The sequence below is a fragment of the Pagrus major genome, chromosome 24 (genome assembly GCF_040436345.1).
Source record: "Pagrus major chromosome 24, Pma_NU_1.0".
NCBI classification, from domain to species: Eukaryota; Metazoa; Chordata; class Actinopteri; order Spariformes; family Sparidae; genus Pagrus; species Pagrus major.
In genome coordinates this window covers 5944476-6059545 of record NC_133238.1, presented here as the reverse complement: position 1 = coordinate 6059545, position 115070 = coordinate 5944476, and the positions used below count along the sequence as shown (strand labels likewise).

At 40.8% G+C, this 115070-nt stretch overlaps 3 protein-coding genes and 1 long non-coding RNA gene across 5 annotated transcripts; 2 read left to right on the top strand and 2 right to left on the bottom strand.

Annotated features, from left to right (window-relative positions):
- Positions 1-6759: 6759 nt before the first annotated feature.
- cd99 (CD99 molecule) lies at positions 6760-29267 on the top strand. 2 transcript variants are annotated; one of them, XM_073462454.1, is made up of 13 exons: positions 6760-6953; positions 11680-11712; positions 13593-13655; positions 14555-14593; positions 15007-15069; positions 15173-15205; positions 15736-15789; positions 15976-16071; positions 16943-16972; positions 18954-18974; positions 25514-25630; positions 25767-25820; positions 26633-29267. In XM_073462454.1, exons 1-13 carry the CDS (start codon positions 6893-6895, stop codon positions 26659-26661), a joined length of 693 nt encoding a protein of 230 aa, XP_073318555.1. In that variant the 5' UTR covers positions 6760-6892; the 3' UTR covers positions 26662-29267. The 2 variants fall into 2 exon arrangements, with proteins under 2 accessions (XP_073318555.1, XP_073318556.1); XM_073462455.1 differs by lacking the exons at positions 25514-25630; positions 25767-25820; positions 26633-29267 and adding an exon at positions 19416-20161 and having other exon boundaries at positions 6798-6953.
- Positions 29268-30613: 1346 nt separating this feature from the next.
- gyg2 (glycogenin 2) lies at positions 30614-45437 on the top strand. Its single transcript, XM_073462542.1, has 9 exons — positions 30614-30820; positions 32894-33032; positions 33142-33316; positions 36824-36986; positions 37996-38122; positions 39706-39889; positions 41509-41610; positions 43368-43490; positions 45286-45437. Exons 1-9 carry the CDS (start codon positions 30814-30816, stop codon positions 45406-45408), a joined length of 1143 nt encoding a protein of 380 aa, XP_073318643.1. The 5' UTR covers positions 30614-30813; the 3' UTR covers positions 45409-45437.
- An 11208-nt stretch (positions 45438-56645) lies between these two features.
- On the bottom strand, positions 56646-68798 carry mxra5a (matrix-remodelling associated 5a). Its single transcript, XM_073462739.1, has 8 exons — positions 68614-68798; positions 68283-68412; positions 66963-67353; positions 63550-66805; positions 62750-63273; positions 60446-61364; positions 60028-60354; positions 56646-58236 (listed from the first exon to the last, which is right to left on the bottom strand). Exons 1-8 carry the CDS (start codon positions 68796-68798, stop codon positions 56646-56648), a joined length of 7323 nt encoding a protein of 2440 aa, XP_073318840.1.
- A 10857-nt stretch (positions 68799-79655) lies between these two features.
- On the bottom strand, positions 79656-80450 carry LOC141020366 (uncharacterized). Its single transcript, XR_012180833.1, has 2 exons — positions 80351-80450; positions 79656-80096 (listed from the first exon to the last, which is right to left on the bottom strand). It is a non-coding gene; the product is annotated as an uncharacterized lncRNA (long non-coding RNA).
- Positions 80451-115070: the final 34620 nt, after the last annotated feature.

Here is a 115070-nt window from a genome sequence, read left to right as displayed (position 1 = left end):
ATTTTCACTTCTGATTAACTGATGCTTATTTACCTAACATATACTCACTGCCACACCTTCGGGTCTCCTCTGGCTCTGGAGCCTGGATCGTAGCTTCATGGTAAACTTTACGACAGATGCAGGTGTTTAAGTGACTAGAGCCTTTTATAACTTTCTGTATTAATGGCAGCTAATCACACATCAGTAATAATATGTTCATAAAACCAGCTTTTGCAAGTTTGTGGAAAATCCATCTGGCTGTTTTATATGTTTGTCCAGTGTAACAGTTATGTGTGATCTGTCATATTTGCTGCTCAGTGGATGAGAATGTTGTGGAAGGTATAAGTTATTGAAGATAAGTATACAATACTGAACATCCAGGCAGTGTTACACAGTACTGTAATACCAACCCCACAATAGTCAGACTTATTGTTGGCAATGTTACCTTTATGCAATGGATATGTTGAAACTTTACATTTCTTTTTGTTGCAGCTTTATGTTTGGGGGAATTTGCCCCCAGGTCTCGTTAAAAATATCCACTGGTGTCACACTAGTAAACGTAAATGCCGTCTTTGGCTCTGCCGCCTTCTTGTCTGTAACTCCACCACCGTCAGGAAGCTGAAGCGTGGTGAGTGTGAAGGGTCATTGGATGCATCTTTTGAATCGTAACAAATCAGCTGTATGTAAAAAGGGTTTCACAGCGATTGTTGAGGCAATTTCATGCCCTTTAAGGCAAACAGACAGGAAAAATTCAGACACATCGAAGTTTCTTACTAGTAAGATAAAAAATGTCTTTGACTATTGGCTGCACAACATTTTATGGCTGTGTTTGTAATTTTCCATTATCAGCAACAGATCCCTGTTTCCTCCGGCTTAGAGGTTACAACTCAACTCTTGAGTTTCACAACATCATGGAATGCATCATGTGTTGTAACTGAAGAAGGGAGTGGATCTTAGGCTGGGTGTTGACATTGTTTTGAAATATTTTTTTCTATTTCTCAAACAGGCTTTTTTGATATTTTTGGCTTCAGGAGACCTTGACATTTGGCAAAATGTTCATGAACATTCATCCTGGATAGCTTTAAGATTGGGTCAGGGCAGACTGTGTGATACCAGTTAGACTAAGATAAGTTAAAATCATTAGTTACTGTTGTTCTCACTGTTACAAAGTTCAGTTTAAGCTAATATATCAGTTTTTGTTTGTCTTTGATTTGAATCTGAATAATCCAGATGTTTTTAGTCACATTTTTTTGTACATAAAGTTTTACTTAATTCATTTTAGGAGAAATATGCAACTGTAACTGCAATCAAGTACACTATTAAGGTCATGAGGTGCACAATATAACAGTGTTTCTCCCCTTTCCCCCCTGAAGATATAATGTGGAACATTGTGCACTTACATTATCCTGAATGTTTCCAACAATGTTCAAACCAGAGAAATCCACAAATTGAACTCAAGGTAACGGTGTGCTTAGCTCTGACAGTGCTGTGGAGATATGTCTGGTTATGTGAGACTACTGTGCTATAACTACTGAGTGAGAGTCAAAGAGTGAGGAAGGATTTCAACCAATGAGACTAAACGTAACATGAATGAAACTTAAACATTACTTTGTGCCCGAGTCCCATCAGACAGATTTTCATCAGCAATGGTGGTCGTTTAATGGTGTGTTGACCACCAGCTGCCCTTCTGCGTTGAAGTGTCTTAAACAACCAAATGACTTAACTGTACACTAGCTGAAAGCTAGCAAGCAGCAGCACGCACCGAGGGTATGTGTGTGTGTGTTTGAATCCAGATCAACCACTCACATAACTCGTTTTTTCAATCCTAAAAGTCTGATGTGGCTCCGGGTGTTTATTCCTCCAGAGGGTCTGGCTCTGCACCCGACCCTCTCCTCCAGACCTGGCTGGCTCTGGCTCATTCAGTCTGGCATATTTTTATGATTCAACCTTATTTACATACAAGAACCCCTGACATATGACACGTTGTGTTCAATGTTGTTCCAACAGAACCCACTGATTGCCCCCCTGGAGGAGGTGAGTCCACACACCTCACCTCTGCTGGTCGTTCATTTACATTACGAAGTTTCAAACATGTTTCTGTTTCTGATCTGAAATGACGCTACTTCAGTTTTACTTTGACAGTATTGTCAACTCTTCCTATGTCTCAATGAATGCCATTTTCTTTAACTCTACCTCAGTGATCCTGAAAGATATGGACCGAAAGCTGAACAGAATCATTGAGATTCAAGAAAAGCTGCTGAAGGTGCTGGAGCAGCAGCGGCCTCGCACCTCATCTCGCTTTTGGCCAACGCGCTGAGTGTGGAGATACAGGAGGACATCTGTGAGTAGAAAATAATAATAATTTCCTGATTATAGCGGATCACTCCTTCATAGAAGCAGATTTCCTTTCATCCGTCCTCTCTGCTCACTTTTACTGTCTGAACCTTGCTTTTGTTTCAGACCTGCAGAGGACGAGTCAGATGATGACACCTTCCTGAATACGCCTGGACATCTTATTCCTTTTTTCCTGTTCAATAAACATTTATAAAACTTCAATTTATATACTCATCAGAAATCTATTATTTCTTTTATTCCTGTATTCTAATTACCAATGTAATTTAGATGCAGGAATTGCGATACATAAGGATGGCAGAGTGATGATGACTGGTGGGGGATACTCTGTTTGAAGATTCTTTATTACACTTCATAAATCAATAAAGCTGATCACAAACTGTAAACATTTGTGTACATTCATTTGCATTGAAATTAATAGTAAACCATATTATTTGGTTTAAAAAAAGTGGTTCCAAACTGAGGGAATGGGTCCCCCTGGTGGGGTGCAGAGTGATTACAGGAGGGGACACACTTGACTGAGTAGCAGTCCAATTGTTGGAGACTTGCTATTTTTCTTTGTTTTGGGCTGATTTTCCAAAATCCCTCTGGACTAATTGCAGGGGATGCAGATCACCTGTGTGCAGGGTGAGGAGACTGACTCCTGATTGAGGAGTTGAAGCAGCCTGGGGCGTTCCCCTCCCAGCCAGTCATGGTGTGATAACACCCTTTTTGTGAAAGGTTTAAAAGAGGTGGGGAATGACACCCAGGTGGCTCTCACCCTCATTCTGAATCTGTCCCTGACCCACTAAGAACCTCATTCCCCTTAGATTGTCAGCCAGAAACTCTGGTCTGTTTAGGCCCTATTGTGTTTTCTTGACTGCCCTACGGCATTCTAGTGAGGACACTGGGTTTATTCGGGAACCCCTTGAAACCCAAGCCCCTATACACCTTCAGTTTGACATTTCGTTTCCCTGAGGCTTGTAGGAGCACATTTGTTTGTTATACCTGGAAGAGGCATTTGTTTATTGTTTTATTGTCCAAGTAGTGGACATTGGGCTTTCCCCCTTAGATTTTCATGTTATTTGTTTGTATATTTATGTAGGTTGGGCTGGCCTGTAAGCATTTTACAACCATCAAAGAGACAAAAGTGGTGATGTGTGCAAAATTATCAACATTTAGGTTTGTGAATTTTATTCACAAAGCAAATTAACATGTAATGCACAGGGCTGACTAAGAAGAAAATCTGGTGATGCTCATCAAGCCAGCATGTCAAAAAATCCCAAATATGAAGAAATGTATTGTTTTTGCAAATTTTAGCTTAGCTTTAGCATTTTGTATTGGAACAACAGGAACTTACAGGAAAGGAGTGAAAAGAAACAGAGTTCATGTTTAATAATGTTATTTTAATAAAATGAGATATGGCTTCATAATGTAGTTTTCTGCCTTTACAAGTGACACAGAAGGAAACCCTGATAACAGTAACTATGGTTTCATTTCATTAAAGGCCTGAACATGTAACTTAATGATAAGACTTATTCTGGGTGATTGGACCTCCTCTCAGGTCTGTGTGGGTGGACTGTGTACAGACTGATACATTCCCTCTGACAGCCCTATCAGCTCTGTTGCACCTGCTAAGATGGAACAAACCGAGTCCGTCCCAACAGTATCGATATCTGCAAGGAGTCAAGTAAGTAGTGCCAGTAACTGGCACATGTCAAGTGCTCATGATGCTCAAGTTAAATAGATCAATAACTGATGCAGTAAATAAACTCATATGCCACTAAATGCATCAAAATGATATGAGAAGTAAATGTAGGCATTAATTAATTTATAAAATGTGACAAATCAATATTTAATTTTTAATTTGCCTCCTTATTTATTTACCTTTGTATTAATCCCCATATATATTTACTTTACCATTTAATTTTTCATTTTCATTTATTGATTTATCATTTTTTTGTTATTTATTTATGTATTTACCTCCGTATTTATTTTTGTATTTTTAAAAAAGGAATGAACTAATATATAAAATGATAAAACTAATGAAATAAGCAGGGGAATCAATATGGTAAATAAATACACAAGCAAATTAAAACAGAACTATAAATGTATTAATGCCTAAATGTATTTTTAGTATTTTTTTATGCACATTTAATGACACATTTATCTATTTCCTTTTTTTCCCTTTTGGCAGCTCCAGTCTTCATTAAGACCGCAAGCATGTTTAAAGTGTTCACTGTGACATGCTTGATCAATGGTGGTGAACTGTGGGATGTAGGCTCGTCATCAAGCTCTGCTGAAGCCTGACAACGACCCCTTCATCTGAATCAGGTGTGTCCGAGCAGAGACACACCTACAACACGCAGGACAGGGGCACAGGAAGAGAGTTAGAAATCCGGTGACCTCACATACATCAAAGTTTCACCCGACTTCAACATGAGCAGAGGTCAGATCAAGCTAAATAATTGGAAACACCTGTTGGGGGTGGACACCTTTTAAGTGTCCCAGTAAACCAGCATGCACATACAACAGGAACACAGATTAAATGCAGTGATGAAGTCGCAACTAAAAAAATAAGGAGAAGGACGGCACTCTCATTCGGCATTCTTCAGTGAGTACAGACCCTTTCCACACCAGACATTTGACTTGTCAAAGCATCAGAAGAAGCAAGGGTGTGATTACTAATGTTACCAAAGGCTCAAGTGTCCTAGTAGTTTGAGTTAAATACCACCACTGAACTTGGTGTACTCTGTCGAGATGGTCATCTAACGAGTTTCCCCCCCACATCCTCTCACTTTAAAACTCTCTCATAGAGCTTAAGTATGCAAGTCAAAAGATTAATCAGAATCACAGTCACGTCTGGTTCTTAACAGCTGACTGGAGGTGAACTTCTGTGTCATGCTGGTAAATGATAACTGCTGAACTGAGGAAAGTATTTCTACCAGTGTCCTTTTTGCTTTACTTCAGTATGTAGACAGATTCCCTCTTTTTTCACCTAAAAAGAATTAAATTCTTAAATTTACCAAAGCATGGAACTCCTTTACATCTCCATCTGATAATGTAGCATCTTGATCTGTTATGATTACACCCTTATGACTGTGCAGGACAGGGGAGCACATTGAGGACACCGGGTGGACTGATTGAGGCAGGGCGACACACAGGAACCTAGAAACAGTGTGAGGAAAACAAAGAATGTGAGGACGCAAAGCTGAGAGGGACCACTGCTTAGATTCACACTGTTTTTACAGAGAGAATTTTGGATGCCTCTTTTTATTGCTCCATAAATCAGGAAATACAATCAACAGCCATAAAAAGAAATAACAGTTTTCTCCACGTTTTTAGGAATACAATGTGGATAAAATACATCAGGCTGTGAATGATATATGAACAAACTGTAAAAACCTTCAGAAATAGATAGGAATAAAACTGGAAGGTGTGGTGTATGTAAGTGCTGCTGAAGTGGAGATATCTGCCTCAAAACTGCATTTAAAGATGTATTGTAAAATTCCAAACATCTTTAGATAGAAGATAGGGTGAAAATTAACTAATACATATCACCATGGAACTTCCCCATTGATTACTTACATCAGGTCAATTTTTGTGCATGTCCTAAACAGAAATCTGAACTGAAACAATCATACATGTGTGTTTTGGACAGTCACTTCCCACTAGTCTGGAAGAAGACATGTGATGGAAACAAAATAGCTCCAAATCAGCTATGAAAAGCAGTGATATGAGCCCATACTGAAAGCAATAATTCAGGATGAAAGCTTGACCCACATACACTAGGTGGCACACAAGTTTCAGGAAAGTCTTGGCTCATGCTGCCATGTGTTGCCTTTAAATCCAGCAGCTCCTCCTGTTGACTTTCACATGACAGTAGGTCCAGTCTGTAGGTTGAGGCTATGTTTTTTGTGATTTTTGGCCTAACATGTTGCTTAATGCATACAAGTGTTATTGGTCATGTTAATTCTCCCTACAGCAACTTTAAACTGTAGAAAGAAAGGTGAATGTATTAACCTTCAGCCAAACTCCATTCAAAACTAAGTCAACTTAAGGATTCCTTACCTCTCACCAAGGACCAGTGCTATTGTAGGCTATAAATTGTATATGTATGAGTTGAGAAAGACCTTGTGGTGAATTCGGCTACAACAAGTAGCACTTTATGGGAACAATATTGCAACTTTAGTATCATTCTGCTCATATAAACACATTAAAAAAAAACATGAGAATGGGACACAAAAGTACCTTTTTTAAATGCAGGTCAGACTTTTTCTTTCTTTCTTTTTTTTAAATAAAAAGTTGATGTATGTGTGCACGTGTGTGCTAGAAGAAATAATACAAACCAGGTTGGGCTGAACATTCTTCTCCAGGCCTGTACCGCCCCTCTGACAGGCTGCCACACCCAGTCTGTTGCTCATAGGCAAAGTTGACTCACAGTAAAGTGTAAGAGGACACCAGCTGGGGTTTGCTGTGCTGACTGCACCTCAGAGCTGTGCGGGACAGCTACACACACACACACGCACACACATAGTCAGCCAGTGGAGCAACTGCTTAAAACTCCACTCAACAAGTCACCATGAAGGTCTGTTTAAGGATCCTTTTATTTCTTTTTCTTCTCACTGGAACATTAACACAAGGTAAGCATCTTTCTATGTTGTGTAGTGATTACATTATGGTTATGGTATGTATTTACAAGGCCTGCCTTTTAAGGGGACGCAGGAAAGACTAATTTAAGGCTTGAAGTGTCAGCCAGAGCTGTTATCTAACCGAGGACATTTTGTTTCAGCCTGACAAAAGCTGCAAAGTTTCTCTCTACTTGCTGCAAATCAGTAGTTTTGAGGTCATTACCTCATCTGCCATCATGAGTTTGCCTCAGCTCTCTGTGGCTCTGTTCTTCACAGCCTGAGGACTGCATGAGAGGGCAGCAGCTGTAGGAAAGGAAAGGAAAGACGTGTTGGTTTAATGACATGTCTGTGACTGAAAAAGCCTTTTATTTGCTGCTCGAGTTAACACTGTGTTCAGCTGAATCCTAAACAGAGTTTACCTTACACATAGATGGACCCTGCCCAGAGGGCTCAGCCTCGACTCAGGGCTGCTGTAACAGAGAACAGATGCAGGCTGCGTGCTTCATTGTGTTGGGTGACTGGGGTCAGATAAGGTGAACAATCATTTCAGATTGTGCAGTTGTTCTTTTGGAAGTTCTTCAATACACAGCTCATGAGTCCATTTATTTTTAACATATTTAGTCCTACACTATCAGTAAGTTTGGCACTCAGCAGTGTTCACACCTCCTCCGAGGCCAAAGTCCTCTTTATTTCAATTAAGCCCAACCCACATATTAAATAACACATATTTAAATCTGCTCAATCCAGATTCTTGACTGGATCTGCATTAAATTGTTCTCACCTGTGGATACAAGCCATCTGATGTTTTTCATCAAGATCCATGCAGTAATCCTAGAGACGCCAAAGAATGAAACACTGATTGGTGAATGCAAGATCACAACATCCTGGACGGACTGATACTTGCTTGAAAATGATAAACCCAAAATAGTTTTCTGACTATCAACAAATGGAGCATGTGTGCTGGCAAATACTGTCCAAATGCTCCTGTGTTACTTTTCACCTGAGGCTTTTCATGGTTTGGACTCGGCCCATCAGTAAAGATGTGGAAAATGATTCTGTAGGAAGACAGTTGATTGTTGACTCTCAGTATTGACGGCCTGGGAATGAGACTCAACATGAGTTGTCTTTCTTCAGAATAAATCGCCACATCTTTTAAGGAAATCCTGTTGGTACAGGATACGATGATACAGACGATAGTGTATCTGATATGACCGTGTTGGTGCTGAAACATAATTAATTTAGCTCCAGGTGTGTCATTTCCACTTATGGAAAAGTTTAGAAGTCTGCTGGGGTTCGTATCCGGTTTTGAACATATTGTTGTACTCTTCACTTATTTGTTCGCTTACTGTCGAACTGTTAGCTCCTGCTTTTTTTTCAGTTTTCTGCTGCAGTTTGGTCGAGTTAAGGCAACAAAAACACTTTGTTAGGTTTACAAAAACAGATGGTTTGTGTTAAAATAAACCCTTTCACAACGTTAACCACATGTTAGAAAGGATGACTTCCATGTGCGTATTTTTCGTCTCAAAGCTGTGAAATTAGAAATACCTGATTGGTCAGTTGCAACGATGTTCCTGAAGCAACATTAATTACGATGTTCCAGGAACAACACCAAACTTGTCCACATCAGGTGTAGACAACAGTGTTCTTCCTATTTTCTGGCAAAAGCTTGAGGAAGGCCTTTTGTAAATTTACAAAGTCAGGCCCATAAGAACTGGTTTTCCCATTTTGCTGTAGAAGAGCTTGACTGATCTTAACCTCATCCAACATCTTTGAGATGAACTGGAACACACATTAGGCAAGGCAAGTTTATTTATACTGCACCTTTATGATAGAGTACACGCAGGTTATTCAAAGTGTTTACAGACAAAGTTTTAGTTTTAAAAATGGCTACAGTTGGGGCCAATCTTAGTTCCGAGGGTAACTGGTTACAGTGGTTGGCAACATAATGGCTACAAGCTGTATCACCATGATTGGTTTTTACACCAGCTGCTGCAGATCTGAGAGACCTGCCCTGCTTGTGCTCTATTAACATATCTACATTATATATGTTGGGCCCAGAACACTGAGGGACTTGTAGATTATAAGCAGGGCCTTGAAATTAATTTGGTGTTTAACCGGAAGCCAGTGAAAAGATCTGAGAACTGGAGAAATGTGTTTTCTCTGCTTGGTGTTCGTAATTAATCCAGCAGCAGCGTTTTGGATGGTCCACAACTATCTAATGGTCTCATTGGCGACGCCAGATAGAAATGCATTACTGTAGTCCAGTCTGCATGAGATGAATGCATGGATGATCTTTTGTAAATCATGCGTGGAGACTAAGATTCTCATTTTCGACATGCTTTTGAGATGGTAGAATGACATTAGGATGAAATATTCCGCTGTCCACATACATTTGGCCAAGTAGTGTAATTTAAAAAAAACAAGAGGAGATTTAAAGACTGAAACAGCAGCAAACAAAAAATGATAATAATATAATAATAAATAAAATATGTTTTATAATAATAATTTTTAAAAAGTCTAAAAATACAAATGCACAAACGGGTTTACATAAGACCATATACAACCAGCAAAGACTCAAAGAGAACTGAAAACTCATCATCAACTTGATTTTAAATAATTCATGCACAGAGAAATTCTATACTGTAGCATGTACATTCTTCATTGTACGCTCTGAACTACTTCCTGTAAAGGGGGATGAGGGCTGGTGGAGGAAACCACAGGCACGCAAATGAGAAGTAGATGGCACGCAGTCTGGTTAGTTGGACTGGTGGTTTGTAGCTTAGTCACAGCGGGTGGTGCTATTTTGCTGAGATTCAAAATCTTTAAGTTTGACCATATTCATAAATTGTCATTCTTAGTTTTTTAGTGAGATCTTTTTTGTCAGCATCTGGAACAGCTGGAACACAGTAAGAATGCTGACAACCACAAGAGAAAAGTATTTTTAGACCGAGGAACGGAAAAAAGGAAGTATAATATTAGATTAAAATGACATCACTTGGCCCAGACAGTCTATAGCCTGAAGATGAAACCTGAAGATTTAATCTTCTTTATCCAATAAACATTAATGCTGATCAAGTAAAACAACACATGTGGCTTACATGTTACAGCCACCAATAGATCTCTTTAACAGTTTCCCCGGGCTCAGTATGAAACACCAGCAGCTCCAGAGTATCTGAAACTTTCCGTGGAAGTTGCTCATAACTCTCTCCCTCATGTCCACATTGAAAATCGACAGAATTGTCAAAGAAGCACTTGTTAAATATCCAAAAACATTGTCTTGTCTTGCTTCAAACCTAGTTAACCTACAGTTGTATCTCTTTACCCGTTCTTGAAAGTATCAGAAAGTAAAATGAGAAAAAATCTATATGTACTCAGCAGACAGACACAGTGAGAGACTAGCTGGTGAATATAATGGAGCATTTAGCAGCTAAAGAGCCAGGTATTTCCCTTAAGAGTTTTTGGTGACCATAAACAGAGCTTAAAGTATGAGTTCATGCAAAAATACAAATTTGGTCATCGTCTCTTCCGTCCCATGCTGATGGAAAGTCGAGTCAAAACATTTCTGGAGCTTCACAGCAAAACAGTGTTGCAGCCTTCCCCTAAACAACTGAAGTAGCTGGGGACTTGTTTTAAAATGGAAAAACAACTACAAAACCACATCAAATGGCTCCACACAGCTCATCCAGCATAATCCAAGTCTCCAGAAGACCCCCAGATCCCAAATTGATTTGAAAAGATGTTATCCAGAAATGTTTTACGGACTATGAAACATCACCCGACTATCCGTTTTCCTTTTATGGGTTAAAAAAGTAACCTTTAAAAATGGTACTGTTATTTTGTAACTCCATGGTGTTGGGAAATACATTACTGAATTATTCTTGTGAAACTGTTTTCCTTAGACTATGATCAAAATCTATAATCATTGCATCCCTGGTACACAGCAGACAGACAGAGTTAGAGTCTAGCTGCTGAACAAGTGGACAATGTAGCAGCTAGAGTCAGGTATTTCCCTTTAGGGGATGGTGAAGACCAAAAAAAGAGCTAAAAGGCAAGTGAACATTTGGATAATATTCATTAGGTTGCCATAGCAACAACTCCAAATTCATGCTAACGTTACTCAGAGTATGTTGAATGGGTAAATAAGCACCATTTTGCTAACACCAGAAAAACTTTATGAGGTGATAATATGTCAATGTTGTGATCAACAGTTTTCACCATTTTCTGACATTTTAAAGACCAAACAACTGATCGATCAATGGAGAAATCAGCAGTTTAATTGACAGTGAAAGTTATGGTTAGTTGCAGCCCAAGAAGAAGCCTTTCTGCAGGCTGTATTTCACAATATCAGCCACTGTAACACTCCTCCTGGGCAGAGTGTTGGTGTGTTGGCACGTTCTTTTCTGTGGGGAAACGAGCCACTAGTTTCAGAGGTGACTCATGCCTCAGACCTGCTCGGTGTATCAGTCAGCACTGTCATAGCAGCCAGCAAATACTCTTTATGACTCCTCGTAACACCCAAACACTGAACACATGGGCTTCCTCTGTGGAGGAAAACACAGAATACTACTGTAGTGACTGGTGGCTGCAGAGTCACAGGTACTGAGCTGGAGCTGTTCAAAATGATCTATAGCTGGTTCAATGTAGAAAACAACAGATGTTTACTGTCATGTTGTCTCAGGTTAATCTGTTACAGCCAGTGTTGATTTGTAATGGTGTTCATTTTGTCTCCCTCATACAGATTTTGACCTGGGCGATGCTTTGGATGAGTTAGGTAAGTGACTGTCAGTTATGGAGCAGCATGATGATGATGAGTCCACGTATCTATTTATTTGTCATTATCCACTGTTGAGTGTCTGGAGTCAGGGTTGGATGATATGTTGAAAGTTTTCCTACTGGCCACCGTCAGCCCAACAACCAGCAACTGACAATGTATTTGTGCAGGTGTGTGTCCACCAAAGTTTGCTGGTTTAAGTCTAATATATAAACAAAATAAACTCACATAATGTCAAGAGAGGAGATCATATTGTACAGGATTTCTGCATTAAAATTGGGTACTTACAGAGAAATCCACAAGTTTACGCAAAGTAAGGGTGCGTTTCATTTTGTGAGAGTAGGAGGGAAGTTGGTGAATGAGACTAAGCTAACATGAATTAAACTTGAAAAGTTTACCTTGTCTGCAGACATTTGTGCCTGAGTCACATCAGACAGTATCAATAATGTTTATTCGTGTTACTTGTGCTAGTGTTTATTCGCCCCAAACAGCCAGATCACTTGACTGTACATTACCCGTAAACTAGAGAGCAACGGCATGCACGGAGGATGTGTTTGAATTCAGGAGAACCTCTGACTGAACTCAGCACTCAGCACAGACTCTGGTTCTCTCTCTTCTTTTTCCCCTCTCCTCTCTGTAACGTTACGTTCATGAAGTAAAGTACATTTTCCCTCCAGCTCCAGTCAGCAGTCAACATTAATGGTAATTTAATGTAATTCACCTTAAATCTGGTCTCGTTCACTGACTGCCCTATCCTGGAGGTAGCGACAAGCGACCAAAAGAAGCACACCATTAGCTTGATTTCTCTTGTTTGAACACTATTGGAAACATTTGGGATAATGTAAGTAAGTAACTCAATAAACTATACAACAAAGGTATAGGTGTTTTTAGAAATTTTAATCCAGAATTCTTACATAAACACTATTCAAAGTCGACAGAAACAAAATAAAACTCATCAAAACCATCCAGCTGTCCCAACATTCAGCAAATCTGGTTTGGTTAAAGTAAACCCTTTATCCACTGAGTTATATATGAAAATATTTTTGTAAAGAAGACCGGGTTGAGCGTGGGTACTGAGCCATTTAAAGGCTGGAGGAGGTGTTTTATTATTTAAATTTTCAGAGTAAAAGATTTTTGGCTGTACATGCTGTTTGTCCCCACCTCTCAGTCTAAACGAGTCTGTCTCTTGAACACCTGACTCACTTGTTCTGAGGCAGACCATTAAACAAGCCCAACCCTAAAGAGAATCCAGTCAGCATAAGCATCGCACTGTAAAGAAGTATTGGAACAAGCAGATACAAGGTATATGTGATAGAGCGATACATATCTTTGAAGCACCTGAAGGGGATGTGGAAATTCAGTCTTGACCTTGGAAACAGTCAATAAAAATCATCTAAATCCACTCACTAGCTTTGTTCCAGAGCTTTCATTCACATGTCACGGTCAGGGGTTGGGTTTTTTCTCAGATGGAGATATGTCCGTTGTATTTGGCCTAAGTCTGGACAGCCCGTTCTCACCCCCAATATGTCAGATACAGCAGTTTGGCTGGAGGCTCTGTGTGACGCTGTGGTTACCCCTGTAGCCTCATATCTGAAAGATCCACTCTAGTGCAGTAGTATGAAGAGTACAAATAGGGGGGTGGTCCAGGTGGTTTGGTGGGTCCTAACCATGACTTTCCCTCAGGAGTCTGGGGTTGGCATCCTGGGTGTGACCAAGTAACAACACTGATTTAGTTTTGTTACGTTTTGCTATGATTTGCTGAGAAAGAGGATTGTTTTTTTGGTCAAACTACTTCAGGTGAAATCTAAGATGACACTGATGCTGGATATAAATGTTTACTCGCTGTCAGATAGTAATTGTGCTTTGTCTTTGTTCCTCAGTCCCACCAACACCTGCAAAACCCAAAGATCCGCCGAAGGCCCCAGAGAAGCCTAAAACTGATGGTTTGTATCCTTTTACCTGTTACATAATAATATCTATTAATAAAAAGACAGGCTTTCTTGGAAGCATTTAATCCTGATTTTTATCAAAGTATACTTTCTGCAGTAACCTAAAAGAACGCTGTGGCCTTAACATATACAAGGATAAATGTTGAACCAACGCATCAGGCTGTAGTATCAAGGGTATAGTCATTTCACCAGTTTTCACCATTGGCTTGTTTCAAGGTTTCACATCTAAATATAACTTAGATTTAGTGTCTGCTGTCTATAACGTCCATGCAACACTGTATACCAACTTTATCAGTCATGCTGTTCACTGCATCAACCACAACAACACCACGACCCAGATGTTGTCATGCAGACAGGTGACAAAGCTTCCTGTGGTTGTCTGTCTTCTGTTACATGAACGCACACTCAGTCCAGAGAGTGTGTAGTTGATGTGGCCTGAAGAGAGCTCTCTTTCTGTTGAGGTGTTGCCAAATTCCCCTGCCTTTTCTGGAGATACTCAGGACTCCCTGACAATGAATCCTCGTGACCAGAGTATACACTGTTACTCCAAAATTTCCACATATACTTGAACCACACATAACACAGACAATCTCATGCAGCCATGCTGTACTTTGGCACAGTGCTGCGTTGAGCTAAATGCTAATGTCAGAATGCTTACACACTCAAGAATGAAAATATGGAGGACCATCAATGCCCAAATCAAAAATGAATAAAGGAACAGATAAATGACACTATACATATGAATTAGATTTTGGCATCATGCTAACATGCTGATGTAAACACATTTAATGCAATCCATGTTCACCATCTTATTCATCGAACATAAAGTAGAGCTGGGGCTGAAGGGAATGTCAGTACCACTTGGATAAAGTTTGTGTATGTGTCTCTTATAGGTGGCTTTGGACTGGACTTGGGGGATGCATTGGGCCCAGGTAAAGCTGTTCCAATGTCTCTCTGATATCAATATGATGTATGGTTCTACTTAATTATGGGTCTGAGCAGTGTGAAGTCTTAATTGCTGATGCTTTCATGTTTAAATGCTAGATTTGCAATTTATACATAAAAGTGCAAATATCATATATGCTTTCTATTTTAATTCACAATATCACACATGTAGCCATCAGCTGTATATTTAAGACCCTTTAACAGAATGTAGAATAACAACCGGAGACATTTTTTAACATGGAGCTGTAGTTAAATAGCTGATGATTCTGCCCGACAGTTAAATTTAGCTGACAAAATCCTTGCTCCATGCAAACATTGTCTGGTGCCGCACTCCATAATGTATCTGCTTTTTTTTGTGTTTACCTAAATATGAATGCTGACACTATCTCTGTACCCACAGATCCCACGCCCAAACCTGACAAGCCTACTGTAAAGCCTCCAAAGAGTAGAGATGGAGGAGGAGGTAAGTCAGCTCTTTTAATGTTTTTTTGATTTTCTCCATTTACATATGCAGAGCCAAGCCGACAATGAATATATCCCACTGATTTAACATATGTGTTTTCTAGGTGGCTTTGATTTGGAGGATGCGTTTGGCCCAGGTAAAACTGCTGGATAGTCTCTGACTGATGCTTTCATGTTTTTAATATTTAAAAGCTTGTTTACATTTACTTATTTTTTGCCTTTACCTCTCTAAATATATATTTTTGACAATTTTCACGCAAAACTATCTCCTAAAAGTGCTGTATAGACCGTTTCAGTTAAAGAGCTGTTGAAAAAGAATAAAGACTAATGACATTAAAACCCAGGTCAAGATAATAACATACAGTATTGATGGATTGATGCAGTCCTGAATTAAGATAAATGGTATAATTCCCATCACATCAGAGGTAAATGAGACTGACTATAGTATCCTATTATAAATAAAAGCCTAAATTTAGTCCAGTGTATTGTCGAACTGGCATCTCTGTCATGTTGATGTGGCCTGTCCAGCTTTTCTTTGAGTTCCTTATCACTTGAAAATGATCCATTTGGCTACGTGCAAAAACTCTCTGGTGCCACACACCATAATACAGCTGCTTCCTATATGTGTTTACCTGTTTATGAATGCTGACACTACCTGTACCCACAGATCCCGCAACCCCCAAACCTGACAAGCCTGCTGTGAAGCCTCCAATTAGTGGAGGTGAGTCTACAAATGTTTCTGATTGAATGTTTTAATTAATGAATGTATTCTAATAATAAGTATCGTGTGTGTCAACACCTGATATATCTCATTCCGCTGTGCGATAGAGCTCCATTGTTGTAGTTCATATGATTTATTGGTAATGTACCGTTTCTGAACTGTTGTTTTTGGTTGAATTTCTTTCAGGTGGCGGAAGTTTTGATGACTCAGACTTGTTTGATATTGGCGGTGGTGGTGAATACAAGCCTGATCCAGGCCGCCCAGGTGGGAACCCATCAGGAGGTAAGACATCAGTACCATCCAAAACATTTCTCCGTTTTGATTGGACTTCTTCTGCCACAGCTCTTTTTAACCTTGTTCTGCTTGTGGTGCCAGCTGCTCCAACACATTAGACTGTCGTCACACTGCAGGCTCTCACAGTTAAATATACACTGTTGATTTATTGGAGCGCCCCCACATCCCAAAATTACATCTCAGTGTGCTGTTGATGCTTTGCAGTCCAACACAGTTCACACTTGAGATGGAAGAGAATTTTGATTATATGGTGATGATTATATGATATAAGGTGTTCATGTTGAATACATACAGACAAGTTTAATGCTTGTGTTTACATTGGTGGCCATGGCTTTTCATAGAAAAAGGAGGCCTATTGTTCAGTTTTTCCACAATGTTGAAGATTTAAAGGCGTCTGTTTCTATTGTACATTCCAACCCAAAGACACTGCCTGTTATGGACGGTCCTTCTTTGTGTCCGTTGTTTAGTCAGAGCATGGAAGTAATTATTTGTTCTTCTACCAAAGAAAGAAAAAGGAATAAAAAACCCACAGGCCTTCCAGCGTAATTAAAGCCACATGGTTGCTTTTCAGATCTGATTCTGCATGATCGTATACATGAAGCTGCGACTCCAGGAACCTGTTATTAACTGCAGCTTACTGCACACACAGTCTCTGAGCTGGGATTTTATTTCTGGTGAATAAAACTTGTCGAAGAGGAAGCACAGTAACTGCATTCTGTTTAGAGAGCCAATGCAACAGTAATACCCAGAGTTTCACTAAAGCCCACCCTCAGGACTCTGCTGTAGGAAGCATTAATGGAAGTACAATAAAGTTTCTAACTTGACCATTCTCCTTTTTTTCTTTTTTTTGTAAATCCAGGTGGAGGTGACCCTGGCTACGATCCTAACGGTACGTTTTATTGTTTTATTTTTAATTCTACTGTGTCGGTGGTGGTGTTAGTTTTAGTTAATGGTCGAGGAGAGCCACCAAACAGTTGTATAATGTATTCTGTGACTAAAAACTTTGGTGATCCTCACTTTTTATTTAGTGACATCATCAAATCAGAATATTGATTTATCCAGTATTCTACCATCCTGACCTAATAACATTCCCCTCAACCTTAGATGCATAACATGGTAAACATCATGAGTATGTTAGCATTAGCATTCAGATCAAAACTAGAAAGCATCATGGACTCTGGGGATGAAGCGGTTACATGGCCAACGCCTTAAACCTCATGGCCCACAGGATGAGTCTATGAAAAACATGTCATTGTTAGGATATGTAGTATCTGGTGCTTTTGGAGCTTGACTCAAACCAGGGTCTAAAGGGCTGTTCACACTAAGAACGATCACTACTGATGAATGTTATCATTCCCTCAACAGTGGTGCTGAGCACTCGCTCCAGCTTTATCAGCAGTTTAGGAAAGTGGATATTGATGACATGCTGTACGTTGCACAGAGAAACAGAAACCAGGCAGAAACAGAACCTTCTTGGTGGAGTTACAAAAACAAAGACGGTTCTGTTTTATGCAATTTTTCAAAGATGAGAGGAGTCAAGATAATCCAACACTTGTTACAAGAGTTAAACAAATTTAATATTTTTTTAGGGCTGTTAATATAACACGTTCATTTTGTTTAATTTAAACAAAGAGAAAAACAACAACAACAAAAATAACATGCAGATTCATCTGGCTCTCTGACGCCCCTTGACCAGCAGCTTTGTAAACATGATGGAGGCGGATGACTAAACGCTGCTGAGCCATATATTTATATAGAAGGACTGATGAACTGCTGAGCAAATTCTCTGCGGGGGTACTTGCCCTTCGCCATAGCCTGATGTGCACCTCCCCAGATGCACACACGTCACAGTGGTGCAGACCTGTGCTCAGCGGCGGTACTAATAACTGGGATTGTGACCTGTAGTTTCCCCAATAAACACACTACACTCTTTGGCTGTTGCAGTCCCTCCTGACTGGATGGCTCTTCTTGGATTATACTCCTCCTCTGGAGCATCTCCTCGCTGCCAGAGAGTCTCCCTGCAGACACTCTGCCTGTCCGCTCTCTCCAGCCCAGATACACTGCTGTGAGCTGAAGGAGTCGGCGTGTTTAAAGGGGAAAGTACAGCTGGCAATCCGCTCACCACTGCCAGCAACGCTTGACAGCCCTAATTTTTTTATGAATCAACATCAATTAGTCAGTAACATCAGTCTATAACATCAGTATAGAGGACAGGAATTCCAAAAAAACCCCATCAGGTAAATTGTTGTTTCTATGTGTAGTTAACAGCTGAATATGTTATATAAGTACGTAATAAGTTTAAAAAATAACCAAAAGTACCTGATTAAGTTAAAAACCAATAATATAATCACTCCTGCAACATTATTTTGTAGAAAAATGTCCCCAAAATCAAGCTTAATAATAATAATAATAATAATAATAATAATAATAATAATAATAATAATGACCCTGTAAATTCAGATGGATTCTGATTGGCTGTCAGTGTTTCTATAATTCATCAAGTCGATCTGAAAGTGATCCCAAAGACATCGTTCACCACTGTCGTCGTTGGTATAGTTTTGGTGTTAACTTCGCCACCCACTGCAGTCAGAAGGGTTTTTGAAAAGGATCCATTTCTAGTCATTGTCGTAGTGTTTGTTTTCTTTGTGTGGAGCAGCCCTGGAAAGTCAGGATATCCAGATATATTTTAATCTGCCTCTTGTGAATCCTTCAACTTTATGGGAGTGCAATAGACAATAGCTGGAGTAACCCTTCAATCAAGTGTACGTGTAGGTCTCTTCAGATTTGACCATGGACGCACAGTTGAGTGCGTACTGTATAAATCTCATCCTGAACACTGGAGATTGATTTGTGTTCTGTGTTCCTGACAGGTGGAGCTGATCAGCCTCAAGGTAAATGCATTTCCAATCTTGGTGCACTTCCTGTCTTTGTGTCTTTGCTTTGTTAGTATCAGTGTGGGTCTCATTATGTCTTCCTGCACAACTCTAAATTCCTTGTTGCCACCTTCCTGTTTCCCATCTTAGAGGAAGTTGTGCTCACTACGTCAAACAGCTTTTTTTGTGTTTGGACATGCTGCCTTGGCATATTGGTTTGTCGTTATGTTTGTGGCTTTGAAAGCAGCTCATTACTTTGGTGTCATACTTTATTGATAGCATCTTGACAAAGGAATTGTCACTAAAACTTTGATCAGTTGCATTTAGTTTGAATTCATTAGACAAAATGTAGGATTGATTGACAGCTGGCTTCAGTTTCACACTGGTACATTCTTCATGTTGGTCCCACTGGTCTGGTTTATTTGGCTAAAACCCTGCTACGATTGTGTGTCGTTGCAGATCCAGACCTTCTGTGGGGCCAAATCCTGAAGATGCTAAATGCTAACATGCCAGAGGAATTCTATATGTGGATTTCCGACTTAAAGCAAATCATAGCACCTTTGTTAGAGAGGGTCTTGGATCTGCTGCATGCTATGCCATGAATCATCAGTCCATAAGCTCTGATCGCCTCTCAGGTCTGAGGTTGCACTCGTCTAGTGGTTTACAAATGTTTGGCTCAATGTCTGACTCAGTCTCCGAAAAAAATGTGGTGTTTGTAAAGTCAAGAATCAGAGAGGAGTCATGTTTGGATACATTTGGATACTTTTCTATTGTTTCTTGCAGTTTTTTAAAGTTGTATTGAGGGGTTGTTTGTTTTTTTTTGTTTTTTTGCAGTGCAGGTCTAAACTCTGTTAGTAACGTTCAGGATTCAGTTTGCTGGATGCACTTCCTGTGCCCTTTGACCTCTGACTTATGAGCACTCACAGCTGCAGTTTTATTGCCATTATAAAATGTTGGCAGTCAACGTTTCTGCAAACCAACGATACGTCCACTTTTGTACCTGTCATAAGCTACAAACCATATTCACATTACATGTTTCTGCCAAGCCAGTGACTGCAGTTCAGACTGCGTGCCAACATTTGCAAATGTGACACCGCTGGATATTTTTAAGGACACCTCAGGACATTTCCCATATGGGGTTAGGCTTAATAATTTACTCAATATGAGTAATTACAAGTTAAAGGAATAAAATCGATAAAAACAGGAAAAATCACAGAAAGAAAGAAAGAAAGAAAGAAACACAAATAAAGAGATAAATAAAAGAAAAAAATCAATAACGTACGATAAGAAAAAATCATCACATGAGAGGAATTAAAAACAGATAGATACAAATGATCTTTTCCTGACCCTAACCCTGAGTTGTTTTTAAGCCTCAACCTAACCAGACCATAACCACAGCATTGTCACAGCATAAAGTTAAAAATTGAACCTAAAGAAACTTAAAGTCGCAACATACAGAAATGTAAGGTTTCAACTAGTGCTGCACCATATTGGAAAAAATCTGACACAGGAAATCTTTTCTTTTTTACGTGATATATATATTGCAGTATGATAAGAAAAATAACTCCTTTGTTGCGCTCTTCGTGATGTCGATGATGAACCGATATATCTTGCATTCCTTGTTTCTACATATCTGTGGGTTGCAGAAACATACATTGCTAACATTTATTCTGGCAATTGGTTTGCTCTGCTTCAGTTGGAAAACCTATGAGATTGGTGTAAAATGTATTGAACCACCATTCTAAGACTGGTAATGCTTGTATCACTGAACCACCCAGACAGTTAAAACTAGCATCGGCTTTAACCGTTTGATTCCGGACTTACCAGACTTCTTAGGGTTGGGTGTGTACATACATTCCTTTTTATTTCACTCTCCACCAAGCTCTAATGCTCATAAAGTGCCATGAGTCATCATATTCTTTTACTTTACAGCATTAATATTGCAGTGGAGTGTGAACTCATGTTACCTTTCTTTTTAATGTGTGGAACAGACTGCACCACACACACATTTATTAGTGGATCGGGTACTTTTCTGCAAATAGAATGAATTTTGGTTCATGTTGGGTTTTTGGATGCGTGTACGTCATTGTTGTCCTGTTTTTCTATTTAGCACAAATGAAGCTCATATGACAGAAAATGAAGTGTGTGATCTGGTGACTAGAGCGCTCTGACTGAAGAGCTTCAGTAACCCTGCTTTTATTTAGCATGTGTTTGCATCTTTAGAAAGCAAAGTCATGGTTTGTGAGTGTTTCATGTTGTCAGCACTTCATGCCAGGGCACAGCTTGGTTTCTGCCTGTGGCCTCAGAGTCAGTTTAACACCTTGGATCCTCCACAGTCAGTAGCAGTCTGCACACATTCTTAACATACCGAACATTCACAGCACTGTGCTAAGAGATCCAACATGCAGGTAGACCTGTGGCCCGCAAAGATGATTTTCTCCACATTTAAGATGTGATCATTTGATCAGTTGATGGTTTTCCTTTTGGCACTTCTTAGTTTCTGAGTAGTTCTTTGTGCAGGATATTTATTTTTGTGGGTTCTTTGTAGTTAAATCTTTTCTGTCCTTCGAGTCTTTTTGGATTTTGTTACATTGCTGCATGATTACATTGTAAGAAGGTCATGAGATGTGTGATACATTCTGAATAAATGAAACCAGTGGAACAGTCAGCCTTCAGTTCATAATGTGATTGATATATGATCCATGCAAGGAGGATGGAGACCCAGCTGACCAAAGCATTATTATTAAGTATTATGGGAAACCGGCACAGGTCCCCAGACTGTCAGGGCTTCTGTGATTGATTGGATTAAATTTACACCCTGTCTTGTTTTAGTTTTAAAATCTTTGATATCAATATAATGCTCATATGGTGATTATTATCAACGCTTTGAATGTCGTTGAAGCATCTTAAGTCATAAATCACAGTCAAACTGAACACAGATCATAGTTATAGAATCAGTGTGTGTCACTCTTTCCACTTACAGCAGATAAACATTCATCAATCTGCTTAGAAATCCTAAAAAAAGACCTTAGTCCTGATAACTTCACCTGATAGTGATCATTTTCATCCACATCTGCAGTAATTCAGTTTAGTGTTGCTGGTTTCCATGGTTACAATGTCCACGCCTAGCTGACTTGCGTTCATGTGCTGTCAGAATTACCAGTAAAACAGATTGCTCAATGGGAAAATTCACATGAATGCCCTCTGAAATCAGAACAGCTGGGAAAGTCTGAGAACATTTTGGTACACGAGTTATAGAAAAATGACGGACGAATGTAAACATTGGGTTGATGGTAAGAAACTTTTACCAAACTCATGTATTATAGAGTCATTGTATCATTTCCTATGCTCATCCTCGTCACTCAAATATTGGAAACCGCTAAAAACATGTTGTCAAAACAGTTTTCCAACAGCGTAAAGATGTAAAACAACCTCTTTTTGGTGTCCATGTGGCTGTCGCATTTTACCATGACGCACACGAACACATCATAACTGTTGCATCATATCACCTGCAGCAACTGCAGTTCCAATACTCTTCACATGTTTATCCCAAATCCATATAAGGATGCATAAGAAGGATAATATCCATGAGTACAATATGTATCGTGTGTGTGTGTGTGTGTGTGTGTGTGTGTGTGTGTGTGTGTGTGTGTGTATATATAGCTATATGTATGTGTGTGTGTGTGTGTGTGTATATATAGCTATATGTATGTGTGTGTGTGTGTGTGTGTATATATAGCTATATGTATGTGTGTGTGTGTGTGTGTGTATATATATATATATATATATATATATATATATATATATATATATATATATATATATATATATATATATATATATATATATATATATATACTGTATGTGTAATAAACACAATAACATTATAAGAAGTACATATGATAAAATGGAAGAGAATATCCTGATATAGCATATAATCCAACAATATAAAAGCACAATAATAACAACAGTAGCAATAAATGACAGTATTGTTATTATGAATGTCAAATAAAATATCATAATGAATGTGTTACTTAATAACACGCAATAACACTTCAGTGATATTTATGGACCTTAAGGCTCTCCCTCCCCTGTAATAGTGTGACCACACAGCTGTATTCATGTTATGGGGCAATTAGTTCTCAAATAGAAATATCCTTTTTGCTAGTCTTAACTCCCTTTCCCTGGAAGTACTGTCCGACCAATAACAATCAGTCCCATCAGTAGTTATGAAACCTAGTCCAGCAATCAGGGCGACCCTTAGTAACGACCTAGCAACAGAGATGTTATCTAGTCCCTGCAGTCCCGTTGAGTCAGCCTTGAGCTGACGTAAATGCTCTCCAGAGGTCGTGGGATTTCCCAAACTGAGTAAATACCAAACATATAAACACAAAACTGCCTTGCAAGCTCAGTCTTGTTGTAACTAAGATACCTGCTGAAAAAACAAACATTTCCATGGACAGATTTAGCTAGAATTTGCTCACATGTTGTGTATTAGTGACATATGTAATGTCACAGAACAAAACCTGAAAATCTCTTCAGGTTGTGGAAACCACAGACCTTATAGCAGTTCAGGCATCTAACCAAAAACCCTTTCAAAAAACACATTGACTTTGCAAAAAGGAAATGTATTTCTGTGTTTAGTCTATAGAATTACTAATCTGCAGTGCAGGTGAAAGTTTTTGTTACAATGTGCAACATTAAGCCAAGTACTGGTCTAGAGTTATTGTTATCCACATAATATGATTCTTATAACCACAGGACAGTGGCACACTCCTTTATGCACTCATACATAGATACTACCTAAAAGAGAGTGAAAACAGCTGAGTGTTGAAAGGGTTAATATGCATGTGTGTGTGTGTGGCAAACTACAGGCAGGATAGGATTCAGCCCCTTGGGGTTAATGTGGCACTGAATGATGATTGAAAAAGAAGCAGCTCCTTCAGGTGTCCTGTTTGTGGGTGGGAACAGGCTGCGTCCACATGCTCAACATTTCCCAGCAGTAAGTCACGCTGTAGGCTGGTATCCTTCTTCACTTTTCTGCTTGTTTTCGTGCCCAGGCAACGCCCTATTTTAGTACAGGGCACCATCACAAGACACACCTCCCCCTCATGACTCACTGTGGTTTCAAAGTCAGGCCGGTTAGCTTATTATTCATGCAGCCTTGTGTCTGTTACAGTGGGATCCCTTTGTGTGTGTGCTGCCTCTGTGCCACACCCTGCCCCGGAGCTTGGGTGTGTTCGGTTTTCACCCTTAATCCTTTTTCTAGACCCTGTTCTGTCTTTTATTCACGTGTTTGTTTTACCACTGACATCCATTCTCCCTCATTTGACATCAACACTTAATGTATTATGTATGTTCTGTCTTTTACTTTACTACATCTGAACTGCAGCTTTCCCTGAGAGCGGAAACTTTGTGCAAATACTTTCTGTCATCAGAAGCTATTGACCGCCACCTTGTGGAAAACTGAGGTTATGGCAGCTCACAGTTTAGGAAACAAGGTGTTTATTTATGAAACTTTCAACTATTTATTGAAGAATTACACTAAAAATTGCCATTAAGTTCACTATTAAGAGAGAAAAAGTCTTTCCTAAAAGTGAGATAAAAGAAGAACTGATCACATGATTAATCACGTTTGCCAGGAAAGGAAGTCAAACCGACCCGACTTCTGCCACATTATTCTTTAAAATACTTTCTTACATTTTGCCTGAAAAATATTTTTTTTGTGTGACATGAACTGAACACAATATATTTACATGAGGAGGAATGAAATTATGGAAGAATTGTTGAAATGTAAAAACAAAAGGAAAAGCAAACTTCAGTATGGAGGATATTCAGCTGCTGGTAGAAGTAGAGACAACATGTTGTAAGGGACAATGAAGACGATTAATCAATCAGTTGTCAACTATTTTGATAACCGATTGATCAGTTTGAGTGATTTCTCAAAGGAAAAAAAACAATCCTCTGATTGTCTAGAACACAAACAGTACCACTGAAATGTCTGTCTTGAAGATAACACAGTATGTGTCTGCCTGTAGATGACAGGAATGAACACTAAGTCATAATAGCGGAGGGCTTACCGGGTTAATAAATCTGCAAAGATGAATCAATTAAATTAGTTGTCAACCTTTTCGATAGTTGATTAACTGGTTGGGTAAGTTTTAAGAAGAAAGAAAATGTAATTCTCTTTGGGTTGTGGACAAAACAAGACAATTGAGGACGTCAGCTTTGATTTTTTACTACATTTTCTTACATTTTATAAATCAAATAACTCAAAATTAATCGAGAAAATATTTGTTAGTTGCAGCCTTAGTTTGCTATGGTGATTGCAAACAAAACAATAGTACTGATGTAACATCCTATCATGTGTGTAGTTAAAAACTCAGTAGTTGTCTCAAACTACCTTAATACTACATTCAGAATTAGACACATTGCATCAGATAACAGTCTGATTAAAACAGGCCCAGAAGAGCCTGGTAGTTCTATTTGAACTGTAAACTGAGTTTATAAAAGCCCATTGTGCTGTAACAGTGTGTTCGGTCCTGTTTGTCCTACAGAAGCTGGATCAGGACAGATTGCAGGAATTGCCAGCGCCATAGGAGTGGCTCTGCTGGGAGCAGCGTCCAGTTACTTCGCTTATCAGAAGAAAAAGCTCTGCTTCAAGCTGCAGGGAGGTCAGTATGTTTTTCTGAATTTCACTATTTTATAGACAATATACCATTTATAGACAATAATAGAGCGACATATAAAATGAAGTGTAATGCTGTTATCACAGCAGGTGTTGTCACTGATGAAATGTTCTTTCTTTAGGCCAAGATCCAGAGATGGGTAAAAGAAATCATGGTAATCAGTCTGATCCTCAAGGTACGTTTCTTTGTTCATTCCAATGACTCACCCAAGTATATTTGGCGACCCATTTAAGCATTGTATACTTAGAACGTTGCCATACGCAATCGATCAACTAGTGTACAAGATGGTTGACAAATAAAAGTCAAGTAAGCAGTGTTAGGAAGGTTTTGCTCCACCATGAGCCTCCACAGCAGCTTCAGTGCTCCTAGTCAGAGATTCTAACACCATCGCTTCACATCTCCAATTGGTGTTGAGCATGTATTAACATCTCTTTATAAAGTGAATAATGCACAAATAATGGGCGCGACTTCCGCTGCGTCCTGTCACTTAACTGGAACAAAGCGACTGGCGCAGCATATCATTCGTTCCTGAACATCTAGGTCAGAGACTTCGTCTTCATATCGTGTGAATACTACTGTTATTATTGTCAGCTCACTTAGCTTCTTAACTTTGTAACCAGTCTCCTTGCTGTCAGATAAATGAAGGGCAGAGAAAAGTAGAATATTTTCCTTTAAAATGTATTGAAATAGAAGTATAAAGAATGGGATAGAAATACTTGAGTAAAGTACATGTACCTCACAATGTTTTTGTTCTTTTATGTTAAAAGTTTGCAGTCCTCAAAATCATCTTTGCATACCTCAGAGATTAGCTTCATCTTATCACTTCACTGTATCTATGAGGGGACATTCTTAAAGATACTCAAGAAAAGTAACCAAACCCAAATATGTGTGTAGCCTGACACCAAGTGGTCACCTGCAGGTAGTGACTGTTTACTTTAGTTACAGACTCTTCTGTAACTAACTTCTGTTCTGTGTTTCTAATTTCAGTGTTCAGCAACCTGCTCAGGACGTCCTAGACACCTTGTGCATCTTCGCACAAGACAAGTCAGTGACCTCCTCTACAAAACTCAACTGTGTTCAACTTTCAATCATATTGTTGCCTTTGCTCTGAAAAACGAGACTTTTTCCGGGTCTTTAAAGTTAATTGTGTTAATTTTTTCACTCAACAAACTCATATCCTCGTCAGTGGAGCTGCTTCGATTCCGTCAGTGAGGGTGGTTTTGCACAGAGCTTTGTGTTCGTGTGCTTTGTCTGTGTGTGACTACTGTACACATGAATACATTGTTATGTCTTCCTAACAACTAATTCTAACACTCTAGATACTGCAAATAAGTGTGTTTAGTTTAAGGTAGGTGCTACATGTGTTGGGTTTACTGCATCATACAAGCTGCAGCTGGCATCTAAGAAGGATCGAACAAAGCTTGGGTGTTTTCATCTAATCGGCTCAGAATGTATGTAGAGTATTTTCTTTTTTTTGCCTTAAATTTTAAAAAACGGAGAAAAAAAACCTGTGGTGTCATTCTTATCTGTCTCTGCGATATCTGCCTTTATCATTTTTTTGTGAACTAACCCTTTAATGCACACATCAGTCTGCCTAAAGCATGTACTGTAACTTCTCAAATAAAAGCAGGTATTCGAGTAAAGTCAGCACAATTAAAATAAAGGCTGGTCACTAATTAAGGTTGAACCATAGTGGTTATCATCATCATCACTCTGCTGCACTCAGTGTTTCTTTCATCCACTAGCCACTGCAGTGACTTCTATTTTGCTGTTTTTATTAACCATTGTTAATTAAAGGCACCCTGTGGAGTTTTCTTGTAAATAAACAATTAGTTTTATGAGTTTTTCTCATAAAGAAAATCAAACAAATGTGTTGACAGCTGTGGGTCGGTGGAATGGTATAAAACTCGTAAGACTGTGTGAGATACAACAGTCTAACAGTGACCTTTTCATGAAAACATGCCTCTGAAGACGTCACAGGGAACCTTTAAGCAACTGCTAAAGAAAGTCAAGACTTCCTGCTGATGTTTACAACTTAAAGCCTCACAGAAACAGGAGGGCTTTTGTCTTTTGGAATGCTTTAAATGTGAAATGTATGTCGCAGGAAGAGTTGACGGTACATGAACAGCAATTTACAGAAAAATGGAAGTAATTGGAAATAACTAGTGAGTAAAAGCTTTAATTTTACTAGAGAAGAGAAACTGAGAGCAGCAGAGCGGTGAGTCTGACATGACTCTGTTGTACCGACTCAATTACTGTTTTACAGTGGAGTGAATTTATCAAGAAAACCTGTTAACACAGGAAATGTTGAGTTGGCATAACAGAAAACAGCAACAACAGCAGATTAATTCTAAAATGGTCAAATATATAAATAAAAGAGGTGGGCTAAAGGTTATTTGAGAATTTGCAGCGATGCTTTTTTCAGCACAAATCAACGATGTTTCAAGTTGTATTGACATAATCATCATGTAACTGGATCTGAATCCAGCAGAAGGAGCTTTCTAATGTACCATGCTGATTGTGATGCGAGCACATGGAGGTAATGAAACACAAAGCAGAAACTTGCTACATGTATACATTTAGAAATTGTGCTTAGGATCTTCTGTATCACATATAAAATTGTATTATACAGTATACGTTAGCATCAGCTTTTTGTTTGTTGTCATATTGGAGATCGATCCTAAGTCTGTGCACTGCAGAATTCATCTTTGTCTGTTCAACGAGCCTTAAATCTTATTTTCTTAAAGCTGCTCAAATCAATGCACCAGATCTTATGAACCAGATGAGAAGAAAAGAAATACTGTAGTACTTGCAGTCACCAGGTGGACACAAACATGATTCCAACGGGCTGCTATTGTTGCTCTGCTGGATGTTTAAACAGGCAGCTGTTTGCTAACATGGCAGCTTTATAACATTAAATGTGTTTTCACACTGCCCCCTAGTGGTCAAACAGAAGTGAATGCAGCTTTAAAACAAGTGCAACATGAAACAGCCAGAGTTCTTGCACAAGTTGATTTTTGTTAGAAACGCGTTGACATATTTGCTCCACTCTGACATATTGTTTGGCTCGTTTTAAGAAAATAAGGTTTTCGGGAGTCAGACAGACAGAAATGACCTGGTGAGATGGGGGATTTTTTGTGTGATATTTGTATTTTATCAGCTTGATTACTTAGCTTCGATGCTCCTTTTTGCCTGCTGATGCACTTGTGCAATTATGATCAACAAGTTCTCTGCATTATGTTCTTCATGTTCCTCACACTCACCTGGATCATTTAAGTAACTTAGAGTATCAATGAGTATTAAATCAGAACTGTTGCACCAGGGGTTTCTGCTTGGAGAACTGTTGTTATTGCTGAAATATTCAAATGAGTTGCACCCTTGTGAGCTGTAAATACTTGAGTATAATGTGTATAGATGCCTGCTGACTGTTGCTTTAGGCTTGATGCTGCAGTGTGCTTTGAGCGCCGTGATCTCAATTTGAAGTGTATTTTTGTATTCAAACTCGTCTCAGTTTTACAAGCATAGACTATATCCAGGTATATTCCTTCTGATGGTTGGATCAATGTTACTTTGTGAGTGGAAGTGTGTGTACATGTTTTCAATAAAGTGGTGTTGTACAGTTGATCTGTGTTTGTCATTTTGTCATCACCTGCTTTATATTTACTCATTTCAGTTGAGCATGGAAGTTCATCCTCCACCTTGAGATCAGTGAGTATGATAAAATAATCTGAACTCAGGGTCCACTCACTCACTGTTTTAACACGTGGTTGTATAAAAATAGTTGATAGTTATATAAATGCTGATACCATATCCATTAGATTTGGATTTAATTACTTTTGAACAACTTTGGCAAACGTGAGGCATCCATATTTGTTACTTCTGTGTTATTAAAGCTGGAGTTGGTTAGACTGGACAAACCAGCAAGAGCAAGCAAAATTTTTAAAGTATCCAACCAAAAAAATCTGACCCCCTCCCTTCAATCCCTCCAAAGCCACTCCTCCAAAACCCGTGAATGCTCCCTGCCTGACCACACCGACACCAACTGCCCCGTAGCTCTCACTGGCCAGCTGGGAGATGTGTGTGTGAGAGGCTAGTTTGCTACGTTCAACAAGCTCTCTTTGCTTTTTTTCTAATAAATGCAAACAACAAATACAGTAAACAACTCCAAAAAGTCCAAAAAGGCTTTAATGGCATGATAGTAACCGCTCACTGCTGTGGGTGTGTGCTTTGTGCTACCGAGTTAGCTGCTGAACGACAGGCTCTGGAACTGTGTGCTTTGTGCTAATGGGTTAGCTGCTGAACGACAGGCTCTGGAACTGTGTGCTTTGTGCTAATGGGTTAGCTGCTGAACGACAGGCTCCGGGACTGTGTGCTTTGTGCTACTGGGTTAGCTGCTGAACAACAGATTCAGGGGCTGTGTGCTTTGTGTTAGCGGGTTGGCTACTGAACGACAGGCTCTGGGACTTTGTGCTTTGTGCTACTGGGTTAGTTATTAATTTATCAATCTGATTTTCAGTTCACATGTATTTTTATAATTATTATTTTGAGTGCACCATGTGGCACAGTCATGTTTCTACAGTTGCCCAGATCGTTTCCATGGTTGCAATCTGCAGCCATACCACATAATGCCATTCAATTCTGCACACTGGAACTTAAGTGTGTGACAAGAGTCTGCCCATTGACTGCAAATGAAAATCTGACACATTTACATCAAATTGATGTTGATTTGTGTGTGTGTGTCTCAAGATGACTGTCTGAGGGGGACACTGGAGTTTAAGAACACCTCTGTGGACCGATACACCAACATGTGGAAAGTGAAAGTTAAAACATTGCATCAGCAGATGGCAGCTTGTGAAGGTTGAGCCTGTTGCACAACACTTGGAAAAGCTCTCTTTCTACTAGTTGAATGACCAGTTGACCAAACAGAGGGGAATACACAGTGGGCAGCTCTTTACTCTGTGACTCTGCTCCAGTCATAAACAGAATGGGATATGACTTCATCGTGCGGCGTTGAGGAGTAATTCATCCCCTCAGTATTTAAGGTTCCAGTATCATCTGGTGGAAAGGTGCAATCTGTATGAGAGACCTGCATCAAAGTTCAGCAAACACCTGCTCTCCTTGTGGGATAAATAAAGTCCTGGATTTGTAGAAGACACCACACATCAACAATGTCAGGTAGGTGGCTTTATTTAATCTGTGTATAGAATTTAATTGTACTCCTCCATTGTTGAATTCTATTGAGGAATAAATGGCATTCCATTAGAAGTAAGCTTCATAAATAAAAGACTGGTGTCCCAGAATTACCCGCTGTTTCAGCCGTGAACCTTGGGAACAGAATAGTAATTCTCCCCGGTTGTTAAATTATACAGAACACACTGTAGTGACCCAGTTTTACTTGAAATGAGAAAAGACTCCTCTACACTCTGCTCAAACTGTGTGGCAATTGAAATGTAACACCACATGCAGCCCAGAGATGGCTGCAGACAAAAGGTTACATGCCTCTGCATGTGACTGCAGGCCAGGAAAATAAAACTCTGAAGCGCCTGTCACCACTACACACTTAATACTGCATGTAAAAGTGTTTTACCCTCACGGTGAAAGCATAATGGAAAGAAAAGAAGGCCATTAGTGGCCTTTTGTGTGAAAATGTTGTTATAGATAGAGTCTTGCAGTGGGAGTCATCTCTCACAGAACAAAATTGGTTAGTGTCCGTAGTTCCAGGCACTTTGGTTCATAATCAGACATGAAGGTTTGGACAAATGCCGGCCTTAAAGCTTCTTTCATTATTCAGAGTTTTCTTGTGGGATCAGGAGTAGAAATCAAATTCTGCTTCTGGCTTAAAAATGAAAAGAGGGAAAGATTCTCTGACTCTCTCCTGGAAGTTATAGCAACAACCAAATGAAACGCATGGTTATCTTCAGGAAAATTACAGATTTGATTGTTGGATTTGGGATAATGTTAGTACACAACTCTACAAAGGTCTAGTTGTTTTTAGACAGCTTGATGCAGAATCTTTACATATTATGTCTCTAAGTCAGATAAAAATCAACCCATTTAATTAGTGTCCGATTCTACCTGATTAACATGCAAACAATGTTGTTATGGTCACTGTGAAGCTCTGATGCATCAACCCAGTGGTCGCCAAACTGGGAGAGTGCGGAGAAAAATGAAAAAGATATGTAGTAAAATTCAAGTTAATTTATTTTTTTTCCCAGCAGGCAGTTTGACTCAGGTGTAAATGATAACTTTAATTATGCTCTAAAAGAAATGCTGGAATAGAGTCATCATTGATTTTATTGAAACATTGCTGTGAATACTTTTGAACTCATTTAAAGACACACCAACAAAACATAAAGGGGAAATTTAGGAATCACTGCAAAAAACATGTTTTCAGTGATCAGATCTAGAAATCTTGCCATTATTTAAAGGCATAACATGTAACAAAATATGTACAAAAACAACAAGAACTATGTATTTTGTTGTTTTGACCACATTAATTATCCCAAATGTTTCCAACAATGTTAGAAAACCAGAGACATCTGTCATTGTATTCAAGGTAACAGTGCTTTTCATTTGGCCTCCTGTTAATAGCATCATATTCCCTTTACCGCCTGTAGTTGCTATAACTTCTGGGAAAACCAATCCTTGAAGTCTTTGATGACAGTTTTTTGTCGTGGATGGTAAGTCACATGATGCATAATAAATATTACATTGTGAAAGAAGTGGCTGTAAAACAGCGATACATTTTTTGAGCGTCACAAGGCAACAAATTGACTTGTTTCACTGTCAGAATTTGGTCCATTTGTTCAAATAACCTTTTGAAACTTAGATGTTAAGAGATTTTCTACAAATATAATAAATAAACACTTCTAGAATAACTTACCGACCCTAGCTTTAAGCCCTGGACATGCCGGACACAACGTTTGAACATAGCTGTCAGCTCCCTGCATGCCCTCCAGCAAGCACCACACTACGATGCACTGATTCTTACATGATATATGAGGTGTTCTAAAGAAGCACATGATAAGTTTCCATCTGCACTCTCACCGTGTATTTGATCTGATGACCATGTGCTGACCTCATTCTAGGACTCTGTTACAACTGCTTCCTCCATGCACTATAATGTGAATTTAGTCCATTTGTCCATGTTGTAGTCCCTAAGAGAGGAACTACTCCATCCTGTCACAGCTGAGATAGATAATGATATGAAAGCTGATATCTGCCTAATGTCATCTGACCATTCTTTAGCTGGAGAGGCCTTCGTCACTCTGGTCACCTCGGACTCATACTGCATGGGGGCCGTAGTGGTGGCTAAAAGTCTGCGGCATCACGGGACGACTCGCAGTATTGTTGTCATGGTCACGCCAAACGTCTCAGAACAGAAAAGGTGGGTGATGGTTCTGGCTGTGCAGGACAACTGTGAGCTCCAAAGTTCAGCTGAAATGGATGAAGTGTTGGTGTGAGCCCCTAACTCTTCAAACTTTATATCTCATTAGGCTCTCCCTTGGCAATGTGTTTGACAAGGTCATCATGGTGGACATGATGGACAGCGAGGACCATCCCAACCTGTTCATGCTGGGACGTCCTGAACTCGGCATCACCTTCACCAAGATCCACTGCTGGACTCTGACCCAGTACAGCAAATGTGTCTTCCTGGATGCAGACACACTCGTGAGTCCACTGAGCGTACAGTAACATGTTGACTGCACTACATAGAATATCTGTGTGACTGTTTCAGATTGTTATGAAGTGCTGATCTTGGTGAAAATTAGTTAAGTCTATATTTGAAGTCAATTTTATTTATCTAGCACCAGATCATAACACTATGACACTGTTCACACAGAGCAGGTATAGACTGCACAAAAGCTGCCTTTTAACAAGCAGAATGGCCATGACTGGTTGGGTATATGTGCCTGCAGCTAATCTCCCATACTACTGGACCAATCATTAGTTTTGGGATATTCTTTTTAATTAACCCCCCCTGACAGATTAACCGACTGATAAGGGATGCTGCTGATCAATTACCTGGCTTGACACCCAAGCAGCAACCTCAGGGGCCTCAGGGATGGTGACGTCACCCCCTACGTTTCTAAACAGCCATTGTGAACCTCCATGTGGGTGGTACCGGCCATCTCTATCTTGGGAGTGCTTTTTCTCCATCTAACTACCAAAAATCTAAAAATGAGTTGGAGCATGGGTGGAGCTGTGTGTACCGTTGAGGGAAATTTGGATATTGCGTTTCAGGCGGGGCTCCGATCATTCCAATGAAAGCTGCATAGTAGCACGTGTAGCCAAAAAAACTTTGACTTCCTGGGTATAAAATTACCCGCATATTCCGCCGTGCACAGCCAGTAGAGCATGCACACCAGAGATTAAGTCCAAATTGAACTTTATCTTCCCAAAATTTATTTGACAAAATGGATCAAATGCAAATTAAATGAGTCATTTTGCGGGTTTGGTGGTTGTGATGCTGAAAAAAATGTATCCACCGTTTTACAGCCGCTTCTTTCACAATAGAAGCTGAAGGGAACAACTTTTTGAGCATCACGGTACGTTGTAGTGACACAATTTAGCCACGATGTAGAACTGGCTTCACAGCCTGGTGCTGTTCCTAGGGGCTTGCTCGTTACTGAAACACACCCACCTAGTATGATGCTATAAAGCTAGCTAAGGCTAAGTCAGTTCGCCGCATATGTTACTCACATGAGTAACATATGTGAGAAGATAAATAAAGTTTTCCTCATCCGTCATCCTCAGTGTGAGAGGGGGACAGAACTGTTTACAGCACAAAGTATTATAGTATCAGTATCACACAGTGGGAGAATAACAGTGTCTAAAAGGTTTCTAACAACTAAGAACAAACCAAGAGCCATAATAATACACATAAGCTGTTTACCCTGAAGAGACATTATTCCTCATTTATTCTTTTTATGATGTTTCACATATTTAAAACCAGAGCTTTGATCACTCTTCAAAGGAATTATTCCTAGAAACCAACACACGGAGCTCTGTCGAATAACATGATACTGCAGCAAGGCACAAACTGCACAGCTCATCCTGTTCACTCTGGACATCCCCACATCTATAGCTATCTGTAAACCAACATGCTGTTGGGCCATACGTCCATGCTCTGACCTGTTGGCCAATGTCTTAGCGTAGGTCAGTGAAGCCAGATCAATGCCCGCACAGGACATGTTTGGAGCATGATGTTATGTTCAGTTCTTTCTCTGTTTGGTCAGTGCAAACATGTTCTCATGTTAGCAGGAGCAGGCGTGTTTGAAAACTGAGCTCAGTAAACACAGATGAACATATAGTCTCAAGGTTATACCTGCACTGACGCACATACATCCACAGAGCTGATGGTGGCGAAGTTCACATCATGGACTATACGTTCTCTGTCCTACATCTACTCGTGCTCATGCCACATGGGGTTGTGCTTACCCTACATTCATGTATATATATGTATAATTTACTTACTTTTACTTTCGATGCTTAAGCACATTTATTGCCAGAAAATTACTTTTGATACTTGAAGTTTAGGACATAACGAGCACAGCCGCAGTCGCCTCGTTTGAGACGATCTCATCCACTGCGGCGCTGCTTGAAAAGCTTCGGGAAGTGTCTCTGCACCACATGACTGGAATTACAAAGGAGGAGTCTTTATCTTTTTTAAGTAAGAGAGATTGATGCTTGTGCCACAGCACCAGAAAGTGGGTCATTTCATTAAACACAGACAGAGGAAGTAGGGCCAGTTCATTACATATCTTAAAGAATTCTGTTTTGGAATAATTCACTTGGATCTCATGGAACTCTGCAATGATTTTATAACATTTGTCATTTTCTCTGAGGTATGGTAACTTTAAATAGTCTGAAATATTTTGATCAATAGTTGGAAAATCTAAATCATTCAAGCACTGAAACATTTCACAACATTCTGAGGGAAATTCAGATTTATGAGAGAGGCTATATGGGAAGCCGTTTGAGCATTTTTTACATATCCAGAATATCAGACACCAGTCTCCTCCACTAGTTTGGTCTCTGTCTGCACTAGTTGAACAAAAACTCTTTTTCAGGAACTAGTAGCACTTTTGTCCAACGTCCAACAGAAGCCTTGCTGGTGAAGCCCGATGCCACACGAGTAGCACCAAAGTCCCAACAGGTCAGCTTTTAGAAGACCCAAAATGTGGCTATTTGACGTCCTTGGAATGAGACTCAACAATCAACTGTTATTGTGGTGCATTTAGGAACAGCTGGGACAAATCCTACTGATTCTACCTTTAACTTTAATAGTCTTTGAATTATATTAATATGATGTGAGCTTCAGTCGGAGTATCCTTCAGGAGAATACTTTTTACTCTGATACTTTGAATACATTTCAGAGCCTGTACTTTTTGAGTTGTTTTTACACAAGTATCTGTACTTCTGCTTGAGTAAAGAAAGTATGTACTTTTGCCACCTCTGCTGGTTAACAAGTGAGGCTAAAAATGTTACACTAGGCGCAGAGATTTTATTACTTTACTAGTTAGTGACTAGTGGTGAGGCTAAGAATGTTTACCAGTTGAACTTGTACAGTAGTCACACTGGTAAAGCTTTTTTTTTTTTGAGCTGAATCCATGTTTGACAAATTAACGTGGCAGCAATTTTGCAGCGCACTACTTTAATAGTAAGACGTTCAGTGTAACTAGTTTGTGCCAGAGGGCCACGAGTGCAGAGTGCAGCAGGGACGTACGCTAACCCAAAGGTTAGCATTGCCCTGATTCCCTCAACATCAAGCCAGTGGAATATTTCTCTTAAAATGTTGATTATTGTAAATAACGTGCTTGATAACCTCCAGGTCTGATGTGAAGATATTGAAATCATCATATATTATCAATATGTTAATAATCTTTGGCATGTAGGTGCCATACCAGTCCTTCTGCTTGTGTGGCTAAAAGGTCAAATTCTGACTGTATGTTCCAGCACCAGTTCTCTAAACAGAGAAAGCCTTCATCTGGATAATCCTGCTACAATGTTGTATTTGGGTTTATTGTGTGAACTGACCCTTTAAAATAGTCAGCCAAGTCTGTCTCTTGGCAGTTGTAACCTTCATATGTGTGTTTCAGCCACACATATGCTCTCGCCCACACGCCCAGCGGCCCGGCGTTCACATTAACCTCTGATTGGCTTGTTTTCTCTCAGGTTCTGTGCAACGTGGACGAACTGTTCGAGAGAGAGGAGCTGTCAGCGGCTCCTGACCCCGGCTGGCCCGACTGCTTCAACTCTGGCGTGTTTGTCTTCAGACCTTCGCTCCACACCCACGCCAGCCTACTGGATCACGCCCGGCAGCACGGCAGCTTTGATGGTAATACGTGACTATGTCTGGCTTCAGAGCAGAGAACGCTGTGTGCTCTGAACGCTGACAACTCAACAGAATACATTCAGAGCCAATTAAAAGAAGAGGCCAAAGATGTGTTTGTTCATTGCTTATTACCTTGTCTGAAATGAAGTGCTCCATTGGTCAGCGCAGACATGTATGATGGTGATATTTAACACCTGAAATTATATCAATATTACTGAATAATTAATGTTTTTCAGTAGGCTGTTAAGAAATAAATTATGATATATCGCCCTCTCTTCACTATATCACGACTTTCTCTGCTCTGGTGCCCCACTTCATACAGCCGGTGCCCTTTATATTTTTTTGGCCCCTGCTCTTTAAACATCTTGAATCCGCCACTGGAGGGCTGATTGAGCCGCTGTGTTTTAATGGACAGAAACATCTGGAGTGGAAGTTTAATTGATGCATATTTCACATAGGAGCTGAATGAGAGGATGGCACAGAGGCTTAGCTTTATGCAAATTTATTCTATTATTTGAAATTGGCATTGACCTAAAAAATCCAGTATCCATCCTTCTCTTTAATATTAAAGGAACATTATGTAGAAATTTGAATTGTATTTGATTTGGCGCCCCCCACAGGTTCTGAGTGCAACACCCCTGTGGTCAATAAAAACAGTTTGTCAGATGTAATGTAGGCGCTAACTACAAACAAAACTCACGACATCATAACAATGTGATGTGTCTTCCTTAAAGGGACAGTTCATCCCAAAATTCAAAATACATATTTTTCCTCTTACCTGTGGTGTTATTTTTCCATCTAGACTGTTTTGGTGTGAGTGATACATAGCACTTCAGGTGAAGGAAAATATGTGTATTTGTAATTGAGGTGTACTTTGGTGTAATTCAAATATATCTCCTGATAGAATGATATATGATGGAACATATAGACAGCTCATTTAGGAATACAGTGGCAGTTACTTATAAATGTTTCAAAGGTTTATTCTCATATATTCTCTATTTGTTGCTGGCAGGAGGGGACCAGGGCCTGTTGAACAGCTTCTTCAGCAGCTGGCCGGTGGAAGACATCAGTAAACACCTGCCGTTTATCTACAACCTCAGTGGCAGCTCTGTCTACAGCTACCTCCCTGCTCTCCAACAGTGAGTGTGTCTGCAGTGCCCGGGGCAGCATCCCATTATACTCTCTACTGGGCTCACACACTTTTGTATTGATGGATTAGAGTTAACCACATTGTCAGGCTGACAGGCTCTCTATGGCATGATTAACGGTTGTTATTCTGTTCTCTTCATCAATAAATTAGGAGATAATTTTGGTTCATTAGAACTAAGGACTAACTTTCGTAGATTTGGCATCATTTCAGTCAGTAATAATAAAACTGAACTCACCAATTTTCACACATCTATGTCACATCTATATACTAGACACGCGAGATGCTATAGTGATAGATAGAATGTCATTTTAGCTGGACCACAACAAGTACATATTACAAGTATAGTACTTTGTGACATTTAAGCTTGAATATTCACTTTAGCTGCTAAGCTAAAAGTGTTAGCGTGCACCCTACTGAAGTGGGTGCGAGCGCTCGACTGTACATTGAGGGTGTAAATCAAATCAATTTCGATATCAGGACTATCTAGGACTTGGATTACACCCGATGAGCTATATGGAGCTATTTTATTTTATTTATTAATGGATGTTGAATTTGAATCTGTTTTAAAACAAGTCCCCAGCTGCTTCAGTTGTTTAGCAGAATGCTGCAACGCTGTTTGGCTGTAAAGCTCCAGAAATGTTTCGTCGACTACGAAACTTCACCTGACTTTCCATCAGCATGGAGGCGCACAATATCTCATGAGAATCTAAAGGACGACGCTCACATGACTTTGGTTCTGTGTGTACAGTCTGTCCATATTAGTGCAGCTGTACCACAGTCCTATTTTTACAAATGCAAATGTATTGGAGTTCCTCAGCCTCGGGGTCAGAGGCCCACACAGGATGTGTCTGATATACAAATTGAGTTGTAGGATGTTTCTACAGGTCTGTTCACACAGAATGCCAAGTGAAGTTTCAGTAGGTGATTATTCGCACCAGACAGCAAATCCTGCCTGCAGATGTTTGCTGTAGAGTGATTGTGTGGCAGCTCAGCCTCAGCTTGACCTCAGACATCACAGGGAACCTCCAGTTCAGCGTTTTTCCACCTTGATTTCTGTATATTTATGAAAAAGATTCATAAAGCCTCAGGATGGGCACTAATTTATCAGTCAAGCTTAAACATTTTTTAATTGTCTGGCATGACTTGGTCTTCACCTCGATTTATACTACCCAGAGTAAATTTGAGTTTACCAGCATCCACTTGCATCTATTTATTGACTATGCATGTAATCGTGCCGTGTCTAAAATTTACACACTTTAGGACTGATGCTCTTTGATTTATTTACTGGTCCCTTAGAATTAGCTTTTTATATCTGCAGAGAGAGCAGGTCCTCTTCCACGGAGTTCGCCATGTTTGTACAGTAGCCCAGAATGGACAAACACCCTTATAAAAATGCTTGGACATAAAAACAGGATTAGGGTCCTGTAAAATATGAATCTTGTCCTAAAACAGTGTGCATCATTCACCACACATTTCAGCTTTCAATCTTACCTTTGTTTGTACCATCTTCAACCAACTGATCTATGTTTTTCGATCTCAATTGATGCTGGAGGTGTTATTTTGTGTCTGCAGGTTTGGACACAGTGCAAAGATCGTCCACTTCACAGGAGCAGTGAAGCCCTGGAGCTCCGGCAAGGACAGAGGCCACTCACACTCTATGGGACGCTTTGTATCTCTGTGGTGGAAGGAATACCTTCACCGTGACCCGACATCATCAGGGAAACAGACCGGTGAAGTACTGGAGAAACTACAAGAGGTTCGAACATCTATGTGATGTGAAATATCTCCTCTCTCATTGGTTAGGGTTAGGGCTCATTTCCAACACTTTGCTCAGTTTGATTTATGATTTTACCGATATGTGTTTTGAGTATGAATTCGACAGGTGGCCAGTTCTTACATATTGCACCTTTAAATAATGACTTAAGTTAACTACACAAAAACAACGTAAATACACATAAGATCAGATCAGTGATGGAAAGGCATAGGTCTTATTCACATCACACAATCTGACTTGTTATAGTAGCAGAAGAACAGTGACTAATAACATTAATTCCATTCCCTGTAAGTCATGAAGGGTCCTGAAAAAGACTCACTTAAACAGAATATATGAGTCATGTTATTGTAGCTTGGTTTTTCCTACTGTAAAAGGTCAAAATATCTGCTGTGAAAAGGGTCTATGTGTCTTAAAGTTGCTCAGTTGTCATGGAGAAAGGTCGGTTGTCATCACGTGGTTGAAGTATGGAACTTGCTGTGCTCCAGACAACACAGGACTTAACATTTTTTCCAACCTGCTACTAGAAAAAGTACAATAAAACACCACTCAAAGTCAGAATTCCCACTTGTAAACTCAGGGCAGATCCGTCCACCTCGGCTTCCTGAGGGATTAGTTGTCTTATGTCGCACAACAATGGGAGCATACAAGTGAACATTTGTCGAAGAGACATCATTTTGTTACAACCAGACAAGTCTGGCATTGTGAACCTGGAACGCTTGGAGGTCTGAAGTTGGACATTTCAACTAGGAAAATTCCAACCTCTGTTTTTGACTGGAACACAGAAATAGCATCTCCTGGGAAGAGGTCAAAGATCATGGACCAGGAGTCAGTAAATAACAAGAGTAAGATCGAGGAGGATACCACCACCTGCTGTCAAGTGACTAATGTTCCATACTGAGGTAACTGTGATGACAACTGAACCATCTTCCAAACAGCTGAACAAATGAAGACTGTGGTACACAATTAAAAGCTGTAGACAGGATTCATTAATTATTTGAAACTTTGTCTCCACATGTGTGAAATTGTGTGTGGATGCGTACAACCCTCAGCTGACCTGCTGTGCTCTGACTAATATACTCCACGTTAAACCATAAATGAAACAGCATTAATGAAGTGGATGTGAACCAAATCTCCTCTATCCCTAAAGTTAGTACCCCATTAAATCATAATCTCAAGAACCTTTCTTTGCATACACTGTAGAGACATTAGAGAAATATGTGACCTGTAAAATAAAGTGTCATTTTCATGGTAATACACAGTTAAAATGTTTATAGGTAGTTGTTTGACTGATGAGCCCCATATAATGCTTCTGATTTTAAATGTGCTCTTCAGCAGTATCACTCAGTGTTGTTGTGCAGGAAGTCGACCATGTGCCACGTTGAGTGAATGCTCTGCAGATTTTCACTCCAAAGCACTCAAGCAGCACATTTCACTGATGACTTCCCCCTCTTTAGCTGAAGCTTTGTTAATCAGTCACATAAGCTGCTGCAGAATTTGGCTGGAACATAAACATGCAGACTGGCAGCCAAACGCGACACATGGCTGCCCAGCCTTGGTATTGGTTGTCGTCCCAACACTCAACATCCTCCCTTGTTTTGTAGGTCCAAGAAGCCAAGATGCCATTTAGAGAAACTCTGGACGGCTCCACTTCACTGCTCGCACATTTTTCACCCCGACCTAAGAGGCCTCAATCACCAAAGACGGTGAGATGAGGCACCAAAACATTGATCTGTTTACTGTTATCATAGCTGTTCTTTTGTGCTGCTGTCAAATACTGACGCTTTGGGATTCCAGGTTCGGTTGGCCGCCAACCAAAAGCGTCAGTATTTAATGAGTTGGGAATGAGACTCGAAAATCAACTATTTAATGTTTAAGTTGATTAAATAGTCAGTAGCTCTACAGTGAGAGTGTTAAGAATGTGTCAGCTAATGTTCAGTTCATTCTTGTGTCTTGCTGAAGAAGCTGGGTGCAAAAACACAAAATTCCTACGGGAACCTCCATCATCTCTGAGATGTTTATGAAACTCCTACTGTTTTTTGTATGTATGTACATAGTATGTTAAAAAAAAATGTAACTTTTAAGAGTTCAGACAGTCACTCTGAGCTGCAATAATACAGCTCTATTTATACATTTTTACATAATTCATAATACTCGCTAAACAGCTGGCAACCAACCTCCTAATTCATTTGTCACCATGTGTAATAGATTGCCTAAAACCTGGAAATAAGTTAGCATTTCTGCACTTCTGTTTCTCTTGTCTTGAATGGCTTTTTTGAACGGGTTTTTGGTTACCTGCCTGTCTCTGTTTAACTTAAGAGATTTACATGTTTTATTCTACAAAAATGTCATTAAATACCCAGGGTTTGAATTACGTGTCTTAAAAACGGCGGTTGCTAACAAGTGTCTAAGTGAGACTACAGAGGTTGTCGGGGACATTAAACGTCATCACAGCGAATGCGGAGACTCATTTACTCACTAGGCCCACTTTAACTACTCTAACTATGACTTTACAACTTACAGATTGATCAGTTGAAGTGTGTAAAGCAGTGATTCCCAAATTGTGGGCCGTGAAGGTACTGCAGGTGAGCTGTGAGAGGTAATTTACAAATAAACGTTTAGGGAACTATTTCATCTTCATCTCATGTGTGGATCAGAGTTGTGATTAAAATTTTGGGTGGGCCCCAGAAGATTTTCAGATTTCAGATAGGGCGGCGTCATTCTTAATTTTGGGAATGGCTGGTGTACAGCATCGTGTCTCTCACACGCAATAAGCGTTAGGGTTAGATCTGTGTTAGCGTAGCTTAGCACGAAGACTGGAAGCAGAGTAAAACGCTCAAAAGACAAAAAGGCCCTTACAAGAACTTCAAACAGAGTTCATTTATTTATTCAAGTATTTATGATTCTGATTTGAAGTCACACATGTTCTCTGAAGCCAAGTCAGTAGCCAGTTGAAATATTTGCTAATCAATCCATTAATTAGCTTAATGACTGACCTTATTAGCATAGCCTCTTGTGTTTATAATATATCACAGTGATTATTATGGTGGGTTATTAGGCAGCTCAAGTGCCTCTTGTTAGTTCCAGTAGATGAGAGTGTTAATTTATGAGTATTTCTGCTTGACTGCATTTGACTCCAGCAGAAAAAAGAACACAGGGACACAGAGCCTATTATCTGCCACAGGCCTCTGAGCTTCTCATTGCATTTCTGTCATTTGTTTAATTCATTTCAACTTGATGCATTGTGTTTATACAAGCTTGTAAGATTAGCCCGAACAGACACACGCCCTCCAGTATGACAACAGCCATGAACATACATCAACAGTGTTATCTAGCACTCAGCAGAGAGAATGGAGCAGAACCGAGTCTTATTTAAACCTCTGCTCCTGTGTGATTTGACTCCTTGTAGCGTACAGCCATTACTGTAGTGCATTCATGACTGACGTGACGATGGTGTGTGTAGTCTTCTAGTACAGATGACACATCACTGGAGAACGGGTCAGCAACATCTGAGGACAGACAGAAAGCGAAGATCCAGGAACCAGAGGAGCCGGAGGTCAATGATGGGACCTTGGACTCAAATCCTGTATGTAGACCTTCTATATCATTATGATTCCCATACTGATCCAATCTAATCCAACAGTGCATAGCAACATTGGTAAAGGCCAGTGGTGGAAGAAATATGGAGATCTATCTTTTACGTCAGTGTACAAGGAGGTGGAACGTTGAGGATGGGTTCAGTAGCCTCACAGCCTGAGGAGAGAAGCTGCTCTGTAGTCTGTTGGTACGGCAGCAGATACTTCTGTATCTTTTGCCAGACGGATGAGCAAAAAAAAAACAAATCAGTGAGAAGATTGGCTACTTGTATGTGGTTACTATTCATCATTCATCATCATTGGTGATGATGTGGTTACTATGGTTATTCTTAATGTTTCTCACCGGGTTGGATTCTGACTAAAAGCCTTTTCCCACCAGTGGGATGCGAAACTGCAAAAAAAATCTGCATGCGATTTATGAAATACACATCAGGATCAGATTTGGTCACTGACGCCTTGTGAATGAGCTCAGTAAGTTCCCCCTGGACCCAATCTTGCCAACAGCCCCATGACCAACATATAACGTAATCAAGTGAATAACAGCTACATTACCATTCTCATTGTATCCCAGCTGCTTGGCGACCTCAAGACATATATATGCCAAGTCCTTGACTTGGTTGTTGAGGTAGTGGTTGTGGTGTTTGTCATACAGTGTTGGATGTTGTGAGACCAAACCGATGAGATTTTCTCTCATTTTGACCTGGACATCAGCTGAATCAAAGGTTTTCATTGGTCAAACGTTTATTTCCGCAGCCAGATTGACATCCTGAGACAAGACATGGTGGGGCTCATTCCACTTTTGTCCACCGGGGACGCCAGAAGAGTATTCATTCTGCAAAATATCTCTGTTCAGAGTAATTAATTAACATCGAAGCAGCGTTTTAATGTCAAAGTGGAGCTAATGTTAACGACTTTATATGCTGGATACATTGGGCAGTTTAATCTAAACTCAGCAATGTATAGTTGATATGTTTTACGTACAGAATACTGAATAGTAACTGGTAACTAAAGCGGCCGAGAAACACATAACAGTGTTCTTACAGCATGAGGTGTGTTTTCAGGTGTGTGTCTCGCTGTATCTGCATGATTTTATTTTTATACACATAAACAGGCATCAGATGAGTTCCTCGACTGACAGCAGGGATGATGTGACTGTTCATGTTGACTCTTCTAAATGTGGCTCCTTCTCCACAGCTCTACTTTAGTTTGGTTTCAAAACCTCAGCGCCGGGCTGGGAGCATATTTGGGGATATGGAGGCGCATAAAAGACATTATCATACCAAGTTATATGTTTGCTTTTCCTCATGAGAAATGTGAATGTTTCAAAAAAATGACATTACTGTTGTGTTTAATGATACACCCCCTAATCCTGATTAAGTGTCAGTTATCCCCCCAAATCCATAACTGTCCTCCAGTCCCACTTTCCAATAGAGAACCATTTATAAAGGGTTTATACATTGATGCCTGCTTTATAATCAGTAATAAGCCATTAATAAAGTTATTTTTTTTACAACAATTGATCAGGTCTGTAGTTATAAATGAAGTCTTTCTTATTAACACCCCATTACTTATCTATGAAGCATTAGTTAATGATTTATTTGCATTAATAAAGCAAAGAAATAAAGAATAATGATAATCCACCGATTCTGAGATTTTAAGTGCTCGGCTGCACATTCTGAGAGCCTGAAACTACAACCTGAAGTTCAGCCTGAATACATTCTGATGTTACTTGTGATAAATTCCCTTTGAAGACTGATTTGTTATTCTCCCGCTTGATCATGGCAGAGGGCTGCAGACACGGCAGAGCGGCTGGAGCATCGCAGGCAGTGGGAGGCCGGGCAGGTTGACTACCTGGGCAGACATGCCTTCGAAAACATCCAGAAGATGCTGGACCGCTTCCTTGATTAAAAAAATCACACAGACACCTATAACCCAAACTGACCCGAGTCCTCTGGTTCATTTTCATTTGCTCCGAGGTCGAGTTCAGACTGAACTCAATGGTGATAGCCTGACTGTATATCTGGGCTGTGATGTCGGGATTTGACATGATGTGATGAGTTTCACAGGCAGATAAAAATACAGATTTTCCTACCACTAGACATCCCAGTGTGATGTCTACCACTTTGAGACTGACACCGACACAACCTGAAGCAGTTTTCACTGAGACTGAGAAAGATGTTATAACCACATACATTGTACACACTGATTCATGTCACTGTCAATAAACTCTATAAACCAATACTGAGCAGTACACCAAAATCATTGTAAGGTACCTGCTGAAAAAGTCTTGGTAGATGGCAGTAAAACTGTTTTTACAGAGCTGAGGTTTGCTTTTTGTCTGGTTGGAATGTCAATTGTGCATTTAAAGTTAACACACGGCCATTTTAAAGGATCAGGCTGGTTTTATTCTTAAATTTGGTCAACAAATGCCATGAAAAGACCCAAACCAATGATGTCTTTATCTGCCTCTCAACGAGCTTCTACTGGAGACACATTACTCAAACAGGAAATGATGCATCATTGGGGACTACTTTCAGCAGGGGATTAATCCATATTTGGTGCTCTAGTGAATATTTGGGGCAGCAGGATGGTGTATGTGGGATTGAGTTTAAATAAACTACAGTGTGTGTCCATGGTAATGAAGGAAGATGTCACTGCAAGAGGGTGGCTCATTGAGCCTTATTTTTAGTAGTTTTTGGACAACAGTGACGCTCTATGGCACAAAGAGATGAGATATATCAGGCTTTGGATACACATACAGTACAAGGATACATTCATTATTGGTTTGTCTAAGTGGTAACATTATAATAACCATCATTAATACATGACAAATTTATAGTAAATTAAATTCTAAGTGTTGGTGGGGGCAACGACACAGAGTCTTAACGACTCTGTAAGGACACTCCCACACAGAGTTTAAAAGCCTGCAACTCCACTCCAGTTAGTTAGAACTGAAGAAGCCTCTTGGATGAGAGGTGAAACGTCTTCAACAAACTGAAACAAGTCCAGTTGCCTACGATACAGCACTTAGAATGACCTGGATGACTGAGAACCTTCATCAACATGTTGGGTAAAATGTCCCTTAAAAAAAGCTTTATTTGAAAATATGCTAAACTCCCTACAACTAACTGAGAAACTCAAACAGCTGTCTCAGAAATATTGTCTCAACTCCACTTGGGACCAAGTGTTATTTTCCAACAAATCTTCAGGAACACTGATGATAAATGTATGATTCATAAAATAAAGTATTAACAAGTATCCTTTTTGATGTACTACTTTACAAAAGTCAAATAACTACTTGAGGTTAGTGACTCAACGTCTCTAAATTGTGAATGTTCCACTCATGCAAGCATGTGATATTCTTTATTTCTTTTTTAACAGTTGCACGCACACACAGACACACACACGCACACTCACAGACCTCTGCTGTTTTTTTCTGCTTGAGACTGTGCCTTAATTCTTCCACCAGGGGGCACTGTGCCTCTTCTATCAGAACTGCCTCCATCATGGCAGCAAATCAGAGGCACAGGAACACAGATTAATAGATGTCTGGCTGCAGTCAACAGTATGCTGTGTGATCCTTATCCACTGGGCACACGGTGCATGTAATTTTCATAGGTATTCCTCCCATAATGTTGTGACGTAGCGATGGAAGATAGTGTGCTGCATATAAAGCAAAAGGCGGGAGGTGAGCTGGGGCCAGGCTGTGCCTTCAGTGAAAAGGCCTGATGATGAGTGCTTTGAAAGGCGACCTGGCACGACGCTGCTCTCGGCTGAGCAGCTCCCGCTTGACTCTGATTCATCAAGATTAAAGTGTGAGCACAGATTGGGGATAAGTTGCTGGTTTCCCTTGACCGCCTCATTCATTAAACCCTGAAAAGGCAAAATGAATCAGAGATCAGTCCATGCAGACACTGACATCCTTGAGATGATGGTGTTAGAAACAGATTGACTATCAGCAGGAACACAGATATCTTTATTTGGGACTTTATTGTGTGCCGTAGACGCCCAAGAGGCGGTTTTATTCCTGCTAATAGGCAACAGCGGAGCTGACTTTCTAGCTCTCCTCTCAGGTTGTATAAATCTGTGAAATCAGTTTGTCTAATGATTATCTGGCAGACTGGAGTCTAATCCCGCCTTCGTGTTGTGTGTGATTTAGCATAAATATGACCTGTCAGCAGGGAGAAGTCGTTCAAGTCAGCCTCCTAGTGGTAATTACAAGTAGGGATTGACAAAGTGTGTCGACACACACTGCAAACACTGATATTAATAAAGCGATGTGGCAGTCTAGGATAATCAAAGGCAAAATTACAAGTTATACATTCACAATAATAGTATTTAAACCAGTTAGGAATGTTAAGTAATTCATTTATGGTTCAGCAAATAAAAATGGTCAACATGTCCGCGTGAGCCCCATAAAGTGGGCTACATGGCTTTAAAATGGACAGTAGGTCACACCATACACAGGGCAGATAATAGACCAGTTCAAAATTAATTGATGGCCATTTTTCTGTAATGTAAAGCTAATTTGTGTCTATATGTGCAACACGTTCTCACTCCTAACACGTCAAATACAGCAGCTTGGACAGTGGCCTTAAAGGTGCAATATGTCTATGTTCAGCTGTTTAGCTGCCAGTTCACAAGAAACGTTTCGAGTTCAGCATCCCCTTACTCGCCAAGTGCTGTCTCTAGCAGTGGAGGCGATGCAAATGTTAACTTTTGTTTTGCTTCTATTTCCAACACACCCTCAGGCCAGCACTTCTTCTTCATCCTCTTAAGTTGGACTGAGGGCAGACTGGACGATACAGTGACTCACTATCATCTCTTGAGGTACAAAGTGGTGTTATGAGACAGGATTAGTTAGCATGCTAACTTCAGTAGATATCTCTTCAACACAATACATAGACATCTTTGACAGGACACAAAACTATAATTTCTTCACATTCTGTTGATAATATTATTTTTGGATGTTTTAAACTAAAATTCTTACAGATAGCTCATTTAGTGTTGAGGCTGGCACATGCAAAATAATGACTATATGAATCCAGCAAGGATCCTGCTGGGTCTGGTGATGTCTGATCCAATACAACATGAATGTAGATTGTTCACTGGCTTTAGTGAAAGAGCTGCTCTGGAGGCACGGATAACCTTATTAGTTATAATTCTTTAGGAGATGCCAAACAATCACAGAAGAAAACAGCTGTGTCCAGGTAACCCAAGACTGATGGTGCATGAAAAAGCTACTGCAGTGTTTTCTTTTACGCCTCCATAAAGTAGCGGGACTGAGACACCCTGCAGTAGTTCCAAGACTCCTGGATCCTACATTTCCCATAATTTAACCAAACAACTTCTATCATCAGCTCTTCCTGCCTTGTAAACGCCCAGTTACTTCCCACATTACCAGTTTATAACGCAGAAATTCACAATCTACAAGTTGAAGCTGAGATAGCCCTGATGATCACTATGACATCTCCTCCACAGTAGACATTATACAAGTGTTTTCACAGGCTGAATAATAGTCCTCCTTTTGTGAAATATTAGTAGACTAGATAAAGATATAAGTTTGAGTAAACAAGACATATTTTAATGTCGAACCCATCTGCAATACTTTATTCTTGAATCTTCTCCCTTTGTCTCCTACATTGAGATTTCTAAATCATTGGCCCTACATGTGGGTGGGTTTGATTTTCATTCCCCTGCTCTCCGACCTCTTTTGCTCCTAAACATGTATGATATATGGTGCTAACAATTACCAAATGCTGAGGAGAAGCAAAGGAGGGCCTGATTATTTATTTGTACAATGAGTCACAAGCAAATGAAAATTATATCGTAAAGCCTGAGAAAAGCCTTCCAGATAAGTCTAATGGCTGACTTCCAACAGAACAGATGTTTGAATTCACTGTAGATGAATAACTGTTGACACAAGGACAGTTAAAAGCAGGTGTCTGGTTTATAAGCTTATAAAACTAAGACGTGAGATTAAGAGAGGCTTGTGGAACAGCAGAAGAAGGGAAGCTCGCTCACAGTGGCCATCAAGAAAAGCTAATTAGCCAGTATGCTACATTAACTGACCTTTAACATATTGAATGCTACGTTCATGTACATCTGAACAAGATTAATAGCAGTGCTATTGCATGCTAGCAGCTCCTAGAGGCTGTATTTAGTTGCACTGTAGCTAAATGTTAACGTCAGCATGCTAACATGCACATGATAACAATGTTAACATGTGGCTGTTTAGCAGATATAATGTGCACCATGTTCGCATCCTAGTTAAAGGTGCAATATGTAAGAATTGGCCACCTGTCAAATTCATCCTTAAAACAAACAGGGGGTAGCATATCATAAGAGTAACAGCTAACTGCTGCTAATGGTAGCTGCTGTTAGCTAGTTGGCTAAGTTAGCTGTGCAGCTGACAGTCCAGACTGGGAGCACAGGGACATGTTGGTTTTTCACACCACAAGCACCGCAACACAATAGACATCATAACATCAAAACTGTTATTTCTTCACATTCTGTTGATCCTTTTATTAAATTTTAATTGTTTTCAACTGAATTCCTACATTGTGCCCCTTTAAGCGTGTTACAGTAGCATGCAAACATTTGCGAATTAGCATTAAACACAAGGTACTGCTGAGGTTCATCAAAATGTCATTAGATATGCAGCCATGAACCAAAGTTTTGAACAAATTAAAATTTTGACCTGATGGCAGTTCATCCTCAGGGGAACATGAATGTCTGAACCCAATTTCATAATAATCCATCCAAATGTTGTTGAGATGTGTCACTAAAAACCAAAAATGTCAACCTCACGGAGGCACTAAGTGAAAGGTCAAAGTCAGACCCTGGAGAGCCAGGGTCCATCCTCTGGAGACCATGAATGTACGTACACAATGAACAATAGTTATTGAGATATTTCAGCGTGGAGCAAAGCTGTGATCATCCGTCAGTTAGACTGAAAATGTGATCCACAGGCCTAGAATGGTTATAAAAATGTTCAGTTATTTTGACCACCTCTTGTCAGCAAAAAAATACTTCCTATTTTCTGACAGACTCTGCTCATTGAAGTAGACAATTTTGGCCTCCAGAGCAACTCAAACGCAAAGAAGCATTAGAAGAAAACAACAATCTGCGGTGTGTTTGAATGGAATCTTCAAATATATAACTCACTGAGAGCTTTCAGCCCCTCTTACGTAACCAGCCCTGACACCACACTGACCCCACAAAAAATTTCACCATACTGACCCAGTCTATTTGTTTTGACAGTGTGGGACTGACACCCACATGTCCTTCCAAGAAATTCCACCTTTGTCTGGCACATAAACGCAAATCTCCAGGAGGATGACACTGAATGCCACACTTGGCCAAATAACCAGGAGCTACGAGTGCAGTTTGGTCTAGACCGGTGAAGCACCTGGGATCTATTTCCTCTGTCTCGCCCTTCACTTGTTTATTCTTTATTTTCAACAAAAGCATGCTCTTTTAGCGTGTTTAGATGAAGAAATAGTCTCGCTAATGTCCCCATCTGGAACTCCTCTGTGGCTTGATGAGTACACTGGCTCTCTGTGTGATGGAGTGCTTGTGATTGGGGAATGATGGTGGATGAGGCTATGTGTGAGAGTGAGATCAACGGAAAAAGGAAGGCGGGAATTTGTGTGTGTGCAGGTGTAGGTTACAGGTCTACGCCAGCTGATTGTGTTCAGATACACCCAACATGGACCAGACGGGAATGTGATAACTGTCAGAGACTCCTCCATATGTTTTTGGGTTTAAAAGCTTTGAACCGCTTCCTCTGCTCATCATGTGTGGTAGCTGTCGAATGATTCATACTCAAAGCCGTTTAGCTAATTTGATCAGCAGTTCAACTGGCGGCCTCAGATCCTAATGACCCACAATTTCTGCGATCAGGCTAATTGGGGATTGCAAGAATAATGACAGTCAGCTGTGGAGGGGACTCTGGTCTGTGCTCACTTCAATGCTCCTGATGGGGCGGAGCAGCTGGGTGGAGTTTGTCCTGTCAGTGGCAGGCTGCCGACTGAAACTGGGCTACAAACCAAACCAGATTCCCACAATTAGACAAGTAAGCACTCTGCAATTCAATGGACAGATGCATCTTCAGCATCATTTGAGGTCAATTTGCTACCTCTTTTCTTGCTGGGATACATTTTTCAGTGAGCAAAAGGAGGATTTCACAGTTGGTGTTTCTGCTACTGGGATCCAGAACATCAATTCTGTGTATCCTTTCTAACCCAGGCAGAATAAATTAAACAACATTCAGCAGCATATTGGCCCTACAGACACGCTCACATCTGCCCATGGATTTTGACACTGATTCCCAGAGTGGGAGATGATCCAAAGGTCCAAAGTTTACAGCACAGCAGCTGGAACCTGAGAGATTCATTGGGAAAGTCATGAATCTGGAATACTTTTGAAACAAAGTGGGTGAAATATAGTGACATTCAAGTAACAAACTCTGTGAGATTGGGATTCTGAGGCTCTAAGTGACGAGGAAAGGCTCTTATATATACATTTCTTGGTCACATATTGATTTACCTCTAAACAGAGGTTTTTCAAACTGAGGGTTGAGCACTCTCTGTAGTTTCAAAGTATTATTGTCCTTTTATCAGCTTTTCTTAACTAGCTAGCTAACACTACATTGTTTTTGCTGATTTGTGCATGATGTCATATGACTTCCAAAATTTACCTAAAGTCCAGCAGTGAAGTTTTTGCTCTTGGTACAGCTCCTCGAATATCAGAGCAGACTGGCAAGGTAGGAGCATGGGTTTGCTAATGTTAGCCTATAAAGCACCGCTAGTGTCCAGGTCATGAAGCAGTGATCTTTTTTATTTGATGACTTGATTGTGAAGTGAAGTTGTGAGCGAATCTTCATCAGATAAATCACCACAGCTGAAGATGGCATGTTGGAAATGTCCGGTCGCCATCAACGACTACTGATGATGAATGACGGTCTTCAAGAGTTGTCCCATTTCAACCATTAACTCTGTTCTGAGGGGCAAGAAGGCACTCGAATAAGAGGGATAGGGGTAAAATTGGAATCAGTTTTCAATCCTCGATGCTAGATAAATGTTATTTGATACTGCAGAAGTATATAGGTTTGATCCCCAGTCCTTGAAAGACAAGAAGGAGAATACTGTAGTCGGTCGAGAATGTTCCTTGGAAATCAGAAACTCTCACATGGTTGGTAGAATGTCAGTAGACTGAACTCTACCCAGTGTGGCTGATTTACTGAGCCACAAAATACCATCAATACCACAAAATTCGACTCACCTCTTTTCAATTTAGCAACTTATTTACTGAGACTGAAGATCATTTGATTTGTGAACGCAAGCGTTCATGAAGACAGCTAGGCAGCCATAAAGACACAACAAGCGATATTTCACACATGCACGCTCGCACTCAAATCTGAGGCTGATGGAAATGTTGTCAACATCACAGCTGCCACGGGAAAAAAAATAAAAGGGGTTCGCTCAGTGCTGCTTTCATTGCCAATCTCCACATCTACTCTGTGTTCTCCTGCACTGAAGAAAGAAACCAACGTCTTCTGATGGATAGTCCTTTCAACTTTTCCTCAAATTGAGTTTCTCTGCTACTCAGACATGAAGCGCCTTGATGTTCAGATGTATTGACTGTGGCGCTGTAGGACACAGATTCTCCACAGCCAGAACTCCCTTGTACCGTCTTTGATTCATCAATCAGCTACAGCGCCATGTAAAACTCTCCAGTCATTCATAGATCATAGTAGGTTCCCTCATTGAAGCTTCTTCATTTTGTTGCATCTGAGCTGAAGAGGATATTGATTAACACTAAACCCCTACAGGGGTGACTTCTTTTTCAGTTTCCTATGATGTCTATTTCCTTAATAGACTATCTGTAATCAGAGCACATGAGCACAGGAAAGTGACTGTGCATATGATCAGCATAAAAATCAATGTGGCATTACTTACTGCTGATGACTGTTTCTTTCAGTAAAAACAGCAAACAGGTGGGCACAAGATGTGAGCTGTTCCAAACTGCATTCAAGCCAGTTCTGGGTCACAAACAGACAGCTTTATAGCACAAACAGGTCATGACAAAGAGAAGGGCCATGAGCAATCTGGTTCAGCTGTCAGGCTTGTTTAGCTACAGAGAGGAAAAACATGCATCACTGCAGACTAATCAGTTGTCAGGGTGGAAAATGTTGATTTCATCTGCAAGAAGGAAGATGTTAGCTAGATGAGGCAGGTTTAACAAAGAGGGTCACAGACACTGGAATTTCTCAAAGTGTCACTCTTTCAGGCCGAATCTGCTGAACTAATTTGGGATTTCCTCATGGCTCCAGATGTTTCTTCTTTCTGGAAGACGAGACTGCGGCTGTATTCCCAAAGCGATGATTGCAAGTTTCTAGGTTTCATGAGTAATGGTGACCTACTTCCTTCGTCCAAAATGCTAAGTCGAGCATTTTTCTCAGATTTTTATCTATGCTCGGCTCTGAGGCCAGCTCAACAAAACCTACGTTCAAATTTGAATATTTTCATTATGAAGGTTGGAAAACACTTCTACTTCTGAGTTATAGTTAAAACATTAAATGGATGTCATTTATGGTGCAGTGGCAAACATTCTTGAGTCATCATTTCTCCATTCTTATGCTTTCCCTGCCTCAGCAATAAATAAAAGGTTTTGTTTTTGACTCCGAGCTTCTTAAAAACAGGTGAAAATCTTTTATTAAAATATGGGTAAATTCTTATGCATCACAGCTTGTCAAAGACAAATAATTTACAAATGAGGACATAGAACCTGCTGCATCAGCATTTTTCAGAAGCAGAGTCAAAGATGGCGCACACTGCAGTTATGGGATTATCTGACTCCAGTTATGGAAATACACACAAAATACTTCAGATGGGCTTTTATGAAAGGCACTGGAGTAAAAAATAAAATTGCCCCCGCCATAAAAAAAAAGATCTTAGCAACATTATACATATTTTCAGTCAATTCTGTAATTAAGTTAAATAATATTTTCCAGTTAGAGAATACTACGTTATGAAATTCTTTACAACTTGACATAATCTGTCATTGTCAGAAGCAACTCTACTTTAGCAAGTCATCAAAACAAAGCTTCACATACAGCTGAGGATGCTACAGAGAGTCTCTGCTCACTGCTCAAGACATGATCAGACAAATCACTTGTTTAAATGGGAAACACCTGGGGGCAGAGTGTGATGTAACTTTGTAGGCTGTTACTTAATAATCACTTGCTGTGTAGGAAAGGGAAATAGAATTGAGAACTCCGATTGTCAAATTTGCTTTACATAGATTGAATAGTTTATAAGATGTATAATGGTGTATTACCAAGCAGATTTTGCAGTTTTGCTTAATTTTTTTCCCTGAAGTCTTTGGTCCAATGTGTATCTTACAACATAGGCCAGGCCCATTTTTGCCTACACATATTTTTTAGCCATTTGTTGTGGTTTATAACTCTTCTAAATTTAATTTCTACACTGAAGTTGACATATTACAACTTGATGACTTGATTGAAAATCTATTTGTTTTACTTCTATTTTATATGGCCTACTGTTTTTCCCATAGAGTAACTGGTTGACAAGGCGTGGCCTATGTGACAAACTGCCATGATTCTTCAACACACTGCAAACAAATTTAGATGATGCACTGGTATATGAAGTTACTACAGGGGGTGGCCAAATTACTCTTTGATAATATTTGGAAAGTTTGTTTTTTTTCCAAAAATGTAAACCTGTCTGATCTAATCTAACATATTTTTTGCAAAGAAAAAATAACTTTTTAGTTTACACTGATTGATGACAATCTACCCATAATTCCTTGTGCAATCATGTGAACAAGCTTACCTGACCACATGATAAATCACTACGCAACACCTCTTCATAACGGCGAACCAGTCAGCTAGCTATGGCTTATTGAAACATATTGTCCAGTGATGTGTATCATTATCCCAAGTGTCCGCTGTATCTTATTAGCCACAATAGATTGTTTTGTTAGTTATCAAGCAAGAGACTCTGATGTACCCTCCAGCTCAGAAACCACTGGAGAAATTGCAGAAGGTGAGGCTAGGGGTAGCCATGCTACAGCTGCTGCCAACATGTTAATACGTGGCACTACAGGCCACCCTACACGTTATTCTAGGCCCACTTTAATAAGCAACAGATTATCATACAATATATGTAGTAGGGGGTCCCTGCCCCGTCTCTCTGCTGAGGGCTCCTTGGCCTGAAAAACATTAAACCCCTGACTTTGTGGTGATTATCTTATTAAACTGAAAAATTAAAGGCCTCTTCCTGCCTTGGTGAAGGTAAGTATACTTTCAATCAAAATCATCTTTGGCAATTTATGCCCTTTAGGTACATTTTATATAGTAACAGGAATTGACGAGCGAGATGGTTGCTATTTTTTATTCTAGTATGGTAGGACTGTAGAGACACATGTTTTTCACCCGTGCGGCCCACCTCCCTGAGTGATTTGAAATATATAGTTGAGAAATGTGCCCCTATACTTTATTTGAATTTCTCCTTTTGGCCTGCCTATAGCCAATCAGGTAACTCAACTATTCACCAGAGCCTTTCACTTGTGGAATGAGGGATCATTTTCAGACACCAATGTTAATTATTACTAGTAGTATATAAATGATATGGTAACGAGTGGCATGTAGTACTGCCCAAAGAGACAATAAAGGTCATTAGCCCAAAGACAAACTGTAAAATACAACAACTGAAAGGTGACCCAAAATAATAAGAACAAGTCAACAGCATAGGCAAACTGGGACATATGACTTTGTCAAGCCAATGCATTAATGTAGTCTGTTTTCCTGCATAATCAGTATTTCTTTGGCAAACATTGGTATTATGCTCAAAATTGGAAGCCCATTGATATTTCCCAGTGGTGTGGATTACACACAAAATTGTGAAAATTATAAACTGTGGTGCACAAAATACCGCAAAACTTGGCCTCTATACAGGAGACACTCAAAGCACCAATGCAAGTTTCAATCACGTCATTATTACATCATTGTGACAGCAGTTTTTACAACATTTTAATCATTAAAAACATTAGCTGTTTTTAACTAGGCAGTTGCTTGGGCATACAGTATGGAAATGGACCATGATGAACAGTGAAATTTTTCAGAACACATTGAGAAATGTAGCTTTAGAGTCTATGCCAATGGCATTTCTGGCTGTGCATCGGTAGACGCCAGTGTCTCTTTGTGTCGGGTTCTGGATGATGAGGGAACCTTGCGGATGGAGGTACTTGTTTCCAAAAAGGCGTGGCTGTGCACTGACGGCCAAGCGGGTTTTATCGGGGGTTTCCCATGCTACGTCTACCTTAGGGATGCCAGTTGCTACACAGTTCAACTGAACAGCAACTCCATGTTTAGCATAAGTCACAGAAGGCGGACCGTTTGTAATTCGAGGTGGGTACGCAATCACAATTACTGATACAGAAAGCAGAGAGCTGCCATACTCATTTGCAGTCCGGCAAACATAAGACCCCCGATCATAGACTGATACCTGTTGGATGGCAAGTGTCCCATTGGGCAGTACAGCATACCTTCCAGCTCTCTGTGGCCTGTTGAGGACAACTCCACTGGGTAGTGTCCATGTTAGTCTGAGGGGTTCGCCACTAGTTAGACAATGAAGCAAAAGTCTTTCCCCATTCATGATGTTGACAGGAGTGTTGTATCTGTTGATGATCTCTGGCTTTCTTCCTGGTGACAATGTGATTGTACGCTCCACAAGCCCTCGAACATTGCGTCCCAGACAGCGATACATACCAGTTTCCGCTACAGAGGGGTTGCTAATGATCAAGGAGCCATCTGGTCGGTGGAAAAACTTAGAGGATCGAGTACCACTCTGCAAAGGTGTACCGTTCGGTAAGATCCAAGTGACATGAGGAATAGATAATCCCTCAAAAGAGCAATTCAAAATCATGGCATTCCCCACAGTCAGTGACAGGCTCTCTGTTTTGTGACCTCTAATTTGTGGCCTCTCAACAACCTCCTTCACATCCAAATTAACCACCAGCCTGACCTCCCCTCCTTCATTACGGGCAATACAAACCAGCTGCCCCGAGTCTGTTCTTTTGGGTGACCGAATTTCCAATGTACCATTTAGGTGAACTGTCATTCGGTTGCTATAGTACGGTGCAGGAAGGATCACATTTCCTGGTAGAACCCACATGACGCGAGGGATGGGGGTTCCCTTTGCCACACAGTCCACAAACTTCCGTTGATCCGGAACTGCAGTCACCTTGATGTTGTTGGCAGTTCCACTTAAGCCGTTGATTACTGGAGTTGCCACCAGGACCTCCAGTCTGATGACTTTATGGTCTTGTCCAGCGTTGTTCCTGGCCATGCAGGTGTAGTTACCTCCATCAGAACGTTGGACCTTTTGAACCACCAATGTCCCATCATCCAGGATCTGGTATTTGTCTAAAGCAGGGTGGATCACTCTATTTGTAGGAGATATCCATGTGATTACGGGTATTGATTCCCCTTTGGCATTACATCTCAGTGTAACAGTCTCACCGTAAAAAACCCTGACAGTCTTTTGGTCTTTATCCTGGATTTGTGGGGGCGAAGTTGCAACTTTGACCTTAACTCTAACCTTCATCTCATCTTTGCCAAGTTGGTTCTCAGCATAGCAGGTGTAGTCGCCTTCTTCTGGCATTCCAACATCGTTTAAGTACAGCGTCCCATTGTCAAACACCACATACCTGTACACAGTTCAGAAAGAAAAGGAAGGAGAGGGAGACTGATTGTTACACTTTGATGACTGCAGCTATCAGTTAAGAGTTATGTGCATTAATGGAATTACATTTGCAGTATAATTATATGCAATTATGTAGTTGTTAAGATTTGGACATTGCACATTATGACTTATTTTGGTCACATGTAGCTTTTTTTTTACTGAAGGAGAGAACACTTGGCAAACAAATAAAATAATAAAAATACATAAAAATGCTCCCTTTATGTGATGTTCCTTTTTCAAGAACTGTATATGTACAAATGTAATGTACAAGCTGCTAGTGAAGATGAATACCAGAAATGTAAGTTCTGTATTTATCTTCAAGGCTATTTTGAGACAGATGACTACAAAGGTACTGCTGTTTGCTGCTCTGTGAGCCTTTTCTTCTGTGGTCAGGCAGCTATTATGTGTCAGAAAGAAACATGTATAGTCGAACAACCTTAACAGACTGACATGTAGTATTTACAGTGTGCTCTACATGTCATAGCAGGAAACAATAAATACAGCTGAAATACGAAGGAGTTTTTGTGTTGTAGCAGCAAATGCCAAAATTGGTTCTTGAAGTAATTTTCTGTGGAAGTGAGGAGTCATTAATCTTAGGGTGCTGAGCTGCCAGTGTAGCACAGTCAGAGAGTAGTTGCCGGTAAATGGACATTTAAAATGAATGTCTTAAATGTCTTAGTTTATTAAAAGCAGAATTATTGTTAAATAAGACAATGACAATGCTAAGGATTTGAGTTTTCTGGACCACCACTGGCTAATAGTGATGGATTGGTTTAAGAATTAATAATTCATTTGAATTATATATTTAAAACAAAAGGTCAAACTGGGGTTCCAACAAAATCTACACTGCAAGAACAGATATGTCAAAAAAACAAAAAACAACACACAAGGTGGTGTTGATAGCATTTTGACACATTTGACAATTTTAGCACACAATGTGTGATTAAAAAAGAATGCTTCTGGACAGACTGACACACTACATGTGTTAAGTCCTTGGGGGAGGACAGTTTGTGTTTATAAAAAAAATGCATATTTTTTAGAAAGCAGCACATAAAAAGCTCTAAAATGAATAAATGTAATTAATAAAATACATATATGAATCTGAATATATTTTTATTCAAAACTAAAGGCTGATTTTTTTTTCAGCCAATCATGTCATGCCACTTGTCTTTGAACTGCTGCAACCTTTCCTTTCACTCTTGCCTGACAAAAGAGGAATTAAGATGCTGTCGGTTGTGGAGCCTCCTGTAAGTTAAGTCTTTCATTTGCTGACCTTCACATGTATTAGCTTGCTAATATGTAATAAATAACCTTTAAATTATGTTAGGTTAAGTGGCTAGGCTTTGTAATGATTTTAACATGCTGTTGATTAGAGTTAGTGCAAACTTTGCTAAGGTTGGTGACCTCTGCATGCAGAGTAGCATTAAACTGGTCAGGCTGTGTTGACTTTTAAATGGGAAAATTTAAGTTTAAGGCAATTAGTGGCTCTGGCTAGGTTAGCTAACATTAGCTACGCATTTTCTTTTGCCAAAACAATGTTGTATGTATTAGTTACAATACAGAGTAGAGTAGATAGTCGCCATGATGTTAGCCATGCTAGCTAAGTTAGTCAATTGATGAACATATTAAAAACATTGTTAGGCTCAGGTAGTCATGTAGCTCAAAGAGAGTCAGACAAAGTGAATTTCCCTTTGTGATACAGGTCAATGGAAGTGAAAGTTGATTCTAAGAATCTCTTTTACTGAGCAGCTCATACCTGCGCCTGCGCCCCCCATTGACACTATCTCTTTGTTTGACTGGGTTGACCATAGTGCCATCCGGTAGTGCCCAGCTGATCTCTGGGTTAGGGAGACCAGAGGCCACACAGTCCACCTTCAGGTCTCCACCATAGACCACCTCCTGACTGGATTGCTGCTGCTTCTGCTTGATCTTGGCCGGCCTGGTTAGCACGTTGACCCGCAGCAGAACGTAGTCATCGCCCATCTTGTTACGTGCCACACACAGGTAGTCACCGCTGTCCTCATCAGTCACAGATTGAACGGTTATACTTCCATTGGTGAACACCTTGATCCTGGGGTCAAAACTGTAAAGGTAATAGAACTCTCATGTAGGCATTTATTTATATATGTAATAGAGAATGTAGAAAAATATTTATAAGCTTGTGCATTACTTACCTGTACTGAGCATCCACCAGTTTCTTAGAAGGTGTCCTCCAGATGATCCGGGGCTCTGGCTCTCCTCTTGCCACACAGTTGAGCAGCAGCCTCCCACCATAGATCACATCTGTTCTCTGAGGAGATGACGACGTGATTCTGGCCTTGGCAGAGGACGGATTCCTCCTTATACTCAAGATCACTGTTCTCCTGCTGGACGCCACCGTGTTACTGGCTGAGCACTCATATCTCCCAGCATTCCCCAGGCCTAATGTCCTTATGTAGAGGGTCCCGTTGGGAAAGACAATGAGGTTGTGTCCAGTAACAAACTGGGAAGCAGTGAGCTGTACACCATCAGGTGTGATCCAGTGGATGACAGGCTGAGGGGAACCTGTGGCACTGCAGTGGATGTAGGCAGTGCTGCCCTCTAGGAGGGTGGTGTTCTCATGTTGGGTCTGCTGAATCACAGGTGGCAATGCTGAGATGTAAAGCCGAACTGAGACTGTGTCTGCCCCGGCTGCACTGCTGCCAATGCACTTATAAATCCCTCTGTCTGTGTAAGAGGCCTGACTGATCCGGAGGGTTCCGTTACTCAACACAGTCACTCGTTGTTGAGGGGCGACACTAAGTGGTGCAGCAGCCATGTGGACATGGTTAGGGAGCACCCATGTGACTCGAGGCATAGGGTGCCCCTCCACTATACACCCCAAATCCACTTTGCCACCTACATGCACAGTTATGTCCCTATGCCGAGGGAGGAGGACCCGCGGGTGCTGAGACAGGACCACAAGGTTGATCACCATCTTGTCTGTGCCATACTGGTTTTGGACTGTGCACAGGTACTGGCCCCCATCCATGGGCTGAGTGTTCCTGATGAATAATGTACCATTTGGATGGACCTCAAACCTCTGGGCCCTGGTGTTCTGAGCAATACTCGCCCCTGCATGAATGGAAAAAGAGAGATTTTAAATATGACAGCTATTTCTTACACATAGTATACAATTTAAGGCGTAAGTAATATCTGACATTTTAAGGTGGGGTGAGCGATTCTGGAAAAAGATAGTCGGTTGTTGACTTTCAGTCCCAGGTCGTCAAATACCAACGCTTTGTGTTGATTGTTGTCGGTATTTAACAACTTGTGGATGGGACTCAGCAATCAACTGTCTCCAGAATCGTTCACCGCACTTTTAAGCATTGAATTTATAAAAGAAAATAAACAAGGGACTGTGGGTAAAATGAGTATTGTAGTATTGAGTTGGTGGGTAATGGGTGCACAAAAATACAAAAAAAAAAATGTATGGGTGCCATACCTAACAAAGCAAAGTGTACAATGTTCAAGGAGGATACTTAATTTTGACAGACAGGGAAGCTTTGATGCAAAGTCCTCATCCCAATTAATACACATAGGTTTAATTACTTTACATTACATATTTGTTTGTCATGGAGCACACCTTAACGCAGCCTTCAATAGTCAAATATTATTTATTCCAGACAGTGCCGATTTCCATTAAATGAGTGCATTGTCCTAAATATATCATGCTTGTATTTTTAACCATTTTTTCATGGAACAACATTCATATCAGACATATTGGATTCCTCAGGTGGTACAGTAAGGGACTGGGGTTGATGTGAATAGGTGGATGGTTGTTTTATCTATTTTGGTTTGCAGTATTAAAACAATATCATATCAACATTCTAGCTGGCAAAAGCTTTTAGCTTGATTGCTACCAAATATCACATATACAGTTTCGAAAAAATAACTCAGAAGCAAGTTATGAATTATATTTTTCATTTTCTGTACCAGACATGGTAAATCTAATTTAATATGACTGTATTCTTCACATTAATTGTAAAGATTTTGCATACATATTCTTACTTAGTATGGTAATAGGGTCCAAAATAACTACAGTATACCTTAAACTGTTGACAGTGTGATATACATTCTTGCATTAGGAGCCTGGCTTTCTCCAATTAATAATAGTAAGTAAACAACAAATAAAAAAATTGTTGTTGTTTCACATTTTATCTTTCTCAACCTTATTAATTTTGAAATGCCTGGTAGTGCAACAACCAGCTCTAAATGACTTAAAACCGTGAAACAAAAACATGCCCAGTGACTACAAGATCTCCTGAAACTGATGGGTAAACCCATCTTTGATCAAGCTTGGAAAACCAAGCTTAAAAAACTTACAGGAAAAAAAAATTATAGTCAAACTATTTGATTAATTCACATGTTTTTCTCTTTTCCATAGCGTTTGTTAAGAAGAAAGTAACAAGGCTGACCTGAAAATGAAAAGTAGAGTTATGAGGTTGAGTCATACATACCACTTGCAACTTTAGTCCATGACAGGAAGGGCATTGGCTCACCCTCAGCCTCACAGGGAAGCTGAGCATCTGTTTCAGCTTTCACAGTGAAAGTCTGGAAATTACTCTTAGTTATCCTTGGCTTCCCCCTTGGAACCGATCCTTGTCCAGGTAGCTGGTGCTTTCTGGACACATCCTGAGAGCTTGTTAGCAGTCCCTCTTTGAATGGATCAGTTTGGTTTGCAGCATTTGTTGGGGCAGGAGTGGCCATTTCCTTAATTGTCTGTCCACTGGTCAATTTTAGGGCTGGGGAAGTTGGATTTATACTAACAAATGGAGTCAGTTTGTGGTCAGCTTCTGTTACAAGATGGAAGTCTTTTGTTTTCTGGGGCTCTGATGTGGTGATGGGGTGGATATGTTGGCTTTGTCTGTGGTTGTCTGCAGTGTTGTGGCTCTTGGGAGCCTCCTGAGTGGTAGCCATCAGTGAAGGGTCCATTTTGGCTCCAGTGGGAGACATTTTAGGTAGTGTAACATATGGCACTACTCTGGATGGAATCACAGCATCAGGTGAAGTAACAAAGGGATTTGTTGTTACAATACTTGTAATAAGAGCATTAGCATTTATTCCTATATTTGCAGTTTCTTCAAGATGTGTATCTCCCTCTGATTCACTGCTTGGGGTTTTATTTTGACCAAAAGTATGATAAGATGTTTCAAGTAATGTAGGATCCGTTGTGGTGACCTGTTCTGTGTCCAAATCACCCTCAAAAAGCATGCTTGGTGTTGTAATTAAGCCTCTAGAAGTGTATGCAGAGGTTGACTTGATTTCAGGCTCAATTAAGGAAGCAGCTGAGGCGGATGGGGATGGCAGCAGAGAAAACTGCATGCCAGTCTCCTTGAAAAGCATATTTCCGTCATTTTCATGGGGTATGTATTGATGGCCTGATTGATTCCGCCCGACATCTGTTTGCACTTGCGTTACACTGTGAAAACCCCCCGAGGAATTGTTCGTGCGTGGCACAGGTCCAAGGTCTCCTGTAATGCTTACCCTTTGTGTCTCTTCTAAGGGTTTAACAGGTGGAAGGGGGCTGCCTGTAAACCTCTGCTGAGTGGTTGATGTGAACATTTCCAAATGTTCTGCAGGAGACACACTCTCTGAGATTCCCAAGGCTGTTGGAGAACTCATCTTTCCGTGACCCACTCCTGGAGAGGACGTTGGAAATGATGGTGCCACTGATGTGCTTTTGAACAGTGGTTTGGCCAGGGCTAGAATGCTGTCATTTGTTTCGGGGGGAGAAGCTGGTAGTGCAGAGGGTTCGATGGCTGCCTTGGCATCATGCCCTTGGTCTTTGCTTTCCTCATGACTCAGTCTGCCTGATGACGCTGCTTGGCTGCCCCTGAATGGAACAGTGGTATTGAAACTGGCTAATGTAGCATCTAATGGTTCTATTTTTAGCTGTGAGGAGGCAGTGGTCCTGACTGTTGCTAGGGGAGCATTTGTAGGTGTGGTGGCTATTAACTGGGTGGGTTTATTCAGCTTTTGTTTCCTTCTGTTTGGCCTTCTCCGACGACCCTCAGTCTTTCTCTTAGAGTTAGGTTGTCGTTGGCGTGATGATGATTGTCCTTCAGACCCCCTCCTTCTTGTAGTGGTGGGTACTTGTATAGTTGTTAGAGCTGCTGTTGTGAGCATTGCTTGAGACTGCAAATCATCAAGTGTTGTGTCCTTTGGCTGAGTATGCAACTCAAATCTTGTTGCAGTCTCATGAAGATATTTTCCATTTTGGTTGACTGAAGGGATAATTTGACTTCCACTCAAAGAGAGTTCTCGGTCATTATTGGAGCTGGCAACAACATTCGGCATATCCACATTCTCGCTCCTCTCTGATGCCTTGGACCACTGAGCTGTTTTGACTCTATCAACATCTGTATTTGTGCTAGGGTTCTCTTGTAGAGAAAATGTACTGCTGCTGCTTGCAATGTTTGTGTTCGCCAGCCAGAAAGTGACAGCGTGTAGGGGAACAGATGTGGTATGTGGGAGGAAAAACACACTGTTTGAAGTTGTGTGTATGTCTAAGTTCGTATCAGGGCTTGTGTGTTGTACATTGTATGTAGTCTGTGTTGTGTGTGGCTCTGCTGTAGAATGTATGTTATGTGCATGCTGACTGTTTGATGTCATATCCTGTGTATCATGTGTAGTATCGCTATTAGATGTCACATGTGTGTCTTGGCCTTGTGTACTGTGTTTATTAGTTGTGTGTAGTACTGGAATGTGTGGTGTTATGAAGTAATCCTTGCCCTCTTTTTCCTGCACAGTCACGCCATCAGATGATCCCTCAATAGTTTCTTGTGACTTTGTAGTCTGCTCTGTCAGTGTCATCTGTGTCGTATGCTGAACTGGGAGTGGTGTCACAGTATTCTGAGCATTTCTGTCCCTGATCTTAGCCAAAATATCAGCCCATTTCTCTGGGTCTATTTTAGTCTTTGACATATTAATCTTCCTCCTGCTGTCAACTATATTCTTCCTGTCTTCAACACGTGATCCTGTTGGTTTTCGAAGCACTGTCGGCCTCCGCCACACATTCCTTGATGGATGGACGCCCCTCCTTCCTGGGGCCACACCTCCTGGAACTCTCCTCCTCAAGGGATCCAAGCGGCTTAATGGAGGCTCCTTCTGAGTACCCTCATTGTCCCCCGATGCCTCCTCTGTATCCATTGTGGGGACTTTAATCTGAGTGTTCACCCCTGAGGCTGACTGAGGTCTTGCTGGGAATTTCCTCAAAGGCCTTATCAGCCCTTTGCGCCTGATGAGAATGATTTTTGTAGCCAGGGTATCCACACCATGTTGATTTATGGCAATGCATTTATAATGACCACTGTCCAATAACTGAGTCTGTGGGATATGTAGAGTGCCGTTGGAAAAGACAAAAGCTCTGGAGGAGTTGGCTTGGAAACTAACTATGTTGCTGCTTGGTAGAATCCAGTTAATTTCAGCATCGGGGGAACCAGATGCAACACAAGGCAGGGAAATGGGGTTCCCTACAAATCCTTCAATAGGTGTAATTGAGGCATCCTCTCCTTGGAGAGGGCTAGAGGATTCCTGTACTGTTAGATGGAATGGCAGGACAGCAAGATCTCCATGAACCTTGGCAATGCAGTAGTAAATTCCTGTATCTGTGTGGCTGACAGCTTTAATGACCAGCTGTCCTTCGCCCGACACAGACACCCTGTTGTCTGGACTGCTGTGTGCTGCCTCCATCTTGGAGCCGTCTGGCAGCATCCAGTGGATGACTGGTTGGTCAGAACTGTGCACGTTACAGTCCATTTGACTCGTGCTTCCCAGGATAGCACTCAACGCTTTGCGAGTTGCATTTGTTGACTTAATCATGACCCATGTCCTCCTCTGTCTCCGCACCAGCTCTGCTTCCACTGTCTCAGAGAAGTCTGTGCTCAGGATCAATTTTACCATCTTGGCTGATGATTGAAGTCGGTTCAGCTGAAGGCCCGCAGATGTCTGCATCAGCCATTCTGGCTGAGCCATGATATTAACTTTGACACCTGTGTAGTACAAAGCATCCTTCTCAGAGTCCTGTCTATACACATAGGTTGGATGAGGCTCTTTTCTGAGCATAACCCCCCTTTGTAAATGGGCAGGTACATTGCTGTAGTATGCGATAAGCCTCCACAGTCGCTCATACTTTTCTCTATCAACAGGGCATTCTATATCCACTGACAACGTTATGTTAGAGGCCAGCTGGAGATGGTTGACCTGCTCCCAGCTGATCTTGGTAACCTCTCTTGGCTCGTTAATGCTACACTCCAAATCCACCTCATTCCCATGTTCATCTGACAGGCCCAGAGAGATGTTTCCAAGTGCTTCACTGAAGTCCTCTGTGGTCATGACCTCACTTTCCATGTCATCAGGTGGGGAAGTCCTCTGAGGAGAGCTGATGACAGGGCCGCTGCAGACTAAGCTCTCCACTGCCTGGAGCTCTTTCCTCTGGAGGTGCCTGGGAGATGAGCACATAGGACACAGCTGGCCACTGGGAAGTGCCTTGTCCTTTTTACATTTCAAGACACCTAGAGAAAAACAAACAATGCTGTCAAATAAGATCTTGGAGCAGTCTTGAATTATCATCTGTGAATATTCCAACATATGAATCATTAGATTATCAGTATCACTAGTGTTTGAACGCAATAATAAAGAATAATCAAATAAATACATTTAAAGTCAAACCTGGTGAGGTTGTATTCCAGTCATGGAGCCACCTCATGTTGCAGTCGCAGGTCCATGGGTTTCCATGGAGGTACAGGTTCTCCAGTTGAGGCATGGTGGCCACCAGGTGGGAAGGCAGTGACATCAGCCCGTTGTCTGACAGGTAGAGATGCCTCAGGGTGGAGACATGGAAGTAGTCCATCAGAGTGAAGGTGGTGAAGGTGGCTGGGTGCAGCTGCTGAAGTCGGTTGCCTTCCAGCTGCAGCAGCCGCAGGGAGGTGAGGCCCTGAAAAGCATCTGGGTGGATGAACTCCAATCGGTTGTGGTCCAGGTGTAACCTGGCCAGGGCCCAGAGACCCTGAAGGGTGTGTCTGTTGATCTCAGTCAGCTTGTTATAGCTCATCTTCAGCATCTAAACCAATAAGCAACGAGGAGACATAATTAGTAATCATGACATTATAAACCTTTTTAACCCTGCCACGCCACCTTACAGATAAGATCCCAAGGATTCATATATTGGACACATCATGCTGAACAGGGGAGCCATCTTCAACAACACATTGAAAATATTTCTAGTTAATGTGATAATGCAGCAATATTTTACTCAATACAATACGATAGTGGCTGTGGCTCGGGATGTAGAGCTGCCATCAGTGTATGAGTTGGTGTGTGAATGGGTCAATGTGACAACTGTTGTTAAGTAGTTTGAGTGGTCAGTAGACTGGGAAAGTGCTATTGAAATGCAATTACCCTCCAATACAAGCTAAATATAGCAACAGTGAAAGTCAAAGGTGAAAAAAAGCCGGACATCATTTCTAAAATGGGTGTTGTACATGAGACATTTGTCATTTGTAGAGTTCAGTGGGTACTCCAGGTCCAGGGTTATTTATTAATTTTTTCTTGGTGAAGAATAAAAGTCAAACGTTATTGTAAAATGGTTGCCTAAGAGATAGGTAACGAAGAGATTAAATCAATTGGTTGCTGTTCCTGAACTATTTCAACATTTCAAATATATTCATGAGTGTGGTCTCCTCTGAAAAGGTAACATTTTGGAGGAGAAAATGTGTTAAACATGTTTCTTCATTTTGTTTGAAATGTTTTGTGTGACTGAATTTTTATTGTTGGGTGAACTGTTCCTTTAATTTTAGCTTTCTGTATTGTCTTTCTAAGGTTTTTCTAGTCGGACGTAAGGAGCACTTAGTAATGATACTAATCTGGAAAAAAGTTGACAGAATGTGCTCAACATATGGGAATAAGGCCTTTCAAAAGACGCACACAAACAAACTAATATAGATTTACCATTGGGGTTCAACATTTCTATGGTGTGTTCAGCTGGTGTACCTGTAGTGAGCTCAGGTCCCTGAACACTCCATCAGGCAGACTGTGGACATCGTTCCCATGGACCATCAGAAGCTCCAGCTTCCTCAGACCAGCCAGCGATTTGTCTGTGATCTTATTAATGCTATTGAACCTGAAACAACAGGAACAGAGTGGGCGGTATGAAAAACACTAAACCCAAATTAATGAGAAACAATACAAGAGCCTGGTTATTGACATGCCATAAAATTAAATCCTTCTTTAATCATGCATTAAGGGTGTAATCCAATCTCTCACAGTATAGCAAAATAACAGGCGTGCCAAGTCAGTGCTGAGGAATGCCAAAAGGACTGACCCCAGGTTCATGCGCTCCACGTGTTTGGACACAGCAGCTGGGATGGTGAGGAGGGAGCGGAAGGTGCAGTGGAGCTCAGTGGGCTGGGGGCAGGAGCAGGGCCGGGGACACGGGGCAGAGGAAACAGGGGGCAAGGTGATCATCAGCAGCAAAGTGTGGAGGAGACACACGGCGGCGGGGTCCATCTTCAGCGGGGGGGGTGGGGGGAGCAGTCACAGCAGCAACTACAATATCATCATCATCATTATCATTATCATTATCATTATCATTATTATTATTATTATTATTAAAGATGCTGCTTTAAAAAGGAAAAAGGGTGATGAAGAATGAATTTCTTGTGAAAATAAAACTGGAGCTGGAATAAACAGTCTCAGGTGACATAATAGTCATACTAACCCAGCAGTCAGGTTATTAAGTAAAAGTTAATTTGCTGGAGCACTGATGCGAGTTTGGCTCAAGTTTCCAGTGAGACCCTCAGCCTCCATCTCCGCGTGAATGGATGACGTCCGATAAATTCGGCTGCGCTCGCCGCTCTGCAGCGGAGGTTTCAGGCAAAGTGCTTCTTAAATACTTTATAAACCTCAGCTCATATCATTGCAATGAAAAATAGATGCTCTTACCTCAAAACCTTGATAGCCTCTCTCTGGGGAACTCCTCATATTCCATTTCAACATGGATAAATCCGAATTTAAAAAAGAAAAAACGGAAACCTGAGAGAAGAGCTCAAAGTTGGTGTCACAAACAGAGAAAATCCGAAAATCCGAACAAAGGAGAAATTGAGCGCAGATTTGTATGAAAAGTCCCTAAAGGAAAAAAGTTTGTGCCTAACTCCGAAATGCCCCGTGCGCTCTCCAGCCCGCAGTGAGTGAAGGAGCCTCTCCAGCTGCGAGCAGCGCGCACGGCGGAGACGCAACAGGAGGAGCCACAAGTTTTTCCTAAACGACAGAAGAGGTGGAGGAGAGTTTCAGAGTATGGTACTGTGGTGGAGCAGCACACACTGTGACGCTGCTCAGTGTAAGAGTGCTCGGTTAGTGTTGCTGGGATATATTCAATGAGTCATATTGGAACTATGAGAAATCAAACTAACCTCAGAGGCTTCAAGAGCAGCTGGATGGGAGAAGATGAGGGAAAACACAAAAACTGACGCTTTGGGATAGATGCTGTCCCATCCTACAATCCCTGAGCGTCATTATTTGACGAGTTGGGAATGAGACTCAAAAATCATCTTTTCTTACAAATAGGACCTTTAAACTAAAATTGTGGTATGTTACAAATTACCCTTTTAATAAAAAACTGAGCAAAGTCAAACATCGTGTGTGTGAACTTGTTCTGTAATCTACACTACATAGAATAGAATAGAATTGAATAGAATATCTGTATTGCCATTGTATAGGTATATATTACATTCATCTGTCATGAAGGAAAAGATTAAGTCAAAGATTATAATAGCATAATAACAACTGGACTATGTGTTGCATTTAGTTCTGACATTAACTGTCATGTCAGGCTGAAAGGTGTTAAACTGCTGCTCTTGCCTCCTCTCCATCTCTGACTGTAAAGAGAGGAGGGGGGCGGCTGATAAAGGTGAACTTCAAAGCCCTGTCATTAACACTGACTCACATACACAGCATGCAGTCTAGACACAAACCCACTGAAAAAAAGCATGGCACATGTACAGACAGGGTACAACAATGGGCCACACATAAAAAAAAACAGCACAGCCTGAGGGAAAGTTGAAAAATCTGTTACTGCGCCATTTTGTGAAACTTGATCCTGAATATCTGTCTGATATCAGCTCCAAACTGACTCCAAATCTGATTTAATATCCTGCCATGATATCATTTGCTGGAAATTTGGGCTCATTTATGTTGATGTTGAATTTCCGCTCATCCTTCTTGAAACACTACCTGTGGTGTTAGCTTTGGCCCCTGAGCTTCCCTCCTCTACTCTGGATGTCTCCATCACCTACGTGCTGCAGTCCAGAGGCCCCGCGGCGGCTGAGGCCCGGCTTTGTGACGGTGTTTAAGTTGGAGGAAACTTTAGGTCAAAGATGACTGAGGGAGGGTTAGCGGAGGGCCTCCTGTCCTCACTGCTGGACCGAGAGCTTCCATCCATCACAATGTCACTGTGGGCATATATAGCACACCTGCATCAAAGGCACATGGAAGGAAGGTCACTGAAGCTATGTGGCCTGAGGCACCACCTGAGGGGTGCCTCTGTGAATCATCAGATCATTTTATCTCAAGAATGAATATTTCATCGAACCTCTAGATCTTCAGCTTACACTTGACATTCAAAATACAGGTGATTTCTTTTCGGGTGTTAAAGGTGAAGAGGTGCAGTACCAGCAGGGGGCAATAATGACGGGAGCAAAAGACGAACAGAGTAGAAAAGAGCTGGTTCAAGAATAGAACTTATATCCAAGTGGCCAAGGTTTGAGTCTTGTGTCAAGCCAATAGTGGAGAGTGATTGTTTTGATCTAAACCTTTTGGTGCTTTTATTTTGAAAATCTAACCGAACATTGCATGTTTGTTATTGCTACATAGAGAGGCAAAGTTCTGCCTCTTCCAGTGTGGCCGAATAGAGTGGTGCTGTCTATAGTCCTAAAACCCAGAAATCAGCATTTTTTTAAAGTCATGTGACTGTGATGTAGCCTAACATTAGCTTTGTACTGCTAGAGGTTTAATTTATGCTTCAAAAATCACAAAAGTAGTGTTCATCTGTGAAGATTATCTTGATGAACAAAACGTGTAAGTATCATAAACTTGTGTTTGTCACAGAGATTATTTCCGTCATAATCCAAAATCCAGTTCAAAAATCCCATAGGCTTTTTGTCGAGGGAACCAGGGCGATGCTAACTTCAGTCCTATAAATATTATGAATCGGACAAATTGTTATCATTTCACTTTTCCCATATTGATCAGCAACTTAAAAGACAATAGCCAGTGAAAATCTGGAGTGACAGCGGCCATGTTTCAAGGTAAAACAACAAATTTGATAACCCATTAGCTTCAACATTGGCATTCAACCACTTCCTAGCTAACATTACCGCTTTATTTACTACTACACGATATGATAGGAAAGGCATAAATTAATTCTAAAATATCAACTCACAATTTGAAAACATTTATTTAAACCTAGGTTAACACAAGTATTGTCTAGGCCGATGATCAGCTCTGGCGACCCAGGAGCTGATCGCCGGCCTAGACAATACTCGTGTTTCCAACAGCTGCGCTGCGCCACGGCACGTTTCAGCAGCGTCCCAGAAGCAGCTCTCCACTCTGCTCCACAGAGAATACGCGTTGAGTCTATTTTTGACAGAAGCAAACTGCAGCCGCATCTGCAGATCGAGCCAGACAGGAAGTCAGACAGCAAAACAGCATATAGTGCAAGCCCGGTGACACACTCCGGGTGGGATATGAAGCCGCATGGAGGACGGAACAAAACAGAAGGGGCACACGGAAGGTAACAGAGACATTCCCAGTGGAATCTAAGGGCGATGCTCTGTAGATGGGTACCACTGATGCTCTGGGTGGTTTACCTAAATCCCTGAGTTTAGATAGCAATCTTCAGAAACATCAGAAAACATTCCAGATTGGAAATATCAATATATCCAGATTGATGTGAGCACCACTACAATGGACATCTATGCCTTCCAAAGTGGTTGTAACAACCAGCTGTACAAACTTGTTAAACATTTCGAGCTAAACTTTCAAATCAGAGCCAGGGAAGACACTTGCAAGCACTAGCGCTAGTTCAGCTTGCCCACATCGGAGTCTTTTCATTGAATACTGCTGCGTGGGCTGTAATGTTTTTTACTTCATAGAGGAAAGGCCTGACAGGCACTCTGAAATATCATTATCTGTCCTTTCAACTCATCTGGGGATATTAAAAAAAAAAAGGAAAAGCTGCACTAATTGATTCTTTTATATGAACAATGAATTAAATTATAAATGAACGTGATGTGAAAGAGGTTGCTAGTAGTGACGAAGCCAAAGAGAATTATCACCAGCTGTGCAGAGCTTCTTAGCCTCGGCCCTGTTGAGCCATTGGTAAGATTTTACGGCCCACAGATTTACTGTTTTTCATTCACTCTCTCTTCATCAACCCTCCAGCAGCAGCAGGTAGCTGTAGTGAAAAGCTCTAATAAACCCACTGTACACTATCTGCTCATCACCAAACAGCAGACGGACCCAGTTAGCTGCTGAACTTTATAGAGTGTTTAGCTGATCAAGAGCCAGATGCTTTTCTCAGAAGGTTGTGTAGACCAAACCAGAGCTAAAAGGTAAAAGGAGGGTGAATATTGGAATGAAATTCAACAGATGGACAAAAACTCTATTCCAAATGATGATTATGTTGCTCTATGTGTGTAAATAGGCAGCTCAATATGGCCAGTCAGATCACATCTTACTGCATTCCAATTTACACCTGTATTAACACTGAATTTTCCTGGATATTGGGTTCACTAGCTAAATGTTAGAACAGCCAAAACTATTTTTTTTTTGACTTGGGTTTTATTTTTGCACATCAGGCCATGAGCTCTGCTGACAATGATAACATTGTATTCAGCAGAGTAATTGCTGAGATCTGAGAATGCAAAAGCTAAAATGAGGTTCAACAGGGCAAAAAGCACAAGAAGTCAGATGGTCAACCAAACCACTAACTAAACTACTTTATTTGGAGGCCAAACTGGAAATGTACACGACCCAACTGTCACTTATCCATCACCATGAGTGCACACAACTACAGTGAGGAGAATCGGTCTAAGTTCACGCAAGGAATGGGCCTTCAAGCTTTTATTAATGTTAACAACAGACACTTTGGGTTGTAATTTTACCAATTGCTTTGTTTCCTAACCATTTAATTTTGGTTATCTTGTAGAATATGTCTGCCCGCTCTTTTGGGAACAATCTTTAATGAGGTCACTGCGGTCTCACATTTCAGTTATTACTTTGTGGTTTAGAAATGATCACCCCATGTTTGAGTTTGTGCATGCACAGGAAAAGCTGAGCCTCTATTGCACTGGTAGTTACTGAATATGACGTCAAGGCTCCGCGTAACACCAACAGAAGCAAAGCGTCTGTTCTTCAGCAGCCACATATTAATATGATTCAGAATTGATTTACCCACTTTCTGCACAAGTCTGTGTACAAGCATGAATACACATTCACAGCTGTACTGACAAAAAAAAACAAAACATCAAATCAGCGACATGGACTTGATAGGTAAGTAAGTGATATGATATGATAGGTAAAACAGGAATAAGATCACAGACGACCTCCAGGATTATTACAAATTGCTAGAGGTCCCCAGGAAACACGATGGTCCCATGGAAATAGGGCTTATGATGTTATCATTAGTGATAGAGCCAATGGCCAGAGCTACAAAAATCAAACCAAGGTTTTAGGGGTAATTAGATAGAAAGAAGGTTATTACATCACTTTGTTGAAAAGCTGCCTCAGTCCATTTCTTGCCACTCGAGGCATATCATGAGTGTAAATTCATTGATTGGTGGACTGAGTCTACTTCAGCAGTTTACAGTCGAGTTTCAGCGGATCGATCCTCACAGCTGGCTAAGTGGTGGGAGAGAAAACAAAGAGGTGTCAAAGCACATTGCAGAAAGTGTGACATCCTAAATGGATTCTGAGCATAACTGTGCTGCTCAATGCAAAAATGGCCAATTTCCAAAGCAGGATCCAATGAACTAACAGTGAAAGCGTTCACAGCCTTCGCTTCCAATACAAACAACATTATTCTCCATTTTCCAGCAGTTCTGTTCCTGGAACTCCTCGTCACTCCTCAGAGTTATTACCTGAGAAGAAGAAGCAGGCCGTTAATCAGAAAATGAATGCCAACCAAGCAGCTTGACGGATTGCTCTCAGGATTGATGAGGCTGTCTGCTTCCAGGATATTTGATTGACTTTTACCATGAGTGGCTTCCAATGAGCAGTGGAAGGTAATGTGAAATTAACAGCAGACAGCAGACTCTCTACTGGAAGTTATAGCACCAAATGAAATGTAGGCCCGATGTTACCTTGAGTAAATGTGTCTCTAGTTGTGGAACACTGTGGGGAATATTTGGGATAATCTAAGTACAAAACTTAATAAAATATACAGCAAAGGTTTAGTCGTTTTTACACAGTTTAATGTAGGATTCAAATATATTATATCTTAAAAGGGGCAATATGTAAGAATTGGCCATCTGTATGAATTCATACTCAAATAGGGACAGCATATCTCCAGAGTAACTGCTAACTGCCGCTAACTGTATTCTGCTTATACATCCATGACTGCTGCCACTGTTGGCTCAGTTAGCCGTGCAGCTAGCTGGATTACTGGAGAAGTGTCTGTGTTTACGACGCTAGCACAGGAGCTTTGGCCTGCTAGGAGGGAGAGCTTATTGGGCCCAGGGCTAGCTGGTTAGCATGCTAATTTCAATTGATATCACTGTAACACAATACTTACATGTCTTTGACATAATGTCAAATCTTTTATTTCATATTCTGATGATAATTTTAGTTATATTTTGAATGTTTTAAGCTAAAATTCTTACACATTGCCCCTTTAATAACCTGCACCATCATAATGACCAAGGAAATATCAAGCTAATTTAAAGCTGCAGCACTCAGTAGTTGCATTAGCTGTAAGCCAGTTAATACCTTATGTAATTTTTCTCCAAACTTTGTGAAAAATGTAAATTAAGCTGTGTGAACCAATCACGACCTAGATTAACCCAGTCAGAAATGAAAAGACAAAACAGGCAGCAGAGCCCCAGGTATTGACAGCAGTATCTTTATCTGTTGAAAAAGCTTCAATGAACTGAGAGTTGAATGACAAGTGTGATACAGCAGTCCCTGATAGAAAGCAGCAAATAGATATGTAATTTCATAACAACGTGGTGATGATTATCATACAAACTGCCTCTGGCTGACATGCTGTCAATCACACAGCAGACCCTGCAGAGCTGATTGATGGATTGAGTGTGAATCTAACACTTCTACATTCCCACAGTGGAAGGAGTGTTATGACATCTGTACTAAGACTGAATGTCAGTGTAAATTACAGCTGTGCAGCGATCAAATAGACTTCTGTCTGTAAATAAAAAGATAGATGATTTCTGGAGTTTCAATGTATTTCCTCAGTGCAGTGAATGAAGGAGAAAATACATAGACAAGAGCCGCAACAGTGCTCGGTTAGACTCAATAGCCTTAGTTTGGGAGTCATTACATTATTTGATTGGAGCTTTTTAATCAAATCACGATTAGTTTTGCTGAGTTCTGTGTTTCATCTTTACAATGAGGGATTCCTTCCGTGAGGTTTGGTCCATGATGAGAGGGTCAGGGACCACAGGAATGTGCTTCAATTGCTAAAAGTATATACAGCCTGAGACCCAATCTGTAAAAACACATAAAAACACTGCAGTTGGAAAATTCTGTCAACAGTGATTTTTTCAGGAGAGGAAGAGTGGTTACTTTAATCTGGGGAAATGAACCAGAACAGAGGGTTTCTTACATCTTCTGATCATGTGGGTCCTTTAATTTTAATGACTGGACCAAATTCTGGAGTAATTACTCTGTTTTCAGTTTAACTTTGTTAAAGCCAAGCTGTTTTGAATAAATTATCCCATTACTCTCACATTAGAATAAACGATAATTCAGCCACCCAAAAGTGGCCGAATTTCCAACATGTCCTCCAAGTTGGCTGCTTCTGTTTTAAAACTTGACTGTGAAATGAGGAATTTAGTGCTACTGCTGGACTATTTAATATGAGCATGGACTATAATTTTAACAGAACGTCTCTTAGTCATCTTGAGTCCAAGAATGTTAAACAGCCCAGTTATTATATGTGAACGCACTGGCTCACACAGTCATATGTTAATACAATATACTGTGATGAGAGATTACTGGTATCATTCTGACAATTCTGTTGTATTTTCAATAACAAACCTCATTTAAAGGGGCTCTGTGGAACTTCTGTGTTGTGCTGGACACTGGTCCTTTATATTTATGTGGGCTAATGTTAGCTTATGTTGCTCTCCATTAGTGGAATATACCGTACATTTGCAGAAAAAATAAAAATCTTATTCTCAAAAATCCTATTAAAGTTAAGAACTAGTGATGGAATGTAACTAACTAAAATTTACTCAAGTACTGAACTTCAGTACAATGTTGAGGTACTTTACCTGAGTATTTCTATTTTCTACTACTTTACGCTTCCACTTCTCAACGTTTCTTTGATATCTTTAGTTAGTAGTTGCTTTGCAGATTCAGATTATTCACTGTTGATAGGCTGTTACTTGTGATGTGTAACCAATCAGACAGTGTTGTGGGCGGGACATTGCGTTAAACTACATACTGTAGTGGTGCCTACAAATGGAGAATGCTGCATCAGAGCCAAAGTAGTGTATTTTTAAATCAATTTATTTTATTGGCAATTGGACACCTAAAACACAGATATTGATAATCAATGCTAATAATAATAATAATGCTGAATTTCAGCCTCCGATAATTGGCCAGGTCGATAATCACTCCACCCCTACAGCAGCCTGTTGATAACTAAGCTATCTGGCCATAAGCTCAACTGCTAAATCCTACTGATTCTGTTCAGTTTAAAGATTCACCCCCACCACAAAAGTTTAACTCTTGTGGGTATCTTTTCTCTGTCTTTTTAGTCAAACTTTACTCAGTGTTCTTGAAGTTTATCAAAACATTTGTTTAAGAGAGGGTGCCCTTTACAAGAAGAAGAAGAAGAAGAAGGAGGTAAAGTAAATGGTAAAATAAAAGGTAAATGTGAATTCCATTATTTTTAAATCTGGGCTCTAAATTGAGTTGTGTTACTTACCAATAGTTCTGGAATAGGTCCAGTAGATCGCCTCAGATGGCAGTCCCTGCACAGCTTCTATGGCTGTAACATCATCCTAAACATCCAATAAAACTGTTCATATATGCCACTTAACTGACAGGCTGAGGCTGTTATTGCCTTCATTGGTTACCTTGCTCAACCTTTCATTGGCGGAGTAGGGTGCGTTTTGTGAAAAACGCAGTGGTATACACAATAACACGTCAAAGTTATGTCCACTAAAAGTGCTTGTGTTTCTACAGAGCCCCAAGAGCCCACATAGCATTTTTTGCAGGCAGAAGCTCTGTCTGTGCACTCAGCAGTACAGAGATGAAGCCTTTGTGCAACTTGTCTCTAAGACAACAATATCTTGACAACCTCCGCTGCATGATCGACACTGATCCTTTGAGGTTAACTATCTGTTTGTTTTTTACTTGACATCGGAGCACGGAGGATGTGGGTGCATGACATGATCCATAGGAGACAAAAATATGGTGAATATTATCGCCTAGGCCGAGAAAAAAGAAGAGAGCCACGGTGATGTCACCAGCGCTTTTGTGAAAAGTTGAGAGATTTTTAACTCGAAGTGCTTGGAGCAGCTGCAAGAAAAGGCAGAATGCTTTGAAAAAGGGCCCTAAGGGTCATGGTGAGAATCTTCTTTTCGAAAACCTTTGTTACCTCACAATATGTTTTGCGTCCTCTCAAAATATTTTGCCTTACTATTTTTTTCCCTCTGAGCTGCGTTATTATGGATCCTACCTAAGATCCCTGGCTTCTTTGGCTGTGTTCTTTATGCTTGACTCAAACTGTTGACTCAAACAGAAACTCTGGTCTGTTTTCTGTGTTTTTTGAGCTGTGGGGAGTTCAGTGTGACCATGGGGCCGTCACTCATTATCCAGAGCCGCTCTTCAGCCGAGTTTCTCTAGGCTTGTTTGGTAGAGTGGACAGGCGAACTGTCTGCTGCCACTGATTTAAATATAATAAATAAATGAAAATGTTATGTTCTTTGAGGACAGCATGGTGACTAGCACTGACCTCTCACAGAAATATCATTGGGTCAAATCCATCTGGCTTTTCTGTGTGGAGTGTCCTCCCCATGTCTATTACCACTCTTCCTTCCACCGCCAAAAGCAAAAATAACGTTTAAAAATACCCAAAATCCTCCTCAAGTAAATGTATGTTTTGTGAAAGATGAATTAATGGACCACACTGAATAAAACTTTATGGTGTGTACTCAATGACACCTTCCCTCGCTCTGATGAAGGCTCCTCTTTTGAAGATAAATGTGCACAGCCCGCATATATGTACATGCATTAATATGTCTACGTCCACAGGATTTAAATGGAGGCACTGCCGTTTATTTACGTGTTGCCTTGGAAAATCATAGAATCAGAGCTCCATTGATGACAGCACTTAAAATTACCATAACCTGGATGACTCAGAACCTTCATCAACATTGATGATAGCTTTTCTTGTATCCATTAATGAGGCAAACCCAGAGTGAACATACTCCGATTTGAGTGAATAAAGTTAGAAAGTATAGTTTTCCATCTCAGGGTTCATTAACTCGGTTCAAGGTTGGGCTCCATTGGTTAAACCAGCTTTCTGGAAAACACCTCAGAGAGCTGGTACATACGGTGGTACTGTGGCATACTGTTGGCTTCACTTAAGACCACAGTGATGTTGCGTGAGACTCGTGAATTGCTGGTGATGGTTACAGACTATACTGTAAATCATTCTTTATTTTAAAATTGTTTTCTGTTATCTGTAATCTAATTACAGATGTTTTTTTCTGGAACTGTAATGAAAGACAGTTGCCTTTTTGTTTCCTAATTATGTAATCTTGTTAGATGTATTCCATTACTCCCCAAGCCTCAAAGTAAGTTATAAAAACACATGCTGTATTCTATGTGTTGTCTGATTACCCACCTGATCGATTATCTGATCTGATATTCAGCATTTTTATCATTACAGGACTCAGTGGGGTTTTTTTGTTTCGTGTTTTTGTTTTTAATCCAATCGGGGATAAAAATGCATTTATTTTAAGAAGCACTGCTTTGGCTGTGATGCAGCCTGTAATCTGCAAAGTAACTACTGACTTACGTTATCAAATTGATGTAGGGAATAAAGAACACAAGATTATCCTCCAAGCTATTGTTCAGTTCAGTTCAGTTCATTTAAAACCTTTATTCAGGAGTCAGATAATCAATTGAGGCCTTTATTTTCAGCGATCATGAGCATGAACAGAGACATCAAGCTGGTGGTGGATGGTTATTTAGTAAAGACTGAACACATGCAAGTGACACAAGAGAATTCAGTTTGAGTTCATGTTGCAAGAGATTCCACGCGACTGCAGCACTAACACTAAAAGCAGCTCCAAGATCAGTCCTGGCACGAGGCACCTGAAGAAGCCAGAACAGCTCTAAGATGAGAACAATGTCTTTTTAATAAGGCAAACTTTTATTTTAAAATCCTCGAACAATAATGGATAGGAAGGGGAGACAATCTGAGGATAAGCCAACAGGAGAGGCAGCGTAGGTCTCAGGGAAACAGGTCAAAAGTGAGCTTACGACCAGTGGAATCAGCAACATGACAGACAGGACACAGGCACATCTGGCTGTCCTCAGCAGCTGAAGTCTTCTGATCTGAAAGGAAACACAGTTAGCATCAAGTCAGGGTCCACTTACTACACCAGATCAATCAGAAGCCATCTACAAACAATAAAGTAATGCAGGGCACATAATGATGGTGACAGCTGAAAAGCTGAATAAGTCTGTCCTCCAGCTCCTCGACTAAGAGCCTCCACTGACACACTCAGAACACAAGAAACACAGGCTAGCATTAAAACAGTCCTTAGCTAGACTAAGCTGACAGAACTCAAATATTAGATTTAGCTTACCTGGATTCTCTGAAGGTTTTTCATCTTCCGTCACTTCAATCCAGCTTCTATTATCAACTCCTACACAGATGAAGGCTGCAGGTGATCACACAACAGGTGTGTGAACAGCTGTGAACAAACTCCTAATCAAGGGCAGGTACTCCAACTGAAGAGACACCAAAGTCATCACCATTGATATGTGATGACCTAAATCTTGACTCTCTTCCATGACGGCCCACATTTGCCATCATGCCTTACTGCTGGACTAAATGGTTAAAGCCGCTCTAAGTGTTATTTTCTTATCAAATAACTATTAAATAGCTCTGTGCTCCAACAGAAATCACTGTTATATAGTGTCAACAACCCATGTCTCTCCCCCTCACTCATGCAGTAAAAGAGAAAAGAAATTGTCTGGTATCCCTTGCCCGCCTCATCAAATCAGGATGGAGAACTCCTTAAAGAGGCGGTCCTATCTGTTCATTGAACACGCAGAAAGCAGGATCTTCCTGTGCAAATGTGGTGACGTAGAGAGGAGGGAGGGGACAGCTAACTGTTCTGAATATGGTGGTTTATGTTGGCAATTGTAATTTATGGGCTGATACATTTATTGACCACAGCTGTATTATTCTAAGCTGTTTTCTGGTACTTGACCCCTGTATGACATGTTATGGATGGGTGAATACCACAGAGAGCTGCCTATCTTTTAACTTTCAGAACTTTTAATAATGCCAAATACTTATTCAGTCAGGTCAAATCAAATCAAACTGGTTTAAGCCTGTTCACTTGAGAAGCAAAACCCAAACCCATTTGAAAAACAGGTCAACGTGCAAGGTTGAGGAGCTTTAAATACCAAAGTTTAAAAAAAAAAAAAAAAACCTTGAGGAGCTCTTTCTTCCAAAGACGGTTCTTAGAATGATTTTTCAAAAAAATAGTTCTCCAGAAGCAAAAAGCAAATTATTCTGGGCAGTGCCGTTGAATATGAGAGTTGCATCGCACCATTTGCTCTTTGAGCAGCTCTTGTCGCCACGCAGTTACGTGGTACACGTAGCTTTCAATAGTTCCAAATGGCGCTGTTGACCGAAAACATGGTGACAGTTTTGAAATACTATTTATTTCCACAACAGCAGGAAGAAAAGCAGATCTGGGGCCTGTTTAACAAACTCTGAGCTTAAATCTAATAACTGAAGATGAACTTTTCATGCCAACTGAACACCAACAACTGCCATTAATTTAAGGTTTAATGTAGTCTGACTATCATCTGATGATGATAAAGGCCGATAATGAAATGTTGTTGACGTTAATGTTTCAGTTATGATCTAATGAGCGATTATCTTACGACAAACTTTAAAAGAAAGCTGTTTATGTAAAATACCATTATTGCATAGATTGATGACAGGTCAGTTAATGCGTTAAAATGTCAACAAAATGAAGTCATTTCATCATCTTACCAGCCAGCGTGCTTGGGAAATACTGCAAATGAATGGGGTTCAGAGCTGGAACTCTTCGGTGTTTGGAACTATCGGCTGCCCCATGACACGCGTCACTTCAGCATTCTCTGACTGCAACAGGAGCCAGTGGGAGTGCAGCAACCCTCATATTCAACTGCACTGGTTCTGGATAGAACCTCAGCCCTTCAGGAAGAACCCTAAATTTTTTTTAACTCAGGTTAATTTAACTGAAAAAACAAACAAAAAAAACCCCCCAAAACTCCTCCTAAAATTGAATAACAAGAAAATAATATTATATAATCTGTGGCCCATTTCAGAAAGCCCAACAGTTTTTACACACATGTATACATAGTTATATTTATAAAGTTGCTTTCTAGGTTAAATTGGGATTCTTGCACTGTCTTTGCTTGAGCAACACGGTGGAGGAGTTGAAAAGTAGTCTGTTTCTGTTTTGAGTAACCACATTAACTACACAATAACTTCAGTGGCCATGTGAGGCAGAAAGGTTAAATATGAATATTGTGTTTATTATGTTGTACATTGTAATCCAGATGGCATATTGATAATGGAAATAGTTGGATATGAACACACTATGTTGGAGAGCAGGTAGTACAGATCATATAGATGATCATACAGTTCTGTATATGGACCTTCAAACCATCAGCAGATGGCCTGTGGATGAGTAGACCCTCTGTACCCAACCAGCTACTGTAACACAGCTAAATAAACAGAGTTTAATAGACAGCCTAGGCATATTTTTCTGACTGTGTGCCTGTGTGAGAGAGAAACAGACAGAATGAGAACTGCAATAAAATAAATCTCTTACTGTCAGACATATGGCTTTCATATGTACTCAGGGTGACTTTCTGCGATCTAACGACGATTTGGTTGGACAAAAGCCCACAGATCTCGGGCCAGAGCGCTTGGATACAGTGTGGACATTACGTAAACACCAAGGGAAGCCTAATGCCTGGAAAGTTAGAAGGTGAAATCCTCAACATCTGCAGATGCATCCCGGGCGGCAGTGTTCGAGGCTGACGAGTCAGCAGAAGGTAAAGGGATTAGCTCTTCATCCTTCTTCCCTCCAGACTGTTTTCAGTGAGAGAGGCAGCGCAAGGTGAAGCAGGATCCCTCAAGATTTATTCACACGCCCACTCCATTTCAGCCTCCGAGAGCCGAGGCAGAAATTGGGAACTAGGTACAGATATAAGAGCCTCATTGAACTTTTAGTCATTACAGAGAAAAGGCAGCTTTACAGTCTGAGGAGTGGAGAGGAAAAAGTAACTCATTGCCGGATGGAAAATCCTCCATGACCTCGTCACCCCTGGACATATTTTCGAACGTTAACATGTGTCAGCCTGTGCAACACGACCTCAACTGATTTTCTCCCCCCCATGTCCTCCTCGCTGAAATGGGTATGACCTCATGTAAGAGCCTGACCCAGCAGGTGACGGCGGGGGAGATTGATGAATGTCACTCAAACTCAAGCTGTGATATTTTTTTCTACCAGACAGGACTCATGAAAGAGTGGTATTTAGTTCTAGCGGTACAATTCACAACTCAATTAAATGACCTTTGAATGTTTTCGATGTTTTTCTTATTTATCTTTTATTAATCAACCAAGAGGACGCAGATGTTGCTATGGAGCCTATTATAGCCTTGCATAAAACTGAAAGGCTGCTAGTTTATCATTTAGCATCACAGCCATGTTTGTCAGTTACTAAAGCTATCTGTCCAATCCAATCTGGGGAAGTGGGGAGGGAAGGGAAAGTATAAACAAGATCTTGTTTAAAATGGGACATACACATGTGATCCATATAACAACAGTATGTACTCATTTTAGTCAAGGATCCTTTATCTTAACCTGACATGCCAGATGGTTTGTTTCACAAATCCATCTGGGAAGGAGACGCTAGGAAGTGTTTGGAAAAGGACAAACTGCTGCTAACAGTTCTCCATGCTAACCTCTTCAGGGTGCCAGCATTGTTTACAATGTCGCTGACTGGTCCAATCATTTTTTGACCGGCCACGAGTGCATAGCTTGAAGCCTGGCAAGATTACATACCTGTGATCTTGCGAATCCAGCTGCCCTGCAAGCAAACCATTACCCTGTGAAGCAGCTACAATTACGAGTTCATTAGAGCCCGACCGATATGGGATCTTTGAGACTGAGACCGATTCAAGAGGGGAAAAATCCATCGATTTGCAACTTCAATCAGAGTTTGATTTACCAATTGGCTCCACTGGTGGTAGCACTCTCCTACTGTTGATCTGATCATTGAAGTTAGCCTGTGGTAGAAGGTGATAGACAGATGGTTCATCCAATAATCTGCCAGTACCTGCCCTTTTCAAAAAGGTGTCAGATGATGTTTGCAAAAAACACAATTTTGCGAAACAACCCATCTGGGTACTCATTTTAGTCAAGGATCCTTTACCTTAACCTGCCACGGTAGATGGTTTGTTAAAGTTAAAGTTGAAGTCAGGTTAAAGTTACCCTATATAAATAATGTCCATACTGGATGATTCTGCACCTCAGAAATTGTGTCCAGTGCCAATCTTCAGTGCTAATTTTCCTTTTATGTAGTTGGGCAAATCATGAAATTGTAGGATCGGCAATGTAACATAAGTTACTAGGTTTCTATGAAAGACCATGACTTTCCCATTTGTAATCTGGCTACTTTGAGTTTCCTGGGGAGGGTGCTGGGGAAACTAGTAGTACAGCGGAACTACCATTAGCAACAAAGTACCATGCAAACTGACGCACCGGCGGCACTTTCAAGGCTTTAGAAGTGTTAGTTACGTGGGCTAGGTTGGGCTATAATACTGTAAGTGGTATTCACTCAATAAAGTCGCTAATCTAGATCTTCATGAATGGATGATACTCCGCACCAGTCACTCTAAAAAAAGAGGACAGTGTCCTGCTACCAGGAACACCTGGTTGCGGTTAAGTACGCATGGGAAGTCGTGCCCATAATTCGCACATGTTATTATCATTGGAACATGTGGCACAAGTGAACTGATATGGACATTTGGATTTATTTTGAATCTTTTTTCCTTCATTTGCCGTGACTCTGTGGTGCCATTGGAATTGAATTTTGATTGGTTGCACAGCTGCTATCAGGAAGTGTTTTAAGTTTGAAATCTTACACCAAGAAACACATCAAACCAAGGTCAATCTCATCTCTGACTCCAGAAGAACAAATCAAATCTATAAAAAGAAAGTAAAAAAAAAAAAGTCACATGTACCAAACCACCATCCACTACCTTCCACTTTAGATGAAGAAGATAGTAGATGAAGAATACTTTACTTTGAACACAGTCATAATCATTTGATTGAATAATTGTCTGAAGGTATCTGCCAACTGTAATCTCATTTCCCACACTGCCTCTTGCACTCAATATGCTCTTCATCTTGCCCTAGCTAAAAATCACTGAAGTTTCCATGCTCTGTGATGTAATCGGCCAGACACTCACACACACACACACACGCAAGGGAGCAGGAATAGCATCTGTTCTTCTGTTCTTCAGATGCACCTAGCAGGCACAGAGCTGCACAAAAACAAACAGCACACTCCCTCACAACCACACAGGACCAAGCACAAGCTCTCACATCGCAAACTAACCAAATATCCACTGCATTAATATGTCATAACCATAATACATGTTTATTATTTTCAATAAACAACAAAGCTTTCTTCTCGGTCGTATATGTCACTGTGTTAATATTTTATCTCACAGGTGGTGGTTTTAAAGCACCTTTATGTTGAATTCTTATGTGACTAGCAGGGGGGGGCAAGTTTTTCCTCACTCGAGTTGAGGGTCTAAGGACAGAGGGTGCCATTCACTGTACAGATTGTAAAGCCCACTGAGGCAATGTGATCGTGATTTTGGGTTACATAAAGCTTTTACATCTAATTTACTCAGGATATAACACTGTTTTTTATTTTTTAATAAAGAACATATTTCTAGGTTTTACCTACCTCACTTTTTCGTCAATGTCAATGTTTTGTACCTGCCGGAGTCAGGAAATGAGTCTCTAAACGAGCCATTCGGATTTCACCCGGACTGTTACGTAACAGTCCGGGTGATTGCGCTGGGTATCTCCTCCCATACTACCCCAGCTACCTGAACGAGGATCCGCCATTTTCTCGTTCTCGCTTCACTTGTACGCGACAGCCTGACCACTACCATGTACAACCCGAAAGCCAAGTACTGCTGCTCTGTTGTTGGATACACGGATCCTCCTGTTTAGCTACATCGCCTCCCTACCAAAGAGGATATCAGAGCGAAGTGGCTACATTTTATTTATCAGGGAAATGTCCCAGCTTCAGTGAGCAAAAGCGTTTTTGTCTGTGCGATCACTTCACGCCGGACTGCTTCAGCAACCAGGGTCAGTATAACGCTGGACTGGCAACGAGATTGTCCCTTAAAAGATGGATCCATACCCACTGTCCGTGGCAACGCCACAGATGATGGAAATGTAAGTGTTTAAAAAACAGTATAGTTTGTGTTACTTTGGCCGTTTAGCACATGAGCTAACGCTAACCGTCGATAACGTTACATGTAGAGTTATCAATGTTGGGTTTACTGGCCGTAGGATTCACGATAATATTAATGTTACCAAACCTTAATTGGTCATATCAGCACTCTTTTAAAACATGACAGTGAATTGAGAAAATGAATTAGGATATTGAGATTTTATCGCTTCTAACCGGCCGGTGAACCACTGCTTGGCCGTGAACGTGTGGAGGAGATGGTATGAAATGGTCTCAGTTGTTCGCGGACGGTGAGCTACTGTTCCGCCATGAACACGCAGAGGAGACGGTATAAAATGGTCTCAGTTATTCACGGCCAGTGAGCTACGTTAATTAATTAGCATGTTGTGCTAAAGGACAGTGTGTTAGACGCCCAGGAGTAACTTGGCAGTCTAACGACTTCCTGTGTGTTGGTATACATGTAACTATGTGTGTAGCGTTAGCTGCTGGCATGAGAGACCAGACCTGAGAGTACCAAAACGTTATCTGCAGTAAAGCAATCGCTACTTTGTCTTGGAGCCAGAGACAGGGGTTACCTGCTACATGTCTGCTGTGCTACTATCAGTTATATGCAGGCATGGATACAGAGAAGTTGCTTCGCAAATGTGTATTGCTCGTTGCCATGGTCACGCAATGCCATCCTCACGTCTTCCGCCCGGCAGGAAGAGGTGGGTGGTGCAAATACCGTCTTTGGGCGGCGCACGCAGTAGCTCATTAGCATTTAAAGGGAAAGGCACTCAAACCAGCCGCTTAGAGCAGGGCTGTGAAACTGGTGTGTAAAGAGCCCTGCTGTGCTCAATCCTTCGGTTTTTTTGACCAAAGCATGTTACTAACATTCCATTTAGACATCAAGGAACCATGTCAACAAGCAGAAATGAGCATAATAATAAATATGGATTGTGATGTCTTATTAGTATACTTATCTTTGTTTAATGTTCAATAAAGACCTTTGGTTCAATAAAAACTTTGGCAGGAGTCTAGGGAGGCTATGGAGAAGGACTTTTGAATGGTCTCAAAGAAGTTCTAGCAAACTGTTGTCTCAAGAAAGGAAAACAGGGCTTGCATAAGGCTGTGCTCAGCAGGGGCGGAGAACAGCTGACGCTTACTGGAGACTGTCGAGAGGTGGAAACAGTTCTTTGAGGAACCCAGCCAAGATGTCCTCTGTGGAGGAGGCAGAGTCTGAAAACTCGGGGAAGCCTCAGCATATCCCTGGCAGATATCTCTGAGGTAGTCAAGAAGCCCATAAAAAATAGGGCACCAGGTATGGATGGGATTTGTCCTGAGATGATGAAGGCTCTGAACATGCTAGGTTGTCTTGGTTGACATGCCTCTTCAATGTTGTACGTGTGGAGCAGCAGTCCAGGGCGGACGAGGGTGGTGTTAGACCAGATTTTTTTAAAAAGGGGGACAAGAGGGTGTGCTCCAATTATCGAGCTATATCACTACCCAGCCTCCGAAAGAATGAAGTTGTGGATCCAAGGAGCCCAAATGAGTTCAGAGCTAAAAAGAGCTCAGACTTCTCAAGGGGACACGGGGAAAAGCTGCTGCTCCTCCATGTTGAAGGGGGCCAGTTGAGGTGGTTGGGGCATCTGATCAGGATGCATCCTGGGCACATTCCCTTGAGAATTAACCTAGTGTGCATGTTTTAATGGTGGGGGAAACCGTAGTACCTCGAGGAAACCCACACAACCACAAGGAGAACATGCAAACTCAGCACAGAAAGGCCCTGCCCCAGCAAGATTTGAACCCAGGGCCTTCATGCTGTGAGGCAACAGTGCGCCACCATGCTCATTTATGTCTCATCTCGCCTAAAGGTTTCCTAAGGATCCCCTGGGAGGCATTGTAAAACGTTGCCCGGTAGAGGGTCATCTAGACATTATTGCTTAGCCTGCTGCCACTGTGAACTGGCCAGGGATAAGTGGAAGAAAATGTCTGGCTGGTTGGCTGGATGTAAGGATGGATGAATGGATTAGTAACAACTGACAAACCTATTAGATTAACACATTTAGAAGACAGAGACTGTTTTTTAGTTGGCTCATGCATTCATATCACAGTTGTAATAAAGCAGAATGATTCTTTCAAATGGCCACATGTGATCAGCAAATGACCATCAGTAGCCCCAAGGAAGCTACTGGCAGCTACTTTCCCTGCTCTTGTTTCTGTGGTTGTGTGTGCTCAGTTTTGTATTCTGCTGGCCTGCAGCCCCACTTCAGGGAATAAACAGCCTTCCCCCTGCCTGCTGTGCTGCAGCTGTGCTCAGACCCTACAGATGCCTCATGTCAACTGGCTTGTGGACAGAAAAAAAGGAATCATGCCCGGCATCATAAAGCTAACAGGCAGCGTCGCCTGAGACAAAGGAGCAGCAGGTCAAGACTGAAGCCCTGCGACTGGCTGCCAGGTGTTGGGCATTCTGGCTCTGCGTCGTTAAACTTACACACTAATTACAGGTATGCGAGAGGGTTCATAGACATTAAACACACATAGGTATTCCAACAGGCATGTACAAGAATGCTGAGGCATAAATGAAAACGCACATGTGGACCAGGGAGAGGAATTCAGAGCTGTTCCTTTACCTTTGATTGTACTTTTAGGAGCACTTTGGCTTGTTCCAAGATTCATTAAACTGTATTATATTTGTATTTCACACTTAAACTTTGAAGGGCAGTATCACTGACTGTATGGTAACTCTTTAATGGATCAGCAGTCCTGTACCTGGATAGGTTCTAATGACTGAACAATGACAATGAATTTCACACACATCTTCAGTGATGTTGAGTTTCTTGAAACACAAGAAACTGAAACACATCCAGTTGCCTACGATACAGCACTTATAATCTTCAGTGATGTTTAATTGATTTTATAAGCCTTATCACCCCACCCGCAATAACATTTAAGTTGAATCTTTTGGATTAATTTTCAGACACATGGTATTTCTACCATTTTGGCTCAGACAGAAATATTGAATGGGTTGTAATTCAGTGTGGTACATATATCTGGGGCAACCAGAGGGTGAATTCTAATGACTTCAGTGACCCACTGAGTTTTCAACTAGTGCCACCAGCAGGTCCAACTTTTCACATATCCAGATAAAAGTTTCATCATATACAAGATAGACTTGGACAAAATATGGTAGACACAGAACTCTATCCCAGCATATATTGGAGATCTGAGACATACTTTAGAGCTCATGAAAATAAATTATTAATAGGTTGTCATCATCAAAAGTGTTCTTTGTTTCGTCCTCTTGCTGTTTGCAGTGTGTCTGTGCTGTGTACTCTGTACTCTTGTTCTGGCTGCTGTCACTTTGCTATCAGTCAGTAGTCTTTCTTTATATTTCTGCGTGGACGACTTTCATTGTCGCCACGTTAAGTAATGTCTTTCGTTTTATGTGAAAAGGACATGAAAGTACAACGCCATGTTGTCTTGTTTAAGTCAAGTCAAGTTGGTTTCTATGGCACCAAATCACAACAAAAGTTATCTCAGACAGTTTTAATATAAAGCAGGTCTGGACTGTATTCTTTATGAAATTATTCACAGAGACCCAACATTCCCCCATGAGCAAGTACTTGGCGACAGTGGCGAGGGAAAACTGCCTTTAGTTCATATCATTTTTTTAAAGCATTAATGTTTCCAGTCCTTTATTACTCTGCATGCTGTTTATTGTCTGCTGTACAGAGAGTCTAGGGTCAGGGTGAGTATGTTGCATAATGTTCTGTATGGAATCTCTAGGGCCTATTGCCCTATATATTATTACTGCTCTCAATATTTAAAAAACTATTGCAGTAACTCTTTTACTTGTTATCTAATATTCTGTTAATGGAGGGTGTCACATCTAACCATGTATGGAGGACTATGAAACTGCAGAAAGAAATAAAGAAATAAATAATGGCTCAATAAATAAATTAATATGCCACCAAAAATAAATTTGAAAATAAATGTAGACATTCGTTAATTCATACAATGTGATATTAATAGATATTTCTGCTTTAATTTGCCTGTGTATTTATTTACCTTTAAAACATATCCAATTCTGCTTAATTATTCAGATGAGGGGTCTGTCAATCAAAGTGCGTCATGGGGTCAACTTTTTGATCAACCAACAGGGCGCATAGATCGACTACACATGCCTTGCTCCAAAACCTGTAGCCACCGGCCAGCTCACTCACTGTCCTCAGCCAAGAAGAAGCCAGGTCTGTAGTGTCAGTATGGCATGTGTCAATTTAATTTTTTTTTTTAACCTTTACCCCAAAATATGACAGTTTCAGCAGCTTGGTTAGTAGTGATACTGTATGTAGCACTGAGTTTGATTAACTTGTTTGATTAACTGTTATCAAACCACAAATGAGAAATGAATTAGGTTGGAAAAACAATAGATGCGAGAGTTGAGTGTCTCAGGGTAATGAGGGTGTGTTGCAAGACTCAACTCATGTCTGTGCAGGAGACCAGAGAGAAATGCATTTTTGAAAGACTGTGTTCAGCTCTCAGTAATTGTGTAGCTTTTAACTGAACCTTTGTAGTTTTTAGTTTAGTTTCTCTCCAGTGTTCCTGTTGGTACTTTCAGATATCTGCTGTATCTTACTGTTTCATTGTGTTTGCTGTCAGCTGTTTTAGGAGTCGTGTTTAGTGACTGCAGGTGAAAACATTTCCTGATTAACTGCTTCATAATTAAAGCTTTAAAACAACTAAATAAGTCATTCTTTTGTGAAGAATTTATAGGAAATTAAACCTTTTTTACCAAATTAGTAGAGCTCAGTTAAGACAGGAGCATTATCAGTTAAAGACACACCAAATAGAAAAAATAACAAAAAAGGTTCTGAAATTGTTCTATTCAAATCTATTGAATAAAACCTGTCGGCCTACATACAAGACCAACAACAGTTGAAGTCTAACACATGTAGTGTGGCTGGTTCCATATGGGGAGGCCTTTTTCCACTCAAGGGACCAACAGATCAGCTGTAAATGACTCCCTTGTCTGGCATTTGCAGTACATGAAGATGAGGAAGGCAGCTGGATCATGAAAAAGCTGGAGGGGAATAACGATGTGCAAGCTAGAGTTTCATGGGAAAGCAGAGGCTGTTTGGTGACCACCTGTTTCTGAACAGGATACTGCATCCATTCTGTCATGTTTGGTTGTGTCATCGCTGAAAGATCTCATCCCAGTTGCTCTTGACAACTTGACAACAAGGTTTGATAGTCAGATTTTCCTTCATGTTATGGAGAAGTTGTCCCTGTGACCTCATATCCCTGCTCCTGATCGTCCCTGTGGAGCTATCAGTATCAGAGAGCATAATTTCAAATCTAAGGCACGTCTGCTCATTCGGCAAATCTCCTCAGTGTTGAGTATCTCCCTCTCGGCAGCATCCACTCCCGTGGGCATGAGCCAGCCGCTCTGTTTCCTCAGCTGGGGATGGGGAATTCAGCCAGGTCCATTTGTCTCCATCAGTAGAGAGATTTGTCTCTACAGAATAATGCTCAGTGATCCAGAACAGCTCATACAGCTCAGAGTTTGCAAAATAACACACACTGCAGAGCTGCTGGCTGTTTTAACAGTGCTGAAGAGTGCGCTGAACCCCAGTGTTTAGTTCAGTAATAGCAGGAGTGAAGGATTGAGGGTTTGTTAAAAGGTAGCACTTTCGTGGGCAGGAAGCAGTGCTGTTATATCGATGTGTCATTTTGCCAATATTGACCTTTAAATAAAAAGTGGACATCCAGTAAGATGTTATTACATAAGTGATGATTTTCAGGATGCAGCACAAACACAGCCGAACTTCTGGTGTCAATAAACTCACAGTAGCAGCTAAGACAGTATAACCATCGATCCAGTTTGTCAAGAAAACAGATTCAGTCAGTTCCAGTTCTTTCAGTAGAATGATCTAAAGCTTGGACCGTTGTTTGACACCAAATGTGTTAAGTGAAGAAGCAATTCTATTCCAGGAATGTGTGGGAGGATTTGCTATGGCCCCACGAGCTGCTGACTCACCTGCAATGTCATTAGTCTAAATGATTAAAATGCTGTTGGATATACTTTTCTACAATGGCAAAAAAAACCTGGAAGATACACAAAAGTTTGTGATTTTGTGGGCAATTTACATACAATTATATCAAAAATATAAAACATGAATATGCACCAAAAAGTGCATCAGTAGTGCATTTGTGTTCTGTGAGTATCCGGTGCCTGATGTTATCTTATTCCTCTTTGCTATAGAGCTCCTTGGTTGTCCAGAAACTATTAAAAATACATCAGTCAGCCACACTGCTACACTGGGTGACATGTTCATTCATTCATTCCATGAACACACACACTGTTGTTTCTTTAAACTCAATCCCATATATGCTGTTCCGCTGTTAGAAATACTCACCACCAAATGTGGATTAATGCGCTGCTGAGAATAGTCCCCAACAAATGCAATTTCTCCTCCTGTTTGACTAACGTTTGTTAAAAACTAGAGTGACCAGCTGTTTTAAAGCTCTGCAGCAGATGCTTAGAACTGCCCAGAACATCACTGGTACCCATCCACAGAGCATTAGTGGTATCAGTGAAGTGAGATGTCTGTGAGAGTCTAAAGAATACTAAAAGACAACACCCATCCTAGCCACAGTCTGTTCGCCCTGCTGCCATCTGGCAAAAGATACAGAGGTATCTGCTGCCGTACCACCAGACTACAGAGCAGTTTCATTCCCCAGGCTGTGAGCCTCAAAAGGCTGTGAGCCTCATAAAAAATAGTTTTTGACCACCCACACAAACACTGTTGCAGCCAAAGCACACTCACTCATAGTAACATTACTCCCTGATGACAGTGCCGGCAGTGGACTTTTTCCAGCATGCCTTAAGGATACTTGATTGAAATGGGATTTCGGGAATTTGGAGGGTAGATCGACACCTTGAGCTTTCTTGTGTTCCTTGGGTTATTCCTGAGCAGTTTTTGCGGTCTGGTAGGGCACACTGTCTTTCTTGGTTTGGGTCTATTTGGGTCTTCTACTATGATTAAGCAAGACAAAAAACTGTCTAGCGGATCTACACTGATCAGCCATAACATTATAGCCACTGACAGGTGAGGTGAATAATGTTGATTATCTCGTTACAATGGCACCTGTTAGTAGGTGGATATATAAGGCAGCGAGTGAACATTTTGTCCTCGAAGTTGATGAGTTGGAAGCAGGAAAAATGGGCAAGCATAAGAATCTGAGCATGATTATCCATAACTGCAGGTCTTGATGGGTGATCCCAGTCTGGAGTGAGCATGGGCAATGGGTATGTTAGCATCAGAACTGGACCATGGAGCAATGGAAAAAGGTGGCCTGGTCTGATGAATAATTTTTTCTTTTACATCATGTGGATGGTCGGGTGCGCATGTTTCGCTTGGGAAAGAGATGGTACCAGGATGCACCATGGAAAGAATGCAAGCTGGTGCAGGCAGCGTGGTGCATTGGGCAATGTTCTGCTGGAAAACCTCAAGTCCTGCCATTCATGTGGATGTTACTTTGGCATGCAGGACCTACTTAAACATTGTTGCAGACCAAGTACACCCCATCATGGAAATGGTATTCCTTAATGGCAGTGCCCTCCTTCAGCAGGATAACGCACCCTGCCACACTGCAAAAGTGGTTCAGCAACACAACAATGGTTCAAGGTGGTGTCTTAGCCTCCACATTCCCCAGATCTCAGTCCAATCGAGCACCTGAGGGATGTGCTTGATAAACAGGTCCGATCCATAGAGGCCCCACTGCTAAACTTACACGACTTAAAGGATGTGTAGATAACATCTTGGTGCCAGATACCACAGCACACCTTCAGAGGTCTTGTGGAGTCCATGCCCCAATGAGTCAAAGCTGTTTTGGTGGCAAAAGTGGGACCTACACAATATTAGGCAGGTGGTAATAATGTTATGGCTGATTGGTGTATATTCCACCATTTTGCCATTCTTACAGTCTTATCTGTAATGTAGCTAAAAGGCAAAGCCATTGTGCACTGGAGTGGTTCTGGAGATGACCTGAAAAATATGAGGAATCATTGCCCGGTGACTGTGAATATTCCCTGCATGATTCATAGAAGTCTGGGCTGTTGACCTCATGCTCTGGACCAAAGTGCTGGGAAACAAGCTTAATCACTGTCCCGGGGCCAAGCCCTTAGAATGACAAGAGCGCTGATTTCTTTGTTAGCCTTCAAAACCTTTCTCTCTCTACTGAAGGCTCTATTCTTAAGAGTTGATTATACATTGAAACATTGTATTTATCACTAAATGTTACAACTGTGCCTGAGATTTGGATAAAAGGTTGATAAAAAGAACTATATTTTAACACGGTATAGTACAATAAGAAAACTGTATTGACTTACTGTAATGCCTAGAAAGCATTGAGATTTTTCTTGTCCCTTACATGTGGTAACAATCCTAATGCCATGCAGAGATGCCTTAAGATTCAGTACCGCATGCTGGCTACATAATGTTTCCTGCCCCACATAAAAGTGCCTTTTTCAAAAATCTAAATCGGTGTCGTTTTTCCCACAAGACGTTATAGTTTTATCAGCTCACTTTCTTCCTCTTTTCTTGTGGAAGTTTAAGAGAAGTGGTCAGTCCTAACACAGAGCTATGGCAGCTTTAGATTCCTTGTCTTTACACCTTTTTTGTCACAGTTGGCAACAGAAATCTTCAAACAACCTTTCAGGGATGTAAGGTTGACTTCATGCCACATCCATGTCTTTATAATCTGTAGTCCCATAGCCCCAAATGAGCATATTTTCCCTTTCCCCCTGTAACCATGTATCTCAAAACATCTACTTTTCATGAGCAATGAAAAAAAGGCTTGTTTGCAGCTTCATGACAATAATCCAATGGGTTTTAAATGATTTTCTTAGCTTTAGAAGTAGGCAGTTTTTCTCAACCAATAAATAAACAGTTCATTCCTGAGTTCATCATGACATGTAGCCTACATTTAGAAGGTTCGATAAGACATTATTTTGTATGATTGCTGAGAACAAATGCAATTAATTTAATTTAATTTAATTTAATTTAAGTATTACCATTATATACGACAGTGAAATGCATCATACATGAAGTACTAAATATCTCTTGAAAGCTGCATTTGAGACATAAATACTTTTTTTGCCCATAGCATACATGCTAATGAGGCCTCCGGTGTGATCATTTCCCTTTCAGCAGCTGGATGCTTGAGTTCCCGTTCATTAGTTGCAAGTGGTTAAGTTCAGTTCAACTTAAGGTACATAGGTACATATGTTATGAACAAAACTTGAGTTGCATTGTATATGCCGCCATATAATGTTTTAAAATAATTCACTGTTGACTTTTGGTTTCAAACTGGGCACAGACAGTGGTCCCCTGGATGAAAGTCCTGTGTTTGTTTGACCCATCAGTCCACCCCAGCATCCTCCTTATGTGGACTTTGTTGCTCTTTATACCACAACACTTGACTTTCTTCTTTGCTGCCTTAATTACTACAGCCAGAGGTCTCTGCTTAATAGGGAACATAAACTGGTCATAATAAGTTCAGTGCACGGTCAACCCATATGGTCGTTTTCTTGTGATGACGGGCTGGCATCACTTCAGAGTAGTGCCTCGTCCTCTGTCCCTGCACCCCAGTCACCTCTCTCTAGTAATTGATCAACTAGACTGAGGTGAGGGAGTTACACCTGAGCAGGAAAACTACCAGGAAATGATGGAAACCATCTGTCCGCAAAGCACTCCGATGCATAATTCCGAGTCCCAGGTTCCCCATCTGACAAGGGCGTGAGCGGCTGGACCTCATCAGCAACAGAGCAAGGTCTTTAGGGGGCAAAAAACAAAGATCGACTTTATTCAGACAACAGGAACACAGCCAAGGAGATCCCAAAGTGGGGAAAAGAAAGGAAAGAGATGCTGCTGTGAATGAAGGCTGTGAAGCTTAAATCAACCTGACCTCTCTGAAGAGACTACAAAATGAAATTATACTTAACTGGTTACAGCTGCTGGAAAGTAAAGAGATCCATTTATATAAGAGACATGAAGCTGATGATCAAAGACAGGGTGTATATACATTCACACTGGACTTAGATCAAACATCTGATTCTACTGTAACTTCTTGCATGACCCGAGACTGAATAAACTGCCTCTCCTATAGGCTTACAGAATAAAAAGAGACAGAGTAGGGAGTCCAGTCCACTAAACCTCCAGTGAACTGAATCCACACCTCTAACTGCTCCAGCCTGGCCAACTGTGAGACTGTCCCCGACAATTCAAGTGACGATAGCAGCCTGCTTGTGTTATCAAGCTCCCCGGGGTCATGAAATGATGAAGTTATGTTCATGCTGGGCTCAGTTTGCCTGGCTCAGTGGAAGCAAAGCAGTCAGCCGAAGATGGGAAAATACAGACTATATATTGCTCGAGTCTCTTATATGATGACTTTGAAGACACTTTGGGCCCGATTTAAACGTTCTATAGCGCATGGTCTACAGCACAGCGTACTAGTGCGTTTAGGGCATGTCCAAGTCCATTTTGCTAGTTAAACAGCTGATAATCTTGGTGCACAGTGTGGCGCACAGTGAAAAGAGGTGGTATTTAGACTCTGAATTAGTTTAATAGCCAGGTAGGCCATGGCCTGGTACATATTAAACAGTGGCACTCGTCTTCACTGAGGGACAGTTGGCTGCTGGACCCTCTGCCCCACCGTTTCACAATCATCTGTCCCATCAGCAACTCTGTTTGACTGCATATGAAAAAATAAACTGATATTTAACTGAGGAGGAGGAGTGCTGCTGCGTCCCTCTGTGTCAGCATGACTCACAGTCCGTGGAAAACATCTTGTTTGGGTTTAAATAAGTCGGTTAATCATCTATCTAAGGTGCGTGGCACAAGTTATGGGGGAATTCCAGTATTTACACCTGGGTCCAATATCTACATGCTCTGTTGTGTAAATGATTCATAATTACCAAAGTTTTGGAATCCGTCCAGTTGATCGCCTCAGCTGGCAGCAGCAACACGGCTGCAATTTGATTCGATTTGATTTAGATTGTTCATTACAGAAAGTATTCCCACAGAGAGAGAGCTTTTTGATAAATCATAACATCTATTTTGTAACCAGAAACACAAGTCTAATTCAAGGAGAAGTCTCACTCTGATATCTTTTTCGAGATGTGAGTTGTTGCAGGAAGACGACAGTGGAAACGAGTCAGACTTAGAGGAACTGCCAGCAGGATTTTACTCTCAAAGACGTGGCTGAATATTTAGCTGATTTTTGAAAATCCAGATGAGACAGGAACTGTAACAACTCACCTCAAAAGATTTCAGAGTCGGACCCCGACATCCCCCCAATGCAGACTCTTTATACTCGCCTGAGTCACCTGACCTCCTCCTTTGCTTCTGTAATAATTACTGTGTCCAACAGAGGTCACCGCCACAATAAATGTAGATATGGGTCGTGAAAAACTGCTTGTAGGGTCGAGCAATATGTTTTTTTTTTCCCATTGATGAGAGGATGGCAGTTCCTTCAACTGAGCCAACTCCAGTATTCTTTTGGTTCAGTCTACCTGCTCTCAACCTAGTTTCAATCCATGACAGGCAGCTGTTTTAAGTGATAAGGCTCCCCACCAGATATTCTTCTCAGGAGCTGCAGAAATCAAAGCTAAAAGAAGAGTCAATATTGGACTCACATTCACTAATGGACCACAAAAGTACAACAGTAACGATGATTCGAGGCTCCTCTCCTACTCCCAGGTGAAACATTAAAGATTACAGAAGACACACGCTTACATAACTGCAAACCAAAAACTGATACAGGTAGCGCATCATAAAAAATATGGGCTGCTCAGGGGGAGGCAGATGGGACGGCAGGCCTCTGAGCGTTGGGAGCTGAGCGAATGCGTCTCTGAAACAGAAACACATGGACGCCTTGTGAGCAATGCAACAGAGGAGGCTGGACGAGCATATGGAGAGGGGATCACAGGGAGCGAAGCCAGACAGACACATGGAGACAGAAAGGAAGAGGGAGAGGAGAAACACGCTCCAACAACTCAGCAACACCTGCTTCAGGTAGGAAACTCCACACATACAGATATGTCAAAATCATAAATGCAAATGTTCAGAATATAATTCACTAAATGTTATAAATTCATACAAACCAGGACCAGGAGCCAGAAATAGATAAAAATCTGTGGACCATCCATGAGGACATCAAAACCGATAAATCACTGACGGAAATTTTGAATACGTATTTCTGGAAAAATGTTAAATAAATACTAAATATACAATTTATCTTCTTTTCCAGAAGAAGTGAGAAGAAAACAGGACTCACTTTCCACTTCGCTTGAATCAAACTGTTTAAACATGGGTTCCCCTCCTGAATATTGTGAATCAACCAGCCTCAGAGAGGAAGAATACCAGCTCTCAACTGTGCAACTACATAAACCAGATGTAATATGATTCAGCACAAAAAAACACAAACTGGCTTTGACTGGATGTTTTCAAACAATTGTTCTTCGAATTTCAGGAAGATTTAAGTCAATGTTACAACACAAATGATTCCTGTAGATATTCAGCACGTCCACCTCGTCAACGATCAATTCAATCTATGTGGTTAACTCCGCATAAACACCTCATTATCTTTTCTGTCCTCTGCCATGTTGATCAGACGGTTCCATAATTGGATCATTTGACATTTTGGCATCATGTCTCTCTGAATTGTCTGAATGGGAGCAAATCTATAAACCATCAGAAAACGTTGTAACTATTCTGTATGGTGTCTATACTTTTAGATTCCTTTTCAGCCCCAAATCCCCTCTGTCTAGTTTAACATACTGTGCCAGCCACTGAACTGATGCTCCCAGCGGTTGCCTCTCTGGCTGCCAGTCGGCTGGGATCCACTTTCTGAAACACGTCCCACAGTTCACAGCAGAGTCATGTTTCTTTGTTTAGTTCATGGTTGGGACAGTTTGTTTCCCACACTCACAGTAGCTCCTGGAACCCACACAAAAATTCCTGCCAGTCTTGTCAGCAGTTATTTTTTCACAAATGTGTCACAGCATAAACCCTGATTTTACCCTCTAATTTCACTTTAATGACTTTGTCGTTCAATGCAATCTTTTCTGAGGCAACAACATTCAGTTCATTATTCTCATCAGGGCTACAACTATACATTTTTTTTCACTGTTGATTACTCTGTTGATTACTTTCTTGATTAATTGATTAGTTGTTTGGTCTATAAAATATCAATCAGTGTTTTCCAAAGCCCAGTAGGCCTCAGTAAGAGGGATTAATCCATTATCAGATAAGATAATTGCTGATTAATTTAAAAGCTGCAGCTCTGATTATTATACTTTTTTTTTTTTTTTTTAGCAAGAATCAAATTTAATTCTTGTCTTTTCCCATTTATATTGTAAAATATAGTGACTAATAGAATTTGATGCTGCAAGCACAAAACACGAATTTCAACATTTTGGGAAATACACTGCATTCAGTTTAGTGGTGGAGAGTTAAAGAGGAGATAAATATCTCCCTTATGTCTGCACAGTCAATACGAAGCCACCCTCCACAGGTGTTAGCTTAGCTTCCCATAAAACTTGGTACAAATTGCCATTGCCATGTTACAGATTGGGACGTGCTGGACTATTTTTTCTTTTTTACCTCTGAGTAGTTGCCATGGAAACAGCAAAGACTCCAGAGAAAAGAGTTATTTTGGCTTCTGATGAAATAATTTAAGACATAACTCATAGAACGACGAAATTAATAAATATATTTTAAAAAAGTAAAAGTAAAAAATACTTCCCACAGTTGCACAGCTACGCTTGATCAGCCTGGACTTGATGTAGACTGTATGTGGCTGTTCACAATGAATCAACACTGATACAACATCTCCAGACACGTTTCAAAGACTACACAGAAAGAGACGCAAAAGTCATCCTTTATGAGCAAGAACACATACTCACCGGCCACGTCTGTTTATCATCAGTGTACATCAGCATAAATAACTGCCTGATGACAGGCGGAGGAGGCTGTGCTCTAGAGACAGGATCACTGTGCACCTCAACAGCAGACCACGGAGTCTGAAGTGACCCGATTTCCATGATAACACGTTAGCAATGTGTTTCAATGACTTCTTTATGATTCATAAAGGGGGGATTGGCAGGGGAATTTCTTTCCTGGACTCTGTGGAGTAAATATTAACCTCCCTCATCGCTGACAGTGTGGTGCTTACTCTTTGTGACTCGCTTGCTGTATTAGGCCAACTCATGCTCTGCATGCTAGCTAACATCCGAACAGAAATGCAGTTTTGTAAAGAAGACTCATTAACTGTCAGGAATTACGATGATTTATTGACTTGTGGTGGGCCAGCTGAGCTAGACAGCAGTGCTTGGATGTGTTCCTGGCCAGCAGGATGATGAATCTCTGAATCTCTCTCCTCTCTCTCGTCTTACAGCCATCAGTCTGTGTGTAATGTTTGCTCCGTCTGCTGCCAAGAAGATGTCTCCAATAGCGCCGGATCTCACATTGTGCTCGACAGCAAAGCGTCCGCCGAGCGCCAGGGCACACTTACTGTGTGTCAGGGGGTCACGATGCTAAGTGGGCTTAATGTGCAAACAAGCACGGCCGAACAGCTAAGTAGTATCGGGGGGCAGGAGGGGAGGGAGCTAATATGAAAATCCATCAATGAAATGAAATCATTCTATGGATAAGAGAGCAGGGAGAGAAATGTCAGGCATACTTTAAAACACATGGGAGGTATTTGGATGATTGAGCTCCTACTGGTGCCTCGAAAATGGGCTTCCTCCAGAGGTTTGGTTTGTGAGAGAGCGAGTTGAGAAAAGAGAGACAGCAAGACGAGACCGTGTGCGAAACACTGTGTGCGCGTCCTCGTCTCCAGAGGACTCAGGGACGGAGCAGAGAAACGCACAATCACATCCAGCTGTTGAGCCGTTGTGCTGATGGATGGGAAGCACCAGGCATGTGTGTCCGTTTACTGAGAGAGGAGCTCCAGTGTGACGTGCACACACAAACACGAGCCGGCTCTCAGCTCTTTTTTAGAATTTGGCAAAGCCCGAGCTGTCAGTGGAAATGTCTCCGAAAAAGTTTCTGCGCTCGCTCACACACACTCAGATTGTGTCGGTTCAGATGTCATGCCAAATGTATCTAGTGGTGTTTAGTGATGCTTACCACGATTTAACTAATGGGTCACAGGCATTTTAATTACAGCTCCATCAAGCAATATTGTTGTCATTAAAGAGTTGGTTCACCCAAACATGTTTTGCAACTAAGCATTTTTTTATACTGCAGACAGTTTTGGTTGTAAGATGCACAGTATGTCCTAAATAGCTTATATCCTGAAACCAGCTGTTACTATACAACATTTTTTTTTTAAGAAACCATAGTGGTATAATGACAAAGGACAGGACACATGCTGCAGATGTTTTTGAAATAACGTCAATTTCTTATTCCTTCACATTCAGTGATCATTTTAGTTTATTTTTTAATGTTTTCAACTGAAATTCTTACATATTGCACCTTAAATTGTATTTTAAATGCACTAACCTTATATTCCAAGTTATTGATTTATTTTTTGCATGAAAGTCAATTATAATTAGACCTTTAGAACAGGTGCAAGAAGATCTCTGATATCTAAAGTATAATTGATACTATTTTGCCATATAGAGTAGAAAAGGAATGCACACCGGGGGCTGTAGTGAGGCGCCGATCACTGGATGTGGACTTGAAAGTATCACAGTCTGGCTCCATGTGCACATTTCTTCTTCATCTGATGACGTCTCAGCCCTCAGGCCTTCTTCAAGATCAACGACCATAACGGCACTGATATGCTACAGTAAGCTGGGAACAAACGATCAAAAAGCCTTGAATGACTAAAAATTGTGAAAGGTTTAGAAACAAATACATAAATGAAGCAGTGCAGAGTAACACTGTTTCATACCACATGTAAAGATTCAAATATCACAGATATTTTGGTTGAATGTCTTCCACAATTTTAAAAATACATGAATTCTGTGTGATTTCTGATAGATATAAGGAAAAATTAAGCATCAGAAAAAAAATGAAGTTCAAAAACACCTTTATCTACATATCTAATAAGAGGAGTCCATTACAGAAAACACTTAAAGTCATAATCTATGGTAAATCCATGAGGTGCCAGCCTTCTTAAATGGTGGATCCAACAGTATTCACTCTGCCGTCATGTGACTCTGACACATGGTGGACCAAAGTAACCACTGGGTTGATGGTAACATCCATATTTGTGAAATATATTTCATAGCTTAGATGTTTAGCTTCCGTTGCTCATCCATGTCACTCAAATGCCAGAAACAGCTGGCAATGTGAAGTTTAAATGCTCCGAGCGATAAAATGCAAAACATCGTCCATGTTGCTCCCACATTCTGACTTAATGCACACGAACACACTGTGAAGTCAGAAGAACAGATTCTGAACTCGGGAAGTGGATCACATGAATGCAGCATTAGAATTCTTTTAGTGAAAGGTCATTTCAGTAAGAACTATTTCTATTAGAAATCAGAATGATGTTGTTGGGATTTTTTTTACATTTTGGAAGGTATTCCAAAATAATTTGAATGTTCCTCAAGGCCTGAGGGGTTGAACGTCAACAGATTAAAAACAAAAATGCGTATGGGGCCTTTTCTGCTAATACTCATAAAAAGTTTTCCAGCCAAAAGTACAGAAAATACAGAGAAAATATAATATATTTAAACATATACTGAGTGCAGCTTTTTGATATATTTATTATAAAAGATGCTTTCAGGAAACTTTCTGCCAACACTCCACAGAGAGGTCTCCACATTGGGCAGTCTAACAAAGACATGGGTTTGTGAAAGACATATTGCTGTTGAGTTTTCCCAGGTCTAACTTAGCACCAGAAACTGCTACTAACTCTATCCATCTTCATTGAATTGAGGTGGAGACAGTCTATACGTACCTCAGAGACATGAACCATTGGAGCCTGAACTATCTGTATGGAGACATAATGCTAATACTAATGCTAAGTGACAACAAACTAACATTTTATTATACATATTTCAGCTTGTGGACCAAAGTCTCTAGTGGGCAGAACTCTGGGATGTTTTCATGCGCTGGTAAACTTTGAAATTTTCTTTGAGATCTTCTTTCAGCCTTTTGGAAAGAAAACATCCAAAATACACATTAGATAGACTTATTTGCATATTAAGATATAAAATTAATGTATGTAATAGACTGGGCAGGTTTCACGGTGATATGTATCAGCTAAATATTTTACACTATTCACCTGCAGTGTCTCCCTGCGGATGGTTGATGAGGAACTCTCAGGTGAGCATCTGTTAGTGGAGATGAAGAGCGAGCGGGAAATGTTCATATTAAAAGTCTTTAAAATAATTCAAGCTTTTAAGATTATTTTGCACAAACACTGGACTTGCTGAGTTTGTTTTTATGTCCCAGTACTCTGAAGCTTCAGCGTTTCAGCAGTCGTGACCCCGGGCTGTCAGTGACCACAGCAGGCAGGCACAGTTAACTGCCTCTCAAATCAAAGTGAGCCACACTTAGTTCCAACACCTAGTCCCCTCTAATTAACGTACATTAAAGCGGATTCATCAGGACAAGAGATTTTACAACTTTTCTCCCGACTGACAGCCTCCTGGGTTCTAGTGTGTACAGAGATATTTTGGAAAATGAAGGTTGTGTGGACAGGTTTGGTTTTTTTTTTTAAAGGACGGGGAAAATATCCGCTTAGAAAAGTATCTGTATACAGCAATGATAATAGGAGTTTTTTTAAATTTCCCAATTAAAGCTCAACACATTTATTGGTTATAATCATGGGCAAAATAAAGTAACTGAAACAGGGAATTGTGACAGAGGAAAGCAGTTGAAAGTCTTGGAAAAAGCTTATAAGAGGCCTTGAGTTTCAATTATTTGTCTTAACTTTTTCTCAGACTCAACCAAAAAACTCTGCCTGCATTCTGAGTTTTTGTTTCTTCACTTGGCTTTAATAATCTCCCATAGAGGACAGCGTGTCTCTGAATGGTCCCTGCAGAGTTCCAGCCTTGCTGTTCCTCAGCAGGACAGATACAAAGGTGAGCATTAGTCCAGGCGGGTGGGCGGCACCCTGCTTGGTGTTGGGGTGGTGTGTTCAGGTGTCATCTCTCTCCCAGCAGGGGTGTGGTGCATTCACAGCCTGTACTGATGACAGGAATCCCAGGTGAGCGCTGCTGACATGACCCGAGTGCTGACCTGTTATTAGAGCGATATCACAGGGCATGTTAACGAGCGCACCCTGTTGTTTGGCCGGGTGGGGCTTCACAGAGCCAGCGACACTAAAAAGATCGTACGAGACGGGGTCGGATGATTTACAGTGTATACGGCCCTAAATGTCAGATTATCAGCCGGCCAGTGTTTCTTCTTCTGTGATGAACCTTCCTTCTGAACAGAGCCAATCAATATGTTCTATCAGATGTCAGAGCAGAGAAATGACTTGAGGGCAGTCTGAGCTACAGGAGCTTCATTAGTCTGCCTTTAAGACTTGTAGCCCATCGTGGTTGGAACGCTGTTTCAGTGGAAGTCAGTGATGGTTGACTCAACAATAAAAGCTATTTGTTCACAGACAAAGCACTTTTGCTTTCCTTTTGTCCCCCCTGAAATCCAATAAGCACCATTTATCACAGACCTGAAGGCTGGGTGAGACCCATAAAGCAGCTTTTGTCAACCTTTACTGGTCCATAACCCTGCTGGGTCCATCAGAGTCATGTTTTTCCACCAAGCACTGTTCAAACTCACAGATCTCTGTCTTACATTCTAGTGTACCCATACAGAAATAAGTAAGAAGTAAGTATATGGAATTCCCATGAAATATATGCACATATAAAACAAAAATATTTATATATGTACATATATGAGTAAACCAAATATGAAAACGATTAGAAATTGGAACAGTTTCATATATTGACATATGTCTAACCCATACAAATATATATGTAAATTACATACTCTGACAGATAAAGTACATGTATTTACACATTTAACATGTATGTAGTTCTACAAACGAGTAATATTCAAACTCTACTCTCTATGCATAGAATATCATGTACATATATATGAAAAAATATAGATTTTAGCAGATTTGAGTTTCATATACAACACTAATTACTGCATAACATGTAACATTTGGGAAACTCCACCCACCTACCCCTCAACACGCTTTAATATGGTGTATTGTTTTAATATATGCACATGCACAGATTTTTCAATGGGTATTTTATATGCATGTTATAAACCTGTATGGAATGTATGGCTGCAGCATATATAAAAATGTAACATAAAGACATTTTTCGTGCATATATCTCCATATACACAGAATATGCATGCATGTAATAATCGTATATTGGCATATAGGTCACATTTATGGAAGTCTGATATAGGGGCATTTATTTCATATATTACATTTTCATATGGGTAGATCCCAAATGTCCGAGTGAACTTAGACACTTGCATTAATTAATATTGATGATATACAGTAGTAAATCTCATTTTGATGGAGACTTTTAAATATTTCATTTTCAAGTTTGATCGTATACAGTTTCAATAAAGTGTAAAGTAAAAGTGTAATAAGTGATACTGTTACACAGTGTGATTTAACATTTCATACAATAGCAGGTCAGTGTGCTTTATACGATAATTAAACAAGCAAACAGCAATGAGACAACTGAAGGGGGCTTTTGAGGGAACAGTCAGTCTTGTCAGGTGTTCTGTAAGAAGCATGCTTTTGTACTTTATATCTAAGAGTATGAGAGATAAAATATAAATGTATCAGTCTTAGAAATCTCTCAGACAGGATGTGAGATCAGTGCTGGCACCAGACAAACTAATTGGACAGGTATTTGATTTATATGAGAAGCTTAATGTGCTCATTATGAATTCATTAAACGCTTATTTCCAATCTAGTTTCATCATCGGATGAAATTCAGGCTTCAGCTGATTAATTAAAGCAACAGTATGTCACTTTTTTTTAACCTTAAAATAACAGCGTACCTTGTAACAGGGTGAATGGTGTCCCTGTCACTTGTTTCTGCTCTATGTAACTTACATTACAATTGACAGACTGTTACAGAGCTTGGATTTGTATTGACCACAGTGGTGTTAAATCACACAAACTGACATTTTTTACACAATGTTGATTTAATTTGTTAATTTCTGTTGAATCGTGATCATTCTTGATGCAATAAAATGCAAAAAAAAATCAACATTAATAAGGCCAACACCCCAATCTCCAATCAGTCCAATCGCCAAATTAAATGTTGGCAACGTACATTTCTGCAAAGCACAGATAAATTCAAACATTTCATTTCTTTTTGGCACTGCTTTACACTTCTTTAGGCTCATGAGGTTCAGACACAAAACTTGGTCCAACTTGGCTGGACTTGGGAAAGATAATGTTGCGGCTTAAAATACGTGGCTCCTTAAAAATATCTCAGTTTTGTCACCAGAAACAGGGCTGGACCTCTCCTCAAAAGTGTCCAGTAATTTCACCCTCATAAATGTTAGGCAGTGAGGGATCCTGAGAGTGCGAGAGAGTCTGCATTAACCTTTATAATCAAACACCAGTGGAATTCCAGACAAGTGGCGGCTTTCAAGTCCAGACATGAGGCGTGGTCCATGCATTTTAAACAATATCCGAGCACTCCTAGAAATAAGGGCTCCAACTAGGTTCTTCTTGAAGGGCTGAGCGTCTACCCAGAACCATTTTCCTCTGTAGAACCTTCAGTTCTTTCAAGGTTTTTTTTAAAGCCTTGGTATTAAAAGACCCTCGAGCTTGAATGGTTAAAATTATAAACCAGCACATAAATGACAATTACCAACATAAACCACCATGTTCAGAACAGTTAGCAGTCCCCTCCCTCCTCTCTACATCACCACATTTGCACAACTCCTTTCTTTTTTCAAGGCAGCTCCCTTTGCCTCTTTATCTTCTTCAAGTTTTTCATCACTTGGCCTGTTTGGTAGTCGAAGCCGTCACCAGGAGTGCTGGATCGCAATAGCCGGTGTATGTACCAGAACAGGAGGATCCTGCTCTCTGCGTGTTCACTGAACAGACAGGACTGCCTCTTTAAGGAGTTCTCTGTCCTGATTGGATGAAGTGGGCAGGGATACCAGACAATTTCCCTTTCCATGGGTTACTGACCAAACACTCTATAACAGTGATTTCTGTTGGAGCACAGAGCTATTTAATATTTTAATAAGAAAATAACACTTAGAGCAGCTTTAACCATTTAGTCCAGCAGTAAGGCATGATGGGAAATGTGGGCCGTCATGGAAGAGAGTCAAGATTTAGGTCATCACATCACATCTCTTCAGTTGGAGTACCTGCCCTTGATTAGGAGTTTGTTCACAGCTGTTCACACACCTGTTGTGTGATCACCTGCAGCCTTCATCTGTGTAGGAGTTGATAATAGAAGCTGGATTGAAGTGACAGAAGATGAAAAACCTTCAGAGAATCCAGGTAAGCTAAATCTAATATTTGAGTTCTGTCAGCTTAGTCTAGCTAAGAACTGTCATGGTGAAAGGACTGTTTTAATGCTAGCCTGTGTTTCTTGTGTTCTGAGTGTGTCAGTGGAGGCTCTTAGTCGAGGAGCTGGAGGACAGACTTATTCAGCTTTTCAGCTGTCACCATCATTATGTGCCCTGCATTACTTTATTGTTTGTAGATGGTTTCGATTGATCTGGTGTAGTAAGTGGACCCTGACATGATGCTAACTGTGTTTCCTTTCAGATCAGATGACTTCAGCTGCTGAGGACAGCCAGATGTGCCTGTGTCCTGTCTGTCATGTTGCTGATTCCACTGGTCGTACGCTCACTTTTGACCTGTTTCCCTGAGACCTACGCTGCCTCTACTGTTGGCTTATCCTCAGATTGTCTCCCCTTCCTATCTCATCATTGTTCCAGGATTTTTAAATAAACCCCTAGAAAGAGTTCTGGGGGGGAACCATCACACCATGGAACCTCTGTAGGGGGTTTCTGGGTGAAACCTTAACAGATGTTTCTAGGTAGAACCCTTTATGTTGGCCTCTAGGTAGAACCATCTGAAAGGGTTCTCCTATGGGTAGAAGCTGAAGAGCCTTTCATGGTTGTAGTTAGTGTAGTGTTGTGTAATAGGACAGAGACAGAGCCACTGTGACTTCACCCATAGGTCTCTGAAGTGGGTGGTACCGGCCGTAGCCTGTTCAGTGGTCATTACAGTGGATTACCATGGACGTGGTGATTCTGTGGCTCACTGCATCAGAGGATGAGAAGTGAAGATAAATCCACTCTTTAATTCCAAGAGTTAAAGTAATCTCTGAGCTTTCCTCCATCAGTAAACGGCTGCAGATCAGAGCAGAATCTGATGTGTCTCCAGATGTTTATTCCTCCAGAGCTCACCAGTTCCTGCAGCTGTCTGCTGGTTAATACCAACAGGCTCGCTCATTAATCCAAAATACCGGTGTGTGTCCCTCTGCTCCAGTCTGTTAGTATTATTTGTCCAATATTTGCATTCAAAAATGGCCAAAAGGTGAAGATCAGTGACTGGAATTAGCTGAGCTGAAGTGGCCACACACTTAATTATGCATAACTTTAAGCCTTAATTAAATGTTAAAGAGTGAGTAATATACAAATTCACCCCTTGTACAGTTGTCATAACCGGTTCATTTTGCTAAAGAGACCAGAACCATTTTATGAACCAGGCTGTAAACACTGCTGTTTCTGCTGTAAATTTGGGCATTTTAACATGGACTCTTATAGCCAGCCTCAAGTTGGAGGTTGGAGCTGCAGGTACTTCAATGTTGGCTTCATTTCTCAGCCCTGGAGGCTGCCTCTTCATCCTGTTATCCTGGGGTCAAACTTAGGAACTATTGGGCTTACACTGAAATCAATGAGTGCAGTCGTTTAGTGTAAATACTGCTGTGTTTTTGTAACTGATACTAGACACTGGGACTTTTTCTTACCTCCTGATTGTTTCCTGTCACAAGGCCTTCTGGGAAGTATCACCCTGCACTCCCACAGCCTCTGCCGTCACTCCACCAAATTCACCTTGAAAGCACTTCATAAGGCATTCATTAGCTGACTATTAGAAGTGTGCAGCTCCAACGTCCTAGCTGTCATCACTTAGAGCGAGGTTAGCAGGGACTCCAGACAAAACATGACTCACTTTTCCACTGTAAACATAATGACCCTCCATGAAACACAGTGTTCAGCACATTAACACCAGTCCTTCCTTTGGGTTTCAGAGACTGGGAGAGGAAATTAAAGCTCATAGATTTCACCAGAGTCCATGTAAAAAGCTGAATTAAATTGTGATTATACTTAAAGAGATACAGATGAAAACAGCTGCCGGGAACAGAGTCACATGGGAAATGCCACGTCAGGGGTTCATCGTGAGGCGGTTCACCAAAGAAAAACCACAAACACCTTGCTTCTATCAACAAGTTAATTATAACCAAAAATTCTTAATATTAACCATCTGTGCATGAGGATTAGGGCTGACAAAACAAATGCAGGCAAGAGGACAACGTCACACTCTGGATGTCCCACATGGCAGGGTTAGGAACTGCAGCTCTCTGGGGGACAGTCGTAATGTCTCTGCTGCAGAGACGCTCGGTCTCTGAGGAATTAAAAGGTCATATATGAACAATTCAGGATTACTCACAATTTCCCATTCTACCACATGCAGACAAAGGCTGTGACGGCATTCCTGAGAAACGTATTCAGTAATGAAGTGTCTTGTTAGTCATACTTGAGGGGGAAAAAACAAACAGAGACCTCCTTGAAGTGTCTGGAAGTCAAGACACTCACCAACAAGTTTAGAGGAATTCACTGAAAACTCACTCATGATTCTGTCCTTGCAGCTTATTTAGTTGTAAAATTGAGCAACTTACTGAATTTGGTCATTAATTCTTTGATTAATTTCTTTAACGCGGCAAAAAGAGTATTAAGTATTAAAAAGTTAGTATCCAACTAGGATTACTGCTTCGCTGTTGGATGCTTATGCCAAACTGTCAGCTGCATTTACATCCATGTCGGTCCAGACTCGTAAAATACATGATGTGAAGACTTTGAAAGAATTAAATAAAAGGTATTTATTTTTGGCCAAATGGAACTTCAACATGGTTGGTTCAAGTGAATAATTTCCAGTGAGAAACCTGCTGTCTTCGCTTACAGACTATTCTTACAGAGTAGTATAGAAGACTGATAGAGAGCTTCTTCACGTGGTGCAACGACAATCAGAATCTTAACACACACCAGTGAGTTTGTGTTGGACTGCTGCCGTATGTCTGTTAGGACCCCTACACACCAGGCTGAGGGTCAGCTGCAGGGCATTGTCAGGGCAGTCTATCCGGGGGTCTAGTCAATGCGGTGTGTCCCGCACCGTCGTCACAGGACAGCCCTTGTCGGAGGCCTTTTTGACCAGTTCAGCATGTAGAATAGTCGTCGGCTCATGGGTGAGAGAGATCACTCTGATTGGCTGTGTAGGTAAGTGGATCTAGCCTCTGACTCTCCATCAGTGACATTAACAACTTTCTATCACACATATTCTCCATTACTAGTGGCTATATTAGAGAAAGTGGTGTCCAAAATGTACAAGCTAGTTGGCCGCCAGCTGTGGTCTTTGCGGTGTGTTCAAGTGCAGCTTTTTGGCTGAGATAAAGGAGACATGAGGTGACGCAACAGTCAGCCTTTGTCGCAGCTAGTTCTCTGATATCAGTTTGGTGTGTAGACGCCTTATAGGTCATATTCCTTCTGTGGGTTTATGATTGGTCAGTAAAGCTGATTCTGATAGAACACACATTCTGCCCTCCTGTTACCGAGTTATGGTGTTGAGAGACAGAAAAGTGTTTTTGTAGAACTTTATGAAGTCCCAGTGAAGTTGACCTTTGACCTTTTGTACCTATAATCTAATCACATCATTTCAACCTAAAAGACATTGTGCAGCGACCTCTAGTGGACATAGTAATTATCATGGCAGCAAAAGAGGAAGTCGGGTGAGTTAGTGTAAAGAGTGACAAAGTCTGCATAAGGATATAAAGTAACTTATGTACGTACATTTGTAACTGAGTTTACATTAGTAATGTAGTTATTTCAAGCCAAACCACAGTGTTTTCCTAAATCTCAACAAGTAGGTTTCTTGCCTAAACCTCATAAAACCATCAGTGTACGACTAAGGTCATGTTGTTTCGGGAGTCGCTGGCATTCCACCTATTCAGTTGTTTAGGTATGAGTATGTGTTGTGAAAAAATAAAACGCAATGATCATTATTTTCATGTTAAGAATGGATCAAATGACTATGTGCAGTGATAAAGCTGTCATTGTTGGTGATGGACCCACAGAAACGTATTACCAACTCTTCAGTTCCCCTCCGCTCTGTTGAGCTTTTGAACCTCTTGTAGCTTGTGTTCTGGTGTTATGACCCACCAACTCAGCTCTCATCAAATTCATTTCAGCAGACAGCTGTTTTCAGTGCACCACTACAGACTGGGCCTCTGATATGAATAGCTTTTGTTTTAAATGATTATTGATTTTTTTTTTTTTTATCAAATATTTCAGTCTTGTAATGTTACATGTTTTCTGTTCAGATAAAAAATATCCCAGTGTTAGAATTCCAGACCATACCCAGTCAGCTTTGTATCAGTGGGAATAAAACTGACAAAGTTTATATTTCTTGTGTGGAGCAGACCACAGTCTGTGGAAAAAAGCAGCATGTTGTCTAAACAGATAGAAGACTGTGCTGTCTCCTGTGGTGTACTGTATACTGATGCTCTACTTTGTTGCAGCCACACACAGAGCTGTTTGCAGAGAGAATCAGTATATTTTGTCATGAAAACCTTAGACTGTAGAAGCTTTCGACATCATTCCATTTCCCAAATGTCAGATTTCCATTTTGTAAATATAAAAGCTTTGACTGACTGCACAGGCCGCCGGCTGACCTTCAGAGCGACGCTCGGCAGCAGCTGCTGAGCGATCGGAGGACAGGAATGAACAGGCAGGACAAGAGAAGAAGAGAAACATGTTTTCTTTCATTTCACTTTTCCAAACATTTCCAAAGACTCTTTAGTCTTCATACAAACATGAGCCATTGCTTAGAGTTCCATAATCCAGAGTATAAAGGGAGTTACCGTATATTAAAAGGCATTGTTATGTACTGGGTATAAAATGATGTATGATTGCGCTGACAAAGCAAACATTTTAAAGGCAAAGGTTGAAATCTAAAGCATATCGATGGGTAAGACATAATGGGCCGGGGCTGGAAGTCAAAGACAACATGCTTTGTACAAAAAACTGCTCTAAATGGACGAGCACCTCACTGAGAGCAGTCCAGTTTCCTCTACTCAGCAGAAAAAGCTTTACATACAGTGTGGTATGTGACAGTACAGGCATTTCCAGACAGAGGTGATGACATTTTTTACATTATTATCAGCTAAATATAAACAGGAGACTCAGGAGCTACTACTGTGGGAATACATGTGTTGTGCAGGCCCATATAGTATACTGCACGTGTTCACTGTAGAAGGGAGGATATGATGATGATGACATGATTAACATGTTGACTAGAAGTTTGTCTCATTGATGTTGAATAAATAATGTCAAATCGACTAGTGTGTTTTAAAAACAATGGCAATGGATTCAATATGAAGCTGCCATTTCAGATTTTGTGCAGACATATGAATTTTATCATCTTCCAGTGGTTTATCAGCTCGGTTATTAATTAATATGATCACAGTAATATCAGTATAAGTGTGTAGAGTATATAGTAACAAGAAATGTCAGCCAAAGATATGTATGAGGTGGTTTAATGTTCATGATGCACTGCTTCATTTGATAGTTACAATAGACTAGTTTACAGCTTGGGGCCATATTCACAAAGTATCTCAATCTAACCACTCAGGGTCTTCATATAAGACACTAAAGGTTCCAGCTCAAAGTTTGAGCTTAAAGGTATCATTTGTAAGAAATGGTCAGAATTTGAAAGTAGCTCCAAAACTATAGAGGGCAGCAAAACCTCTTTTTGCTCCTCACTATATAGTGGTGTAGGGATGATGTATTTGTGCAGGCTAAAACGCTAAGACGTTCAACGTCCCCGACAACCTCTGTAGTCTCATTTAGACACTTGTTCGCAACTGCAGTTTTCTAAGACGCGTCAGCGCTTTATGATTAAAATGCTAACTCTAAGTGCTGTATCGTAGGCAACTGGACTTGTTTCTCATCCAAGAGGCTTCTTCAGTTCTAACTAACTGGCGGGGAGTTGCAGGCTTTTAAACTCTGTGTGGGAGTGTCCCTACAGAGTCATTAAGGACACGTGTGAGCTCTGAGTTTCAGAGTCGTTAGGACCCCTTGCTAGGGTTAGGTGAGCCCAGGTGTGAATGGTTGTTAAGCTGTCTTGGGAGAGAACTCAGTACTGCATTGTAGGTGGGTGATAAGTAATGTCTTAGGTTAATGCTAACTGATTTCCAGGTTTTAGAACTCATTAAAACACCACTCTATACTCTTTGCTGTAGCTATCTTTGGTTGGAGCGACTAGCTGCTGTTAGCAAGTAGCTTAGTTAGCTGTGGAGCTACGTGGTCTTATTAGCTGACAGGAGTCTGCCTGAAGAATGTGTTGAACAAAAGAAGACAATGGAGTTTCTTCTTATTCGGCTAGTTAAGAGAAACTTTTGGCCTCAAGATGATTTGTGAATACAGCCCGTGATTCAAAAACAGCTAGTTTTTCTCTCAGCTATAATATACTTGTGCTGTATTTGTTGTCAATGACACTAATTTAATTGCCAGTTCACTGCATTTATCTATAGTGTAGTTTCAAAGTTCAAGTGTAAAATGTCCCACTCAGTACATATCTTTGTCACAACCCTTTAACAGCCACATTTAAAGGATCCTTATTCAAACATACAGACTCCATGTCATGTGTTTCTGCATTAAAAGAAGAATATTAGTCAACATGTCATTTATTGACACTGGCTCTGTTCAGACTGATCCACTCCACATCATGATGCTCAGGAACAGTTGTGATGTGAGAGCAACAAAAAAACAAAAAAACAAAATCAATCACAGGAAGAAGCTTTTGTCTTTAGTGGATGGTGGGGAGTGTGATGAAAACGTGTGAAAGAGGAAACACAGTGATGAGGATGACAGGTGCCTGCTCAATATCTGGCCGAACAACTGTCATCCAGGTTGTTAAGAGAAAACACACAAAAACACTTCAGTGTTTCAAGTGTTTACTCCTGCGCAGTCAAGCAACAACACACAAAGGTAACACACAAACTGATGTCAGCTGCGTATCAAAACAGGATCAAAACCAATGAGAGGCTGGCAGATGACAACATGTCCTCAAACACACACTGAAAATAAAACAATGGCTTTGTTCGGACCAGCATTAGCACTGTGGGAGAAACACAGCACAGTGAAGCTGTGACACAGAGCTGACCGGCAGGACAGTTGGCTCAAATTCTGTTGCAGTGTAGTGTGAAGCTGTCCAGCAGAGTGCTGTGATGATTAATCAATCATCTGAAGGACTACACACATTGTTCCTGGAACATTATAATTAACGTTGCTCCAGGAACATCATTAAAACTGACCAATCATGGTTTTTTTGTAATGTCAAAGCTTTGCAACTCAGGAAAAACACCAGAAAATTAGCACATGGGAGAAGATGTCCTTCCTGACACATGGTTAACTTTGTTAAAGTGACGATTTTAGCGCAAAACCTGTTATGATAAACCAAACTGCAGCAGAAAACTCAATAAAATGGAAAATAATAAGTGAAGTT

Coding starts and splice junctions, on each gene's coding strand:
- cd99 (XM_073462454.1), top strand. CDS start 6,893: ATGAAGGTCTGTTTAAGGATCCTTTTATTTCTTTTTCTTCTCACTGGA. Junction 16,973..18,953: donor CCCTGGCTACGATCCTAACG/GTACGTTTTATT, acceptor TGTTCCTGACAG/GTGGAGCTGATCAGCCTCAA. Junction 18,975..25,513: donor TGGAGCTGATCAGCCTCAAG/GTAAATGCATTT, acceptor TTTGTCCTACAG/AAGCTGGATCAGGACAGATT.
- gyg2 (XM_073462542.1), top strand. Junction 33,033..33,141: donor AACGTCTCAGAACAGAAAAG/GTGGGTGATGGT, acceptor ATATCTCATTAG/GCTCTCCCTTGGCAATGTGT. Junction 33,317..36,823: donor TCCTGGATGCAGACACACTC/GTGAGTCCACTG, acceptor GTTTTCTCTCAG/GTTCTGTGCAACGTGGACGA.
- mxra5a (XM_073462739.1), bottom strand. CDS start 68,798: ATGGACCCCGCCGCCGTGTGTCTCCTCCACACTTTGCTGCTGATGATC. Junction 67,354..68,282: donor GGGACCTGAGCTCACTACAG/GTACACCAGCTG, acceptor TTATTGGTTTAG/ATGCTGAAGATGAGCTATAA. Junction 61,365..62,749: donor ATGGACTAAAGTTGCAAGTG/GTATGTATGACT, acceptor CCATTCATGCAG/GGGCGAGTATTGCTCAGAAC.